Source organism: Eschrichtius robustus, chromosome 11 (assembly GCF_028021215.1).
Source record: "Eschrichtius robustus isolate mEscRob2 chromosome 11, mEscRob2.pri, whole genome shotgun sequence".
NCBI classification, from domain to species: Eukaryota; Metazoa; Chordata; class Mammalia; order Artiodactyla; family Eschrichtiidae; genus Eschrichtius; species Eschrichtius robustus.
In genome coordinates, this window is record NC_090834.1 from 9,115,083 (window position 1) to 9,258,541 (window position 143,459).

General features: G+C 42.6%; 5 protein-coding genes across 8 annotated transcripts; 1 reads left to right on the forward strand and 4 right to left on the reverse strand.

Moving 5' to 3' along the window:
• Positions 1-40,131: 40,131 nt before the first annotated feature.
• SPA17 (sperm autoantigenic protein 17) lies at positions 40,132-50,308 on the reverse strand. Of its 2 annotated transcripts, none has more exons than XM_068555660.1 (5): positions 50,170-50,308; positions 48,882-49,062; positions 45,199-45,269; positions 43,327-43,401; positions 40,132-40,419 (listed from the first exon to the last, which is right to left on the reverse strand). In XM_068555660.1, exons 2-5 carry the CDS (start codon positions 49,033-49,035, stop codon positions 40,282-40,284), a joined length of 438 nt encoding a protein of 145 aa, XP_068411761.1. In that variant the 5' UTR covers positions 49,036-49,062; positions 50,170-50,308; the 3' UTR covers positions 40,132-40,281. The 2 variants fall into 2 exon arrangements, with proteins under 2 accessions (XP_068411761.1, XP_068411760.1); XM_068555659.1 differs by having other exon boundaries at positions 40,132-40,470.
• A 112-nt stretch (positions 50,309-50,420) lies between these two features.
• Positions 50,421-86,557, forward strand: SIAE (sialic acid acetylesterase). Of its 3 annotated transcripts, none has more exons than XM_068556288.1 (10): positions 50,421-50,508; positions 54,111-54,272; positions 62,349-62,524; positions 70,964-71,102; positions 75,127-75,304; positions 76,713-76,822; positions 77,398-77,531; positions 81,716-81,873; positions 83,150-83,339; positions 84,798-86,557. In XM_068556288.1, exons 1-10 carry the CDS (start codon positions 50,442-50,444, stop codon positions 85,047-85,049), a joined length of 1,566 nt encoding a protein of 521 aa, XP_068412389.1. In that variant the 5' UTR covers positions 50,421-50,441; the 3' UTR covers positions 85,050-86,557. The 3 variants fall into 3 exon arrangements, with proteins under 3 accessions (XP_068412389.1, XP_068412390.1, XP_068412391.1); XM_068556289.1 differs by lacking the exons at positions 50,421-50,508; positions 54,111-54,272 and adding exons at positions 56,007-56,076; positions 56,544-56,607; XM_068556290.1 differs by lacking the exons at positions 50,421-50,508; positions 54,111-54,272 and adding an exon at positions 60,391-60,561.
• Positions 86,558-87,675: 1,118 nt separating this feature from the next.
• On the reverse strand, positions 87,676-99,936 carry TBRG1 (transforming growth factor beta regulator 1). Its single transcript, XM_068555283.1, has 9 exons — positions 99,548-99,936; positions 97,799-97,869; positions 96,934-97,166; positions 96,213-96,349; positions 95,770-95,916; positions 92,351-92,448; positions 91,997-92,107; positions 91,473-91,618; positions 87,676-89,177 (listed from the first exon to the last, which is right to left on the reverse strand). The coding sequence occupies exons 1-9, from the start codon at positions 99,695-99,697 to the stop codon at positions 89,032-89,034; spliced, it is 1,239 nt and encodes a 412-aa protein (XP_068411384.1). The 5' UTR covers positions 99,698-99,936; the 3' UTR covers positions 87,676-89,031.
• A 4,009-nt stretch (positions 99,937-103,945) lies between these two features.
• PANX3 (pannexin 3) lies at positions 103,946-109,774 on the reverse strand. Its single transcript, XM_068554561.1, has 4 exons — positions 109,594-109,774; positions 108,636-108,778; positions 106,095-106,309; positions 103,946-104,585 (listed from the first exon to the last, which is right to left on the reverse strand). The coding sequence occupies exons 1-4, from the start codon at positions 109,772-109,774 to the stop codon at positions 103,946-103,948; spliced, it is 1,179 nt and encodes a 392-aa protein (XP_068410662.1).
• A 29,854-nt stretch (positions 109,775-139,628) lies between these two features.
• On the reverse strand, positions 139,629-140,558 carry OR8A1 (olfactory receptor family 8 subfamily A member 1). The gene is given in 3 exon segments (XM_068555068.1): positions 139,629-140,080; positions 140,083-140,147; positions 140,149-140,558. Coding segments are annotated over 3 exon segments (924 nt in total). The 5' UTR covers positions 140,556-140,558.
• Positions 140,559-143,459: the final 2,901 nt, after the last annotated feature.

Genomic DNA, 143,459 nt, shown 5'->3' on the forward strand with positions numbered 1-143,459 from the left:
GCCCCACAGGCCCATATATGATACTCCCCAGGCTCACTAAAACGTGCACTTCTTCAACATACAGACACTACAGACACAGCCTGCAAAAATAACTACACAGACCTTGTACACACACTGAGCAGATACATGCAGACGCCCTGTTATGTGCACACACAAGCACACACATCCACAGGCAATCACACTACCCGAAATGTCTGCATTACATATCTATCTATCCATCCATCTATCTAAATGCCCTGCACTAAACAGACAAAATCATACATGCACAACACCCATTTTGTATGTATTTATATACGGATATGGGCACTCTTCCTTCCCACTCACTGAACCACACTCTCCCTAACCTCTTAATCTACTGTTTCTGAATAAGACAAAAACTGACCACTCTCACCCTTGCCCCTGGGAGGAAAAAAATACTCTCAACCCAGTATAGGGAAATATCAGAAGTCATCAGTTCTTTAGGTCCATGATGGAGGAAGGATGTGGGCTTTGTGAGAGGCCTGGGAAGGGGAGATAGGGGAGGAGCAGCCTGCCACTTTCGTGGTCGCCAGCCTCCCCAAACCGGTCAGGGTATGAAAGCTGGCAGTGTGGCATGTTAGTGAAGAGAGTGGGCCACCTCTGAGAAAACTAGAACGTCTTTCTCAGCTGAGGTCCCAGAGGAGGGAAGGAAGAAAGGAAGGTTGCCCTTCAGGCTTGTTGACTGAAGCAGAGGGAGGAGGGGAAAAATGCCCTGTGGCTCTGGTCGGGACAGGGGATCCTGCAACAGCACTGCTGTGAACCAACAGTCCCTGGCCAGTCCTAGCATGGCTGTCACACGCTTCCTTCTTACCTGAATATTTGGGCCACGGGCTTTGCTTGCCAAAGGGAAGATGAGCGGGAGGGAAATTCCAGTGGCCACTCTGGCTGGGGACAGGGTTAGCCACCTTGGGGCCCCAAGCTGAGCTGGATGCTGGCTGGGATTCCAGAGCTTGGGGTGTAGGGGTGTCTTCCCAGCATGTTTGGGACCCACCCACCCTTGTAACTGAAAATCTGTTCCCCAATCTGTCTCTGGCACATCCTCCATCCCCCCACCTCCACCAAATGACAGGATGTCTTGGGAACTCGAGCCCTTGCCTAAATGATGCGCACATCTAGGGCCTTGGTTTGTGCCAGTTCCCATTGGATTTCAACTGCAGATTCCAGAGGAGAGAGGGAAGGAGGACACTGGGGGCAGACTGGACATCAGGCTTGGACTCCGTGCTTTTCTCTTCCCAAATTAGAGCTGAGGAATTCAGGATTTAGTGAGTTTGCAGTAAAGTCTCCCAAGTTGCTAGGCAACATCCCTCTGCAGGCTGCGCTGCCTCTAGGCCCTTCTTCCTGCTGGTCAGAGCTGAAGAGGGGCTATCTTTAAAATGTGCCCCCCCCCCCATCAAACCCCCTCACAGGCAGCACAGCCCTTTCGTCTTCCTAAAAGACACCTTTGTGTGGGGTGAGGGTGTCTCTGAACACCGGTGGGCCCAAGGGAGAACAGATACGCGCGCTTATCAGTTCCATCGGCAAAACAACCGTTTCAGCCACAGCCCACTTGAGGCGCCCACGCAGAACTGGCCACAGTGTTTGTCCTTGGGGGATGGGCAGGCCCCGAGGTGAGGAAAAGGTAGACAGACAGGAAGGCAGAGACTGGAATAGGAAGACAGACACCCACAGACTCAAATATCCAGAGGCAGGAGCAGCAACACGGATGGCCCCATTTAGTGACACCCACACGCAGACACACACAATGTCCACACATCCACAGAGACACATAGACACACTCACATCCAAAGACACGCACAGAAGTGGACCCCTTCACCAGCACACATCAAGGGCATGCACTTCCCCTGGTAAGGGGTTCCTCATCTGGACTAAGTGGCCAGAGTTTGTCAGCGAGTCCGGCTGGGTGGAACTCTGAGCCTCTGATTCTCGAACCAGTGAGAAGGAAAGGGGGCAGGAGCAGTGCGGAATGCCGGGTCCGGCTGGTTTAAGGAGCGGGCTGCCTCACCCTGCGTCTCGCCTGGGGCCAAGGTCAGCCTTTGGAGGGTTACCTAGTAACCTGCTGGGCTTGGGCCCTACAGTTATTCTCCTTGACTCTTGAGATTTCAAAAACTCTCCTCTATCTTTGCCCCGCCCCCTCCTCCCCACCACCGCCCCCCCCCCGCCCCCCCCCAGCTATTGAAGGAGACGGACTGCAGGCCTGGACAGGAGAGGAACTCCGGAAGGGCCCGGTTAGAGAGGGAGCTGGGACCTGTGGGTGCAGGGTCTGGACCCAGCATGGAGCATGGAGGAGGAGGGCACAGAATAGAAGGCAAGGCTGGCAGAGGAGGTGATGGTTCAAAAAAAGAGAGGATAAAAGATGGATTAGTGGGAAGCTTCTGGGGTCCGATACAGATCCTTCTTGGGACAGATGGAGGGGGATTTGGAGAGAGTTGGTCCTTGCAAGCAGAGAGAAAAGCCAAGGCACATGGCAAGCTATTTGCCAATACTTGCGGCTTCCCCTCCTGGGAGTGGGCACTTTCTGAACATAACATCCCGGCTCAAGCCCACAGAGGGACTCCATGATAAGACGAGGGTGGGAAGTAGGAGGCTGTGCCTTTGGTGGAGCTGATCTGGGGGCTTCTTAGGTCAGGATTTTACTCATTTGAGCGGAGGGGGTGAGGGTGGCAGGAAATTCAGTTTTCTCGACAAATATTCCAGCTTTTGCTGTAGTAGTATTTTTAGCAACTTGGCTGGCAGAGGGGGAGCCCGGGTACAGCTTTAAAGGGGCCTCTGCTAGACGGGAGGCCTCCTCCCGCCCTCACCCCACAGGTCATAAAGGCGAGGGGGAGAAAGCACGCGGCTCAAGGGGTGCATTCCAATTTAAAAGTCAGGCTTGCTGGGCATTGGACGACCATTAAGTCATCTTCACCGATAGTCGTTATCCGTCATCATCGACATCGTTCTCATTAGCAGCTTTATCAAGAGGAGTAAATATTACTTGGACTTCTGCTGTGCGCAAGGGACCGTTAGGGACACGATACAGAAGGCTTAACACGACACGCTTGGTGAGACGAGGGAAGGAACCAAGACTTCTGAGTGAGTGCTGGGAGCTGTGTGTCGTACTAGCCACGTTATATATGTGATTTCATTTAATTCTTACAACAACTCTGCGAGTTAGGCATTATCTTTCCTGTTTTACAGGTGAGGAAGTGAAGGCTTTTAGGGGCTGAAGAATTTACCCAAGGTTACACCGTCATGAAATGGAAGAGTCCGGGTTAAAACTCAGAACAGCATAATAATATTATCCTAAATCCGAGGAGTGATTTACAAGGTGCTTCCACATCCATGATTTAATTTGTTGCTTTTGAGAACTGTGTGAGGAGGCGTTAGTATTTTTAACCGCTTTTTCTGAGGAGGAAGTGAGGTCTAGAGAGGTTAAGTGACTTGTGTCTTGTTGGAATTAGACCTCTAGTGAACTGCGGTACTAGGGCTAAAACGCAGGAGTTCTAGCTTTGAATTCTGTGTGTGTTCACCTCTTCGGCTCCCAGCACTTGCACTGGGCTCGAAGGAATGGGTTACAGCGGTTAGCAAATCACTCACAGTCTCTTGGCTCTTGTCTCTTACAGTCTTACAGATAAAAATATATATGTATGGGGCTTCCCTGGTGGCGCAGTGGTTGAGAGTCTGCCTGCCAATGCAGGGGACACGGGTTCGAGCCCTGGTCTGGGAAGATCCCACGTGCTGCAGAGCAGCTGGGACCGTGAGCCACAATTACTGAGGCTGCGCGTCTGGAGCCTGTGCTCCGCAACAAGAGAGGCCGCGATAGTGAGAGGCCCGTGCACCGCAATGAAGAGTGGCCCCCGCTTGCCGCAACTAGTGAAAGCCCTCGCACAGAAACGAAGACCCAACACAGCCATAAATAAATAAACAAATACTTTAAAAAAAAAAAAATGACCTTCGATATATATTAATGACATTAAAATTTCCTTTAAAAAAAAAAGTATATATGTATGTATGTGTGTATATATCTATGTGCATATATATCTTATGTATATATAGATATGGATGTATATAAATACATATGTATCTACATGTACATGTATGGGATATATTTATATTTCCTGAAGTAATACACGGTAGATGCCAAATGAATGGTGTGGACAGTTAAGTATTATGAGAATTGAGATGGGGGAGAAATAATTGAGAATTTGGATGATCCAGGAAAGCTTCCTGGATGAGGATGGTTTGGAGGAAGAATAGGACTCAAAGAAGTAAAGGGGCCTGGGAATAGGCAGGAGGACATTTCAGGCAGGGGCAAAAGTTGTGAGCCATGCACTGCATTTAGTGTCACTGTTCGCTTACGCTGTCCCAGTCCGGAAAGGCCCTGAGGACAGCAAACCCCGCCTCCTGCCTCTCACGCAGCGTTTTTTGTCTAAAGCTCAGTGCCCTGACTAGATACACCGGAGCCATTCCGGCCCTCTAGGTCACACCAGCCGTGTGCTCATGCCTGCTCGGCAGCCCCACTGCTCCTTGGAACTCTAACACACACTCCCCGCTTGCTCCTGCTGATGTGCCAGGTGCCTGCTTCCTCCACCTCCGTGCCTTTTCCTCTGGGTCTCAGTGTAGTTCAAACTCCTGGATGTGGTTTGCTCCTCGTTCCTATATCACCCCAAACATTTACCTGTTCTCTACTCCTCCACTTCCCTTTCCTTAGTTTGCTTCCCCACACTTCTTTACTAATAAAAGCTAGTGGTGGGGACTTCCCTAGTGGTGCAGTGGTTAAGAATCCGCCTGCCCAGGCAGGGGACATGGGTTCGAGCCCTGGTCCGGGAAGATCCCACATTCTGCTGAGCAATGAAGCCCATGCACCACAACTACTGAGCCTGCGCTGTAGAGCCCATGAGCCACAACTACTGAGCCCATGTGCCACAACTACTGAAGCCCGCGCACCTAGAGCCCGTGCTCCACAACAAGAGAAGCCACCGCAATGAGAAGCCCGCGCGCCGCAACGGAAAGTAGCCGCAATTAGAGATAGCCCGTGTGCAGCAACGAAGACCCAACGCAGCCAAAATAAAATAAATAAATTTTTAAAAAGCTAGTGATGGCCAAGCAACATGTGTACCTGTTGGGCCTCACATCCCACCTGCAGACATTGGACCAACACAATCATTTTTTTAATATAAATTTATTCATTTATTTTTGGCTGCATTGGGTCTTCATTGCTGCTCGCGGGCTTTCTTTTCTCTAGTTGCGGCGAGCGGGGGCTACTCTTCCCTGGGGTGTGTGGTCTTACTGCGGTGGCTTTTCTTGCTGTGGAGCACTGGCTCTAGGTGCGCAGGCTTCAGTAGTTGTGGCTCGCAGGCTCTAGAGTGCAGGCTCAGTAGTTGTGGCGCACGGGCTTCACTGCTCCCCGGTATGTGGGATCTTCCTGGACCAGGGCTCGAACCCATGTACCCTGCATTGGCAAGTGGATTATTAACCATTGTGCCACCAGGGAAGTCCCACAATCATTTTTATAACAAGGATACAACCATTTTGCTAATAGTTTAAACTCTCATACAAACCTGAGAACCACTTCAATTTTGGTCCAGAAAAATGCCTATTTTAATTGTTTTTTTAATGAAAAGGCTTACATGAGGTATGATTTTTCCTTATTCCTTAGTCTGTTTAAAGACCTTTTCTCCTTTTGTGGTTCAGCTGGACAGTCAAATAAAAGAAATTCGTGGTTCTTCCAGTAATGTGTGTCATTTGAGGTGCAGGCCATTCTCCCCTGCCATTGTCTACCTTAGGGAAGAAGGGAGAAACTCTTTTATAGGAGATAGAGACTCTCAGAATCATCCAGGAAGAGCACCTCTTAGAGTGTGTGTATATGGCCAGTAACCCAGGCTCACACTTCTCCACGCTGACACTCTCTAGTCTGAGAGCTTGGATGGAGTGGTGGTTTTGACCTGGGTCCATGCGCCATGGCGGTCATTCATTTGGCATCTAGCGACTATTGCCTTGTATTAATACTTTTTAAAAAACGTTTGTTTTACTGTAGAAAAATTTAAACACATGCAAAAGCAAATAGAGTAGTATATAAGGAACTCCACTGTGTCCATCTGTACAATAATTCTCAGCTCATCACCAAATTTATTTTATCTATATTCCTTATGATTCCCCCATTATCCTTTTATTCATAAATATTCAAGTATGTGTCCCTGAAATACAGGGACTCTTCAACACTTATTTTTAAGGCATATGTTCATTAGACTGGAAACTCCAGAAAGAAAAGGATTAGTATTGTTTTCTTTACCCCTGTAGCCTTATCGCAATCTCTGGGACATACGTAGTGGGTACTTGATAAATATTTTTTGAGTGGTTGAATGAAGAAGGGAGTGAAGGAATAATACTGTCTAGAGGAAGCAAGGGGTAAAGAAAAGTGCATACTTCTGTGGTCAGGCATGATCTAATTTGCAGTGGGCCATGAGTGTGATAGAGGACCAGGTATATCTTCAGCAAGAACTTAGTAGGTGGACCTTAAATAGGGAGGAACTCCTCATCTCTCTGAGATTCAGCCTCAGGGCTTCCCTTCTGAGGAGCAGAGGCATTTGGACACATGTTCCACGGAAGTCCTTGCTGAGGTGGCCCCCTTTCATGGGAGGAGCGTGGGAGACAGAACATGACAGGGCCAGCGAGCCTGGGAATCGCCTTGCCTACAACCAGTTTATCTAGTTTAATATTTCTGTTTCTGTTTTATGGTTTCCTTCCTTTAGCTTGGTTGAGCATTTCAATTTTGTCTTAGCTATGCAAAAGGACATCGAAGGAAGAATGATATACTCAGTTTTAGACCAGAGGGCCAAGATCAAAAGGCCAGTTGGGTGGCAACATCCGTTACTCAGGGACCTTAAGAGGAAGCTGGCTTTCAGGGGATCAGAGCCAGGCTTTGTGGTCTTGCTGCCCTTTTTAAATTTGGAGTTTCTGTTGATAACCTTGGAAGGTTTTATTTTCATTTAAAAAAGTGGGAAGTTTCTTTCATGGGGTGGTCTGATGCAGTTGATCCCAATTCCCTTGAATAAGTTTATATGTTAATGACTTCTGCATACCAACCCAAACCAATGGCCTGTTGGGTAGACAAGACCAGCCTGCCACTGCCATTTATAAGGAATTAAGGGCCTACCACTGTCTCTTTTGTTAAACCAGTACAGATCAGCCATCTGGCTGCAGATTTGTTACCACAATCATCTTCTAGTGAATTTGCATATGAGTTTCTGTGAGGACAGTTAACGTTGGTATGGAAAGGTCTCTTACCTAGACTTCAAAAGGAAGGAGACATAGACAGAATTGTCCTCACAGACTGTCATCCAATATGGCCAAGACACAGGTGAACAGATGTTAGAACTCAGCCATTGTAGGGCCTGGGTGGCAGGCCATCTGCAAGAGAAAGCTTCCTCAAGGGCGCCACCCAACATGAAAGTCATGTCACACACCCCTCGGATTGGATCATGACACAGGAATTTGGTCATTCAGTCAAATGTGTTTTCCTATGTAAAAATGAGGGGAAGTTCTACTCAGATTAACCCTGGCTCTAACTTTGGGAAGTGATGTTTGTTTGGTTTGACTTTTTTTTTTTTCTTTTTGGTCATACTGAAGCACTGGAAAGTAAAGGATTATTATCTACAAGCTTTTGTTATTCTGCAGCTTGGGTGGAGTGTTTGCGTTTAATGAGGTAAGAACTGATAGTTATTTGGGTTGATATACTTTTGTTATTTTTGCTTTGCCTGCCGTGGGATCGTGTGTTGGAGTGGGGTGAGGGTGGGGAGTGCTGGAACATGAGCTGTTTTTGGATTGTGTTGTTAGTGGAAACGTTCCTGCTGCTTAGACAGAAAGTATGTTAGATAAAACCACTCTGTCCCTTTGACCCTGAAGCCTTAAGGTCTTTAGTCTTTCCACAGGTGTTCAGTGTTCACACATACGTGGGAGACCGAGTCTCTGTACAGTAGGCACAATCCTATAACAAATGTTCCTCAGAAGTGAAAGAGTATAAAGCTTGGTTCTTTTTTTAAAAAATTTATTTTATTGAAGTATAGTTGATTTAAAATGTTGTGTTAGTTTCTGGTGTACAGTAAAGTGATTCAGATATATATATACACACATATATACACACACACACATATATATGTATACACACATTCTTTTTCACATTCTTTTCCATTATGATTTATTACAGGATACTGAATATAGTTCCCTGTGCTATACAGTAGGACCTTGTTGTTTATCCATCCTCTATATACTAGTTTGCATCTGCTAATCCCAAACTCCCAACCCATCCCTCCCCCCCACGCCCTCCCCTTTGGCAACCACAAGTCTGTTCTCTATGTTTGTGAGTCTGCTTCTGTTTTATAGATAAGCCCATTTGTGTCAATTTTAAATTCCACATATAAGTGATATCATATGGTATTTGTCTTTCTCTTTCTGACTTATTTCACTTAGTATGATAATCTCTAGGTCTATCCATGTTGCTGCAAATGGCATTATTTCATTCTTTTTTATGGCTGAGTAATATTCCATTGTATATATGTACCACATCTTCTTTATTCAGTCATCTGTCGATGGACATTTAGGTTGTTTCCATGTATTGGCTATTGTGAATAGTGCTGCTATGAACATAGGGGTGCATGTATTTTTTTGATTTATAGTTTTGTCCAGATATATTCCCAGGAGTTGGATTGCTGGATCATATGGTAGCTCTATTTTCAGTTTTTTGAGGAAACTCCATACTGTTTTCCATAGTGGCTGCACCAATTTACATTCCCACCAACAGTGTACAAAGGTTCCCTTTTCTCCACACCCTCTCCAGCATTTATTGTTTGTGGACATTTTAATCATGGCCATTCTGACTGGTATGAGGTTATACCTCATTGCAGTTTTGATTTGCATTCCTCTAATAATTTAAAGCTTGGTTCTTAAAGAAGAGAGAGCACTTTCTGTTCTACTGGGAACCGGATGGTGGAGCTGAGCTATGTTATAATTTGCTAAACATATGTCAGATCATAACAACGGGAAAGTTCCATGTTTGGGATACTGTGTGAGGATGTGTAGATCTTAATAAAACCGTCATGGCAGACACTGTTGGTTACCTAGCCAACATCCATGCATTCCCCCTACTTGCTTCCTAACAGAACTGCAGTTTTGTTGGAGCCTGTCATGGGTCCGGGCCTGAGAATGCGTCATAATCAGTCTAAGCCTGTTTCCCCTTTCGCAGCTTTTATGACAGCTAGGGCTGATCACACGGCCCAGATATGACCAATAAGATAGAAGCAGATTTCTGCTGAGAAATCTTCTGGGAAACTCTTGCTCTCCAGATAGGAGGAGGCAAAGGCAGCTGTCACCACCTGTCCCTCTCCTTTCTGCCTTGAATACAGACCTGAAGTTTAGAGCTGCATCAGCTGTCTTTTGACCAGAAGGCAACAAGTCAAATGCTAAAATCATGAAGAAACAACCTCCTATATATTTAAGCCAGTATCATTCAGGCTTTCTGGAAGATTTACACGAAGGAATCCCTAATATGCCATAATAATACAAGAGATGTTTGAGTGCCTCAGATCAATGTACCCAGCATTGTGACAGGACGGGGGCAGCATGTGCAAGTTATTTCCAGGGATTCTTTGATGACAGACCCTGAAAATTCTAAGTTCGAACAGCTAGCACTTCAGACATGAGTTTATGCGATCTCGTGCAGCTTGGCCTCTTAATTGGTTGTCCTGGACTGGCTCTGCTTAGTTGAGGAACCATTGTAGGATTCTGGGTGACCATTTATAGTTCCTGTAGTCACACTCAAAGCCTTGGCCCCCTGGTCTCTCTCAGCATTTCTTTCTTCTTTTTTTTTTTATAAATTTATTTATTTATTTTTTATTTTTGGTTGCGTTGGGTCTTCGTTGCTGCGTGCGGGCTTTCTCTAGTTGCGGCGAGCAGGGCCTACTCTTCGTTGCGGTGCGCGGGCTTCTCATTGTGGTGGCTTCTCTTGTTGCGGACCACGGGCTCTAGGTGCATGGACTTCAGTAGTTGTGGCACACGGGCTCAGTAGTTGTGGCTCGTGGGCTCTAGAGCACAGGCTCAGTAGTTGTGGTGCACGGGCTTAGTTGCTCCGCAGCATGTGGGATCTTCCCGGACCAGGGATCGAACACGTGTCCCCTGCATTGCCAGGCAGATTAACCACTGCGCCACCAGGGAAGTCCCTCTCTCAGCATTTCTATCACATCAACCCCTCACTCTTGTCCCATGTCTGGTGTGTGGGCTTGCTATACTTAGACTTACTGGTGAGTAAGGAAAATTCCTTTAAGACAGAGAAGAGAGCCCAGAGATAGATGAGGGCTGGGTGGATTTGGGCATTTTTTTCTCCAGTCAGATGGCTGATCTTTATTGTTTTAAAAAAAATGATAGGTGGGAGACCCGTAATTCCTTATAATTGGCAGTGACAGGCTGGTCTTTATCCACCCAACAGGCTTGGTAGAGAGAAGTCATTAACATACAAACTTCTTCAAATTGGGATCAACCATATCAGACCACCCAGTGAAGAAAGTTCCCACCTCTTTTACTAAAAATAAAACCCTCCAAGGTTAGCACTGAAAGGAGACAGATTCAAGCAGAGCAGATATTCATCCCGAATCTCTTGTTTGTAGAGCCTTTAAGAGCTCCTTCAGGGCACATCTCCTCTCCCCCACCACTCCTGAGGATAGTACATCCACATGCAGTTGCCAGTCTAGTTGTGCTGATATGTTTTTGTTTTGAATTTATTCTATTTTATTTATTTTTTTATACAGCAGGTTCTTACTAGTTATCTATTTTATACATATTAGTGTATATATGTCAATCTGTGCTGATATTCTGAAGGGTTAATCAGATGTCCTTAGGACAAATATTCCTTACCAGTTCTTTGGGTAAAGTAGACTTGTCTCCTTTAAAATAGGCATTACTTTTAAGCACTACATGGGAATGGCTTGTACCTATAAGCAGAAATCTCTGGGACACTGGGACGGCACTTATTAGTAGACATTATTATTGTTGTAAACACATATGTATATACAAGGACTTCTGAATTTACCTTAAACTAAAGTAAAAATTTCATAAGTCTGAAAGATCTCAAACCGTTTTCCTGGGAGCACTTTCAAATATGCCAAATATTTACTGTGAGCATTTATTATGTGCCATCTGCCTTACATTAGGGGCATCACATATTGTATTGATCAAGAGTCTCTTGGTTGTAAGGGATAGAAACCCGACTTACATCAACGTAAGCATCAATGCACTGCAAGGGCAGAGGAGGAGCTTCACAAACAACCAGATGCAGGAATACAAAATCTTAACCAAAACTCTCTTCTTGCCTTTTTAATCTCTTGTCTCTGCTTCCTTCTGCTTAACGCTGCCACCCCCATAATACTAGAATTGTGGCTGCAGGTGTCACTGGACTTAAACCATTATAGCCTTGGGAACAAAGAGGAAATGTCTTTCTTCAATCCCAGCTTCATTAATAATAATTGTAAAATTCCCAGGAGTGGTCTCTGATAAACCTGACTTGGGTCGCCTGCCCACCCCTGCACCAATCCCTGTGGCTAGAAGGATTAAAGTATTATAAGTAACCCAGCCTGTGGCACAACTGTGTCGCCAGCTGGATCGTATGATTGGCAGTGCCCTCCAGAACCATTTGGCTAGAGTGTGGGAAGAGCAGTTCCCCAAAAGAAAGGGGGTTGTTCCGGACCGGGCTGACTGAGTAATGCATGTCCATTCTCAGTACATTATGTCCTATAATGCTCACAGTAGCCCAATGATGCAAATAGTATTATCCATGTTTTACCAGCAAGGAACATGTGGGGAAAAAGAGAGGTTAGGTAACTTGAACAAAGTCACACAGCTGGTAGGCAGCAGAGCTGGGATTCCACTCAAGTCTGTTTAACCCCAAAGCTCCTCCATTACCTTGCCACTTCTCCTGCCTGGATGAATTTCTCCTCAATCCATGTATCTTAGAGTCATGGGGCCATAGAGACAAATTACTCTAAATTTGCACGTTAGGCAACCACCTTCTTCTCCCCTCTAGGAAAGGGTCTTGGTATTGAGGGCTCTCATCAGGCTTCTGCTTCCTTCTGGAATTACTAGTTTAAACAAAACCAAGAATTTCTTGGGCCACTTAACTGGGTTGGCATGGCTGGACCCAGGGGCTTAGGATGGTGTTGTCAGGTCTCTGTTTCCCTTGCCATTTTCAGCAGTGCTTCCCTCAGAGTCTCTATGTATTAGATTTACCCTCGCATTGATGAGAAGGCTGCAGTTAGGCCCAAACTGAAAAAAAAAAAAAGAGAGACCATCTCTCTGTATGTATCCATATACCACATTTTTTTTTTTTTAATTTATTTTTGGCTGTGTTGGGTCTTCGTTTCATGCGGGGGCTTTCTCTAGTTGCGGCAAGCGGGGGCCACTCTTCATTGCAGTGCGCGGGCCTCTCACCATCGTGGCCTCTTTTGCTGCGGAGCACAGGCTCCAGACGCGCAGGCTCAGTAGTTGTGGCTCACGGGCCTAGTTGCTCCGCGGCATGAGGGATCTTCCCAGACCAGGGCTCGAACCCTTGTCCCCTGCATTGGCAGGCAGGTTCTCAACCACTGCGCCACCAGGGAAGCCCCCATACACCACATTTTTGAAAGCGTTCTGCTCAGCCCTTCATGGGTATTTGTCCACATTACTGACAAACACTCCAGGACAACACAGACTGGACCAAGCCTAGGACGGGATGCTGGCAGCCATAAACACATCCATATCAACCCCTACCAAGGCAGAATCATAGAGTGAAGAGCTGTGGTCAGTCTCCTCCTTCTCAATATTCCGCTAGCACTTTATTAACAGTTACAACCCTGCCTAGTAATTGTTTACATCTTATCTTCCTCACTAGGCTGTGAATGCCTGTGGAGCCAGGATCGGTCTTTCATTTTGACATCTCAGCATCTAGCATAGTGCCTGACATATAGGAACTCAATAAATATTTATCAAATGAATGAATATAATACAGGATAATGCTATGGTTTGCAATGCTATGGTTAAGAAAACAAACATTCTCCAGAGGTCTGGCGGGCACCACAATAATAAAAGCAACCACTTAGATGCCATTGTATAATTTACAAAGTAAATGATAACTACTTTGCTGAAAAATTTTATATCTGCATCTCATTTAAACCTAAACACAATGAAAATGCATGTACCACTACTTAGAAGCCTTGCACTTAGCTTGTGTAGAGGAGGGTGAGGGACGATGCAGAGGGAGAGGATGTGATCTGTAAGGAGAGTTTGGTCCTGCGGAGGCAGGACAACTAAGACAATTAGAAAACCTCTCCGAGGCGGTGCAGGATAAGTTCCGCCATTCAGATGGGTGCTCAGGTGCTCCCTGGAGAAGGCCCAGCGTCTGCTGAGGTTCCAAGGAGGAACCTGGGGATATATTCAGAGCGGAGTTAGAAGAGTGACAAGGAGATGAGCTAAAAAACATGACATGTGTGGAAAGGTTAAAAGAACCAGAATGACTCAGGTTGGAGAAGAGAAGGCCGAGAGGAAACTGAATCATCTTCTTCAAGACAAAGAAGGGCTCTCTTGCTGGGGGGTGGTGACCAGCTGTCCTCCTTTGCCTCTGCATGCGGAGCAAGGGGAAATGGGCTTAGACCGAAGGCAGGGCTAAGATTAGAGAGAGGGAAGAATTTGGCAGGAGGGATGTTGTATAACCTACTTTACAGACACTTGGGGGACGGAGGAGACTCCCACACTCCTGGTCCCCGCCCAGTGGACTGGATTTGGGGACGGTCTGGCAGGCTGGCGGGGAACGGGGGAGGGGGGTTCTGCGGACCTTCTGTCCGTGGCCTGATCTTTCTCGGTGTCCTCAATTTCCCGTTGGAAACTAAGTTCCCCAATCTTGGAGCCGGCAAGGCAGCACCTCCCCCACCCATCACGCACTGCACCAGTGTTCTGGGCTGGGTAATAATGCCTGTCATTTCCTCTCCCGGGGGAGTGGGGCTGCATGCGCCCTGACAGCCCCGAGGGATTGAAGGCAACTAAAAATAGTGCATTAAATATTATCTGTGGAGGGGCACATTTGCATTGCTTTTCTTTCCCCCTCCGGTCTCTTTATCCTTCTGGGCAGGCCAGGCCCGGGTCTAGCTCTGGGCCCTGGGGATGGGGTTCTGAGCTCCAGCTGCTCTCATCTTGTTGCAGAAGGGTTCTCTAGACAAGAGATTTGAGCGAGAAAAACCAAAAAGTACAACCGAGGGTCCTCAGGGGCTTCCTATGCCTCCCCTCCTCACTTCCCGTTGGGCCCTCTGCGTCCTTCAGGGCCCGAAGGTGCAGGGAGAGAAGCTGGAAGTGGGAGAGGCAGTGCTGAAAAGGAGAGCCAGCTCCAGCTTTGTTCTCCCATCAGCCTCTTCCGTCTGCTGCACAATCTCTCTGAGGTTAAATATTAATTAAGAGCAGAATGACAGTGAGAGCTGAGCAGTGTCGCTTTCTGTCCCAACACAAATGCTAATTTCCTTCCTGGTATAAAGTGACTTCGGAGTGGGATTGGCAGCCCAGGGAGAATAGCTGGGGAGAGGGAAGGAGAGGAGGTGAGGAGAGGAGAGATGGGCAGCCCAGCTTCAGAACCAGCTTCAGACTGAACCAGCTTCAGAGGAATGAGGCGAGGGAGGGGGGAGAAGAGGGCTGTCAGGTTACAGAGGATGTGGTCACAAGACAATCCTAGACTCTCCCCACTTTAACATGGTGATTTAAGAAGCTGGGGTAGAGCTGGCTCTCCCCACATCTCTAAGGCAGGGTTCTTAACCTGGGGTCCATGCATTGGTTTCAGGGCTCAGGAAACTGGAAGTTGTTTGCAAAACTATGTGTGTGCACATAGGCAGCTTTTGGGGGAGAGTTATGAATTTCCCTCAGAGCGGGTGTGGTGTTCCACAGGGTGGTCCTCAGTATGTGGTACCCATCTCATGGTTCAAGATGGCTGCTAGAGCCTTAGCTGAACATCTGTCTTCTAGAACGGAAGCAGGAGAACAGTGCGATGGGGAGGGGAGGGCAAAAAAAGCTCCACTCCAGTGTTCTGTCCCCCTATTAATGGGCTGTCCCAGAAATCCACTTCCATCTTCCTGCCCACACCCACCCTCAAGACAGGCTGGGAAATATGGTCTCTCGGCTGAGCGGGTTGTAACTCCATGTAAAATGTGTTTCTATTAATAAGAAAAGAGAGAGAATGACAGATAATCAAGAATTTCTGCTGCAGTCTCTGTCTCACCGAAGGTCAAGAGTCTCGGATTCGAGGGAGGAGATATTACATCTCTCTGTGATTTCCATGCCCACTGCCCAGGCAAAGCTGACTGAAGACGAAGGCCGAGCATCAAAGTGCCTACTTTGTCTTGGGGACCTGTCAGCCACAGGTTCACACTAGGACCTGAGTTCACACTAGGTCTTCAGAGGCTGGTCCTCCCAAGTGAGGTTGGCAGGTTTAGCCTCTGACAAGGGTCGTTATTTGAAAGGAGGCTAAATAAATGGGTGCTTGTTCCATTGAGGAGTGAGGGGACTTTGTGATGTGTGTCGAGGAGTGGATTTGTTTGGTCTGTCTTCATCATCTTCCTCCTGGCAGCACAGCCTGGAATAGGTGACCAAGGAGAGAGAAGACATTTTTACTTCTTAAGAAAGACACAAATGGGGGCAGGTTTGGGGTGTGGGTGTCAGAGAGGTGAACCGGACCAGAGTAAGATTCCACTTGTGAAGGACCTGGGTGGTAGATTCAATTCCATTTCTCTCGGGTCTTTGTGCCTTTGCACTGGCTCTTCCATCTGATCAGTGTGGTCATCCCATGGTGAACTTTCAATCCCTCTTCAACAGTCAGCTCCATGACACCGTTCCTCGTGTCTCTGGCTCTACCTCACCACCACAGCTGCCTCAGGAAACTGGTTGCAGTTTTGAACGTATCTTTGTTACAACATTGGTCACATTGTTTAGAACTGTTCCCTTGTCTTCCTCCACTGGGCTAAGAGCTCCTTCTTGATAATGTTTCATGATCATCTAAGGTAGACAACTCTTGGTCGGGCTCAATGCATGTTTGATGGGGATGAGCCAATTTTAAAAGGTGTTAATGGGCCTCTATGGTGAGCAAAATATTCTAGAGGTAATAAGGGGATTAAAAAATAAAAATTGCATGGACACTGGCTTCTAGGAGTCCATAGTCTAGTGGGGAAGACAGAAGAACAGATTACCGATCAAAAGCAAAGGTAATGGTGATACTATGCAGGTGTTTTTAGAACAGGGAGGGAGAGATTAGTAGAAGGGAGAGGGATCTGGGAAGGTAACACTGATTTGTGTGAAGCCTTAAGGAAAAATCAAGCCCCCATCTTTAGGGCAGTGGCTGGGAGAGAAGGAGCAAGAAACAGCAGAAAACATAATCTTTGGAGATCAGGTGTTTTGGCAGGGTTGGAGAATTCCTTTGGGAATCTAGAAGTGTTTCTATTTGTTTGTTCGTTCTAACACGGGGAAACTATGCTCTCTGTATGTTAGGTTGAGTACAAGACTCGACTTTTTTTCTGGAAGGAAACTGTGTTTTGTTCTTGTGTAGCTTGAAAGTGCTTGTGAAGGTGTTGGGACTGGGAGATGGTGCTGTTCAGGGAGAGGAGGCGAGAGGCCAGGGTGGGGCTGGGGGCTGGGATGGGTGGCACCTTGGTCTGAGTGTTTTGCAGGCCTTTGGGAAGGAGATCCCATGCTAGGTCCTTCCCTTGTCCTTCCTTTTTCTGTCTTTCTTAAAATACCTTGTGTTTCTGCAGCAGTGCCGCTGCTAATCTAAAATAAAAACAGCAGGAAATGCAAATGGTCAGGTTCTCCTAGCAACAGGAGCCAACCCACGCAGGGCGTGTGGAGCAGAGAAAACTGTCCCCAGGCTGAGAGGCGTGTGGCTGGGGCGAGGAACAAGTCTGCTCTTAGAGCCTCGCCCCTCTAACTGCAGAGAGGGGCTGTCTGGTGGGCAACCACCTGCTGTGCAAAGAAACCCTCCATGAACTGGACTGAGGCAAAGGATCGTGTACTGGGGAGATGGCGCGAGGGTAGGGAGACAGCAGGAGCCGTGGTTTATTTAAGATATTGCCTGACGGCAGTGGCTGAAATGGCATCTCAGAACCTGGCATTAGGGGGTCTAACTAGGTGCGTGATTGGGAAAGGTCTTGATCTGTGGGCATGTTTCCATGTGTCCATTTGAATCAACCCACAAGCCTTGCCATTCCTAAGGTTATGAAATACAAGGAAGTAGAAGATGCCTCAGATGTGTAGGTAAGGGGATCAAAATCAGGAAACTGCAAAGACTCTTAGAGATACCTGGTTTAATCCCCTTCTGTTACAAATGCAGAAACTGAGGTCCAGAGAGGTAAATGACTTTTCCTGGGACACGGATCTAATTAGTGGCAGAGGTAGAACTAGAAAACAGGTAACCAGGCCGAGACTCATTCTATTTTAAGTCGAAGCTGCTGTTGGCCCTCCTCTGCACACAGCTAGACTATTAGAAGCCATGATAACCTTGCTGGGCCCCTGGATAAGAAATCCAGTCCTCTTAGGCACATCAAATAACTCTAGAGACATTTGAGAGACAAATGAGGACCACAGACCCCTTGGAGTGCCACGGAAAAGTGAGTCCCTGAAAATGAGGGAGGCATCGGCTGGGTGCCACCCAGCGCCTGGTGGCTGCCACCACAGGCATTCCGTGGGGGTCTCTCAGTGGGAAAGGGGAGGAAGAGCACCACCTCAAGGTGACGTGGGAGGAAACTGGAGAAGTTGGGGGTGACTTGCTCAAGGGGTCAGATCCAAGAGTGGTAGAACTTGGAACAGAGCACTGGACTCCTGGCTCCCGGGCTCCTGGAGAGGCCCATGTGTCCTAGACAGTGTAGTTTCCTTTTACGTAGCAACTCCTTTATTACTCACGCCCTGGCTTCCTCCTGCAAGTCTCCTATAGCCTCTCCCCCAGAAAACGCAGTGCAAGAAAAGTGTTCTTAGTTCTAGCCGAGTCTTGGCTACTTGAGTACATGGTCAATCATGAGGGTTCCAGGCTAGGTAACAGGGCGGACAAGAGGAAGAGGCCATGTTGGGGAAATGACTGGTGTACTCAGAACTTGAATTCAGAACCATCATCTAGGAATGACCTATGCATCTGCATACTTCACTTCTCCATGACCCTGGGGCACCCCTTTCAAAAGCTCAGTCCTCACCTTTCCAAGCTGCCCCACCCTTCTGGGCCAAAGCCCAAACTGAGGCAGTCAGTTGATGAACAGAAGAAAGAATATGGGCTTTGGTGTCCGCATCCTGAGCTCAAATTCTAGCTTAGTCACTAACTGTATGACCTTAAGCAACTTACTTAGCTTCGGAGAATTGGATTCTTTACCTGTAAAATGAGAGCAATTGTGTCTGTCTCATAGAGTCATAACTCATAGAGGTATGTGAAGCACTAGCACAGCCAGACATACAGTAGGCACTCAACAGATATTGGTTTCTGCACCTCTTACTTGTTGCAGTTGCTCAGGGACCAGGTGGGAGTTTCAACTGCTATTGCCAAGGCAGGGAATGCTATTTTCCAGGTTGCCCGAGATGGAGCTCAGAATGGAATTCTCCCACACATACAAATTAACTTGCCTTTATTATTGATTAAATGGGTTTTCACCGATAGATCTCGGAACATAACATCTATGTTGGTTTTTCACCACTGTGTCCCCGGCACCTGGTACTCAATAAACAATTGTTGACTGAATGAACCAATGTGTTGTTTATGTGAGAAAAGGCATTTTAAATTCAAGATAGACAGCTTACAAAAGAATATTTGAAGCATAAGGAGTTCATAGATTTGGTCTGTTTACAGACTCTCTTTGAGGCCAGGCCCAGAGAAGACAGGTCAGGGTCCAGGGGGGGACCTGATCTGCTAGTGGGTTTACCAAGCCATGACCTGTAGCCCAGCTCCGGACAGTTTCCTGGCTCAGACAAGACAGCAAACTGCAGTGATTCATATAAATGGTTTATGAGGGGGCGGGTCTTCCCAGGAGATCTCTGATGGGCAGTTGGGGTCAGTAAAGTGGATCGTAAGCCTTGGCCTTGGCCTTGGCAACTCCATCCTCCATCCTACTCTTCCAGCAGATGAGGGGCATATGCAGCTGTGGTCTCCTCCAAGGAGGGGTTTGCTCTTCCCTCTTAGTTGTAAACATCTCTCCCACCCCACCCCACTGTCTCAGTCCCTCTGTCTCTCTCTCTCTTTGTTTTTTTCCTCTCTCTTTTCTCTCTCTCTGACTGTCTCTCCTCTCTCTCTCTCTCTCTCTCTCACACACACACACACACACACACACACACACACAGGAGTTTGGATATTGATTCTACCATTTTAACTCCAACTTCTGTTTTTCAAATGTGGATAGTGCCAGCTTATTCATTATTCTCTTGTTGCTGGACTTGTCATAAAAATCAATTTCCCATTGCTGAGATAGTAGCTCCCTGTGTCTCTTAGGGGATCAGCAGGAACAAAGACCCTCCCATTGGACCTCTGGGAAATCACAGAGGCTGTTATAGCTGTGGGCTCAGCATGTGAGGTCCTGAGGGGATTATCACCCACTCCTCCTGGGAAGTGTGGACCCCCTGAGCTTATCTGCAATCACCTTGAATGGCAGACTCATAGGAGCGTTCAGATTCTCTTCTTTTTTGCTTCCTCTACCGAACACATTATAGACCTGCAAGAGGACAGAATCCCTAAGTGAGAGACAAAGTCTTTAGCCTTAGCTTTTTTCTTTCTAAAATAAGGAATCTTTGCTCCCTAGAACCAGGCCACCTGATATCATCATCCATGACACTGGTGGAAAGTAAGAAAATCATCTTTCTCTTCATGAGTAGGAAAACAGGTCATCCTCTCCAAAGGCATAGAATACTCCCCCAGGCTGTGGAGAGCAGGTTCTGGTTTCTACCCAGAAAAGCTATAGACGAAAACTGTGGCTGCCTACTACTGAGTATCAGGGGAAAAGCAGAGATATTTTTACCATACGGAATATCAGTGAACAGAATGCTAAAGAACTAGAAAACTTATTCCAATACATAGGAAGCATATGCTCTGCCTAAAGCAAACCCAGCTTCTGCTATATACAAATTTCATGAAGGAAAAAAAAAAAAAGTTGGAAATTGCAGAAATGTCTGGCCCAAAGTGGGCTACAACCACTTGCTGCAGGAGACCTGGAAGGCTGCGTAGGTGACCTGGGAACAGTGATTGGGCATCTGGGGGTTCGTGGGGTCCTTGGCCATCTTGTCATGCGGGTTGGGGATTGTCCAGAGCCCCCTGGAGTCCCGGGAGCCCAGCTCCAGATGGACAGTCCTACACACACAGCCTCAGTTTGTAATGTCAGGGTGTGCGTCACCAACGATCGGAACATCAGCTCTGCTACCCTGAATTCTCAAACAAGGAAAATGCCTGTCTCAGTGGCAGAGATTCCTGAGATAAAAATGACCTTTTGGATTGTATGCCACCGGTTCTTCCTCTTGCAACCAGGAAAGGCAATCTGCATTCATCTCATTAGCGAGGTTCTGGTAACTGGGGATATTAATTTCATTGCGAAACCTGACAAATATTTTACTCTCTCCTTAGTGGGTAATTGCATCCCAACGGTCTCTTCTTTTGTGCTGCCAGATGGAAAGGACGTGTGTTTGCCATTCTCATGTATACAGCTAGTACCTTAGCATCGCGCCTGTCCCCTCCCTAGCCGCACGCTTCCCGGGCTGGGGATGCGGAGGGGACACCGAGCAGGAGGCCCGGGTCCTGGATGGGCTGTGGGAGGGGATGGCGGGAGAGCCCTGGGCACGGTGGAGGGAGGCGAGGCGCTGCCGAGGGCTAAACCACGACAATAAAAACACCGCCGCTGGAACAGTGTGGCGGAGGAGAGACAAATCATTATGCCGCCTGAAACTCCCCCTGCAGCCTCTCAGCCCCAGAGCAGCCCCCCGCACCGAGGGCGCCGCTGCCCGCCCCCCGCGGCCCGACTGCTGACACGCTGCAGCCACTCCCGCCCCTGTCCTCCCCACGCCCCGCACTTCTGCTCCTGCAGGGCGGCGGCCCCACTGCGAGATGCTGGGAGCGCCCTCAGGGAAGGCGGAGAGCTGACCCTCTGCAGGCAGGTATCTGAAAGCCTGTTTCTCTTCCTCGGGAGGAGAAGCAAGAATCGTGCTCGGGTTGCCTGGGCCTTCATGTCACTCTCTCCATCTCCCCTCCCCAAGCCTGCCAACTTCGCCAAACCCTCACTACGCTCTCGGCCCCGCCTCCTCAGTCCCCGCTGGACCCTGACTGGCGGACGCTGGCTTCTGATACCATTTCTCTCCTGGAGAGATGGGGACCAGGGCAGGCGCGGTGTGCGCGGGACGTACTCCAGCCTGCAGCTCAGGATTCCTTTCCGCTGGTCTCACAAATGAGACCCATGACACACTGACCGTTCGCTGGTCTCCTCTGGCTCCTGCCTTTTCCCAGCTGTCGGGGAGATGGGTTCAGGGTGCCACTAATTTCCAGCCTCGCCTAAGTCAAAGGGAAGGTAAAACTAGGCAGGTTACCCTTTCCCACTCTTCCCCTCCCTCTGGCCTCTGAGTGTGGATCTGGGGATCCTTAGGCAAGAGTCCCAGAGGGAAACCACCTCAAGGACAGCCATGGTCTGCTCCTAAGAAGGAGCCTGTCCTTCAAGGGACTGTGTTTGTTATAGAATGAAAACAATTAAAAAAAAATCATCCTTGGATATAGCAGATAAGAGTGGCCATAGCACAACACCGTGCAGATTTGCCCAGGGATACCACATTCTTTTACCCCATTTTGGATCACCTCCCAATATCATTTTAGCCAGCTATGGCATTGGTGGCAAAGACTATTACATTGGGGTTTGGAGTTGAAGAACCTGGGTAGAAGCAAGCCATGGTCCCTAATCCCGGTTGTGTCACCATAAGACCCAAAGCTCTGAGCTTCATGTGATCTCTCTAATAAGACTGATACTTCTTCCTGAGCCTGGGGTTTTAGATACAAAGCTGAATGGAAATGCATGAGTCTTTTAGCGGTTTTCCCTGACTGGAAGGGACTCATCTTTCCTTTCCAACATATGATCCCATACCTCTTCTTCCAAGAAGCTTTCCTTGACCTGTTATTTTCCTGTGTGAACTAATTCTTATGGAGAATGCACTACCTGACCCACTCACCGTTGATCTGACAGCCTTATTAGGAGTTTCCTGATATACAGGTAGGAGCAACACGCTCATATGTGGTATATGTTGCCTCTAAAATCCGAAGAGTCTTGTCAAGCATTGTGCCTCTTTTTTGTTGATAGATGGAACCAACTGTCTTTTACTTTAGAGAGTATATCATGACATGAACTAGACCACTAGATCCTTAGGAATGTCACTGATGTGGCAAGTCCTTGAGCTTTCTATCATGATACCAATGTAATGGACTAGTATGATGTTCTTAGGGTATCAAGACAATCAAGGTCTCTCCAGACCATGTTATGACAAAGAGCGGGAGATTTAACAGTGAAGGATACTGTTGTCCCTGAAGTCAAATTGCTTCTGATTATCTTTGGTAATAGGAATGGGGAGCTGGGGGGGTTGGGGGGGGGAGAATTTGTTAGGCTAATATCCACATACCAGCTTCCAAGGGCTCTGTTGTTTTGCTCCAGCAAAATTATCACATCCAGAATCAGCTGCAAATGGCATCACTGATTAAGTGTGTGATAATCTACAGCCATTCTCCAAGACCATCTGGTTTTTGAAAGAGCCAGAAAAGGAAGTTAAATGGGGATGTGTTTGGAATCACACCTCTGCCTCTTTCAAGTCTTTAATGGTGACACTAACTGTGATTCTTCTGGGATGGTTTCTAGCTTGCTTTTGGGTTACTAGCTCAGCAGAGGGGAGTGGGCTCGGGTAGGGCAGTTCTAGGGCCTTCTCCTTGGCCCTCCTTTCTGTCCATAATAGACCTCACTCTGTGGGTCAGGGAATCAATATGAAGATTTTTCCTGTTACTAACTATATCCGTTCCAAATATATTTTCTGAGACTGGGAACCATGAAGTAGATCCATGGTCCCACTGAGTTTGGATGGAAGCTCCATCTTTTACCTGACTTTCATAAGCACACTCTGACTAGTGAACCAAGGTGGGATTTCAGGTTTTAGGAGGAGGGTCAGTTCAATTCATTTCTTTTTTTTTTTTTTTTTTTTTTTAAAGATGAAACTAGAGTGGTTTTTTTTTAAGTTAATTAATTAATTTATTTATTTTTGGCTGTGTTAGGTCTTCGTTTCTGTGCGAGGGCTTTCTCCAGTTGCGGCGAGCGGGGGCCGCTCTTCATCGCGGTGCGCGGGCCTCTCACCATTGCGGCCTCTCTTGTTGCGGAGCACAGGCTCCAGACGCGCAGGCTCAGTAGTTGTGGCTCACGGGCCCAGCTGCTCCGCGGCATGTGGGATCTTCCCGGACCAGGGCTCGAACCCGTGTCCCCTGCATTGGCAGGCGGACTCTCAACCACTGCGCCACCAGGGAAGCCCCAATTCATTTCTTAATGCCCTGAAGAATGGACCATCCTCTGGGAGCTCTTGAGGGAATATGGCTGCTGGGTGGTTGAGCAGGTTGCGTATAACAGATCCTTTTTCAGCCTTTTCATGTTCTTTAGCATTTAGACAGATTCCTCTATAACTACAGAATGCCAGGGAAGTCCTGACATTTCAGTCTTACTGGCTACAGCCTACTGTCGAGATTGGCCAGCCCAGTTGACCCTTAATGCCTCTTCCCAAGCGCTCAAACCATGACATTAACTCCCAGTTCCCAGTTGTGCACCCATTTCAAAAGATTTTAGCTAATCAAGCCTTAGGTTATGTTCTCCTTTGTCTAACAACCTTAGAATCTAGTTAGATACATGTTCCCCAGACTCTTGTTGGTGTGAGTTAATGAAGTCCTGCAATTGTTTGGGCAAATAGTCTGTTTCCTCCAGGCCCAGGTCTTGTACTTTACCATCGGAACTATGCTGCCATTTAACCCTCCTTGAGGATCTGGAAGCAGTGAGCGTAATGGATGTGGATCCTGGAGAAAATCAAATTTTCTCGGTGTGGTCCTTGAAAGGTTTTAAGCCAACCTTCGGGAAATGGGGTTGCAGGAGACTCCAGGAGGTTTAGGAGGATTTGAGCATTCAAGGTCTCAGTCTCATCTGTGTCTGCACAAATGTCTCCATCCCATATCTTAGGGTCTCACTTCTTTCCCATCAGTACCCTCAGCTTATTGTAAGAGACTTAAACTGAAGGGTTTGAGTATTTAATTGGGTTTGCAACTCTGCAACATTAAAATCATTTTCTAGGCTTTATCCTCATCCATATGGTCCGGAGACTACAGGAGGACGAGTCCTTAGGACAATTCCCAATTTTCCACCTGGCTCTGAGTTGGATATTCAAGGCTCTCAATAGGTCCTTTTCCCTGTTAACTCTCTTTGGAGCCATCAGAAGCAGCCAGCTGACTCTACGGTCTTTATAATAACTATTGTCACCATGGTGACTAAGTACCACAGTCACTTTGTTTCTATTGCCCACCACCTGAACTTCATTCCTTGCAACCACTAATGATAAATTGTCACTGTGATGCCACTGAGTGCCATGCATTACCAGTATCCCATTTTCTCTTGGTAAGGAGGTTAGCTGTGTGCTTCTTAAATATGAGAGCAATAGAATATTAGAATCCCATTTTAGGGGACTGTTTTCTTGGGCCCTTTCTGATAGCTATTCTTACCTTAGTCTAGAACCTGGAAGCCAACACATAGCACACTCAAATAATGTAATTGAGGTGGATTTAATAAAGGGGCTAATTATAAAAATGAAGATAGTGCTGGTAGATTGAATAACTGACTTCAGTTCTTCAACCCTACCTTTATCCATATCCTTACATGTTCTTGTTATGGGTGGAGTGTACTTCCTTGTCTCACTTCTTTGGGCTTAGTCATATGACTTTTTGGCCAAGGGCATGTGGGTAGAAGTGAGACCACAGCAGTTCCAAGCTTAGGCCTTAAGAGTAATCACATGTTTTTGTTTGCTCTTTTGAGGCTCTGCCACCACCATGAGAGAAACATACCTACTGGTCCAAAGAGGGTGAGAAGCATGTGGAGCAGAGTTTCTCCTGCTACCCCATAGACCTCCAGTGAGAAGCATAGCTGCTCTAGCTACCAAAGCATGAAGTAAAGATGCCCAACTGAGCCCAGCCTATGTCACTCAAGTTCTAGCTGACCTGCAGATCTATCAGAACAAATGGTTGCTTTCAGACATTGGACTTTGGAGTGGTGGAAATGCAGCACTGGTGTAGCAATAGCTAGCGGATACATGAGAATAAATTAAAACAGTAAGAGATGGGGCAGAACCCCAGAGATGCTGATGGTAGGCTTAAAGGATCAAGGGGAGGAAGAAGTTACTAGAACCTAATGAGAGTAGCTGAAGGAGAAAATATTTGACAAGAGCTGTGGCCTTTGATAGAGGGATGTAGACAATCCATAGAAGCCAAGCAAGGGGAATAAATTTTATCCCTTCACTTTCCTCGTGTCTTCTGACCTCCTCCTTGTGTATCTTATTATCAAAACTAGAATGCAAAGGAGCCCACTGGTGCAGGCCATTAAAAATTTTTTCTTAGTGCATAAAGCAGGATGAAGGCCTGGAAGGGACAATGGAAAATATCCAACATACTTTGTATGTCTGAAAATGTCTTTGTTTACCCTCATACTTGTATGATAGTTTGGTGGGTGCAGTATAGAATTCTACGTTTGAAATAATTTCCTCTAGAAGTTTGAAGGAATTTCCAGTGTAGTGTAGCTATTGAGAGGTTTGAAAGTCTTCTGATCTCTTATCCTATGTGTGTGACCTGTTGCTTCTCTCTCTCTTGAAATGAGTAGAATCTTCTTGTTGTCCCAAATATTTGCAAATTTTCTCCATGTGCCTTGCAGTGGATTTACTTTCGGTCATTGTTCTAGACACTTGTAGGGTCCTTTCAATCTGGAAACCTATGTCTTTCAGTTCTGGAAGCGTTTCTAGAATTATTTCATTGATAATTTACCCTATTCTGTTTTCTTGCTCTCTCTAAATTTCTAATTTTCCCTCTCCTGTTTTCCACCTTTTTCTTTTTACTCTCCTTTCTGGGAGATTTCCTCAACTTTTCCCTTCAATTCTACTGAGGTTTATTTTAATAACATTTTTAAATTGGGCCTCATAAAACATACAACTTTAAAGTGTACACTTCAGTGGTTTTGTCTATTCATATGTTGTGCAACCACCATCACTATTAAATTCCAAAACATTTCTAACATTCCCATAAGAAGCTCTGTACCTATTAGCATTTAATCCCAATTCCCTCCACTCCCATCCCCTAGAAAACACTAATCTATATTCTGTCTCTATGGATTCACGTATTCTGGACATTTCATAAAAATGGAATCATACAATATGTGGACTTTTGTGTCTGGCTTCTTTCACTTGGCATAGTGTTTTTTCTTTTTAATTAATTAATTAATTTATTTTTGGCTGCGTTGGGTCTTCGTTGCTGCATGTGGGCTTTCTCTAGTTGTGGCGAGCGGGGGCTACTCTTCGTTGCAGTGCATGGGCTTCTCATTGCCTTGGATTCTCTTGTTGTGGAGCACGGGCTCTAGGAGCACGAGCTCAGTAGTTGTGGCTCACAGGCTCTAGAGCACAGCCTCAGTAGTTGTGGCGCCTGGGCTTAGCTGCTCCGCGGCACGTGGGATCTTCCTGGACCAGGGCTCAAACCCGTGTCCCCTGCACTGGCCGGCGGATTCTTAACCACTGCACCACCAGGGAAGTCCTGGCATAGTGTTTTAAAGGTTCCCCATGTTTTAGCATTTAACAATATTTCATTCCTTTTTACGGCAGAATAATATTCTGTTGTACAGTTGTCCCTCGCTGTCTGTGGGGGATTGGTTCCAGAAGTCCCCGTGTATACCAAAATCCACAAATGCTCAAGTCCCTTATATAAAATGGTGTAGAATACATCCTCCATATCTGAGGATGCAAACCCCACAGATACGAAGGGCTGACTGTGTATTTATTGAAAAAGAATCCAGGTGTAAGTGAACCCCTGCAATTCAGACCTCTGTTGTTCAAAGGTCAACTGTATAGATATACCACATCTTTTTCACCCATTCATCAGTTGATGAACATTTGGCTTATTTCCACATTTTGGCTATTATGAATAATGCTGCTATGAACATTCATGTACCAATTTTGTATAAACATATGTTTTCAATTCTCTTGGGTGTACACCTAGAAGTGGAATCGCTGGGTCATACAGCAATTCTATGTTTACGTTTTTCAGGAACTGCGAAACTCCATTGAGTTTTAAAATTCTGCTACCAATTTTGACATTTCTCAGAGCTCTTCTTTTCATTTCCTGAGTGTTTATCCTTTTAAAAAAATGAATGTAATATCTCTCCTCTCTGAGGATATCAATGAAATTTTTAAAAAAGATTTCTTCTCTCTGTACAGTCTGTCTCATGAAGCTAATTTAATTTACCTTTTTAAAATCTCTGTTGGGCTTCCCTGGTGGCGCAGTGGTTAAGAATCTGCCTGCCAATGCAGGGGACACGGGTTTGAGCCCTGGTCCGGGAAGATCCTGCATGCTTCGAGCAACTAAGCTCGTGAGCCACAGCTGCTGAGCCTGAGCTCTAGAGCCTGCGAGCCACAGCTACTGAGCCCGCGTGCCATAACCACTGAAGCCTGCATGCCTAGAGCCTGTGCTCCGCAACAAGAGAAGCCACTGCAATGAGAAGCCCGCGCACCACAACGAAGAGTGGCCCCCGATCACCGCAACTAGAGAAAGCCGCACACAGCAACAAAGAAACAAAGCAGCCAAAAGTAAATAAATTAAATAAATTAATTAATTTTTTTTAAAAAAGCTGATAAAAATCTCTGTTTTCATGCAAACATTCATGACACTGAATAAATATCCAGTGTTTTAGATAGTTTCCTTTTGCTCTTACAACTCCATTCCTCACCTGGCTCAGTGCTCCCAGAGGATGATGTGTATGGTCTCCATCATAGGCTTCCTTGCCCTCTGGCTTCCACTTGGGTTCTACCATTTGGCTAGAGATGAGAGATAGAACAGAGTAAAGTCTGGGTGTTTATTCTCCCAGCAACCTCTCTGTGAATGTGACCTTATTTGGAAATAGGGTCTTAGCAGATGTAATCAAGTTAAGATGAGGTCATACTGGATGAGGGTGGACCCTTATCTAATGACTGGTGTCCATATAAGAAGAGGGAGGTTTGGACACAGACACAGGGAAAAGGCCATGTGATGATGGAGTAATGTGCCTACAAGCCAAAGAATGCCAGGGATTGCCAGCAACCACCAGAAGGAGAGCCGTATGGAACAGATTCTCCCTCAGAGCCTCCAGAAGGAACCAACCCTGCCAACACCTTGGTTTTGGACTTCTAGCCTCCAGAACTGTGAGAGAATAAATTTCTGTTGTTTTAAACTAAAAAAAAAAAAAAAAAAAAAAAAAAAAAATCTCTGTTTTCTATGTTAGAGGCTTTGCCCAAATGTTTGTCTCAAAATCCTTGGCCTATCAAGAGCGATTTTATTCAAGAGTAAAGAACCAGAAAGCTGATTGGATCACACTCACTCTCATGTGGGTAGTCTTGTTGACTTTGAGTTTCAAAGTGAGTTGATGGGCTGTTTGTTGAGAACCCCTAATGTCAGTTATTTAGGTCAGATTCTTCAGAGAAGGGCCTTCCAATCTCTCATCTGGAAGGTTAGGATCCTTCTACCTGTGCTCTGGGGGATGAATGGGAAAGAGGGCTGGATGTCTCTGGACTCACGATTCAGAGTGCACATGGTCACGCCACATTCTTCTTTGGACATGGTGGTTCTGTCTGTCCTCAAGTGGGCCTGTATCTCTCAGTCTAGGGGCTATTCTCTTCTCTCCGGAATGTAAACCTCCAGATTTCTGCTAGGGTGTGGGGCGTAGGTTCCCAGTGGCACGGACTGGGAAAAGGAATCTAAGGATCTAACTGCTGTTTAAGCAGCTTTTACCCCATTTTCTTTTATGTCGCCTCACCCTTTTCACTATCTGGTACTGCCTATTCCTGCCAATGCTGCGGTGCAAATTGTGTTGATTCTCAGCCTTTCTCGCATGGGCTTGGGATTTGGCTTTCTCGGTTCAGCTGAATCTAGTTTCCAGCTTCCAAAACTTGTTGATTTTGCCTCATTTCATATTTGCATGTTAAAAAAATCCATTTGCTGTTGTTTTCATGGGGTTTCTGGAGGATACAGAATTAGATGCATGTGTTCAGTCTTCCCTCTTCATCCAGCAGTCTGCACTCCACCCTTCTAAGTGAAAAAAAATCTGATATTTTGATTCCCATCTGAATTAGACACCATGTAATCAGACAACAAAACCCGCTATAGTTCTCTTAATGGAGTATAGCATAAAGAATTGTTAATCAGGTGTAAAGAATTGATAACACAGTGACTGAAAAAGCTAACAGAGGAATCTCAGCTGTTATGGAGATAGAAATTGCATGAAGCAGCTACCACCCCTAGGCCTGGAGGAACAAAGAGAAGAAATTGGAGTTATTAGAACTTAGAAACATAGTGAAAGGGCCTCACACAGCTGTAACTCAGACCTCTGAGGAGCTTGGCTGGGGCCGGTGTCTCCAAGGGTGGCTGAGGCCGGCTGTGGCTGCTGGAAAGCTGGACTCAGCTGCTTCTGGGCTGGACACTGCTCTGGGGTGAGGAAGACGCAACGTGACACCGACAGGCAGAGGAAGCCCACAGGAAGCGGAGAGAAATGTGCACGTGCCATCCTCCTCCTCCAGCCTGGAAGTGTCTCCCTAACGGCCTATTGCCAATGCCTAAAGGAGGTCCAGCTCGCAAAGGAGAGGTGTGGTGTGTGGTGCCCAATCCCAGCATCACAAAGCCAACCGGAAGGCTGCCTTGAAGCTGAGGGACCTTAGCTTAGTAACTAGTATGATCTGTTCTTTCGGGTACTTGGGTATGTATGCATCCCACTAAGCCTACCTGAGCGTGCCTAAAACGACAAAATCCACTCTGTGCTTCCACCTTCTCACAAAAGCATTCTCACTCTCTCACTAAATGAGGAGACACAATGTCCAAATAGCAACAGTATCCAGATGTGGGAGATGGTCTCACTATTCCTGAGCTGCATTAATTACTGATCAAATTCAGTCATAGTCCCGTACAAATATTCTGTTTCTAAACACTATCTTTTTTTTGTTTAATTTTTATTGGCGTATAGTTGCTTTACAATGTTGTGTTAGTTTCAACTGTACTGCAAATTGAATCAGCTATACGTATACATAAAGCCCCTCTTTTTTTGGATTTCCTTCCCAGTTAGGTCACCACAGAGCACTGAGTAGAGTTCCCTGTGCTATACCGTAGGTTCTCATTAGTTATCTATTTTATACATAGCATCAATAGTGTATGTATGTCAATCCCAATCTCCCAATTCATCCCACCACCACCCCTTTCCCCCTTGGTATTCATACATTTATTCTCTATGTCTGTGTCTCTATTTCTGCTTTGTAAATAAGATCGTCTATACCATTTTTTTCAGATTCCACATATGTACATTAATGTATGATTTTTTTTTTCTCTTTCTGACTTACCTCACTCTGTATAAACAAGACGAAAAGACAACCCACAGAACGGGAGAAAATATTTGCAAATGAAGCAACGGACAAAGGATTAATCTCCAAAATATACAAACAGCTCATGCAGCTCAATACCAAAAAAACAAACAACCCAATCAAAAAATGGGTGGAAGATCTAAACAGACATTTCTTCAAAGAAGACATACAGATGGCCAACAAACACATGAAAAGATGCTCAACATCACTAATTATTAGAGAAATGCAAATCAAAACTACAATGAGGTACCACCTCACACCGGTCAGAATGGCCATCATCAAAAAATAAACACTATCTTTTGATCCCAGTTTTCCTCCTTACTTTCCCTCAGTTGGTTCAGAATTTGGGGTGGGAAGAGAGGGGTATTATATACTGACCTTCTTAAACACTAACAGGTATGCTTATTGTCAACAAGTCTATCAGCTACTGTGCCAATTTACATTCATTCCCAAGAGCAGTATAAGTGAGTTCCGGCTGTTCCACATCATCCACTTAGTATTGCCAGACTTAAATTTTGCCAATTTATGAATCAGAAATTGTATCTCATTATTGTTTAATTTACATTTTCCTTACTGGGGAGGCTGAACATGTTTTTGCTGTTTGCTTATTGGACTTGGGTTTCCTCTTCTGCTCTTATTTTTTGTCTATTTGTCTAATTTTTTTCTTCTTAATGATTTGCAGGAATTCATAAAACTTTTTTGGTAAAACATATTTGAAACATACAAATAAGAATAGAGGATAATATTTAAAAATTCATGTTTCCATCACCCAGCTTCATTAAATTGTCTTATTTGTTTTCATTCATTGCCTTATTTGCTTCAGATTAAAAAAAAAAACAAGAAACATCCACAATGGGCACTCTGCATCCATGGGGGAGTCCTGTAACCAACCCCCCATGGATACTGAGGGACAACTGTATACACTTGAGATCCTTTTGGTTCCCTTCTCCAATCCTACTCCCCTCCATTCCTCCCACAGTAATCACTATCATGAATTTAGTGTTTACCATTCTCATGCATAGTTTTTATACTGAGTAGGAGTTATATTCTGGATACTAATCTTTGTTAATTTTATGCGTTTTGAACTACAAATATCTCCTCTCGTTCTGCGCTGTGTTTTTCACTTCGCTTATGGTGTTTTTTGATATTTGAAAGTTTTAAATTTTAATGTGATCATGTTTATCAGATGTTTCCTTTATGGTTTGTGCTTTTTGTGTTATGTCTTAAAAATCCTTTCTCTGTCTTTCCTGTATTCTTTTTGTGGATGTATGTTTTCTCTCCTTGATGAATGTCTATGGTCCCTTGAGGAAAGAAAGACTCATGATTTTTGTACTTCTTTCATCCTCTACGTTGTTTATTCCTGTAACTCGCAACTGGTAGGTCACAAAGACCTGATTGGTGGACAGTAGCTTGTTGTCTTTCTCTGCAGATCAGGCTGTAGCTGCTGCCCTCTATAGTCACTATCTTGGGTCCTTTCCTTTCTTTTCCTTTTTTTTTTTTTTTTCATATCTACATTTCTCCTTCTCATTCTTTTACACAGGACTCACAAGTTTAGAAGAATATCAGTTGCAGCTGAAAACTATTAAAAATAAAGGGGATTAATTGGCTCATACAAGTGGAAAGTCCTCGGACTTCAGCTTTGATTCAGCAGGTCCTTGACATGATCACTAAAGGAACAGATACGATGTCTTTCTTTTTGCCCTACTTCTTACCGGGTCAGCTTTATTCTAAAGCTTGTTCTCCCTCGCAGCCACGTGACATTTTTATGCCTAATTCAGGATTTCTTGATCTTGACACTAGTCACATTTGGGCTGGATAATTTTGGGGGTGGGGGTCTGTCCTGAGCATTGAGGATGGTAAGACGCATCCCTGGGCTCTACCCATTAGATACGAATAGCATTCCTCCTCCCCACCCTGAGTTGTGACAAGCAAATAGCTCCAGACATTGTCAGATGTCTCCTGGGGGTGAAATCACCCCTGGTTGAGAGCTTCTATCCTAATTAGATAAGCTTAAATCGCATGTCTGGTCTTGGAATAATGAGAGCTGGCTGAGGGATGAAGGTGCTAATTGGCTTAAGCTGATCTGGATTTATTTCTAGAGCTGGCTCAACTTTTGGTCTCTGTTGTTGAAGGGCAGAAACTAAAGGGAAAATCTAGGTACTAGTAGAAAGGGGGACGGTGGAAGTGATACTGGATAGTCAAGAAATGGCCACCCCCAGAAAAATCTGATGTGAAGCCCAAAGTGATAGCTAAGTGACCCTTTCTACTCTTTCCCATTTTAATATTCGATAGTCAGTCAAAGCTAAGCTCTCACCATTAGCTCTTCCATTATTATAGAAAGAGAGGGAAGGAGGGAGGGAGGGAGAGAGAGAGAGAGACAAAGAGAGAGAGAGAGAGACAGAGAGAGAGGAAGAGAGAGAGAGATCTGGTGTTTTTTTTTCATAAGAGCACTAATTTCATCATAAGGAAATCCCCCCATTACCTCATCTAAACATAATTATCTCCCAAAGGCCCCAAATAAATCACACTGGGGGTTAGGGCCGCAACATATGAATTTTGGAGGGGATGCAATTCAGTACATAGTATTACTATTTGGAATTTTGGTAATTAGAATTCATTTAGAGAATAAATAGAAATGTATATTCTTCTGTTATAGATTAGCCCCTGATCAGCAGGTATGCCCATCATTGAATTTTTATGCAGATGACATTAGATGAAGAAAAGACTTTTTAGGGACTTCCCTGGCAGTCCAGTGGTTAAGACTTTGCCTTCCAATGCAGGGGACACAGGTTCGATCCCTGGTGGGGGACCTAAGATCCCACATGCCTTGCGGCCAAAAAACCAAAACATAAAACAGAAGCAATATTGTAGCAAATTCAGCAAAGACTTTATAAATGGTCCATATCAAAAAAAAAAAAAAAAAAACTTTAAAAACAGCGTTAAAAAAATTTTTTTTAAAAAGGAAAAAAAGGACTTTTTAAATGTGCAGATATGTCAGAGATTATCACCTTACCTACCATAGGTTGGGTCCCCTGGGAATGGTTTTTTTGGACCAACAGTTTAGAGAGTTTGAGTAGAAGTGATTGATAGGAGAGTGTATTCAGGACCAACACCTGTAAGGATGGTAGGGAAGCAGGACTGGATAGGAGACCAAGTTGAAATGTGATAAAGTTGCAACACAGCCTCAGCCAGTCCTGTGGCTGGCTGAGAGCTGGGCTAGCCCTTCAGGGTTGCCTCAGTTTGAGGCAAAGGGCCCAGCCCTTGTACCACTGCAGTGGCTAGTCATTAGATGCAAGCCGCCTCCAGGGAGGGTGCAATCTAGGCTGAAGCAGCTCCGAAACACTGAAGGCAATTCCTAGAAAGGAAGTAGCCTTCAGTGCTGAAAAAGTGGGGTGGGGTGGAGGCAGGTCTGGGCAGCACACCCTAGGCTTACGTTAGCCAAGCAATCTGAAAGCAAGTGACTCTAAACTCATCGTCAGGATTACACTGTAGTGATCATGTTTCCCTACCAATCGCATGTTAGGTCTCCAGCCAAGCGTGCTTTCTATTGTTTCAAAAACAGGTTTTTCTGATAGCTTCCAAAATCGGTTTAATGCCTGCTTTATCAAACCGAGCCCTACTTCTTAGTAATGTAATTTCACTGGAATAAAATGCCTTGGTTCTTGGTCAGAAGCCTCTGAGACAGGTGTCTTCAGGGAGAGAATGATGGCCAATGTTCACACCTTCTCCATTATATCTGACCCCCTTGGGGTAGTGTGTTTATACACTTCTGCTGGTGATTTCTTGGTCTTGGAGTGTTGACCATCCTCTGCCACGGTGTTTGGTAATGAGTGTGGTGGCTCTTGAGATTTTAGTTACAGTGACATTGTCACCTGGCAGGGGTTTGCTTTTTTGCTCTACACAACAGAGACTGGTTACTCCCAAGCACATTTCATTCACGAAAATAATTTCACATTGTGAAATATTGTATTTTGCATGTTCAGTCTCTTCTGAGAGCCTCACAGGCATAAATAACTGTCAATCCCAGTAGCGCTATTTGTCTAAAACACTTCAGATTGGAAATGAGTTTATTAACATCATAAATTGATACAAAATGGGTCGTCATTATACGCTCCTTAGAGATAGATGGGAGAGGGAAAAGAGGACTAAAAATGAAGAGCCGAAGTGCTAGTCCTATGTTTGTAAACTGCACTTTAGAAATATCCTCAGGCCAAGAGAGCTGCATGTGGGAAATTAGTACCTGGCTCCTGTATAATCTCCCCTCCTTCCCATAAAATAAGATCATGGGAAGAATTTCATAGGAGAAAACCCGCAGTTGAAGAAAATATGGTACCTGCTGAAATGTTTTCAAATGTTAGGAAACTCAAACTCAAGTTGTTTTGAGGTATAGAGAGGAACTACTGGGTTAATTTTATTGAGAAATTAGGGAAGTCAGTGTTTCGTTTGCTTTAAAACAACAACAAAAGTGAATGATATTATTAAGTATGGAAAATTATTAAACATTGAAAGAAATGTTTGCTTAATTAGCAAATTTTGACATTGACCCATGTTCTAAAATATTTTTTTAAATGCAGTACTTTAAGATGAAGATTATTTTAAAATAAAGTGTTACAGGGACTTCCTTGATGGTCCAGTGGTTAAGATTCCGTGCTTCCACCGCAGGGATCATGGGTTCGATCCCTGGTCGGGGAACTAAGATCCCACCTGCCACATGGCACGGCCAAAATAAAAAAAGAAAAACAATTTTTAAAAAATTAAAATAAAGTGTTCTGGACTAGAATAAATGTATGAAAAGGTAAACATATTTTGTTAAAGAAAATCTACTCTGATTTAAAAAGGAAGTGAATGATATATGTTTAGAGGCGGAATGACAGCAACAATCAGATTCTTATCTGGGCCTCATCTCTCACTCACAGAGACACGGATCGAGTTCCGTACACAGTGCAACAGAGAGCATGTCCCTCCAGATTATACTGGACTTATATTTATTAAAGAGGACTGATTGACGATCTTGATAGAAGGTTGCTTTCCTCTAGGTACAGTGCTCATACGAACGTTTTATGAAAAATTCATGTTCACGAACTCTCACACGTGGCTGCTCACAGAGCGACATTTTGCATGGATTTTGAAAACGGTTTCCGTGTTTTCTCTCTCACGCGATTTTCATATTCTCCTAGACTCCAAAGCTCTTTCTTTTGGGAGATTCCCCTGTTTGCATTGCACAGCTCCAAGAAACACCGTTCACATTGCAATTCCTATGGCAGGCGACTTACATTTCTACATGCCTGTGTTTGTTAACCCCTCCTTCACTGTTTTAACTATTTCCTTTTTTCTCGATGCTTTCCGTAGCCTTTGGTTTTGACAAAAAATTTAATAAACGGTGCAGTGTAGTGAGAAGCCATGTGGATTAAAGTACTGTGATGGGTATTTGTTGTTTTGCTGCCCAGCATCCATTATCCCTTCCTCCTGACATTACTCTGTTTCCTACAAGGAACTTCAAATTGCCTTGACTTTCACCCAGCTGACCCCTTACTCCAGGGGTGGGATCTGACAGTGATCGGTGTACTCCAGTTAGCATATTCTTTTCCCCAGTCCTCAATGATATTCAGGGATGGATGTATAACCCAAACAAAGATAATTCAAAAAGACACATGCACTCCAATGTTCATTGCAGCACTATTTACAATAGCCAGGCCATGGAAGCAACCTAAATGCCCATTGACAGACGAATGGATAAAGAAGTTGTGGTACATATATACAATGGAATATTACTCAGCCATAAAAAGGAACGAAACTGAGTCGTTTGTTGAGACGTGGATGGATCTAGAGACTGTCATACAGAGTGAAGTAAGTCAGAAAGAGAAAAACAAATATCGTATATTAACGCATGTATGTGGAACCTAGAAAAATGGTACAGATGAACCGGTTTGCAGGGCAGAAGTTGAGACACAGATGTAGAGAACAAATGTATGGACACCAAGGGGGGAAAACCGTGGTGGGGTAGGGATGGTGGTGTGCTGAATTGGGTGATTGGGATTGACATGTATACACTCATGTGTATAAAATTGATGACTGGTTAAAAAAAAAAAAGATAATTTGACAGAAGGGATATTTGTTAGGACTTCTCCCACTTCTGTTTAAGCCACCAGAAATAAGTCACCCTTTCTGGGTGCATGTTAAAAAGGCCGTGAACAAAGTAGCAAATCCCTATCCTCCAAGAGCATTCGTTCCAGCAGCAGGAAACAGGCAGTAAACAGGTTGGATGGAATGGTGTTCGGAAACAAGGAGAAAAATTAAAAAGATAAGGAAAAGTGGTTAGAGAGGTAATGGGAGGCAAGATCTGCATAGAACTCTGTAGACCGTTATCAAGACTTTAGCTTTGACTCGGAGTGAGATGAGAAACCACTGGGGGTTTTAGGAAGAGCAGTCACATGATATGACGTAAACTATAACAGGACATTCTGGCCTCTGTGTTGAAAGGGGAAAAGAATGGAGGCGGGGAGATCAGTTATGACAGCTACGAGGCTGTAGTTTATTGAAATATTGGTTCCAATTCTTCACTCCTCAATAGAATTAAATCTAGAGAGAGAGGGAAGCATATCTATAAAGAAATTGTGAGTGCAGCTTTTGACACATGGAGCTGACTAGAGTCAAACACACAGAAAACCCACAAAGTTTCTTGGAAAAGTTTATTGGCAAAGCATTACCAACAACTAAAAGAGGCTGAGGGTGTGCGAGATGTAAACATCTTTGTACTCTCGGTTTTCTACAGACAGGAATCAGGTTGAGACACATCCACCCAAAAGGGTAATTTTCCAATGCCCTTTCCAAGGAAAGATGTATGGAAGATGATGGAAAAAGAATGATTGCCTAGATTGTAGAAATAAGAGCTATGGAGACTAGACTGGACAGTCATTCTTAGGGAGCAGAATCAGCGCTTAATCATGAAACATTATCTCCCCTCCCAAAATAGAGGAACCTGAGGACCTTTGCTCAGTGGGATTTTATAATTGGTTTGGACCAGTGACTGCTATTTGCTTCCATTGTTCTCCTTTATAAATGAGAGTACTTTTTAGTGGGTATGTTATCCCTGTCCATTATTTGTGGTATGTTGGGCGTATGAGAAGACACTTGCTTTTTTTTCTTTTTTTGGCCATGCCACACAGCTTGTAGGATCTTAGTTTCCTGACCAGGGATCGAACCCATGCCCTCGGCAGTGAAACCACTGGACTGCCAGAGAATTCCCAAGACACTTGCTCTTTTAATTCATAGGTCTCTACATCAAGAAGAGCCATATCAGGACCTGATGTGGATCCTGGACTTCAAGGATTTGATGGATCTTTTAGGGGCCGTGGGATAGGAATGAATGTATTTTGCATGTCAAAAGGATGTGAATATTTATAACCAAGAGTGCAGACTGTGGTAGATTGAGTTGTTGGTTCCTCACAACTCTTCACTACCTCTTCATAGTAGTACTACGCATACACGAGGCCTTTGCCACGGTTTCATGGTAAGCAGTGTATTTCCTCACCTCTTGACTTTGGGCTCGGTCAAATGACTTTGTTTGGTCAATGGGATGTTAGTGGAAGTGTTAGGAGCAAAAGCTTGAAATATTCTCCTATGTTGGCTTTTCCTGCTTGTGCTTCTGTGACCACCATGGTCATGCCCCGGGTAGCATTTTCAGCATGGGTTCTGAACAGGACACATGAAGCAAAAATATCACCATCCCTAGATTTGTGTGTGTGTGTGTGTGTGTGTGTGTGTACTGACTATATGGAAGGCACAGTTTTAATCACTTCACATATATATTAGAATTATTGAAAAAGTTAACTGGTATCTTTTTTTGCCCCGCTATATATTCACTGGGAAAAACACTTTTTCTCTTCTGGTCTTCTCTCCAGGACAGGGAAGTCAAGTTTTTGCCTTAATTTGGAGTCCCCTTGATAATCTCCCAAGCGGGATGACTTTGTTTGGGGTGGAAAGGGGTTGGATTGGAATAGGTGCTTTGAATGGAATGAGGGAATGAACAGCTGGAATCCTGGAAGACAGTTGATTTTTTTCTCTCTAAGCCTGGGAGAAGGGGGTTAAGGATGGGTGGAAGGGGTCCATTGGGTATTTAGAGACTTGTGTTTAGCTAGCACATAGCTCTCTATTGGCAGTAAGACCTTGGAAGAGGGATGGCTGCCTGGAGGTGAGTGATTAGAGGATGAATGTCACAACATTGAAATCATTGGCATAAGTCATCTGTATTTGGGTGGAGAAGATCACTTGGGTGAACTTCTGTTGTAGAGCCTAATAAAGGCTCTGATAGGAAAGGGCAATCGGGTAACTCAAATGGGGTACCTTTCTGCTTTGCAAAAAGAGAATGTCTGAGCTTAAGACAAGGATCTCAGTGTATGCAGTTGATGTGCATAACATATGGCTGGTTTTAGAAGCTCTTCAAGTCTGAGCCGCCCAAGCATGTTATTGAGCTTTGGGAAATAATGGCTGTGTGACTGTGAACTAAGAGAGGTGTCACCCTAGAACCAAAGCCTGGGACATCCATTGTGGTGCAGACAGGAATATTAACCAGCCAGGACATTACCTCAGTCTGCTGCTCGTAGAAGGCAACAACATTAATTAAATGTTAAGACTCCACTTTCTCTCCGTTTTGTTTTGGGAAGGGAACTGCATCTTTTGGTCTAAGACATGAACCCTGCAGTTTCTTGGATATTCTAGGGTGGGGAAGCCTCAGAAAGGGAAAACTGAACTTTCTAAAAATAAGGCACTGGCAGCTTGAATGGTTCATTGAAAAAAAAAAAAAAAAAAAAAAAAGACATAGGCTCCTGAATTTGTGAAATAGGTATTATCATTTACACATTAAAGAAACTTGGGAAGTTTTAGCTAAAGAAGAGAGCATTTATGATGTTATGATAACTTTTGTTTTTTGCAAATGTTACGCATTAGTCTTATTCTGTGTGGTTCTGGAGAGCAAGACAATAAAAAAAAAAGAAAACTGTCAGCTGCATGAGTGTAAGAGCAGATATTTACTACTAAATCCCAGCACATGAATTGTGCGTAATACATTTTTTTTCAATAAAAGATTGCATACATGACAAATGAAAACCAATGGGTGAAACTTACAGGGAGACAGATTTTTGACTCAACTTATCTTTCTAATAATTTGAGTTATTCAAAAACTAAATGGACTATCCTTGAAAAGCAGTGGAATTCTCTACTACTGGGAGTGAAAGAGGAGCCAAAGGACTATTTTTCAGGGATGTGATAGAGAGGAGTTATTCATTAGATAATGGTTAAATCACACAGCCTCTGAGATCTCTGAAAACTCAGATACTCCAGCTTTGTAACTCTAAATCCAAGGGTCTCTAGACATAGACTTGGGAGAAGCATAAATAAGACTCATGATCTCAGAGAAGTCTTCAAGAGGCATGTGTTCAATGGCATGTTTATTAAACAAATGCTCACGACAGATTTTCACAATGGCAACAAATGTTATTTCACTACATCAAATCTCACTTATTAAGAAAAAAAGACAGTCACAACAAGGTTGATGGATTTGGATTTTTTCATGTTTTCTGGGGGGTAAAGCCAGTCTCCTCACTCGTTTTCCTCTGTTTTTTCTTGAAGATCACTCGATTTCTTTACCTCCTCTCTGGCTAAGTGTCCCCGGAAGGCTGCTTGGATTTTGAGAGCAGTATTTTCCTCCATGTCCTTGTCTTCATCAGAAGATTCATTCTCAGAAAGGAGAAAAAGTAAGAGACTTCTTAGGCATCTCATATTTTGATGCTATAAAAATAAGAGCATAAACTTAATCAACTTAGGGATGTAACAATCGAGATGGGTTGCTTCCTGAAGGAATTTTATATATCATCACGTTGTATATGTACCAAGTAGTGAATGCCAAAATATCAGACATTTTGTTTTGTCACGCTTTGATATGTCTCTGCAATAAAAGATCATTGCCAACTTCTTTCCCGCAAAACAGCTCCTATTTAACAGCTTCCTATTTAACATTTTTTGGGGGGAAATTAGTGAGAATCCTTGAAGCAGGGTAAAAATGCCAAGAAGAATAGTAAATGTGCTGTTTCAAAATAATCATGATTACACAAAATGGATTATTTTTAATTTCTCAATGATGAGCTAATTAAAATCATACATTTAAAGTGAAATGCCAAAGAGGAATCCATTTAGTCCAATAAAATCAGTTTTAACATGGTTGGTTGAATTTTTGTACACAGCTTCCTTTTTAAAAAAAATTTAGATATAATTTACAGATAGTGAAATGCACAGATCTTAAGTGTACAGGTCAATAGATATATAGCTTTTAATATATTTTTTAAATTATAAAAGTGATACATATACATTTAAAAACTTAAATACCACTGGTAGTGAAAGTTTTCTCCATCTTCCCAAATCCTATACCTAAAAGGTAACCCATCATTATGGATTGAGTATATATATCCTTCTAAAATTTCTCTATATACAAATGTATCCATATGGGTATATATTTGCCTTTTTATTAAAAAAATGAGATCATGCTAATCACAATGTTCTGCAGCTACTTTTTCCATGTAACAATGTATCTTGGTTCCCTTTTTCCCTTTTTCTATGTTATTCAGTATATAATTCTGCCCATTCCTATTTTTTTTTATGACACCATTGTAGTCCATTGTACTGATATACTTTGATTTATTTACTCATTCTCCTACTAATGGACCTTTGGGTTGTTCAAATCCCCCCCTGCCCCCCATGACAAAGAGGCAAATCTAGCTCTTAAACTTTAATATGCAAACAGATTGGTATAAAATCCTCTGAGATGATACCCTAATGTGGGCAAATGAATTATGCTGAAGTTGGAAATCAATGGGCTCTCAATTCAAAGTCATAAAAACCTGTGTAAGGGCACCTATTAAAGATGTAAGGAAATGACACCACCTTCCTTCTTTCCTGTCCTCCCACTGCATCTTATGCTAATGTTAGGCTGATTGAGTTGCACTGATATAATTCTGAGATGACTTATAAAGGTTATAAGGTAAACTTATGACCCACTGGGTAGGAAGTAAGGTATTCCTGGAGGGGGATTGCCCATTTTGGGTGTCAATTATTGTGTAACTAACTGGGACATTAATACATGAGAAGAAACTCAGCAGTTTGGCCTTCAACACTGTAGACTGTGAGTTCTTCTTTCTCACTAGGCTTGGTCCTCTTGAATCTGGACTACGAAGCATATAGGCAGTGACATGCTGGTAAATGTTTAACAACTGGCTCTCCAGAAAAAAAAATTGGTCCTGATTTGTAGTATTTATCATGTAGTATTGGTCCTGATTTGTAGTATTTATCATGATCTTAATACTCCCACTGTGGCTGATTTCAAGCTATCAAAGCGATATTACTGAACATGGGGTTGTGTACATATGTGCACGATTGTCTCTTAAGAGCTGGCTTTAGCACACCACTGAATACAGGCATCTTTGAGAGTGGACCGAGCCTAACCCACTGTTGCTTGGATGGAGGCTGTCAGGCAGGAAGTCATTTTTGTAGAGCGAAATGCATGGAAGATGAGTAGGACTCATTGTGTAAAGCCATTTTATTTGGCTGTATGCAATTCCCCATGAGCTTCCTTTTGTTATGTCTGAACGTTTACCACTGTGTGGTGATGACAGCATCAATTAGTGAGAAGTTCCTGAAATGGAAGGTGAATCCGAAGGATCAAGACTGAGGCTGTATACCCTGAGAAAACCATAATTCAAAAAGACACATGCACCCCCAGTGTTCACTGCAGCACTATTTACAGTAGCCAGGTCATGGAAGCAACCTAAATGTCCATCGACAGATGAATGGATAAAGATGTGGCACATATATACAATGGAAAATTGCTCAGCCATAAAAAGGAACAAAATTGGGTCATTTGTAGAGACGTGGATGTACCTAGAGACTGTCATACAGAGTGAAGTAAGTCAGAAAGAGAAAAACAAATATCGCATATTAATGCATATATGTGGAACCTAGAAAAATGGTACAGATGAACCTATTTGCAAAGCAGAAATAGAGACACAGACGTGGAGAACAAATGTATGGACACCAGTGGGGGGAAGGGGTGGGATGAACTGGGAGATTGGGATTGACATATATACACCACTGTGTATAAAATAGATAACTAATGAGAACCTATTGTATAGCACAGGGAACTCTACTCAGTGCTCTGTGGTGACCTAAATGGGAAGGAAATCCAAAACAGAGGGGATATATGTATACATATAGCTGATTCACTTCACTGTACAGCAGAAACTAACACAGCATTGTAAAGCAACTTTGCCTCAATAAAAAATTTAAAAAAAAAGACTGAGGCTGTGATTTTTGTCTGTTCTTCCCCTTGGGGAGATTTTCCCATCCATAATCTTCTTCCATAATCTTGGAAAATAAGATTTTATTTTTAAGGGGAAGAATGAGTTTTCCTTTATAAGAGGCATGGCTAAAACTGATCCGCCAGTTAGTATATCACTGGTGCTAGTTATCTAAAAAGCAAAATCATGATTTTTAGCAATATGGATAACAGACTGGATTCATATTTGGAGGATAATTTTAAATTGAGGGATGTCATTCTTTGTAGGAATCCAATAGTACATGGAAAATATAACTTACTAAGGCTGTCACCTCTTTCATAGATGTCTGAGACTTTTCTTTTCCAGGCTCACATTTCTCCAGTGGTTCTTGCTCCTAGAGGGGAGAGGGCCAAATAGGGCATGTTTCCAAAACAGTAAAGTCTTGGATCAAACTGCTTAAAGGTAATTAAATATTACTTTAAGTTATTGATAAGTGGTGGGAATTAAACACATATTTTTTAACAAGGAAAGTAGGTTGGGAAAAGGGATAAAAGAAAACTCTCAAGGAAATATGCATAAACAAATGTTAAAGACCAAGGAATTGGTTAAAAAAAGCTTGATCTTTTGCTTTTGGAATGTGTATAATATTGTTTTATATTAAAAACAAACCATTGTCTTATACTAAAAGTTGATATGATGCTGTAATGAATCCTGAACAAGGAATAAAAAAGAGGTGCCAATAGTTTCTCAAACAGGAATGAAATAAATGCTATTGTACTCCATAGTATGAGGTCAAGTTGACTTTTTAATGATGTTTGTAGATTAAAAACTGAGTCAAAGAAGTAAGTTTTGCTGTGGGGAAGGATTTAAATAGAAAAAAGGGAAACCAGCTCCGTCTATTTTGACATGGTTACTGAAATCTTACTCCAGAATAGAAGCATGGTTAATTCAAAACCTTATGGGAAGAGCTTCTTAAATTCATAAAACATAAATTTAAGGACATATAAGCTAATCAAATAAAGCCTTTAGAATTCAAAAGAGAAGAAAAACCACTCTAAAATTGCTATGTGAATAAGATTTAAAATTTTTCAACATTATTCCTTTGATTTCAATACAACATGAACACACAGAATCTAGTTAAATGGAAATAAACAGAACACCCCCATATCTGGCAGGCACAGATGGATGGAACTTCACTTTTGAACTCATGGAATAAGTGACAGGGGGATTTCCTGAGGAAATCCCCCAAATCTACTGTGCAACACCATCAAAATTTGACCTTTGTTGACTCCTTTTAATTCTAATATCTGCTGCTGCTTCATGGCTAATGTATTATCATACTTGCCTAGAGTAGTGCTTCTCAGACCTTGATGTACCTACAAGTTACTTTGTGGATCTTGTTAAAATTTAACCTCTGATTTGTAGACCTGGGGTAGAGCCTGAGATTGAATTTCCACCAAGTTGCCAGTTGGAGGCAATGACACTGGATCGCACACAGCCTTTCTCAACCGGTGTTCCTCATTGGGATCATAGAACACAGAATTCTTGAAGTGATTATTTTTCTCAATTTTCCAAAGGACGGTACATAAATAGAATCATTCTAGATACAAAGAAGAGACATTGATTCCTTACGTGCAATGGATGCCTTTGGCTTAGGGCTTAATTATTTTGAGGCGTCTTGGTTGAGAAAGACTGGTTCTGAGAATGTTGCTAAAGAGAAGACGGATTCTTTCTCTGAACAGATTGGCGTAATAGAGAAGACTCTATACCATTACCATCTTTAATTCTAATCAGTCTTTTGTAAGACGTCAATGATAATGAAATAATTGGACAAACAGCGTTTTATTTTATGAAATATCATTCATTAATTCAACCAATATTTATTGTGTATCTGCTATTGATAAGTACTGTGGTACTCAATAACATTGGAACAACAAATGAAAGTAATTATTCTATCACTTTCAAGTACATGCTTCCTGTTGATCATCTTTAAATTTAAGCTAAGTACTGTACACGATTCAGATATCTTAGAAAAGAATTTCTTGCCAGAAAGAACAGCACAATTAAAAAGGTTTCATAAGATATTTGTGATGCCTCTCACAATATTCATGATTTTGGGAGATCCCAATAATCTCTGTATCGGAGACAGGGAGAAGAATTAACCAAATTCAATAGCTTCACGGGACCATACCTTGAATGCATGGTTGTTATAGAAGCGGTCATCTACCTTAGTCCCCCATTCTGCTGGATCAAAGTTGGTTTCTAAATAACAAAAATATAATAATTTCAGACTTAGTTTGAGTTCATTAAAGTAAATGTAGACTAGTAACATAAAATGTTTTCTTTTTCAAATTATAGGTCCTTTACTGCCAGTCAAAAATTTTATTGACGCTGTACACAGCCTACTGCTGTAGATATAACCAGTGATTATTAAATATATGATGATGAATTAAACATTAGATGAACCCTTGAGGATATTTAGAAAGGCAGTTAAAAAACCTAATTGCTGCTTTCAGAGTTTACAGTAAAATGGGAGAGACAGAGAACAAATGCTAATACTTAAATATAAGTATAGAAATTTATCATTATATAGTTACGGAAACTTATTATGTATTAGCAAACATGGGGGAAAATGTAAAAAAAATAAATGTTAAATAGTAAGGAAGTTTGGAAAAGTGAAGGATGGGAGAAGTTTTTAAAAATTAGGCATATTATGTAGTAAGTTGACATAGAAGTATTTAAACAGAATTTTTCTTTAACTTTTCATTATGAAGAATTTCAGGCTTAGAAAGTAGAATAATATAACAAATTTCCATGAGCACATTACTCAGATTCAACAATTACAATCTCATGATTGATCTTATTTTATTTGGAACTTCACTCACTTTCCTGCCCTTTCTTCTGATTATTTTCAAGCCAATCCCAGGCATCTTACTATCTTATCTACAAATACTTGCTTCAGTATGCATCTCTAAGATATAAAGCCACAATACCGTTATCACACCTAAAACTACTAACAATAATTCCTTAATATCATCAACTATCCAAATTTCTCCCATTGTCTAATATATTTTTGTTTATTTTTTTTTTTACTGTTGATTTGTTCAAATCAGGACCCAAACAATGGGCACACACAGCCTTTTGTTATGTCTTTTAAATTTCTTATAATTGAAACCTCCCTACCTCCCACGCCACATTTTTTTCCTTGCAATTTATTTGTTGAGGAAATTGAGTCATTTTTCCTCTGGAGTTTTCCACAGTTTAGATATTTCTGATTTCATTCCCACTATGATTTTTTACCAAGTTCCTCTGCCTTCGAATTTCCTGTAGATTGCTAGTTGGATCTATAAGTCTTATCTGATTCAGGTTTGATTTGTTTTTTCAAGAATACTTCATAGGTAGTGCGGTATAATTCTGCCAGGAGATATATAATACCTGGTTGTTTCTCTTTATACAATTTTTATGGGCCCATTGATGATGACTGCTTAGATAATTTCTTTAGGGGTTGCAAAATGGCAATGTTCTAATTTGATCATTACTTCTTTATTTCTGGAGTACTCAATAAAAAATACTTTCCCTGTTTGGTTACCCTGAAATACAGTTCTTACATAAAAGGCAGGTTAAAGGTTTGATTCTTTTCCTTTATTTACCAGTTTTCAGATTAATCAGTTGGTTCCTTAGGATCCTCTCGACAAGTTTTCTTGGTGTTTTTTTAGTAAATAATAATGAACTAATGAATATTTAACAAATTGAATGAATTTCAATCCACTGCATTTATTAATCTTATTGATGCTCTAATTGTCCAAAATTGGCCAGTAGGAGCTTATTCAGGTGCTCAGATGTTCCTGAGCCCTTTGGAAACAACTCTAATAATCTTTGATAGTTTTCTTATTTTCTGGTATGGCAAGGTGTTGAGGGTCATCTTGCATATTTCCCGCCCAGTTTATGGGATTGGTTAGTTCTCCAAGAAGCTCTGGTTCCTGGAAGATGGTAGCTGGAGGCCAAAGTCTAGGGACTAGGTGCTCACTGGTAGTGGGTTGGTCATTGTTTTGAGGCCTTTAAAAAATACAGAGAGCTAGAAAATAATACTTTCACTTTTCAAAGAGAAAATATATCATGAAGTCTGATGATATTTTTCAATTCAAATTTAGAGTTATGGGATCTTATTAACTTCTTTCATTTTTATATTTGTATGTCATTTTTCTTACACTAAAAATTCTATTCCTAATAACAGTAGGATAGTTACTTATTTGCTATATTCTACAATATATAAAAAATTACAGAATAACTGCACTATAATATTATTAAATATTATTATTTCCAGTGATAACTGAAAACAATTTAAGATTTTTTTTTAAAACTTCATTTTGTTTTTAGGCTATATCCACCAGGAATGCACAAAGTACGGTGTTATAAAGTCTCTTGAAATAATTCTTTTTTGTGCGGTTATGTTACCCATTTAATTCTAGTTAGGTTCATTTGTTTCACTTTGCTTCTAAATTTAGAAATTGCTTAACAATTTAAAATTTTAATTCTATTTTATAACTATGTGAAACATATATGATTTTGAATTTAAGATGTATTCAGACAAGTCTAGCTTCTATCCTGTTCCCTCCGCTCTCTGTTCCTTCTCCTGCTAGAGGTAAATGTTTTTTTGCTTTTTTTTTTTTTAGAGGTAAATGTTAATTTTTTAAAGATTTATTCTTCCATTTAAAAAATATAAATGAACGGTTATGTATTCATATCAACACCTTTTTGTTAGATAATTGGTAGCATACTAAATACATTTTTTTCCACCTTACTTTTTTCACTGAATATATCCTGAGGGTCACTGCATAACATCATAGAGATCTTCCTCGTTCCATTTTTGTCTGTTTGTTTACATCTATACATTAATCAGTAGTGTAGATGTACTCAAGTTTATTCAAAAAATCCTCTATGATGAATATTTGGGTTGCTTCCTCAAGTAACAATAAATTGTAAAATGATTAAAAATGGAATGTTTATTTGCTTGTGACTATTTCTAGTCACCTTTACTACTCTGTTGGAAAACTGTAATCAAAAGTAATGATGACAGCTTAAACAAAATGGTTGTTCTAGTCAGGGCTTTTAATAGAAACTTATAGCTGTAATAATTCTCATTTTGACCAGTGGGTCAGGTCTTGATTGTCATGAACCTTCAAGGCTGGGAATTTGGAAATTTTATTTATGGAAGTGAAGAAACTCTGCTTTGGCTCTCAACCAACTCTGCTTTTGGCTCTCAACCTCACTGTTGGCAGGAACCTTAGTCTCTGGACAGGATGGGACCTTGGAAATATAGAAAAAGAATATAAATTACCTTCCCAAGCTGGAAGTTCACTTTTCAAAGCAGTTTTTCTCTGCACCTTTATTGAGGAACAGTTTCATATACCCCTGTGAATACCAACTTATTGAATCTAAGGAGTATAGAATTATTTTTTTACAACACTTAATAATGCTTTCAAGTAAGAAGAGTCAAAATGTAAAGAAAACCATAAACTCTCCTCCCAGGAAGAACAGACAGTCAACTGCCTGGGAGGCATAGGAACAGCATGCTGGAAAACAGATAGCTAGAGTGGGTGCTCTCCTGAGCTCCCCTTCCACCCCACGTGTCCATGAGAAATACAGAGAAGAAGGTCTGAGTGATAAACAGGTAATCTTCAATAATGTGAAATAATGTGATTTAAGAGAGCCTGTCAAAGGGCACATGCTGTTTCAAATAGCAAGAACTGTTAGTTGAAGATACCTGCCCCATAAAGGCTTTCTGTGGAATAGGAATGGTCTTAAGCAGGTCTCACCATAATCAAATGCTTAGTCTCTTATTTTTTAAAAAATGCCGATTTTAAGAAAGCTTACTCTCTCTTTTCTCTAGAAGATTCTCAAAATATGCTGCTGCAAAAGCTGGTATATTGTCTGGTTGCTCCCTCAGAATCTCACGTGTGAGCCCTTCAAGAAGATTCCCAAATCCTTGTGGAATTCGGTAGTGGGTGCTGGAGAATGGAATCGACATCTCCTTGGGAGGAACTGCCTATTGTACCTAGAGATTCATTAAAGAGTACTGTCTTTAAATTTGTCTGATTTTACTTATATAATCACAACTATGACAACAAGTTACTTCTGAGACTCCAAATTTCTGGACTTCAGTCCTTTTTTTCCCGAACATAGCCCAAGTCCATCCATTTCTTCCAAAGAGTTTTGAAATTTTCCATTATTAGAATATTAAACATATTTAATAGGTGAAATTATTTTTTAAAAATTACAAAAATCACAGATTTTTCACTGTAATACTAAGTACTTTTTCCTCTCTCTCCCTCTTTGTCTTTAAAATGGTAATTTTTGCTATCCCACAGGAATTTAGAGAGAATGATTATTAAAAATTCATCTTAAATTGCCGAAAAGACCCTGTTTAAGGTCTAAAATTAAAAAAAGAGAGAAAAAAAACTGGTCCTTGTTATAGAAATTAATTTGTCGAATGAATAAGTTTCACACTTAGTCGTTCCCTTAGCTTCCACTTCTGAAGCATGACCTACAATGCCTCACTGAAGCATCTATATACTCTGGAAGGGACAGTGGGGACAGAGCGGCTGGGGGCAAGGTCATGATTCTGCAATTCCAGACTGCAAAGTTTGGGGATGCTTACATTTTCTGGTTTTGTCTCGACCAGGTCTTCTCTTCCTGTCTTGGAATACAAGGGTCAGATAAGGATAGCTGCTAAGCAGCGGGTTGGGCTACTGAGTCTGCAAACAACACTCAGGGACCTGGCCTGTTTGTGAGAGTGTCAATGCCGAATAAGGCCGGAAGCCGTGGTAGGGGTCTAGGTGGGGGACTAGTCGGTTTAATGAGGCCGAATCTATAGAGTTTTTCTTCTTTTTTTTGAGGGAACAGGAAATGAGGCATTGAGTCATTCTAGGGTTGTGAAAAAGAAAAGACTCTGAACTAACGTGGGGAGTGGAGGGCGGTCGGAGGGGGAACACAGGTCTAGTCGGGGGTGGCACGTCGAGGATCTGGGATTTCGGACTCGCTGCTTGGCTCCCAGTCTGCCCTAGGCTTCCCGGAATGCGGCGGGGATCCTGAGAGAATACGAGAGGCGAAGGGAAAAGGCGAGGTCTCGATTTCGGAAAGGAAATGGGATAAACCGCCTCACCTCTTAGGTCTCTCAGAGCTGCAGCCGATGGTTCAGGTTGTGTTTTCTCGTTGCCGGGAAACCGGGTTTTGTTTTGTTTTTTTCCATTCAACTACGGCGGCCGAGGAGAGGCACGGGCCCTCCCGGAGGCCGCGGACAGCTTCGCGGACTGAATGGCCTGGGAAGGGCGGAGTCAGGCCTTTTCCGCCCTGAGCAGGCCCCGCCCCAACGGCCCCGCCTCCGCTGGCGTTCCCGCCCCGAGGCCCGCGCCGGGGTGAGGGCTCCTCTCAAACATGGTCGCGCCGGGATTTGTGTTTGGGCTCTTGCTGCCGTTACTCCTGCGGGCCGACGCAAGTGCAGGTGAGGCGGCCGGGCTCGGCCCGACCCCTGCCCGTCCGTCAGCCTGCGCGGGCTCCGAGGTCCCGCGTCCTCCGCAGGACCGCCCCCCGTGCCCTTCTCTCTAGCTCCGGGAAGGAAGCCCGGGTAGGAGCCGGGTTCCACCACCCAGGCCTCGGCTGCGGGTGTCCGCTGGGCAGGAGCCCCGGCCTGTCCGCTTCCTCCACTCCCTTCCACCTCCCCTGTGATGCAGCATGTGGGGCAGCGGGCGAGTTGGGTTTATCTAAGGAGGGGAGGCCCAAATGTGCCCAGACCGAGGCCCTCAGTGTCTGAATAATTGCAGGGGAACTCGAAGGGGAGGGGGCGAAGCTAGTTAGATAATATTTGGAAACTGGTGACTGAGTCATCCAAAACATTTCAGTGCTGCCCCCTCAGTGGTGCCCCTGGGGAGGGTTTGCTTCAGGCTGGGTTGCTTGGGGGAATTAAATTTTCCTAGTTTAAGTGGTGATTAGGGCTAAGACATACAACCCCCTCACTAGCTCAGAGTATGTAAGACTCAGCTTTGATTCCTGCTGCAGCTCGCAGACACTGGTGGTGGGATAATATGCGTGGCATGGGGGAGGGGGATGACTCACTGTGACTATTGTCCAGGTCATATCGTGTCATTTGAATACCCCAGACTGGATGCTGGGTCACAGAACAGAAATGAAAGTTGAGGTGGGAGAACAGACAGTGCAGAAAAATAACTGCACTGCCTAAGAACCTGCAAAGTACCCAGATGCAGACAAACTGCAGCCCTTAAGTGGTTTTTCAGGGTTTAACAAAAGTGTAAACTAGCAGCACTTTATATCATTTCCTGACTCATCCCCACTCAGTGACCTTTGAGTCCAGTATATGAGGTGGGGAGAGGGGAAAGAGGAGAATAGGGCCATTATTCTATTAATTTTTCTGTTAAAGGCTGTTAACTTTAACATCACTATTTTATCTTTGCCTTTGGGTCATATTGTTACATCACCTTCATTAACAATGACTTTATTTTTTAATTTATTAATGCTCCTAATTTTCTTCCCTTATTTGGTTGCATATCCTGACTTCTTTCCTTCAAATCATTCCCCCTGTGCTCATGTTTATCACGTAATAGTTGAAATGTGCAAACATGTATGTAGCAATGATAAAATGAACACCCAGAGGCACTTCACCCAACTTAAGAACTAGAACGTTGCCAGTTTTATTGAGACTCCGTGGATATTCCTCCCTAGTGCATCCACCAGTTCCTCACCAGAGGTAACCACTGTCCTAATTTTGTCAAGTCTACTTTTAACTTCCCAGAACACTAATTCCTGTTTTTCTACTCCAACACCCAAAGAAAACATTGAAGACCTAAAAAAAATTCAAATGTTGTGTCTTTTATTTGACAAACACAATTACCAGTCCCACCTCCTTTCTTGTTCTCCTGTTTTGTCCATTGCTCAATTCCTTGGTAATGTTCCACTGTCTATTCTTATCAGCTTGGAATGTGAGCTTTATACGAACAGGGAATATGACTTGTCTTTTGATTTACCACCAGTATCTAACTGTGGCAGAGTGGAAATTTCAGTGACTTTGGAATCAGGTGGCTTGATTTCTTGTCCTGTCTTAAACTACCTATGTGATTTGAGGCCAAAGAAGTTTAACATCTGTACTGTGTTTAGCTTTCTGCCTGACACAGTTACTCTCCCCAGTAGAATGTAAGCTCCCTGCTGGCAAAGATTTTTGCCTGCTTTTTTTTTTCTTTCTTTCACTGTTACATCCTCAGTGCTTAAAATCATGTCTGGCACACAGTAGGCATCTTTAAGTATTTGGTGAATGAATTAATATGCAAGCTATTTTAAAAAATTACCTAATCTACTTGGGTCTCAGTCTGTTGATCAGTAAATAACGTGATTATACCCCAGGGTGTAAAAGATTCTTTCCACCTCTAAAATTCTTTAACTCAGAATAGAGCCATGCACAAAGAGGTTCAGTGAATGTGTGTTGTCGAAAACAGACTGACCGGGAAAACTATTTTCCCCAACATTTGAGAAGGAGGCCGCACACCTCCAGAGCCCCTTATTTGCCTGGGCTCATGCCTGCGGCAGCCAGTTTCCTTCAATCCCTTCCCCACCCCATCCTCTTTCTGCTCAGCTCTTAGGCCTTTGGTTTTCAGGTTTTGTTCCATATAAAACACCCAAGACAAGGCCTTCCCACACATGCGCCTCTTCCCTTCCCTCCAGCGTGCTTATGCAATTCTGGGCTGTTGTAGTCTCTTCGCAGAGCGTTTTGCTCCTGGTAGCTGTGCATCTCCAGCCCAGTGGGTCTTCTGGATGATCTTTGATTGTCATGTAGGTTTTATGCTGGAACAAACTCCTAAGAGAGAGCTGAGGATGTCTAGGGACTGGGTTGTTATTCGAAGTGCAGGACAAATAGGCCACCAAGTCTGTGTAGGAGACCCCATTAGCTGTGCTGCCCTGTTAAGTATAGCCTAAGGGGCTGTCATCATTGTAGCTTCCAGGGGGGAAAATGTCAACTTTGTTAGTTCTGATTCTCTTTCCTGCCTATCATTTTTGTTTAAAACCCTTTAAAAAAATCTTAATTTTGTTAATTATTTTCTTCTAGGGAGTTTTGTCTGTTTTGTTCAGACAAATTGGGATGTAACTTAAAAAAAGTTTTTTTTCCCCCTTATGAAGTTTTGATGAGGAACCCACTGAGATAATTTGGATAGATGCTTCTTATTAATAAAATACTTCGATATAGGCTGGATGTTAAAAATAGGAATGATATCGTTAAAGTGAATTCTTATTCAATCTTGTTAGTGACTGTCTAGAATAGAATCCACAGTTTCAAGTGCTCCTTCTCTTTTTGTATAATTTAGCTTGTGAAATGGGTGAATTGCAACAAAAGACCTTTTGTTCAGACACTTTGACCTTCTGTCTCTCACTGACCTTATTTTTTGCATCTTAATTTATCTGAATTTACCTTAGAAGGAAGCAGACTGGTTGCAGATATTCATAAATGTTTATTTAGAATTTTCAGTGGGTTGTCAAAAAACACGATAAGGAGAATTATTTGAGGGAAATCGACACTGAGAGGATGGAAAGGGGGAGATAAAGAGTGGGGAAAAAGTTTAGAAAAGGCTGTGTTGAAGAGAGGCAGCCTTCTTTATTCCCAGCTATGAGGAGTGGGAGTGGTAATGCGAAGTAGGGAAAGGAAGTGGTTTTATTTTTCTCATAAATACCATCTGTGAGGTGCATAAAAAGAGCATTTTGGTGATTTTTGGGGGAGAGAGTCAAGCGTTTGGGCCAAGCCTGAGAGCAAAGGAAGATGAAGAGCTTTGAAGGGGAGGAGGCTTGTGGTAAATGGGTTGCCCTAGGCTTTGTGAGTTTTCCTTATTGGTCATCTTGTACTGTGATGCATATTGCTGGAAACTGTTCTTGTTATGTTGCTTAGCTAATCAGGAGGAATAAGCTCTCATTTTAGAAAATTAAAAGGACTGGTTATCTTCAAATTCTCATGTATTAAGACTGTATGTTCCTTGCCATTGAACCAGATTCAATCTGGTGATGAATCTCTCCAACGCTGCTCTCCTAAGTGTTTGCTAAATTTTTTAGATGTTGGTTTTCGCTTTGCTTCCTACATCGATGATTACATGGTGCTGCAGAAGGAGCCTGCAGGGGCAGTGATTTGGGGCTATGGAGTATCCGGAGCCACAGTGACAGTGTCTCTGTGCCAAGATCAGGAAACCATCATGAAGAAAGTGACCAGTGTGAAAGGTAAGACAGGCCATCCTCCGCTCAGCTTTTGTCTTCTTCTGCCACCTGCTGGAGATCTGAAAATGAATGCTAAGAGTCCAGCTCAGGTTATCCATCCATCCATCGATCCATCCATCGATCCATCCATAAAAGTTCTTTGAGTATTTACCATGTGCACTGAGGATACAAAGAAAAATAAGACCAGGCCAAAGTCCCTGTCCTCAAGGAGCTCATGGAATAATGGGAATAGATACCAAGCCATGTAGTGCAGTATGATAGGTGCTCTGGTGGAGGTGGTTATGGGGTATCATGGGATCCAGAAGAGAAACATCTAACTCAGATTGGCTGGTAAGGGAAGGTTTCCACTGAAGGTGACATTTGAACTGAATCATATATAAAAGAGAGGTAGTATTGAGGAGGGGTTAAGAACCTAGGCTCTGGAATTCACCATCCCCATTCAGACCCTGACTCTGTCGCTTAATGGCTATATAACATTGGACATGTAATTTAACATCTCTCTGTCACAATTTCTTCATTTGTATAGCAGTGATAATAATATTTAGGATTATTGTGAGGGTTAAATGAATGAACATATCTAAAGTACTTAGAACAGTGCCCGGCACACAATAAGTACTGAAGAAGTGTTAGCTGTTGTTATTTTTGTTACTATTATTATTATAATATTTAGTCAGTCACTCAAATATTTACTGAGTGCCTACTAAGTGCCAGATACTGTGCCAGGTACTGGTTATGCAGTGATGAGCAAAACAGATGTGGTCTCTCCCCTAATGAAGCTTATGGATTTGAGGAGAGACAGAAAAATAAGAAGCAATTACAGTTAAGTGTAGTAAGTGCCACAATGGGGAAGTATAGAGTGCTATGGGAGTGCTTAAGAGGGAAAATTAACTTAGTCTAAGGCTTATTTTGAAAGATGAGCAGGGCAAGCCAGGTAGAGGGAATAGCCTGGGCAAAGGCGTGGAGGCGTGAGTGAGCCTGGGTCACTGGAGGAATGGCAGGCAGGTTGGTTTGTCTGGACCACTGGGGTGTGTGACCAGTGGTGGATGGCAGGAGATAAGGTTGGAAACATAGGGAGGCTTGTTTGTCGTTGCTATGGAGCGTACACTGTACTTTGGATAGATGGATTTTAAGCAGCAAAATAACACAGTCTGATTTGTATTTTAGAAAGATTACTCTGGCATCACTGTGGAAGAAGGATTGGAGATGCATGAGACTAAAGGTGGTGGGACCTGCTAGCAGGCTGTTATGATATTTAGGCAATAGACATTGAAGGCTTGACCCCAAATAGTGGCTAATTCTCAAATAGGTGAGAATTAGCAATTAGCAGGCTTCACGAAGAGACGTCCTAAAAGGAGTCTCCGTCTAGAAGAGATAAAGATGTAAAAAAAAAAAAAAAAAAAAAGAGAGAGAGATAAAGATGTATAAGATAGCATGCGGAGGAGCTCAGAGTTACCGGATGCAGGAAGGTGTGCTCAGGGCTGGGTCAAGTGGAGACCTGGTTGTATCTTAGTTAGAGGTAACTACGGAGCTATGGGATGTTGAGGTGAGAGTCAGGTGAGGAGGCTTCTCTGGGGGGGTGGAGTTAATGTGGAGGCTGGTGGTTTGAGAGGGGACTTGAATATATATGTGACAGCGAAGCTTGTGGAAATTTTATTGGCCCCTGAAAACAAGGATTACCTGATTAGTTTTGTCAATATACAGGACCGATATCCAATCCAGAGTGATCCAGATGCTGGTGCAGACTTTTAATAATTCATTTCCATTCAGCAAACATTAAGAAATACTAAGTACCAGGCATAGATGCAAGGTAAGTGCTTCTAGTTCTTGGGTTTTAAGACTTTTTAAGGTAAGAAGCTTATTGGGTGAAATTCAGAGACCTGAAAGGGAAGCTTAAGCTGATTGAGAAGTTGTTCTCTGTTAGATTTAAATGCTATTGGTGACTTGTAGGATATACTGAAAATGAAGAATTCAGGAGACTAGCAGTGCTTTCTTTTTGTGTTGCATCCATCTCAGAAATGAACAGTACGGAGTACAGATAGTGGTACTCTCAGTAAAAAGACATTGATTTAGAGATCTAAAGAATTGATGTAATTGTTTGAAAACAATAAATAGGATTTCCTTAGTGCTAAAAAATAACATTACCAGTAAATATTTAGGAGACAGAGACTGTACAGTGCCATAGAAATAGAGAAAGCACATAATACATAGCATTTCAGTTTTTAAAAATGTTCTTATGCATTATTTTTAGTTTTTTCCCCTTCATGGCTGTTGCAGGGCCAATATTTGGAGTGTCCAGAGACGAGACAGGAGGGTAGGTGGTGACGAGAAGGAATAAAAGGTAATAATTAGGGGATGAGCCCCTCTTCTCCTTTACTGTGATAGTGAACTTGCTCACTTATTTTGAGTTCAATTCTATAAACATTAACCGAAGGCTTATTATGTATAAAACACTGAGCTGGCAACCCTAGAAAATACAAAGAAGAATGTGCCCACCCTCCAAGAACTCACTGTCTCATGCTGTCCTTCCACATTTAGCAATTTAGGTTCAAGTAATGCTTCAGTTGCTTCACTGCAAAGTGATGCTTCGTTTGGAGTTAAAATATCCAGCAGCAACTTAAGGGAGCCAAGTGATTCATGGACTCTTGAGGTAATTTTACAGGAAAAGAGATTGTTATTGGTGGGGTGGCGGGTAGATGTATTTGTTAGGCTCTCCACACTGGCTTGGGAGAGAAGAAAGGTATTGTGGTTTATACAGATCCACAAACCTACTTCCGTGGATGGCATGCTCTGTCCTGCCCATGAAGCAAAATGGATAAAATGTTATTTGGAATAAAAGAGATAGACATGTAAGAAATTTCACAGGGCAGCGAAGAAAATGTTTCTCAAAAGAGATACTATAGGGCATATTGAAGGGTTGACTTCTATTTAAATTTTGATGATGACTCTGGGATTTTCAGCCAGACTCTCTATCTCTGTTAATATTTAACTTATTACCTATAATCCCCTAGGTGCCCACAGCAAAGTGGAATTTAACAACGTAAAGGTTTTTGTCCAGCAGACTGACACTTAAGCATTGGGAAAATTAAAACCTGAGGGATGACTTGGAATGTCAGGTTCTGGGCCTGTTCAAGCCATGTTGTCAAGTGATGCATGATGATTCTCTCAGACACAAGGAGTAAAATTGGGGCAAATAGTCTATATCCTCTCACTTTGACACACATGGGGGATGCATATGTAGGTGATAAACTGAAGGTGTATCTGCCTGAATTTGTCATGATTGAGGTAAATAGAAAATACAAAAGGCCCAAACCTCTTAGAAAATTAAAAATCTCCTGGTTGCAATGTTAACGTGCGTGCTAATTTTCTATGCCACATAATAAGTTACCACAAACATAGGTGCTTAAAACAACACACTTTTACTATCTCACAATTTCTGTAGATCTGAAGCCTGACCATCATTTATCTGGGTTCTCTACTCAGAGTTTCAGAAGGCTGAAATCAAGGTGTTGGCTAGGCTACATTCTCATCCAGAGGCTCGACTAGGGAATGATTTGCTTCCAAGCACCCTGAGGTTGCTGGCAAATTCATTTCCTTGTGCCTGTAGAATTCATGGCAGCATTTCTGCTGCTTCAAATCTCTGACCTCTAGACCCTATTTAAAGGGCTCACCTTATTTAGGTCAGGCCCACCCAGGATAATCTCCCTTTGGATTAATTTAAAGCCAACTGATTAGGGATTTTAATTATATCTGCAAGACGCCTTCATCTTTTCCATGTAATGTAACTTAATCATGAGAATGGCATCTTATCCCGTTTGCCATTTTCTGTTGATTGGAAGCAAATCATATATTCTGCCTGCACTTGAGGGGAGGGACTGTACAAGGGTGTGACTTACTGGGGGTCACCTTAGGGTGTGCCTGCCATAGCAAGCTATAGTTTAAGTAACTGGCATCAACAGTTTTATTGATAGAAAAATAGTTAAGCTTTTTTTTTTTACATTCATATTTGGTGGTGGTGGAGATGAACTTTATACAGAATAATGCAGGTCAGACAGGGGCGGTTTGGGCAGTAAGGCCTTCTTTAGCTCCAGGTCACTTCCACAAACCAGTGGACCCGTTTGCACCTGGTGAAGTGCCAGGCTTCTGTGGGGGAAGAGGTGATTAGGGCTGCTTCCAGCTCTAGGTTTTCCCTCTTGGGAAGGGAAAGGTTGTTGGATAATTTTCCTTTTTCTCTTCTTGGTTTCTGAGATTTGGCACAATAACCTGAAAAACAATTAACATCTGATGTGAATAGCAAAGAGAAAAAATAGCAAGATGCACTTCATGACTAATCATGTCTCTAGACAAATTCTTTTAATTTTTTGGCTTTAGATTGTTTATTATTCCCATTTTGAGGTGGGGTTGGTCAGGGAGATGGAGAGAACATGGAGAGAGTTCTTTACTTATGCTCTTGGCTGGAAGAGGAAGAGAAGAGGGACAGGGAGAAATAGGCCACCAGATACGCTAACCATTGGGCCGGAAAACACAAAGCCCCAGTCAGTTTGCGTGGCTTTCTTGTCAGTATAACCCAGGAGGACTGGGGTTTACTCTCTGCCATTTACTTGATGGAGTGCCTGGCATCCGGTAAACTCTCTCAGTAGCTGTACAATGAAGGAAGGGCATGAATCTTCCTAGATAGAAGAAGAAAGAATGGGAGGAAGCAGAGATTTGAATGCAACAAAAATGAGCATTTACAGAAACCTGAGCCCGGATTGGTAAGAGATGTCGCAAGATAGCAAATAATTGGGGCCCAGAGGAAGGAACCAGAGCAGCTGTTGCTCGGAAAGCCCATCAAGCTCAGCAAAAGCCAGCTGGATGGTGAACTTCAACTCTTTGTGGTTTGTCACTCAATTTTTTTTAAAATATATATATATTTATTTATTTATTTATCTATGTATGTATGTATGTTTGGCTGCATTGGGTCTTTGTTGCTGCTCGCGGGCTTTCTCTAGTTGTGGCCAGCGGGGGCTCCTCTTCGCTGCGGTGCACAGGCTGCTCATTGCAGTGGCTTCTCTTGTTGTGGAGCACGGGCTTTAGGCGCGCGGGCTTCAGTAGTTGTGGCACGCGGGCTCAGTAGTTGTGGCTCGCGAGCTCTAGAGCGCAGGCTCAGTAGTTGTGGCGCACGGGCTTAGTTGCTCCGCGGCATGTGGGATCTTCCTAGACCAGGGCTCGAACCCGTGTCGCCTGCATGGGCAGGCGGATTCTTAACCACCGTGCCACCAGGGAAGTCCCATCACTCAATTTTATTGCTTGGACTCAACCTAATGGACTTGGTGGGTCAACACAGTTTCTGAAATCTATAACTGGACTTCACTGGCCTGTGGTCAGCTGCACTTTCATCAACCGGTCCTTAACGGACAGGCCAAGGCCTAATCAATTCTCCTTGTGAAACGTCCCACCCTTGCCTTGAGTCTAAGAAACAGTCTTCACAAGGGCCGCTCTCTTTTGTATATATCGATACTTACATGGCAGTAAATCCACATTGTTTTAAACAAATTATTTCTGAGTTACTTTGACCATTAATAACCCCTCTGTAGTGGAGCTGGTTTCCCCTGCCTTGCGTGGCAGTTAACTTTACTTAACACTCATTCTTGTGTCAGAGTTTTTCTCTTATGAAGTGGGAGAGGAAAAGAGCTAGAAACTAAAAGAACTCGAGGACTAGAACAGAAGGAAGTTCTGCAAGGTCTTTGTGGAAGTCGAGCAGTTTCCTGGGGGGGAGCAGTCCTGGGGAACAAGGCTCAGATCTCCATGCCTAGTTCTCTTCAGACGCTTTAGGCTCTAGAGGGAGCTCATCCTCCGGGTGTAAGATGGTGTTGACCTGTTTTGCCCCAACATCCCCCCCTTTCCGTCTTTGTCTTTTTATTGCTGGGCAGCAAAGCTTTTCAGAAGCTCTGGTGAAGGCACTTTTCCACACCAGCCATATTGCCTGGATAGAGACTAAATGTAAATACCTAATTAACAGCAGGGACTAGGAATAGCTTGTACAGTAGTAGAAGGCTCAAAAATAGTCCTGTCCTGGGTTTTCTAGGGATTGACCTCATCATCACAAATGAGTAATGTTGGTGGCAGGAGGACAGAGCTCCAGTAAGCAACGTCAGTGCAAGAAGTCTGGAAAGACCTTGGCAAGGCTGCGGTTGGGACAGATTGGAGAGTCTGCCTGCTCAGACGAGAGAGCCATACGGAGCACATCACACCTGTGCGACACAATCTGTACTAGCTGCCCACTGTTTCCAAAACAGTGATTTTTCTGCTTTAGGTGAATTCTGCATTTAATATGTTGATGTCTGTGACTATTGGTGATGTTAAAAGCAATAGCGAACGTTTGGTCCTGGGCTTAATTGACCTCGCAGGGGTGGGAGTAGCAGGCTCAGTCAGTTGCGCTTCTGAGAGGAGCCACCTGTGCCCTTTCACTGATGCCTGAGGGTTTTGGATGCTTCCCACAGGACTCTGAGTAATCCTTTATGGTTTGAGCCTTTACCAATCTCCTGCCGTGAGGCTGGACTTCTCTTCTTAGCTCTTACTAATTAAGAGGAACTTAGCACAGTGTCTGGCACGAGTAGGCACTTGGCTAGTTTTTTTATAATTAATTTTTTCCGGTTGGTGTAATAACCTTAGAATGCCTCGTTTCTAGCTCTTGCCATTCTTTCCCTTTGAATTTACATTGATCCGATGGACACAAATTATAAATCAGTCCATATTCTTCAGCATTATGCCAAGAATATTTATTTTTTAAATAAATTTCTTTTCTTAAAAATTTATTTATTTAATTTATTTATTTTTGGCTGCGTTGGGTCTTCGTTGCTGCGCGTGGGCTTTCTCTAGTTGTGGCGAGCGGGGGCTACTCTTCATTGCGGTGCGTGGACTTCTCATTGTGGTGGCTTCTCGTTGCGGAGCATGGGCTCTAGGCACGTGGGCTTCAGTAGTTGTGGCCCGCGGGCTCAGCAGTTGTGGCTCACAAGCTCTAGAGCACAGGCTCAGTGGTTGTGGCACACGGGCTTAGTTGCTCCGTGGCATGTGGGATCTTCCCGGACCAGGGCTCGAACCCGTGTTTCCTGCATTGGCAGGCAGATTCTTAACCACTGCGCCACCAGGGAAGTCCAAGAATATTTATTTTAAAACAATCATCTCTCTATTTTGTCTGTTTTCTCCCTCTCGTTTCTTCAACTTTGTTCCTGTTGTTTGGTTCTCCTAGGCATAATTTTGCCACTTGGAAGATATTTTTCTTAAGTCTCCGAGTATGATGTTGGCAGCGGTGGTGGTGTGCGTGGGTGAGAGGTGGGAAGGTGGTAGGGGGGTGGTTGCTAAGGAATATGCTATGAATTTCTGAAATAGGGTCTTGGATAGCTTTTCATCTCCCAAACTGCGTTCAAAAACCTTAAGTCTGGTAAATAACTCTGTGAAAATAATTAATTGGGCAAGTCTCAATATCTTCTTCAAAGAGAGATTAATTTATGTGCCTCCTACTACTTCTTTATGTGTCATCTGTTTAACTGTTAATAAGAGAGCCCAGAACCACTGGTGGTATTAATCCCTGAGAGCAACAGGGGGAGGAGTTGGGGGGTTGATGACAAGGATGATACCATCAAGTCAGTTTCAGAGGATAAGTGATTTTCTCTAACCTGTGCTCACAAGTTAGTTTGGGGCACTGGGTAAATCTGTTAGATTAGGATTATGTTAATATTGATAGTTGGATGGTATAGGAGGAATTTCTATTTTATGTTTTTGTATTAAACTCCCTTGAATTTTAATCTCTGTGTATTTTTGTCTATCCTCGTTTAGGATTATAACTGGGTGATTTATTTTTCTTGTAAATGCTTTGATTAAAAGTAAGGAGGGATTGGTACAGATTAAAGATAGCTACGCTGCTGCTTTTGTTATTTCTGTTGACCTGTCTGAAATTTGGCCAATCTTCATAGCTTTGAATCCAGTTCATCACAGAAGCTGGGAATCGCCACAAATGAGTCTGATGCATGACAGGATTGGGTTTTAATTTCACTTTAGTTGATTGATTGATTAATTCTTGGAGCCTTATTATTATTTCAGCACACTCTAATAGCTGGATGGTGGTACTGGATCCTGTGAAGCCTGGTGGACCTTATGAAGTGATGGCACAGCAGATTCTTGGGAGGAAGAACTTCACCCTGAGAATTCATGATGTCTTATTTGGAGATGTCTGGCTTTGCAGTGGGCAAAGTAACATGCAGATGACTGTTTCACAGGTAATTTGCAGAGTCTCAGTGTTAATAATGTTGATACGAGGAAGATAAACGAGGAAGAGGAAAGGGGCAAGGAGGAGAAGGAGGTAGAAGCCTTCTTTTTCTACCGTGTGCCAAGATCTGTTCTAAGTGCTTTCTTTGCATGTGTTAATTAATTCGATTAACAACTTTATGTGGTAAGTACTTATAAGATATTCCTATCTCACAGATGAGGAAACTGGCCCATCTGAGGTTAAGTTCCCTGCCTAAGGTCACAGTGTAATTGTGGAGCCAGGATATGAATGCGACCCCAGAGCCTGCTTTCTTAGTCACGGCTAGTGTGTCAGTGCGTGGGGCACTATTTTCTCACCTTCCTGGGCTAAAGGCAGAAGCTACAGAGTATTTGATGGTAATGGAGATTTCATATCAAATTGAAGGCAAAGTAGATTACTCTTCTTTTTGATTGGTCTTAGAAGATGAGCTTCTGGAGAGAGCCTAGGAAATCAAAACAATTAGATTTTGTTTGGATGCTGGGCAGCTAACATAGTCTGTCTTTTGTTTTCATGGAGATTTAAAAATTGAGAGTGAATGTTGGCTTTGCCTCTTACTAGTTGTATGGCTTGGAGCAAATCACTTGGTATTCATGAAACTTTGTAAAACATGCTTTTAAAAAATTGTGGTTAAAATGAATATAACATAATATGTATCGTTGGTAAGTGTACAATTCAGTGGCATTAAATATATTCACAGTGCTGTGTGTACCCATCACCACTATCTACCCTCAAAACTTTTTCATCATCCCCAATGTATACTCTGTACCCATTAAACAATAAATCCCCCCTTCCCCTTCCTCCTGCCTCCTGGTAACCTCTATTCTGCTTTCTCTCTATGAATTTGCCTCTTCTAGGTACCTCATATAAGTGGAACCATACAATACTTGTTCTTCTGTGTCTGACTTATCTTGCTAAGGATCATGCTTTCAAGGTTCATCCATGTAGCATATATCAAAATTTCATCCCTGTTTATGGTTGAATTGTATTCCATTGTATATGCCACATTTTGCTTATCCATTCATTTATTGATGAACACCTGGGTTGTTTCCACCTTTTGGCTGTTGTGAGTAATGCTGCTATGAACATTGATGTACAGATATCTGTTCCAGTTCCTGCTTTCAATTCTTTTGGATACATGCCTATGAGTGGAGTTGCTGGATTAGTTCTATATTTAACTTTTGAGGAACCACCAAACCATTTCCACAGGGGCTGTACCATTTTACATTCCTACCAGCAATATACAAAGGTTCTAATTTCACTGCATTCTAACACGTGTTACTTTCCATTTTCTTGATTATAGCCACACTAGTAGGTGTGCAGTGGTATCTTAATGTGGTTTTGATTTGCATTCTCTAATGACTAGTGATGTTGAGCATTATCTCATGTATTTATTGGCCATTTGTATGTCTTATTTGGAAAATTGTTTACTTAGGCCCTTTGCCCGTTTTTGAATTGGGTTGCTTGTTGTTAAATTGTAGGAATTATTTGTATCTTCTAGGTATTAATCGCTTGTCAGATACACGATCTGTAAATATTTTGTCTCATTCTTAGTTTGTCATTTCACTTTTTTGAGAGTGTCCTTTGATACATAAAAGTTTTTAATTTTTATGAAGTTCAATTTATCTATTTTTTCTTTTGTTGTCTATGCTTTTAGTATCATCTTCTTGAAATTGTTGCCAAGTCCAATGACATGAAGATTTTCCCAATGTTTCTTCTAAGAGTTTTTTAGTTTTATCTCTTAAGTTTAGGTCTTTGATCCGTTTTAATCACTTTTTTGTATATAGTGTAAGGTGAGGGTCTAACTTCATTCTTTTGCAAGTGGATAGCCAGTTCTCCCAGCATCAATTGTTGAAAACACTGTCCTTCCTCTATTGAATGGTCTTGGCACTTTTTTCAAAAATCCATTGGTCGTATATATGAGGGTTTATTTCTCAGCTTTCTAGTCTATTCCATTTGTCTATATGTCTCTTCTTATGGCAGTACCATACTGTTTTAATTACTGTAGCTTTGTAGTAAGTTTCAAAGTTGAGACATGTGACTGCTCCAACTTTATTCTTCTTTTTCAAGATTGTTTTGGCTATTCAAGATCCCTTGTAATTCCATATAAATGTGAGGATATGATTTTCCATTTCTGCAAAAAAGGTTGTTGGAATTTTGATAGGTATTGTGTTGAATTTGTAGATTGCTTTGGGTAGTACTGACATTTTAACAATGTTAAGTCTTCCTATCCATGAACATAGAATGTTTTTCTATTAATTTAGATCTTCCTTATTTTTTTTTTCAGTAATATTTTATAGTTTTTCAGTGTACAAGTCTTTTACCTGCTTGGGTAGATTTATTCTGAAGTATTTTTCTTTTACATACTATTATAAATAGAACTTCTTTCTTAATTTCCTTTTAGGATTGTTCATTGCTCATTTATAGAAACAAATGATTTTTGCATTTTGATGTTGTACCCTGAAACTTTGCTGAATTTGTTTATTAGCTCTAGTAGCTTTCTTATAGGTTCTTTGGGATTTTCTATGTATAGGAGCATATTATCTGAAGTTAGAAATAGTTTTACCTTTTTTGTTTTGCAATTTGGATGCTTTTATTTCTTTTATCTTGTCTAACAGCTCTGGCTAGAACTTCCAGTACAATGTTGAATAGCAGTGATGAAAACAGACATCCTTGTCTTGTTCTTGGTCTTAGGGAGGAAGCTTTCAGTCTTTCTATGATGTGACCTGTGGGTTTTTCGTAAACGCCTTTTATCATATTGAGAAAATTTCCCTCTATTCCTACTTGTCTTAGAGTTTTTATCATGAAAGTTTGTTGAATTTTATTAAATGTCTCAGGCTTAGTTTTAATGACTGTACTACAACTATATCTGGCCTAACTAACTGGGCCATTATGAAGATTAAACTATTTTGTTTGTCTCTAAAAGGCCCTTATAAATTGAAAAGTAATGTCTAAATATAAGATGTCATTATTTTAAAAAGCTTTTTATTGTAAAAACATCAAACACACACAAAAGTTAAGAGACTTATAAAGACCTATATATCCATCACCTAGATCGACAGTTGTAAGTATTTTGCCATATTTGATTTATCTGTTTGTTGTTGTTATTGTTGAACCATCCCAAGGTAAGCCGCACGCAGACACCTTGATACTTCAGTTAGGGGTCATGTGTCAAATTGATATATATATTCATATATCAAATTAATATATATATATTTTTTTACACAGAAATAAGAGCCATTGATGACTCTTTTTGCTCAACTTTTTCATAGCCTAGGATTTCTTTTGTTAGTGTCAGTTTTTTTCTCTGTTTCAGTCATGGCCTTTGAAGATTAATTTTTCTTAAATTTTGAGAACTAGCATTTTTCTCTCCCTTATTGTAGCTATAGAGAGACTTCACTGGGCTCTTGTTTACACTGATAGAATGTCGGGAGGAAGAGCACTACATGAGCTCCCAGGTAGGGGATGGGGCATATACAGTACCTGGAGAATCAAGTGGGACAGAACAAGGGAATGCCGACCTGCCAATACGTTGTCAGTGATGAAACTCATCTTGAAGTGTTCCTGTCCCCATTGCTATTAGAGGATAGGGCCCCTCTGACACACGATGAGTGAGGTCTCTTAAGTAACGCTGGATAAAAAGGACATTGAAAGAGTTATCAAGGGAGAAAGTTTCTTAATTGTTAATTGGTATCCTAGCAAGACAATGGTGGTAGAACAAAAGCCTTGGTGCTAAATGTCTTTAGCACTGAGATTTCTTTTTAAAAACAACTCCACCTTCTAATTGAGCACAAAAACAGTCTAGAATAAAGAGAGTGGATTTCTAGGTACGGTGTGATGGGGTTATTGCTTTTGGGCCTCAGAATTGTCATTGCTTTGTTTAGTGGAAGCTATCTGATTTCAAAATAAAAGTAAGCGAGACCATTGCTGTTTCATTTATATTAGGATAAGGGCTGGACAGTAGCAAGTTCATAGACATATTTAAAGATTATCAGCTTAAAATATTGCTGAAAGATGAGTAAATATTTTTCACTCAGTATCAGACATCCAGAGAAGTTAGTGTGAGTTAAATTCTTTGGCACATTTGAAATTGGAATTAGTTTTCTTTGCTTGTCTGTATTTTTTGATTTTTCTATAATGAGCATGAAATAACTATAATTTTTAAGAGCAAGTTAAAAAATCAAGAAACTGATATTCACCTAACTGATATCTTAAATATCTATCGAAGGCTCAGTTTACAATAAAGAGGCACATTATATAAATAAGAATCTTAGGAATAAATGATTTAATTTGCATTATTCATCAGAACTAATATGTTTATATACTTTGATGTGTACTTTCATTTGTTTCCTTTAATAGGTTAAGATCTTGAAAAGATTGTCTTCCCTAGCTTTTTCTCTAAAACTCAGTTCCTCCTCAAGTTGATTTTTATTTCCTTGCCTTTTTTCCATTATCTACTTCTCCATCTTTGAGAAATATTTAAATTTGAGATTTAAAAACCTCTACAGCTAGACCATGATCTCAATTAATCTTTTTTAGAAAATTTATAAAATTGAGTCCTTGCGCATACTTATGATTTCTTGTTTTCCTTCTATAGCTTCTACCCCTTATGGTTTCTTCCTTTTTTTTTTTTCCTTTTTTTAACCAATTAATAAATAATGCTCCTAAAAAGATTCTACTCTGGACATATCTACTTCCTTTCATTATTAGTTTTCTATTTAAAAATCTAAATTCTTGCATTTATGTCTTCCTAACCAATATTTTTCTTAGTCTTGCTTCCTGCCCTACTTAAGTATACAGAAACCTTTTGAATTTAAATGTTTATTAAACTGGACTTTAACTGGGCTTTAACTGGGCTCCCTTTTAACATAAGTGAATAGAAGCAAAATTGAAGTTTTCTCTCTTGATAGAAAGCATGGTTTTATATAGAAGTGGGATTGCTGTTAACTCATTAAGGAAAACAGTATTTTCCTTACTGCTTTAATTACAGTTCTCTGTTTGCACAGAAAGGCACGGACCAGATCTATTTGTATCTGTACAGTCAGGTTTTCAGCCGCAATCTGTGCCAGGGGATCTCATCCCATTTTCTGTCAAGCTTAATCAGATTTTGATTGTTAAGACAGAACACATTCTTTCTGCCTGGAATTTACTCTTAAGCATATTCTGTATTAAACTAGGGCTACAAGCTCTGAGATACAGGGAAATAGAAAAAAGATTCCATCTGAAAAAGACAAGTGTTAATTTTTTTTATTTGTTTGTTTTAAATCACGCACTTAGTCTGCAAGACTGAATTTTAGGGGCTAACAGTACCAAAAGGCAAGTTTTCTAGTCTCTTAACCCTCGGTAGAACTTTATTTTTTGATCAAAAGGATGCTTCACATGACTCCTCCTTGATTCCACTTGCTCCTTTCCCCCTGAAGACTCCCAACACACACGCGCGTGTACACACATAGTCTCTGTCTTTTTCCTTCTCTCCCTCCATGTGACTTTTCTGAGGAGATAAGATTTCCACTATAACCAACCACTCTTCACAGTCAAATGAGGGAAATGGCAGATTGTATGCCCATCTTGTTGTTAGGGTAAAGTGGAATTTTAAAATCAAGTGTTATTTATAACACTGAGTGAGATGTTTATAAATGGAGGAAAGTCTAAATGTTCATCTGTCACCTCCTAAGTCAGGGTATGTCTTAAGACTTGGATATTTCTAGTTAGCTCGGAAGAAGATGGCCAACATTAGATAGAAAGCCCATTTTTCAATATCTCAGCAATCCCCACATTCCTGCTTTACAAATAGGGGAATTAAAATCCAGAAGAGAAGGGCTGGTGCCACATTACAATACCAGATTCATAGGAGTTGTGATGACTGGCTTATTTGTAGTTATTCTCTGAACTAAATCTGCTATATTGTACTGTGGTAGAAGGTAAAGTAACATACAGGATCCAAATTCTTTTAAGTAAAGTTTCCCTGTGTCCGTCAGTGCATGCACTTGTGTGCACATACACACACACATTGACACACATGCCTTGCTCCCCTGTGCAGACCCCATGCCAAGATTCTCTGAGGAAATAGATTCTTGACGTTTCTTCATTAATTCAAGAATGTAGTATAAAGGTTACAAAATGAACACCAGTGAGCAGCTGCTTTGATGGTGAACTGCGGGTCCCCAGAGAGGTGGTAGGGCTCTCCCAGTCGCTGCAGCCTTAATGACTTCAAATACCTTGGTATTCATTTACATCCTCATTTCAATACTTGGTAGAAAAATAATTACACTGAGGTGTTTGATGAGATGAAATTTGATCTCAGCAGATGGAGTAAGGCTTCCCCTCTCATCAGCAGGGAAACCAAGTGTCATTTAAATGAAAATCTTCCTGAAATCTCTTTATTCCTAAGTTTGCTGCCAGTATCCCCAAGGAAATCCTTCCATCAAAAAGGCTTGGTGGTATTGGGACAGGATACCAATTTCAGAAGTAATTGTCATCAGATGCAGCAAGAATTTCCCCCCACCCCCATTTTTGCTAACACTTACTGTGGCTTTCGAGCTTTGGCTTGAAATAATACACAAATGTGAGTTTGAAAATGGAAGTTTTCCAGCCAATGCTTTGGATCCAGTTCTGTGTGCTGGTAACAACAGAGGAGGATGCCAAGCCCCGCCCCGCCCCGCTCCCGCCAATTCTGTTGGCCTTGCAGTACTCTACAGTGTTAGCAACGGGTCTAAAAGACAAGACGCATGTTCCCTGCACTGCCCCCTGAAACTAGCGTCTCATTGCGAGGAGGCACTGGAGTTCCCAGTCGGCGCAGAAGCTGGTGTGGGTGGAGAGAAGCAGTTTCATCCCCTGTTTCCATGGAAGCAACATACGATCCTTAGTGCTTGGTGCAGAACTGAATTTCAAGGGAGGCGACTTTTTACAGGTACTTGCTGCTGAAAAATAACTTCCCTGCCAAAATATACTGTGAGTGCATTAGTCTCTTCTTAGTCTTTAATGTTTATTTTACATGAAACTTGCCAGGGAAGATCCTGAACAAGCAGGTCTGGATTTCCTATGGAATTTTCCTGAGACCATGTGTGGAAAGACCAGTAACCCTGACAGCCTAGAGCTGCCATTACCCAGGGAGCATTTCAGGCTGCGGCTCCCACTGGGACCTAAAGAGCCATTTCTTTTGCATCTGGCCGTCTTATTGGCCACAGCAGGCTCAGCGGCAAGTCAAAAGGCGATTCAGGGGGCAGCGCATTTCAATGAAATGCTCTGTGGAGGCGCTCTGGCTGCTCCTACACTGCAGCGGCGAGGCCAGCTGCATTCTCTGTGGCGGGTGGGAGGGAAAGCCAGCCAGCTGCACACTCTGTGGCCAGCGGCCAATGGAAAGCGGCCCAGCCTCCTGTGCCTCTCGCTGTGGCAGTCCTGTCTCAGCTGGAGCTCTTGTTCCCGGAGGCCAGTGATAACTGGCCTTCTGGAGGCTCCTGTTAGGCCTTTGTTTTGGGAAGACCAGACTGTCCAGGGGGATGGAGAGAAGACCAGGAAAAACAAACACTAATTAGAAAGCAAAACAATATATTTATGATACGTTCTTTTTAAAATAAAGAGAAACATAACTACTGAAAAATCAGGATTGAAGGAGATAGCACTTACATGTAAGCCCAGAGAGGAATGATGCTTCACAGGACTAACAATGAAACCAGTCGGTGTAGCACACACATTCGTGTCCAGAAGAACCCTAAGCCAGTCCTGTCACGCTCTTGGCAACTGGTGAGGTTTCATAAAGTGCTTTGGGAAAAAGTGCTGTGTCTTTGGACGGACCCTTTTCTTTGTCTGGTTTCTTGGGACTGTTGTCAGCCATCACCCTGAACACCACCTTTCACACTGCCAGGCCTCCCGTGTTTTTCCTGGGTGATTTTCCAGGACTGAGATGAGGAGATAAGCATCTTGAGGCTGATTTCAGGATGTTTCAGGAGTTCAAAAATCGTTTCTCAGGTGTGTTTCTTTTGAATATACATCTCTCATGGCCTATGGATTACATAAACTTACCTCCCCACAGCCTTTTTGGCTCCATTTAAAAAAAAAGTTAATGCCATGGCTTTATGTTAACAAATACTTTTTCTTAATAGAAGTATTTTCGTTCAAGATATCGGCCTTCTTTAGCCTAAACCCATCCACAGCTCCTCTCATCTAACACAGACTTGTCTTTGAGATCTCAGATTTCATTGTGTTCCCACCTTCTTTGGGGACATGATTTATCATGGTCTCTGTGGATCAAGGCGATCCGGACCAGCCCACCACTGGTTCTGATTATTCATTTGGTTTTGGTATCCTAAAGGCTCAGAAGGAGCTCGGAGGGTTGGTGTGTACCAGGAGGCAGTAGCATCGTTGACCATCCGCTAGGTTGGTGTCGGAAATGACGTTCCTGCTTCTTTTCCAGATATTTAATGCCACAAGCGAGCTGTCGAACACAGCTGCCTATCAGTCTGTCCACATCCTCTCCGTGTCTCTCAACCAGGCTCAGCAGGAGCTGGAGGACCTTGCCGAGGTTGATTTGCGGTGGTCCAAGCCCACCTTGGGTAAGTGGTCGCTGGAACGCGTGCCATCTCTTCTGTGAGGGGCTGGTGCCCTGCTTGCAATCTGTGATCCTGAATTAGGTTCTGATCTATTTCATCCTTTTATTCATTTCTTGTCGACCCCTCCCCCATTCCTGATGGCACCTGTTTCATACATTTCTTCCCAAGACTCCACAGTGACTCTTGCCCCCTTGCTCTGAGGAGATGGCGCTTCCTCCAACTTCGTCAGTCCCATTGAGGCCACTCAGCTCAAGCTCCGCCAGCATCTCTTCAGCGCCTGACGCTCTCTTCTCCTCTTCTCTTTCTTCCTTTGTTTCTGTGTCTGAACACAGCTGACTGTTTCCTTCTAGGTCTGCCTCTGATGCGGGCTCTTACCTTCTCCAGGGCCTTCTCTTATCCCTCAGGCTCTGTCCTTTTACCCCACCGTCCAGTCTGCGCGAAATCTTTAGTTCAGGCTGCTCTGTGTCAGGCTCTGATCTAGGCCCCGAGGGTGCAGCTGTGATTGGGGCAGACACAGCCCCCCGCCCTCAGAGCTCTGCTTTTCTTTTATTCTAACAAAACCAAGCGAAGCAAAGCATAACACACACCCTTCTCCTGGTACCTCACCTCTCTCCTTTGCTCTGTTAAACCTTTTTAGAACATCTTCATTGCCTTCCAACGTGTTCACTCTAACCCTTTATAATCTGGCTTCTGCGTCCAGGTCAACAACTGGTTCCCCCAAGGTTACTGCTGTTCTTCTACCATGCACTCTGGACACCCCGTAGCATCGGCACTGCTGACTGTTGCTTTTAGAAGCTGCGCCTTCCTCTGAGCTTGCTTGGTACTTCCTTTCCTTCGTTCGCCCTCTCTGTCCTCTCCCTGCCTGTTTGTTTGCTTTCTTCAGTCCCTTCCTCCAGACATGGTCGCTTGTGCTCTTTCTGGTCCGTTTTCTCTTTCACCTGTACAAGCTTTACCTTGGTAACCTCAATTGCTCCTACATTTTCAAGTATTAATTCATTCAGCCAATGTTTGGATGCCCACTATGAGCTAGGCGCTATTCTAAGTGCTGGGGATATAGCAGAGAATAAAGCGGGCAGGCACGCCTGGTCTCCTGGATGGAGCTTACAGTCTAGTGAGGGAATACAGAAAACGAATAATAAAATTAGTAAATTATATACGAAGTATTGATACTATTCAGTATCACACTGTCAGAACTTTCCCTTTAAGAACTCAGGAACTGAATAGATTTGGGTAAACTTTTTAATGAATCCTTTGGTCCGTGAACTCTTAATGCATGTCATCCAAAACTCAGGAATCAATTAGATTTGGATAAGGTATTATACCTTGCTGTCGGCTCCATTTCACTCTCTGAACTCAGAGACTCAAATTTTTGAGCATCAAGGGATAGGTTAGATGGTGGTGCTTGCTGAGACAGAAATAAGTACATAAAATACATCAGGGAAGGGGGGCAGTACTTCTGGGGCTGGGATGGGGTGGTGGTTTCCAGCTTAGAGTGGCCACGGAGGTCCCAGCTGAGAAAGGCAGCATTTCCGTAATAACCTGACAGAGGTGAGGCCACGCAGGTGTGTGGGGAAGAGCCTCGCAGGGCAAGCCCCTCTCACATTTCCAGTCTCTGCAGCCTCTTCTACTGCCCTCATATCTCTGACTGCAGCTGGGAAGGGTCTCTGATTTTAAAGACTCCTGGAATTAGCTTGGCCCTATCTAGATAATTCAGGACAATCACCCCCTCTCTAGTCCTTACTCTTGAAAACACCTGCGATGTCCCTTTAGCCACGTAAGGTTCATTCACAGGTTCCAGGCGTTGGACTCCGGACACCTCTGGGGGTTGTGCTGCCCACCACACATTCTCATTCTCACGCATTTGCAAGCGGCTTCCGTTTCCTTTACCCCAAGATGTGCCTCTAACCCCCCCTCCAGTTTTATCTTATACCATTCTCCTTTTGTAATCTATGCTCTAGGCAAATACTTTAAAAACTGTCCAGTTTTACGTGCCTTTGTACATACTGTTTCTTCTGCCTAGAATGCCAGCTGTACTTCCTGGACTCCTGTCTTTCAGGGCCGCCCCACCTCCCTCCCCTTCCCGCTTAATTACCTCTTCCCTCTACCTGCCCATCAGTGAGTCACCTTTATTCCAGCTGCCCACAGCTACCCAGCACCAGCCAACGAACATTCACTGACTCTGCACTGGGTGCCAGACATGGAGAATATAGAAGTCCTAAGGGTTTAGTGGGGTGAGGGAAACACCAGGCACAGAGTATGCCCGGAGCACATGGAAGGAGGTCCGCCCTCACCTGGTATTTAATGATCTGCTTTTCATTTCATATTCTTTCTCTTGCCGTTAAAACCCCTTAACACTTGTTTATACCTCTTAAAGCACTAAACCATATTTTGCCATCTGTTTTACTCAGCTGAATATTTGTCTTATTCTGTAGAATATAAGACCTCTGAGGAGAGGTTCCATGTCTCTCCACGTCCCTTTAATTACTGTACCCCTATCATCTAGAAGCGCCTGGCACCTGGTGGGCGCTCAATCCATTTTAATTGATTTGAAACTGACTTCAATTCCTACTATTAACGCTATCCACGTTTTGAGAGCCGAACTGTATTGAGTTTTGATCTTTCACATGCCAAGCCAGTGATTTACACGTAGTGGTTCTTTAACAGCTGTTGGATTGGATCGATACCATCAGCTGTGTGTGTTCACGTTCCCCTCCTTTTTTTTTTTTAATTAATTAATTTATTTGTTTTGGTTTTTTTTTTGGCTGTGTTGGGTCGTCATTGCTGTGGGCAGGCTTTCTCTAGTTGCAGCGAGCAGGGGCTACTCTTCGTTGCGGTGCATGGGCTTCTCATTGCGGTGGCTTCTCTTGTTGTGGAGCACGGGCTCTAGGCACGCAGGCTTCAGTAGTTGTGGCACGTGGGCTCAGTAGTTGTGGCTTGCGGGCTCCTGAGCGCAGGCTCAGTAGTTGTGGTGCACGGGCTTAGTTGCTCCACGGCATGTGGGATCTTCCCGGGCCAGGGCTCGAACCCGTGTCCCTTGCATTGGCAGGCAGATTCTTAACCACTGCACCACCAGGGAAGCCCCTTACGTTCCCCTCTTCACCAGCTTTCTTCTAACATGGAAATTGCCTCTTCTGGTCTGTGTTGGTTACCGGGCTGTATGGACGAATGAGCTAGATGATGCTGAACATTTATTTATTTTTAAAAGATTTATTTATTTATTTATTTGTTGGGTCTTAGTTGTGGCATGCGGGCTTCTCTCTAGTTGTGGTGTGTGGGTTTTCTCTCTCTAGTTGTGGCGCGCGGGCTCCAGGGCACATGGGCTCCGTAGTTTGCGGCACACAGGCTCTCTAGTTGAGGCACACGAGCTCAGTAGTTGTGGCACGTGGGCTTAGTTGCCCCGCTGCATGTGGGATCTTAGTTCCCTGACCAGGGATCAAACCTCCGTCCCCTGCATTGTAAGGCGGATTCTTTACCACTGGACTACCAGGGAAGTCCCGATGCTGAACATTTAAACACTGGTTTTGGTTTCTGTTACATTCCCTTTTGGCCAAACTCCCCATCACTTGTTTGTTCTTGCTTTCATTACCATAGCTATAAAATTGGGTATAAAACTACCCAGAAAAAATATACCTTTCTTATCGACATTGCCCCATGCTTGCTTGTTCCCTTCCACAGAGCTAAGTGGGGATGGATGCTGGGAAAGAGGAGCACGTAGGTGAGGGTGGAATGGGGGCCAGCGGCCTTTCTGCCCCTCACCTATTGCAGGGAGTATTAATCTTCCTAGATTCTCAGGGCCCTGCACATGGTGGGGAAGCAGGGGGATGCCTGCTTGCCTGGCCAGAGAGCCTTTGGCTTTCTGCTAGCGAGACAGCTGCCTCTCAATCTTATCCTGCTCTTGGAAAGTCTCAGAAAGAAATGCAAGGCCTGACCCACACCCATTCTTCTCACCTAGACCCACCTAGGAGCTGCAGTCCGTATCCATCTACTTTTTCCGTGACTGTTTTTCTTTAACTGTTTCTCTGAACAGAAAACTTGGGCCATGGCAATTTCACGTACATGTCAGCAGTGTGCTGGCTCTTTGGGCGTTACCTGCATGACACTCTGCGGTATCCCGTGGGGCTGCTCTCCTCCTCGTGGGCCGGGACGCCCATTGAAGCCTGGTCATCTGGAAGGTCACTGAAAGCCTGTGGGGTCCCGAGGCAAGGGTAAGAAAGCATCCTCTGGTCTGGGAGAAAGCCAGCCAGGAAATTTTGTAAGAGAGAAGGATCATGGTCTCCTTTGGGGAGTCAAGAGTGTGTTGAATGTACAAATATGTATTAAATGTGTGAAACTTATTCAGGTATTATTTTCACTGTCATCAGCACCACAATCATCTGAGAATATGTCAGGAAGTAATTATGACCCTTTTCCTTAATAATAGTGATAGCTAATACTTAATAGAAGCTTTCTAAATACTGGATACTGTTGTAAGCACTTTATATATATTAACTCACTTAATACAACACTTTCTTGAAGTGGATATTATTAACATATGATGGAAAAAGGTACTAAGTCAGAGAGATTTAGTGACTTGCTTGTGGACACGACTAGTAAGTGATAAAGTCTGGTGTCAATGTCTGTGCTCTTAACCACTGTCCTGTGTTGCCTGTGAGAATAAACACAGTCTAACAGTTTGGAAGAACAAGTACACATGTAATCAGAGAAGTGTATTAGAAGACTGATGGTGAAAGCACGCTCAGGAAAAGCTGGATCAGGAAGAATATTTGGGGGTGGGGGAAGGGAGAGAAAAGGCTGGTTAATAACATCTTGACACTAATGTTAAAATAGAGATGAACAGTATGTGAACTGCTTTCACAGACCTTGTCTCATCAGTTCTGGGAAGAGCATGGACTTGAGCTCTTGGTATATCTTGGGTAAAGGCCTGCCTGTTGGGGAGTGAAGTTATCCAGTTTTGGAACAGAAAGACTTGCCTTCGGTAGAGTTGGAGGAATCTAAAGCCAGGCTTCCCAGATCTCTGGGGACATGGCAGGGACAATAGCAAGGGGAAGTGGCCATTCTCATATGCAGCTGCTGCAAGTGTAAATTCATACAAGTATTGCACAGAGACAATTTAGGGACATGTTCAAAGTCTTAAGAAAATGTGCCTTTTGACCTGGCAATCTCATTTCTGGGAATTTATCTTAAGGAAATAATTAAGACTGTATGCAATGATTTAGCTCTAAGGAAGATAATCATGGCATTGCTTATAAAAGCAAAGAGCTTAACACAATCTCAGTGTCCATGCATTGAGTACTAGTTAAATAAACTTATTGCCTGTGTGATAGACTCATTAAAACGCTCCTCCTCCCTGGTCTTAATCACTAGATGGAAACCGGGATGGCCCCGTCTGAACTCACAGAAAGCTGACTGATGACAGTTATTCTGGGAAGAACCTGGAGTGAAATTTGGAGACTGTCCTCATGTTTTCATGGAAACAGAGTGGTTGAATTGAACTCTGTGTTGCTTTCATCAGGAGTTTGACCCGAGTGAAGCTGGCTAGATGCCCAGCTCAGGGATTGTCATGTGATTAGTTATTGGCTCTTTCTTGACACTTGTGCGTCTTACTGATTTCAGGTCCATGCCATCTGATCTGGAAACTGGTCCCAGTGAATACTCTGTTCTCTGGAATGCCATGATCCATCCGCTCCGTAATATGACTCTGAAAGGGGTGATATGGTACCAGGGTGAGTGTTCAGTTTGCTGGTTTTCCATTGTATCAGTTAGCTGTTGCTGCATAAGAAACCACCCCAGAACTTAGTGACTTGCAACAGTAATAATGTTAGTGAGCTCACTATTCTGTGGGTTAGCAGGGTAGTTTTTCTGTCTGGGCTGCTTTGGCTAATTTCTGCTGGGATCTCTTATGTGCCTTTGGCCACCTGGCAGGTTGTCTGGTGGCTGGATGACCTAGCATGGCCTCTTCCTCATGTCTGTTGACTGGGGCCGTCTGTCTGCCGGGGCCTCCTGGTTCTCACGTGGCCTCTCATCCTTCAGCAAGCTAGATCAGACTTAATTTATCATTTACATGGCAGTGTCAGGGTTCCAGGTGTATCAGGAGAGAACAAACCACAGAGCTGAATTGTTTTTCAAGCCTCTGCTTGCATCGTGTTTGCTGATGCCCCATTGGCCAGAGCAACTACAAGGCCAGTCCAGGGAGACTGCAGGAAGGCCCGCTACCTAAGGGCATGCATAGAGGTTGGGGAGCAGTGTGGCTGCCTTTGCATCTACCCCAAACTCTTCTCACAGTTTGGACTGTTTTTAGGGGAGTCCAATGTAAACTTTAACAGGGACCTGTACAATTGTACGTTCCCTGCACTCGTTGAAGACTGGCGCCAAACCTTCCACGATGGCTCCCAGGGGCAGACAGAGCGCTTCTTCCCATTTGGATTTGTCCAGGTATGTGCTGAGAGGAAGAGGGTTCATGGGCTTTGGTGTCGGAGGTGCTGTTGAGATCTCTTCCCTGGAATCCGTCTTCCTTTTTTTGCTCTCCTAGCTTGCCAGCTGGTCACGAACTGAATGTAACTTAATTCATCTCAGTTTACTGATGGGACAATTACATCTTAAAAAAAGTTAATAAGTAACCAATATTTCGTCTTATTAAAAAGCATTACATGTTCATTAAAGAAATATTAAAGAGAAAGGCAAAAAAAAAGAAGCTAAAAACACTTATAATTCCACAATCCAGAAATAAGCAGACCTTTTCTGCTCATATATTTTTGAAATAGGATCCATACCATAATACTGTATCATATCTTGCTTTTTCTCTTAACGTCATATTGTGAACATTTTTCATGCCAATAAATATTAATCTTCAGCACAGTTTACAACGATTGGAGGGTGTTCAGAAATATGGTTGTATTGTAATTTAACTAGTCTTCCATAGATAGGCTCTTAGGTTGCTTTAAACGTTTTGCCTTTATAAGCAGTGGCATGTTTATTTTCCTTCTAGCTAAATCATTGCACACATGCTTAATTATTTCCATAAGATAAATTCCCAGAAATGAAATTACTAGGTTAAATTGCACACTTTTTTTTTTTTAAATACTAATTGTAAAGTCTGCAGTGGGTATATAGGTGTTCAACTTTTTTCCAGATTTTATGTTTTTGTTTTTTTTAAATTTTTTATTTATTAATTATTTTTATTTTTTAATTTTTTTTTTTTTTGGCTGTGTTGGGTCTTTGTTTCTGTGCGAGGGCTTTCTCCAGTTGCGGCAAGCAGGGGCCACTCTTCATCGCGGCACGCGGGCCTCTCACTATCGCGGCCTCTCTTGTTGCGGAGCACAGGCTCCAGACACACAGGCTCAGTAGTTGTGGCTCACGGGCCCAGTTGCTCCGTGGCATGTGGGATCTTCCCAGACCAGGGCTCGAACCCGTGTCCCCTGCATTGGCAGGCAGATTCTCAACCACTGGGCCACCAGGGAAGCCCCAAATTGCACACTTTTTAAGGCTTTGAACATGTCCTTAAATTTTCCTGTGGAAATGTATCAATTTGTATACAGTTATACTCTTAGCAACCGTGTGTGACAGTGCCCACCTCCCCACACCCTCCCGAACTTGCTGTTATCCCTCCCAGCCCTGAGAATGAACCGCGCTCTTTCACTCACTCCCAGCCCACTGTGCATGCTCTCGGCCTGGAACAATCTTTCTCTCCCACACTTTCCTACCTAACTTTTATCGTCCGTTAGCCTGGATATCAGTTAGGAAGCCTTCTGCGACTACCCAGAGTCTGTCCCCATATGGGTGACTGCTTAGTACCGTTCACTTCCCCTTTTTACTTGTATGTACGTTGTGCACATGACCACATTTTCCTGGATCACATTTATAACCCCAGTACCACCTAATTGGTCGGCACTCATTAAATATGGCCCGACACACAAATGAAAAAATATATCAAGAGAAACCATACTTTCAGTTAGCGGTGCCTCGTCAGAAAGATTCTGCTCTCAGCCTTGTCTAAAAGGAATAAACATATTTAACCAAGTTCATAATTGCCTTGCCTCACCTGTTCACGTGACCCCTCTGAGACCTAGACGTCTTAGCAGGGTAGTAGTTCTGACTTGTCTCGAACATAGGAATCAAACAAGTAAGATGTTACAAAAACGAGGCCCACCTCACAGCATAAACACAAAATAGGCTTTAATGTTTGAGTTGGACACACCTACTTGCAGGCGTCCGCCTCTGAGTGTCCCCCAGATGCTTTCCTCTCACCATCCTCCTATTCCTCTACCTCATCCCATTTCATGTACCTTTTTTTGGATAAAGATTTTTATAGACCTTCTTTCCACTTATAATTACTTTACAATCATTTTCTTTCTTCTTCCTAACATTTGTTTTGACTTTGAACGAGAATATTCTGCTCATTATTTTCAAAATAGCAACTCCTGTCACCAGTCTGTATTACTGTTGGTGGAAACTATTTTTTTTGTCTCTCAGCCTGTGTACATGGTGATTTGAATGTGACTTCAACCGATGCAAGCCAAAAATATGTTTAAATGCTTATTATATGCCGCAGACTGTGTGAGGTACTAGAAATATAGCATGAAGCAGAGAGACCTGGTCCTTGCATTTGTGCGTGTGGTGTAGCGGAAGTCCCTTAGCCTTGGGTGTCAACTTTATCATCATCAACAACAGTATGTTGGTTGGTTGGTTGTGGAAAACTGGGAATATAAATGTTTAACTTCAAAGGGAAATGGCAAATTCTGCAACATAATGGCTCAGAGCATGGTCTGGGGATTCGAATCCCAGCTCTGGCGCTTCTTTAGCTATGTGATTTCGAACAAGATATTGAACCTCTTTGTTATTTTAAGTATTAAATGAGTTAGTCCATGTAAAGCCTGGCACAAGCTAGAAAATGTCAGTGTTTATTATTATTAATGAGAGAAGTCAGAAAATCTGGAGGGACAGTTGGTGTGTAAAGGAAGATGAATTGACTTGATGGAAGGACCGAGTGTGAAACAGTGGTGGCAGTAACTAGAGCACAGTTAGAGGCAGGACACGAACTCCGTGGAGAGAGCAGGGCGAGACACCTGTGTCTGAGTAGAGAGGTGAGCGGAGCCAGGGAGAGAGAAAGAGGAGCCGGAGTTTAGGGACTGGAGTCCCTAGGAGCGTGCTTTTTAAAAAGGGTTTTGGAGGAACAGCAGAATGCACTGCAGACGGCAGATGCTATTGTAAAGTCCTCCAAGTGTGCCCACTTTTATATTCTTCGGCTATTATATGCCTTCTTTAGCAGTGATTAGTATTTCTACTAATCCCTGCAGGAGACTGAGCAAGTGCCCTGCTTTATCTCAGGAAAAACAGGACTTTCATGCGAGTGTGGAGTCTGCTGGTGCCCCCGTGAGGCCAGTGTGTAGTAATGCAGCCGATGAAATTGGAGAATTACTGCAGGAATTCTCAGCAAACTGCCATTTTGAGACAACTTCCTAGGCCTGAGTGGCTGTCGGTAGCGTTTCTCCCTCAGCGCTTCAGGTTAGTACTCACCCTAGACTTTGTTGCCACGATCCTCATCATGGCGCTGGTTGGTGAACATGGCTCCACTTTCACTCTTCTTCTGGCTGTTGTGTGGGAAGAAGTAGGGTCACTTACTGGATCTTTTTATTGCCGTTTTCTAGTTTTCATGACATTTCATTGTACAGCTTCAGCGTCTTTTATCATTTCATATGTTAAAGCCAATTTGCATAAGAGATTTTAATAAGAATCAAGTGGTGGGGAAATGTACTTCTCTTAGCGGGAGAAACCGCAGAGCCATATGGCAAGAGGGTGTGGCTCTTGGAAGGTGTGAAGAACTGGGGTCCCTGATGCAATCCGCCAGGCACTCAAGGGCAGGTTCCTCTCTGCTTCCCTACAGCGCTTTGCCCTGGGCTGTACACAGAGTTGTCGGTGACCGACCTACTGCTTTGTAACAAGCTACCTCAGAACTTCGGGGCTTACCACATCAGCCACTGTGTTTGCTCCTGATGCCATGGGTTGGCCAGGCAGGGAGGGCTCAGCTGGGATGGCTCATCTCTGCTCTGTAACTTCAGCCGGGCTTGCTCATGTGGCTGCAGTTTGAACTGAAGGATCTAGAATTCACATGATTGGCCCCTTAGCTGGGATGGCTGGGATATTAACACCTCTCTCCTCATGACCTTCCAGTTTCCAAGGTTGCTCTCTCCACATTTCTCCAGCAGGGCAGCTGGACCTTGGTTACATGACCATCTCAGGGTTCCAAGAAAATGAAATCTGAAGGCAAGGGCTCTTGAGGCAAAGCCTCAGAAGCTGCACACCATCACCTCTGCTGCATTGTTTGTCAGAGCAAATCACAGGCTTAGCCCAGGTTCAGCGAGAGGAGAAACAGACTCCACCCCTTGCTGAGAGGGGTGGCAGAGTTCCATTGCGGCGAGGGGGATGAGAGGTTCAGCCACAGGGGTGAGAGGCTCCGTAAGTACGTGTTGGATGAGCACGGGAGTGAAGCAGAAGCAGGGTCTTCTTGTGAAAGACTCTAGTGTAGGTTTCTTTTTAAAAATTTTTAATGTTTTTCCAGCTTTATTGCAGTGTAGGTTTCTGATGAAATAAAATGCTGATGCACAATGTCTACTTTCTAGTTATCTTCATATTTGTCTGGTGCAACCCCAAATGATGGACTTCCCCAGATCCGTTGGCATCAAACAGCAGACTTTGGCTATGTCCCCAACCTAAGGATGCCCAACACTTTCATGGCTGTAGCTATGGATCTCTGTGATAGGAATTCGCCTTTTGGCAGGTGGGTGCTTCTTGGGCTTTGTTTGAACAATAATATATGTTCTTTGTCTGTGGCCTTCACTCTGATGTTCACTTGTGAGGGGGCCTGAGGATTGGACATTAGAAGCGTGATTTATCAGTCATTCACACTGGATGTGCTGCAGTAACCAAAAACCCTCGCCATCCCAGTGCCTTGATGCCACGGAACCTTATTGCGTGTTCACACTCCATGTCGAAATAAGGTCAACAGAGAGGCTTTGCTCTCATCGTCATTCACAGATCCAGAGCGACAGAGGCTCCAGGGTGATCTGTGCTTCCACATGCACCTACGGTCTCACATTGCCAATTAAATGCTTCCACCCAAAGCAACACAAGTCACTTCTGCTCACTGGCCAAAGCAAGTCCCACGGCCATGCCTGTCTTCAGCGAGAGCAGGAAATGGAATTCTACCATGGACTCAGAGGGGGACTATCTGGATGACTACCCCGATGTAAACAGCCGCTGTGATTACCACCCGCTAGCTGTAGGATACCAGGGGATTTCAGTGTGAAGTGGAGCCCAACACAGAGTGTCTGGATTATAGTAGGAGCCTGAATGAACATTTCTTTCTTTCTAAATTTTATTTATTTATTTATTTATTTATTTATTTATTTATTTATTTATTTATTTATTTAATTTCAGCTGCGCTGGGTCTTTGTTGCGGCGCGCGGGCTTCTCTAGTTGTGGTGCACGGGCTCTAGAGCGCGCGTGGGCTCGGTAGTTGCAGCATGCGGGCTTAGCTGCAGTATGTAGGATCTTAGTTCCCTGACCGTAGATCGAACCCGGGCCCCCTGCATTGGGAGTGCGGAGTCTTAACCACTGGACCACTAGGGATATTTATTTAGTTTTGAATGAATGAATGTTTATTGAATGAACAAATAAAACCTAGAGGGGACCAAGTTAATGAACAGCTGATTCACATGAAACACAGGACTTTTAGTGGTTGCAGCAGTCTTACGAGAGCTCTCCTAGGTTAGTTCCAATACCTTCCCTCCCTCCCTCCTTCTCTCCCTTTATTCCTTCCTTCCAAGTCCTCAGTTATTTCAAGGTTTCCGACCCATAGAAGGCCCAGAGCCCCATCTGTGGTTACAACTCACCATTTCTCTTAGGCTGACTCGCCACAGATCACTGGCTATTAGAGTCAGTCAACTTTATTCTCCCCTTCTTAAAGGGTGCTTTGTATAAGATTTCCTTTTTTAAAAAATGTGATTACTGTTGAGCCCAAACCCAAAGTTCTCTACCTCTTCTTTATCCTGTAGCACACACCCTCGAGATAAGCAGACGGTGGCCTACAGGCTGCACTTGGGGGCCCGTGCCGTGGCTTATGGGGTGAAGTTGACCTTTCAAGGACCACTGCCTCAGAAGATAGAACTCCTGGGCGACATGGGGCTGCTCAACCTCACATATTCCCAGCCAATCCAGGTGCAGAGGCACAACAAGATATTTGAGGTGAGAACTGCAGAAACAGCAGGGGCTCATCCTGTGGGGGGGTCGGGATTTCCTCCACGCCGAGGCCCACCTCTAATTATAACATGACTACGAGGCAGGTTTTGGTTGGTCAGGGGCTGAGTTTATCTCAGAGCAACAAAAAAGCAGCTACTGATTCATTCACTTAGAGGCAATTTTGATGGGACCACCAAGGAAGGGAAGACGTGCCCACGTTGAAATGATACTCCTTTTTTTTTTTTTTTTTTTAAACATCTTTATTGAAAAAATGATACTCCTTTTGCATTTTCCCTCCCAGAGCAACCATCTTTGCGTGGAAAGGGCCTGTGGCTTTATCTGTGGGCACCTGTTGAAAGGACCCTTGCTCCAGAATGTTTCCCTCATCCTTAGACATCTTTTTTTTGTCACACTATCCTAAATTCTGATTTTCTTTTGAGTTGAGTCTCTCCTCTAAGAGGTTGAAGCTTGGTGATTTGCAACTTAGTATGAATTACTGTAACGGAACTCTGTACTTGCTTCTAATACCTGGTGAGGATCATTCCACTGTGGAACTGGGGCTATTGATTAAACAGCTTATTTAGGAGTTTTCTAAGGTCGGGGTTGGCGGTGGAGGCATTCCCAGGTGGAGCAATTAAATGAGTGTCTTTGGGAGTCCCGAGGCCATTAGGCGGTGGCGGGCGGTGAGTGAAAAGAGGGCATTGGAGGGGGGATGAAAGAATGTAGAAGACAAACTTTAATTGCACAGGAGTCTCTCTAGGACTGTTCCTCCTCTGGAACCCTAAGCAGAGCATCCACCTGCCTCAGGTGCTTCCTCAGCACCCACTCCGCCTAGCTTCTCTGCACGCTGGGTTGTCGGCGAATCCTAGCTCCAAGGAGTCTGTGTTCTGAGTTCTCCTCTCTAGTCAACAGCTGGCAGCCTGCCCATCATCTGGACCTGGAATCTTAGCTGGGACCAGGACAGCACTGAACCTTGGGAACTGGGTATTTTATGCTCCCTTCACCAGATAGATTGCTTTCTGACTTGAGAACAGCTTACCATCCAAAGTTCCTTTGTGCCCCTTCTTCATTCCCCAGCTCCTTTGGGAGCCAGAGAGCAGCACAGCAGTGGCTCGCTTCACCCAGATTCCTGCCTGCTTTGCTGTTTGGCCAGAGGATCGCAGGAAGGTTGTTCAGGGGAGCCTTCCCTAAATGTTTCATGACTACGCTGCCTTGTCTCCCTCAGTAATTTAATGTTTTACTTACTGATTTAAGCTATTTATTTTGGCACGTGAACTTTTATTATGGATCTGTGGCTGTGCTGAGCAGACCCAACCTGGACTCAGGTTTGCTCTGGTCACTGCAGGAAATGTGTCCGTGGCTGTGAGTGGCCACTTCTCTTTCAGTCTGTCTGAAGAACAGTCCCGCCTCTTGGCATATCCTCCTGACTGTCCTAACTGTTCCTGTTTATGACTCTCCTGTTAGATCTCCTGTTGCAGTGACCATCAGTGCAAGTGGCTTCCAGCTCCCATGGACACTTTCTCCGCCCAGACGCTGGCCCTGAATGTCAAGTCTTGTCGTGACAGCCTGGCTGCTGTTCGCTATGCGTGGACCGCGTGGCCTTGTGAATATAAGCAGTGTCCCCTGTACCACCCCACCAGTGCCCTGCCGGCCCCTCCCTTCACTGCTTTCATTACAAACCAGATTCCCGGGTATCGCAGCAAGGTTGCTAAATGATTTCGTTGCAGTATGATCACATCTTAGACATAAGTGTGGATCCTTTAGATTTGGGCATTTAGGAGTTTAAATGACAGCTGTTGCTTTTTAATGGAAATTAATAGAACTGCCTCATCGACAGCGCCCGGCTAGCACATGGCTGTTTCCATATTCTGAGATGCCAGGGCTGGTAGGCAAATGACACGCTTGTCATTTGTCCTCCAGTTGGGCCAGGTATCTGTATTAGACTAATTCCAAACTACAAACAACTTGAATCTCAATGTCATTCACTTCCCTTATTACTGGGAGTGAAATGTCTTAACACTTTTGTCCCCTTACCTCCAGACTGTGGAAACTCACTCAGGGTTGGAAGAGATTTTTAAGGCCATGCAGGCCGGCTAGCATTTATGTTTTTTTCTATAAAATATGAGAGGTGGTTATCAAATTTCTGTATAAAGTTTCCCTTCTAAACTTCCCAACAGTTTTTCCTCATGTGGAACTGAAATGTTTCTTCCACTACACAACAATCTTTCAGAGAACTGATTTCAGCCCTATTTTGTTCCAAGCTGAAAACAATTCTATTCCTTTAGTCTAAATAATGCTAATGTGAATGTTTAACAGAAAAAAACCAGAATCATGTGCAGGCATTTTGGGAGGCGCTAAGGGACGGCCTCAAGGAGGGATGAGAAAGGCAGGCGAGGTGGAGCAGCCCATGGGGAGGCCATGTGACCGCAGAGGTCATTGAGAAGCAAACAGAGATATCAGGCTCTTTAAAGGTAAGAGGTTTAACTATGAAAAGGACAATCCAGATGGAAGAACAACGTGAGGCTGAAAGTAAAGCTACACGATAAGCATTTACAAAAATAATCTAGATGGGACAAATGTGAAAGAGGGCTTCTGTGTATACTATTAAGAATCATAATGCTGTTTATTGGTTGATTGATTAGGAACAGTTAAAGGCACTTGACAAGTGTCTGTAATCTCTAAGAAGCTGGAAATAAAAGTATAATCATTAGTCATGTGTACACAATTCCTCTCTAGTCAAAACTGGGTTATGAATGGGCTTGCAAATTGTCCTCTGAAGCTGGGAAAGGAGTGAGACTTACTTATCTGTGGGTAGTTTCCATTCCCTTAATGTGAAAAATGAGAACGAAAGCATGAGCATCACTCTCTCCGTACCTGTCCCCCAAGGGGTCCTGGTGTAACTGAAAAGTAGGAACGCTTCGTCAGTGCCAGGATCTTAGTAAAAAGCGAAACAGCTACGCAGCTTGCAAGGAACTCTGCTCCTTCGAGGACTTCCCAGCGCACAGTTGGCTCCTAACACCCAAACCTTGGCCTCTCACTCATCTGGCCTAACAGGAACCACAGACTCCTGAGAAAAAGCGAATCTACTGTCCACTCCTCCTCACCACAACACTCGTGCGCGTGGCGGCTGTTCTAACTTGGAAGAAGCTAGAAACAGTTCAGCGCTCCAGGCCCAGGTTCCCTTCACCCCCAGTAAGCTAGGGCACACAGTGTAAAAAGTTAGGTTTAGGGGATGGATATCTTAATGAAAAGTCATATGAAAGTTTATTTTTAATGGTTGAATGATTTAAAACATTCTGTGGGAATTCAGTTTATTTCCCAAATGAAAATAACTTTTTACTGTTTGAAAAAATCGAATTCATCATCACTATAGAAGACTTGGATGCTAAAGAAAAGTCTAAGTAAGTAAAAATCACCACAAAATTCATCATTTGGAGACACTTAATATCTTGGTGAACATCACTTGATTTGTTTAGGTCACATTTTACATACTACTACATGGTGTATTATTTTGTAATCTGCGTTTTTGACTTATTCTAGCAAAATAATTTTCCTATGTAAAGTGAAAACAGATTTAGTTTGTTTCAGTTTGTGGGAGCTCCATGTTTTCTTTAACCAATTTGCCATTAGTGGACATAGAGGGTTTTAAACAAATACTGTGATAACTGTTACGTGCAAACACCATACCGCACTTAATTCCTTAGGGTCCTTAATATGGAATAACGGGTTTAAGGATAAACATGTTTAACATTTTGATACCTACAGCTTAACCCTCCCAAGGGGTTCAACAGTTTACATTTCCACCAAGGCGTAGTCCCATTTTTTTCCCTCATTTTCACTGACGTTGGATGTTGTCAAACTTAAGAAATCTTTAACCCATTTTCTCCCTCATTTTCACTGACGTTGGATGTTGTCAAACTTAAGAAATCTTTAACCCATTTTCTCCCTCATTTTCACTGACGTTGGATGTTGTCAAACTTAAGAAATCTTTCACAATCCAACAGATGAAAAGATTTTTTAAGGATGCTAGGGCAGTGTTTTTCAAGTTACTTAAAATGATGATCCACAGTAAACACATTTTACATCGTTCCATGTCTCCCCATGTGTATTGTGTGAATAGTATATAAACACCTATATACACACTATAGTTGAAACCAGTTTCAACCTTCGACATGCAATGCATTCCAATATGTTCTAACTGTCTTCTAATTTAATTTTAAAAGATGTGGGTCTTGATTGCCTAAGTTTAAGAACAACTAGTGTGTTGAGATTTGTAGTTTGAAAAACACTGTTCTAGGAAAGCTACAAAATGAATACTTATTAAAGTAAACCGCGCACAAACTTACATGAATTTTTTTTAATGTCTTTCTTAGAATGACACTCACTTTGAATCCGTGATTAACTCAGGCTGTAACAGAATGGAAAGATATTGCTTATGTGATAAAAGCAGCATAGACCATTTCTGTGTAAGTGCAAATGGCTTCAGGCACCTTATGCAGAGAAAAAAGAAAAAAGAAAAACATTAACAGTTTTGAGTAATCTCCTTTCTAGCCCTGATTTGCTATTATCCAAATTTTTACTATTTTTTTTGCACTGTAAAAGCTATATAAACTTGTAAGACTATAATTAAGAATCATAAAATTAATGTTACTTCAGTTTCTGATACTTTGCAGTGGCCAGTGTGATGTGCTCTAAATGCTGCATCTGATCCCTCCCTCTGCCATCCAGATCCAGTCCTATAAGATGCTAGGCCCATGTGTTTCCTCCCCCGTCAGCAGCTATGGACGGTAGCATGGTGACAATCCAGTTCTCACCGCCTTCCCCATTCTTCTACTTCCGGGGTCCTTTTGTTCCTTCCCATTCCAGCCAGCCCTGGTACCGGGCTGGGTGGGCAGCGAAGCACCCCACAAGGCACCGTGGAGTTGTACTGGCTGGGATCAGGTGTTGTGGTATGCCTCTACCTTAATGCTGTAAGTAGAGTCCAAAAAATTCAGTTACACAGAATGCGGAGTTACATCATTACACGACTAACGAACTGCTGGGGTGAGTCTTGTTACGGAGGATGGGAACCAGTCACGTTCTATCTAAATGTGTGTTATCATGTGGTTTAGCTAAAAGCACATTCTCCAATAAGGAGCCACAAAGGGAACGTAGGAAGGGTTAGAGAGGATTTTTTGATCCCCTTGTGAAATGTGAAAAAGATGCACAGTGGGCCTGGGACTGGACCTTGCAGCTTGGGGATAAGCAGGATTTGATTGTGGTGACGCTGCCATGAAAATAAAGCAGCAGCTGGTTGTCAGGGCTGCGACTTAGTATTCACTGACCTAGATCAGAATCAAGGGTGCAAGGTTGTCAGAATCTTACTACCTTCCTCATGAGTCAGCAGCCATCTCTCCCTCTGGTTTACAAAGGACTTAAGTTTACCTCAGGCAGAGCTAAGCCAGAAGATTACATCCTGATTACAACAAGATGAAAATAACCAGAACTGTCAAGAAAAATTTATTACTAAAAATAAAGCAGCTGAAGTTTTTCCCAGGAAAGCTGTCACCATGGGAACCTCCGTGACAAAATGTGTTAATTTACTATCTTCTTCACTTCTTCACTTGAGTCGCTCCCTTCTTCCATATAGTCTTAAGTTTTAGTTTAAGTTAAAAAATCCATCCTGATGAAAATGATGTGGTTATCGATCCCTTCCTGTTCAATCTGAAGACTGAGCTGGGCTACACTGCGACGGAGCCTTCAGGTGCCGTAGGTGAGTATCTACCAAGGGTTCATGTGTCAGGAACATGGGTTGATAAGAAGACACAAAGGCTGTAGGCTGAAGCTCTGGGAGGTCCAAAGATCCTGGAGAAAAAAACTTCCTTAAGTTCCACTGCTGCCTGGGAATCTCAGGAGACTGGCTTGATCAGACACATACATGTCCTTTTAATTCTTTCAACTCTTTTGCATCTGTCAGCCCAGTTTTGCCCTTGTTTGGTAAGACAGGACAGATATTTACCTTTACAATGAAGAAAACTGTGGCTGAAATACAGCAAGTGGTACTGGAAAAATTGGACAGCCATATGTAAATCAGTGAAGTTACAACACACCCTCACACCACATACAAAAATAAACTCAAAATGGCTTTAAGACTTATTTATAAGACATGACACCATAAAACTCCTAGAAGAGAACACAGGCAAAACATTCTCGGACATAAATCGTACCAATGTTTTCTTAGGTCAGTCTCCCAAGGCAATAGAAATGAAAGCAAAAATAAACAAATGGGACCTAATCAAACATAAGTTTTTGCACAGCAAAGGAAACCATAAACAAAATGAAAAGACAACCTACGGACTGGGAGAAAATATTTGAAAATGATGCAACTGACAAGGGCTTAGGTTCCAAAATATACAAACAGCTCATACAACTCAAAAACAAAAAAAACAACCCAATCAAAAAATGGGCCGAAGACCTAAATAGACATTTCTCCAAAGAAGACATACAGATGGCCAAGAGGCACATGAAAAGATGCTCAACATCACTAATCATTAGAGAAATTCAAATCAAAACTACAATGAGGTATCACCTCACACCAGTCAGAATGGATCATCAAAAAATCTACAAACAATAAATAATGGAGGGCTTCCCTGGTGGCGCAGTGGTTGAGAGTCTGCCTGCCAATGCAGGGGACACGGGTTCGAGCCCTGGTCTGGGAAGATCCCACATGCCGCGGAGCGACTAGGCCCGTGAGCCACAATTGCTGAGCCTGCGCGTCTGGAGCCTGTGCTCCGCAACAAGAGAGGCCGCGATAGTGAGAGGCCCGCGCACCGTGATGAAGAGTGGCCCCCGCTCGCCGCAACTAGAGAACGCCCTCGCACAGAAACGAAGACCCAACACAGCCATAAAAATAAATAAATAAATAAATAAATAAATAAATAAATAAATAAATAATGGAGAGGGTATGGAAAAAAGGGAACCCTCTTGCACTGTTGGTGGGAATGTAAATTGATACAGCTACTATGGAGAACAGTATGGAGGTTCCTTAAAAAACTAAAACTAGAGTTACCATATGACCCAGCAATCCCACTCCTGGGCATTTACCCAGACAAAACTGTAATCCGAAAAGATACATGCACCCCTATGTTCATAGCACTATTTACAATAGCCAAGCCACTGACAGATGAATTAATAAAGAAGATGTAGTATATACACATACACACACACACAGGATTATTAGCCATAAAAAAGAATGAAATAATGCCATTTGCAGCAACATGGATGGACATAGAGATTATCACACTAAGCGAAGTAAGTCAGAAAGATAAAGACAAATACCATGTGATATCACTTATATGTGGAATATAAAATATGACACAAATGAACATATCTATGAAACAAAGACTCACAGACATAGAGAAAAGACCTGTAGTTGCCAAGGGGGAGGGAAGGATTGGGAGTTTGGGACTAGCACATGCAAACCAGTATATACAGGATGGATGAACAACAAGGTCCTACTGTACAGCACAGGGAACTACATTCAATATCCTGTGATAAAACATAATGGAAAAGAATATGAAAAAGTATATGTGTATAACTGAATTGCTGCTGTACAGCAGAAGTTAACACAACATTGTTAATCAGCTATACTTCAATAAAATATTTAAAAAAAAAGAACAAAACTGGCTGAAATAGATCAAGTGACTTGCCTAGGGTTACACAGCACAGTAGGCAGAGACAGAGAAGTTAATTCTATCTTCTTATTTCGAGTCCAGAGCTCTCCCTATAGGACTTCTATGCCAGATCCCCTGATCACTCCACTCATTTGTGGGAGGGAATCCACGGAACATAGGCAGGACCAAGGCCATGACCTGATCCCCTTTACTACATCTGAAATTTCAGTCCCACAGTAAACATTCCCTTGTATTCTGCTTAGGTCTTATTTAGGTTAGAAAATGAGACGCCCTAGTTTCTCGGTGAGCCCTGCCTCACCATGATCTCAGCCACGCCCTGTGACTTCTGCGAGGGCTGCCCATGGCCGGAGCAGGGAAAGCTTCTATCACTCACTGCCCAGATATGGGATACTCAGCGATGAACAAAGAGGGGAGGGTTGCCTAAAAATGGTCAATTTTCAAACCACAAGGGAAAAATAAAAGATACCTTGTAGAATGGGATCATTATGATCTTTATGGAAGGTCTGTCTCTGAAAGGCTTCAAAGCTTGTAGCTGCATCATTCTCTAGCTGTCCTTGGGGCGGCAGCAGACTGTCTCCAGGTTTGCACACGTCAAACTTCACCCACTGGTAACTGCAGGACCAAAGGGATCATTACTGAGTTGTCTGTTGGCCATACAACCCATTCTTCCCTCCAAAGGGATCAGGTACTTTTTTCTTTAGGTCTCTCCCATATATATCTGAAAAACATATTAACTAACCAAAAATGAAAAGCACACAGACAGGCTTCTTTAGTGACACTTATTCTGCAGGACTTCCCAATCCATTTGCTGTCATGGTGCACACAGATGATAACGTCAGTACAGTGGGGTGCTGGCTCCTGCTCACTGTGCCTTGTGCACAGAAGCAGCTCATGAAACAGATGAATGAGCAGAGCAGTGACCACCAGTTTAGGTCCCTGGCCCACTGATCATGGAGCTTCTTTCAAGGGAATGGATTTGACCCCACTTACTTGACGCATTTTCGAGCTCCTGGACAACTCTGGATCAGGTTGTGGATGGTTGGATGAGAAAACCCAAAAAAGTCAGCTCCAGATGGATGCATGCTGGGCATTAGTTTCCCCCTAAATAGGAGAGGGAGAATTTTAGCTTGAGAGCTGAGAGGGAGATGAGAATGTGGGTATGAACACACGGAATAAGCTTTCCAAACTTGGATACTCTGGAGACTGTAGCTGCTAAGGCATTCGAAGGACACAGGATAGCTTTCTATAAAATAAGGGATCTCTACTCATTAAAAGCAAGAGAGAAGGCCTCACTGTACCCAAAGTGATCTTTTTAGCCTGTCTCCAAGCTGTTGGTCAACTTACATAGCAGCACTTATGGTCTTGAGCAGTTCTGCATGACAGGCATCTGCAGAAGAGCTGACAATGGCATTCTGGGGATCATCTTCAGGAACAACTTCAAACTGAGAAATATAAAGGAGCAATGAGATCAGTCTTCAAGGAGAAGAACTACCGCTATTACTCTTTCTTCACTCTGGAACCTGAAGCTGAGTATACCAGGTAGGAGGTGGGTACCATTCCTAGAGGGCTGTTAGAAATTCCAAGCCAAGAAAACAGAGAAAGTCTTTTGACTGTTTAATTCTATACTCTTTGCTTGACTCCTCTCCAGAGGCCAACACTTAATTTCTTATATACCTTTCCAGATGCTTTCTTATCCACTTACTTACATTTGTTAAGTATAAATATAAATGGTATTTTAAAAACAAATGAAATCATTCTCCACATAATCTTAGATTTACTTTACAATGCCTAGGAAGAGTATAGGCCATTTTGACTGCAAATCGCCATTTCACTTTATTTTTTGAGTTGTAAAATATCTTATTTATAAAAAGAAACTGTTAAATCAAAATTATACTAATACTGAGGAATTTTTGCCAAGAAAGGATTTTTGTAACAAGTGCTATCTACCCAACTTAATTCCTTGACCAGTTTTCTATAAAGTTCACGACGTTTTGCAAAAAAAAAAAAAAAATTTCTGTAACAGGTTCTATTTAGTCAGTTAAATTCCTTAACCAGTTTTCTATAAAGTTCAGTTAAGCAGTTTCCAGTTTTTCAATGTTTAATAAAATTATTCCACACAGAATTAATTTTCTGTATATATATATACATATTTTTTTTTTTTCTTTTTCCCCCCCCAGTGATGTGCATTATTGATCATTTTTTTAGAATCCAAAAAGCAAACCTGAGTACAGTTTCTACTGCTGTTAGTTTTCTTCTGTGGTTATTTCATTTGATTCAATTTTCCTGTGTCAATTTTAGAGCTCTTTCAATTTTGTCAATAATAAATTATCTTGTGAGTAGTTCTAGTCAATGGTTTTGTTACTTCAGTGACATGTTGCAAGTTTAACATTGTGATGGTTTATACTGATTTCTCAGCTAATTCATGAAAAAACTGTAAACAATTTTCTTTAAATATTTCAGGATTGCTCTTCTATTTGGTATTGATCATGCCAATTCCAATTTTTTATATTGTGTGTAAACTATATATTCTATTTGAGCAAAGAGCAATTAAAAGGCCAAAATGTAGTATTTTGGTTTTGGGATTTTTCCCTACTTCATTCTTTTAACTGCCGTATAATATTACACAAGGTGGATATATCTTAACTTTTAACCATTCTCCTATTGGTGGGTATTTAGGTTACTTTTAACTTCTTGCTATTGCAAACAATGCCACAATTACATTGTTATATGTAACTCTTTTGTTCACATTTGCACATTTCTCTAAGACACACTAGAATATCAAGAAGTATTCTGGATCAAAGGAGTCACACATTAAAATTGTTGATATTGCCCAGCTGCCTTCCAAAAAAAGGAACTTTACAAATTTTCCCTCCTACTAATGCCATTTGTACTTATTTTCCTACATGCTGGCCAACATTTGCTATTATCTGTCTTATATTTGCCTATGAGAAAAAATAAGATCTGTTTTATTTGCATCTCTCTAACTACTAGTAAGGTCTGCTCTCATCGACCATCTGCACTGTTTCTGTGAAATGCCTGTTTTATCTGATTGCTTTTTTTTTTTTAATTTTTATTTTTTATTTTTTTTTTAATTTATTTATTTATTTATTTATGGCTGTGTTGGGTCTTCGTTTCTGTGCTAGGGCCTTCTCTAGTTGTGGCAAGTGGGGGCCACTCTTCATCGCGGTGCGCGGGCCTCTCACTATCAGGGCCTCTCTTGTTGCGGAGCACAGGCTCCAGATGCGCAGGCTCAGCAATTGTGGCTCACGGGCCCAGCTGCTCCGCAGCATGTGGGATCCCCCCAGACCAGGGCTCGAACCCGCGTCCCCTGCATTGGCAGGCAGACTCTCAACCACTGCGCCACCAGGGAAGCCCGTCTGATCGCTTTTTTATCTTAGACCATAAGAGCACTTTATCTGGATATTAATCCACTGTTACATATTTTCTTCTTGTTTGTTGCTTTTAACTTTGATTATGGTGGTTTTTGTCATTCAGAAGTGTTTAAATTTTTAATAGTCAAATCTGTTACTACTTTCCATTATGGCTTCTACTTTTCACATCTTGCTAAGGAAAACCTTTTCACCTCACCCTAGGATTATAAATACATTGTTCTATATTTTTTTAACATATTTATAGTATAAAACATTTTATAAAGCTAAAGCAATTAAAAGCCATACTGGCATTTATAGACAAATAGATAAAACAGAATCGTCTGGAAACATACTCAAGTATTGTATGTATTTAATATATACTAAATGTGTCACTTGATGTTAGGGGAAAAAAATTAAAGCTCACAATGTACCTGAAAATAATGTCTGGATGGGTTAGTGGCTTAATAAAGGAAACAAAAAAAACCCCACAGACTTTTTTTTTTTTTAATATTTTAGCAATTTGTCTTTCAGAGGAAATTAAGGACCAGCTTGTCAATTACCATTTACATTCTATTAGGATTTTGATTAGATCTTCCTTGAACGTATAGACTTGTTATACAATTATTGCTACAATATCGAGTCTGTCTGTTAGAGCACTTTCTAAAGAGAAATGCTGCATGGCCAAGGTCATCCGAACTCTCAGCTGCATCCGACAGCGTTCTAACCAGGATAGGAGTGATGCAATACTGTCCACATGTGTCAGGCAGGCTCTCAGCTTCTGCTCAAAGGTTCCTTCCCTTGCTTCTATCTCCTTCCACCCCATTTTCTAGCGATCTGTAACATCATCAGACAGTGAAGCCTGGAACTCTGAAAATGGTCTATTTTCCCCCAATGATCAGAGGAGACTGGGAAAGTGAACTGTCTTGAACCACAGCAATGAGAAGGATGAACAAAGATACTTAATACAACTAGGATTCAGGTCTCCCAGGTCCTCAAGACTACGTGCAGTCAGAAACTAATACGCGGTTTCTCTATCAACATCTTGGTCCCACCTGAATTGACAGAGTGTCAAACTAATCTTCCCTGAATGTAGGCCTGCACTTTACAAACAAGCAGCTTGATCAGGCCTCATGTGGTCACCATATTGACATTAGCACCAGCACGGTTCAAGGGAATGGGTGTCAGTAGGACAATCACACAAATGCAGATTTACATCCCAGCTCAAATCACTTATTAGCAGAGGTGTGACTGAGGGCCATCACTTTCTGCATCTTACACACTATCTACCTTGTAAAGTGTCTGAATAGGTAATATATATTAAATGCGTGTCACAGAGAAGGTTCTCAAAAAAAAAAAAAAAAGAAAACCAGCAGTTATTCTTAGAGTGGGTACCTGAGGCTGTGTGCCACCGTCCTTGATCTGACAGGTGTACAGACACTCCTGGTCTGGGCTCTTCATGCTGGCGTATACCCGAGTACTGCAGTAGCCCACAGGGTAGATGGCACCCTCGTCATGGAAGCCAGGTCGGTCGGTGATGATCTATAAAAAAAGATTCCCCCAACCTGCCACTGAGGTCACCAGAGAATGTAGAAGTCCAGGGTACGGTGGTAGCCTTTAGAACCACCTTGGGGCTGCAAAGAGTGACTCAAATCAGAGAGAGAAAGAGCGTAGGATGTGTAGCAGACAAAACTGACCTGGTTTCCTAGGGACTGGAGATTTTCTGGGGTTGGTCTGGATCAGCAAGGGGCTGCTGCTAACGGGAACAGGGAGGGGAAGGCTCAACCCCACTCCCGTATTTCTGATTCTCCTCTCTCTTTATCGCTGGTCTCACTCACCTCCCCCAGGCTATATACTGTTAGACCCCCCAGTCCGATGGGGAACACAGGCCGTCCTGAGGGATCCAGGGCAATGGGCTGAACCAGCTTGCGAGCACCTGCCTCCATTTTCTTTTTCTTGGATGTTTTCTTCAGAACTGAAACGCAAATCTGGGGTCACCCACTTTAGGCCCTTCCCAGCGTTGAGGGGAAGGGAAAACTCTGCACGACGCTAAGAGCAATAAGCCAATCCTGGCTCTACACACTCACTGAATGGGCACACGGGACTTCTCCCCAAAGCCCTGAGTAGCCTTCTAACCCCCCACCTGGCAGTAACCAATTTTGGTATCAGTGCTTAGTATCTAAAAGCCTTATACTTTTTTAAAGCCTCTGACTTCATTTATAAGGTCAGCAAATTTCCCAAGTCATCTGTGTGCTCAAAAGGCCACCAAGCCCATTTCCCCGCCTCTAGGAAAGACTGAACTGAAGGCACCCAGAGAGTCGGGTGTGTAGGAGAAGGGGGAGGCCTTGGCCTGCTCCCATCACGTTAAACCAGGTCTAACTGCAATTCCTCCACCTGGAGTGGCTTTAAGACACTTGGTTTTCAAGGGCTACCAGGGCTGCTTAAGGACCGGGTGAGAGTTTAAGTCATCTCTGTGGCCGAGTGTCTACCAGTTAGTACCAGGTCTTCGTCATTAGTCGTTGAGCCACTGGGGCAACTGATATCCTCTCCCCAAGGTACCTTCCAGTTTGTTGTTCTCTTTGCCTTTTTCTTTTTTCTCCTTCTTGGATTTCTTCCCAAATGGTTCCTCAGCTCCAGTGCTAGGCCCAGAAATCGGCCCAGCTCCCTGGATAGTTCCCACAGAGCTGGCCACACCGTAAGTCAGGGGCAAACTGGAGCTGTGGGAAGGAGCTGCAACCTGTGCTTCCCCTTCAGTTAGAGCCTGGAGCTGGAGGAGCTTCTTTAGCAAGTACCTGAGGTCAGGAAGGAAAGGGAGCAGAGGTATAAGCTTCCGTTTTATCACAATTCCATATTTTATTCAAGTACTGCGAAAAGCCAGAACTATATACAAAAATTATTGCATTCACAAAAATAAGGTTCTTATTGGACCCTGGGATAAACGAAGCTCCAGAGAATAATACGTCAAGAAGCTAAGGATAAAGGATTATAGCGTATCTCTTTTGCATCTGGAGAGCTCTTCTAACTGGATGTTGGAAGGTGTTAGGCTTCTGAAGGGCACGTACCATGAACTGCACATGTACATATACTCACGGAGTACTACATATGGAATAAACATCTGTAGAATGAAATGCAGTTTCTTTTATCCCTGGGCTTTTATAACCGCAGAGTTATAATAAAATTACTTATAAGATGTGGCAAGAGGGTTTTGTCAGAGAGATGAATAGAGCTGTTTCATCATCATGGTCCAACACGACCTGGGTAAACAGGAACCAATACCATAGGTTGTGACTTTCTCTGTACCAGATTAGTGGCCAGTGGGCTGTGCAAAGTACAAAAATCCCGATGGAGGAAAATTCTTAGGAGCAGTAACACCATATCAATCACCAAAAACTGTTAATTATGAACACAACATGAACCAGCTCACCGTCTTTCTTCTTTAGCTTTAAGAAATTTTTCCTCAAGACGAGCAATTTCATCACAAATAGCAGCATTTTCCTTGAAGAAAATTTTGAATATAGTCACACAAAATGAATAAAAGATCAAAGTATTATGCTGAGAAGAGGAGCTATATTCCAAACCAAAGAAGTCTGTGTTGCTGGGTGAGAAGGAAGAGCTAGTCTACCTTGCAGACAAACTGTAAACAAACCTATAAGTAAAGGTAGGGTCAAGTTCTAATGTGGGCAGAGTAATTAGATAATTTATAGAAACTGGTGCACCTTCGAGTGAAAAGGGGGAGCTATTAATGATTTTTCCAGAACAATATGGCAAAGTAAGGCTGTCCTAGGCAAACCAAGACATATGGTCACCTTCATTAGGGTAGCCTTTAGCAGAGAAAAGGGCATACTGCTCAAATCATAGACGCTTAAACTCAACCCTTGTAAATATGGGGAAGGTCCATTCCCAAGTGCCTTGACTCTTGGGGAGCTTACAAAGCGAACCTAACCCAAAGCATCCCATGCAGTATGAACCATATGGATGGAACAAAATCAAGTCTAGTCTACAAAATTCTTAAATTTCATAACCTATTTATGTGTACTCAAGCATCAGCTTTCTCTACTGACGATTCAATCTATTTCCCAAGCATGAGTCCTGAGGGGGCTGCTCCAAACTGGATGTGCCATAGTGGGGACCTCAAACTCTGAATGATCAAAACAATATCCTTGTTCTTCACAAAACCTTCTTCACAGACTTGGTGGAACCAGTATTCTAACAACATAGGTGCCAAGCTGTAGGTACCTCTGACATTTAGGGAGTAAAAGAAAGGTAACATAAGTAGATACTAAATCCTCTCAATTCTGCTTTTCTTATTTCTCTCCAGTGTACATGGCAAGTGCCAAATAAATGTTTTCGGAATTAATGCTCTGATTCCCAAAGCTTTCCTTATGCTTCCAAAAAAGCTGAGGGATGTTCTAGCTTTTGGTAGAAGAAGAGGTAAGGTAGTGGTGATTCAGATGTGGGGAGATATTTGAGACACCTGCTACTTCCAAGCACTGAGGTGAGCTTGAGCAAGCCAGAATATTATAACACTTAGTTGTGGCTGGAAAACCATTTCATTCATTCATTCAGTAAACCCAGTGCCCCTACAATAAAAGATCGGGAAGACTCAAAAGAGGTTAGAAGGGGGGATTACTGAAAGCTTCATGTGCCTGTTCATGGAAGGGGTCAGTTACGGGTATGCGGGGTGCTTGGGAAACAGGCTGCGTAATGGAAGTACTAAAGAAACTAGAATCAGGTGTTTGAGTTGGAGCCAGGGCTCTGACATAGTGCCCTTGAGCAAATCATCTCTCGGGGCTTCAGTGCTGCTATTTTAAAAATAGCGCCTCATTCTCAGGTTTCTCTGGAGGCTCAAAGGCATTTCCAAGAGTTCTGCGGTAATAACGATAATGACTAAAACTTATTAGCACAGCTTCTAGGTACCGAGCGCTTTACTTTCCTCATTTAATCTTCATTAAGTCTGCAAGGCAGTTATTAGCTCTCATTTGCAGATGCGGAAACAGGATTACAGGAATTACGTAATTTGTCCAAAGCACGAGGCTAACAAGAAGTAATGTACAATGTAAAACCTAACACTATATTAATACTGTCACTCTGGGAAGGGGAACAGTTCGGGGAAAGATTTCGCGAGTTAGGAGAGGCTCGAGGCTGAGAGGGGCTGAGCGCCGGTCACACTCACAAACACCGTGGCTTTGGCCGCTTTGCGCAGCCGCAGGTACTTGAGCCGGTACTTCTCGTTTTGGCTCTTCTTCGGGAGCTTTTTCATCCTGGCCTTGCTGGACTGCAGTGGGGCCCGCGGCGAGGAGGCCAGGCCGCCCAGCAGGCTCATGGTCCGGCCCCGCTACGGGGGCTCCAGGCAGCGGCCGGCATCAGCTCCTCGGCCGAGGAGTGGCCCCTAGCGCCGGCTTTGTGTGGTCTTGGCTGGTTGAAGCGGGCCTCTAGGAATCGACCTCTCTAGAACATTCACGAGGCGCAGGGCTGGGCCAGAAATCCTGCAACCGAACCCGGCTCCCGGTGCCTCCCTGCACTTCCGCGTCTGCCTCGGAAGTCAGCCGTGACCGGAACTTACGTCACGGTGCCGGCCGCGCGTAACTTCCGGGGCTGGGAGCTGGGTCCTCTCGGTCCGGCCGATCCTCCGCTCAGGAAGAGGGGAGGGGAAGGGGAAAGGGATGGGGAGGGAAAGGGTAAAGGGGAGGGGAAAGGGGAGGGGAGGGGAAAGGGGAGGGGAAAGGGGAGGGGAAAGGGGAGGGGAAAGGGGAGGGGAGGGGAAAGGGGAGGGGAGGGGAAAGGGAAGGGGGAGGGGAGGGGAAAGGGAAGGGGAAGGGGAGGGGAGGGGAAAGGGAAGGGGAAGGGGAGGGGAGGGGAAAGGGAAGGGGAAGGGGAGGGGAGGGGAAAGAGAAGGGGAGGGGAAAGGGAAGGGGAGGAGAAGGGGGGAATCTGGTGAGGAGGAGGGCGGCTGGAAACGACTCCTTGAGACTCGCGTGTGTGTGCTTAGCTGAGGCGTGTTATTGTTGAGCTAAAGAGGAACGCACAAAAATCTTCCCGAAGCCAATCTCATACACGCTTCCGAAGCCCACCCACTGCGTTTCAGCACCACTTTTCCGCACTTGGTACAGACTGGCCTTCCCGACTGTAGGATGCACTCCAACGCATTGCTGGGACTGCTGCTTTCCCTACTTTCTTTATACAGCTCGCATAGATGTTTCTTGAGGGCCTGTTACGCTGTCATTTTACTGGGAGCTGGGATTACAGTGGTGAATAGAAAAAAGTCCTCTGCTCTCAGATTAGGATTTAGTAGGGAAGATGGAAGATTTAACCGGCACTTTTAATAACATGCTTGCACTAAGTAGGCACTGAGTAAATATTTGCCTAATAAAACCAAAAATATGTTTCTGTACCTAAACTTATATGTATATAGCTCTAACTTTATAACCAAGGTCTGTCTAATCATCAAATAAATAGTTCTTTAGAATGCAGTATTGGTAAATGAGCTGGGCTGGAAGGCAGAAGGCTTGTAGTATTAATTTTTCGCCCAGCAATGCCACGAACTAGTTGAGTGAGCCTCTGGGTCACAGGTTTTTCCTCTCAAAACAGAATATAGTCTTTAGAATAATGAGGTGGATAGTTATAAACTGAAAGGTACTCTACTAATATATAATTTCTGTTGTATATACTCAAATTTTAGACTTCTATAATTGTATATGGAAATTAAGGAAAATATGTACAGAGTTAAAACACTAAGTTCAATAAATTACTGGAGAAAAAACTAACGCTAAAATAAGTAACTTACAATCAGTTCAAAAAAAGAGGTTTAGAACCGATAACCCAGGTACTTCATTTCTGGAATTGTAAGAATAGTGACAAGAGTCTTGACAAAATGGTTTTAACACAGAGAGAAAGATTACGAGAGTCCTTTTTGTCCATTCATACTGAAAGCTGTCCTTTTGGAACTCACGGTTCCAGTATGCTTTTACAAACATACTCAAGGCAGCCATATAGATTCATTTTTGGAAACTGCCAGGAATACTTTCAGTTTACAAAATATCCATAATCATGCCTTTCATACTATAGATTGGCACTTTACCTTGGAACCAAATATAGGTAGTTCTGACTAACAGATTTTCTTTCTTTCTTCTTCTTTTTTTAACCCTTATTTGCTAACTGTCTGATTTATTTGCTGTTCAGCTGTATTTTGTCCTTGCAGGCTTTATTTCATTAGAAACATTTCCTTACAATTTCTAAAACATTTTATGCAAAATTTAGAAATTTAGAAAATACAGTGCAAAGAAGATTTTTAAAAATTCATAATGCTGCCACACGAAGTGAATCACTTTTAACATGTATGTTTAATTTTTTATTGAAGTATGGTTGATTTACAATATTAGTTTCAGGTGTACAGCATAGTGATTCAGTATTTTTGCAGATTATACTCCATTCAAAGTTATTACAAGATAATGGCTATGATTCCCTGTGCTAGACAATATATCCTTGTTGCTTATCTATTTTATGTGTAGTAGTTTGTATGTTTAATATTTTAACGCATTTTATATAGGTTAGATCATACCAAACAGAATGTTTCCTCATTTGTTCACTTACCATTATCATAGTCATTGTGTAGTGCTATTATAAGTTCTTTATAAATGTTATTTTAGATGGCTGCTTAATATTCCAGTTATGACGTAATAATTTTACATAATTATTTATTTCCATGTTTGACTTTTTGGTCATCAATTGCTGTGAAGTGCATGTTTGTGCACAAAGCTTTTTCAATACAGGGTATTTTAGTGGCTGGTTCTGTGTTCTCCAGACAATGTAATGTTCCTGAGCAACTCATTCACTATGTATTCAGAAGAATATTTATTTATTAGTGCCTATGATGACACAGCTTTTAGGAAACTTATTTAAGAGGAAAAGACAAATACATGGGCTATATTAATATTATTATTAAGTGTAATAAGTTTTATCTCAGAGGTAGGTATTGGATGATATGGCAGCACCTAGTTAGGGAAGGAGGGAGATTGGGATGGCTTCCTGAAGGAAATATGCCTGGGCAGATTTTGAAGGAGAGCTAGCAGCCGGCCCAGTGAAGGACAGAGGAGGGCATCTTGGGCAGTGGGGACAGCATATTCACAGGCTCAGCATGGTGAGAAGTGTGGGAACTGCAAGCTGTTGATCAGAGTGGAAGATGTATGTGGACAGAGGCAAGAGGAGAGACTGAAGGAGCAGGCAGGACTTGGATTGTGAAGGTCCTGTGTACCAACTGAAGAGTGAGGCTTTTACCAGGTGACAACAGGAAGCCATTGATGAATGTCTGTATATCGACCCCTTTGCTTGTTTTAGGTAAACTTATCTGAATTTGTCTAACTTTTCTAATTATCTATATGAAGAGGGGTCTAAAGGACTTATGCAAAAATTATCTGAAGAAATACATAATGTGCAGCTCTACAAAGAAATAGCAAATGAGAGACAGCATGGTATTGTGGTCCAAGCATGGCCTTTGGAGTCAGATCAAGGTTCCAAGCATAGCAATGGGAGTTAGAAGCTAAGATGGGTAAGAGAGAGTTGGGGCCCAACAGCACTTTACTGTTTATCCTGGTTAGTTCTAAATGGTTGCTATCAGTGATCGGCTGTAAGTGAAGGTAGAGCATCCCCTGGGGTATTAGAAGCATATCTGGGCCCATCAAGAATTACGAAGGAGTCTGCAGCCCATAATCCCAGCCCTTGGTGAAGTGAGTCCCTGGTTTACACAATGAAAAAGCGTATCTGTACACCTCAAGGCTCCACCCACAGCTGATGCACAGCCCTGGCCTTGTTCTATGCTGTCCTTAAGCCCCAAGAGCAGACGGCAAATTCCTGCCATCAGCATCTCTTGGCCCATCTTGCAGGCCACAGGGTCCCTGGGCACGGTTGGTGACTTCCACAAAACAAGCTGGGCGAATTCCTAGGGTTTGAGGCCACACCACAGGGTTCCCAGGGATTTCATATCTTTATTATCTTACCAGATTACCCCACTTGCTCTAAACTGAGTGTGTATCCTACAAAGGCCATGGCGTAAATACAGTGAGAAGAAACTGCCTCCATTTAATAGCCTGTAGAAACCTCTCCCTTTGTACAATGTCTAGACTTTAATTTTTTTGAATTTTTTAAAATAATGGTAACTTTTATTTTTAAATTTTTTATTTCTTGGCCATGCTGTGCAGCATGAGGGATCTTAGTTCCCCGACCAGGGATCGAACCCATGCCCCCTGCATTGGGAATGCGGAGTCTTAACCACTGGACTGCCAGGGAAGTCCCTAGATTTTAATTTTAGTCTTAGTTTTTCTTCTGTCTTCATATTAAGCTCTAGATCTAATTTTTTTTTAGCTTTTGGACTCATCAGCTCCAACTTTCAGATTTGTTTCCATGTATTGATTATATCTTCTCACCTTTGGGATAACATAATACAGGATGTTCGATTCAGCTAAATGCAAGTTTAGCAGTCCTAAAGTGGGTGTTTTTGTATATTAGTGCGTGAGACTTGTGAAGAAGGGGAGAGATTTTTACTTTCCATAAAACTTCTTGCTTCGTGGTTTCTTAACTATGGATTTTCATCACACATCCCGTGGGTGAGATGTTTAGGTTTTGAGGGTTCTAAGCCAGCCAATAAAGTCATGAAATCCACCACTGTGTCAATGTTGTGCTTCTGGGTGGTTGTGTCCTTCAGCGCACACAGGACACTCAACCAGCTAAAAGAGATGAGCTCAGAGACGTTGGCTCGGAGGAAAAGAAGGATCACATTGAGATCATTGATGGGACATCCCAGCATCTTTCTGCTGAGGAGGTCAAAAGCTGGGAGCATCTCATAGATGGATAGGAGCCGTTTGTCCCACCGACACAGCCGCGTGAGGTTGTATATTATCACTGGAACCAACAGGGTGTATATTGCTACACTGGAGAGACTAACAATCTGGAAGACAGACAAAGAGGTCAGCCTGCACGTGATCAGATCGGGGATGTGGGTCTCACCACGTAGCAGCCCTGTCTTGATGGAACAGCTGAATTCCTCTTGGAAGAAGACATCCAGGTGGAAGTGGCCAAGGTATAGGTAGGTGGCCGAGGTGAAGAAGAGCAAGAGGGAGTTCCTCAGGAGGTAGGCGGCCACTAGTGAGTGTGAGCGCTGCTTACAGGCCAGGTACCGCTCTAGCAAGGGGAATTCAAAGTATCGTTCTTTCCGAGCCCTGGGCAGGGGAAGAAAGAAGACAAGATTAGGAGGGACCATTTAGAACTGTATCCTGAGATAGCCACGTGGGGAAGTAACAGCATCTGTGTATGCAACACGACATTATTGGCTCACAGGAATATCTGCCTTCTTTGAGCATAACCCCTCCTTTCCCCAAAAAGAGGTGTGTGAGTGTATCTTAATTCTCCAAGACATGAGTGCAATGCAGTAAACCCAGTGAATGATCAGTGAATAATGAATGATCACTCTGGATTTCTGCCTGGCAAGGCAGACTAAATCTCTAAGCTGAAGCAGGATCCTTAAGAAGCATTAAGACTTATTAACTTAGCACTGGACTGGGATTCTAAATAACCACGTTCTGGTTCTTGGTCTGTTTCCTTTGTGTATGATTTTTTTTCAGGCCAGTTCATTCATTTTATAGAAATAAATCTGCTAACAAGTGTTCGTTGAGAGCTGTGGTGTTCAGGTAGATGTAATCCAGTCTCTGCCCTGAAGAAGCTTGCAGTCTGGCTTGTAGGGAAGGGGCAGATGAAACATGCAAATAGGAAATAAAAATAATGCTCGTTCTGTTGCTAAAATGATGGATACAAACCATGGTAGTTGTAAAAGTTAGGAGACAGACATACAGTGTGAGCTGGAGTGTTCAGAAACCTCTATAGAGAATATTGTCTTAGATTGGGCTTCCAAAGGTAGATAGGGTTCAGAAAGATAGACAGGAGAGGAGCTTTTTTCAGAGGATAGAGACGTACACAAACCTGAGGCAGAATATGGTTTCTAACCTTAGCTCAGCTGTGCTCTGAGGGGGCCTGCCCTGGCCACCCTATTTAAAACTGCACCCCCCTCCGCCTCCCAGCTTTCCTGAGCCCCTTCCCCTGTCTTAGTTTTCTTTATATCACTTATCCTCTACCATATAATTTACTTACGTGTTATGCTAATTCACTGATTGTTTTTCCTCAATAGAATATAAGCTCCCTCCCCCAGCACGCGCACACACACACACACACACACACACACACACACACCCGTGTCCACAGCACCCAGAGCTGTGTCTGGTGCTCCTAAATGACAGATGAATGCTTAAATGAATGAATGGCTTGTTCAGGAGGATAGCAGGAGACTGCCTAGGTGGAGTGGAAGGTTTCTGTCATTTAGTTGTTCGACAGGAGTCTGAGGAAGTAGTTGATGACAGTGTGTGGAGGGCCTAGGAAAAGTATTTGGGAGAATTGGGATGTTTTTTCTGTAGGCCTGGGAGGAGCTATTCAGGGTTCTGAAAACGTGGTCTTTCAGAGGCTAACCCCTTTGTGACTCAGTGGAGTCACCTATAAACTGGAGGCAGAGTCCTTTCCCTCTCCCTGTACAGAGGTGATAGAAAGTCAATGCGGTGACGTGTTAAGAACGTTGAATTCTCGAGAAGGATGGCGCAGAGGATAGTTTAAAGATTACTCTGCAAGATCCCATTTTAGGGCTCGACCGAGTCTTTCAGAAAGCAGTGGAGGAGACAACTCACTTCTCCAGCTCATCCCAGAACGCATGCGGGTCCGAGCCCTCCTGCCAGATCTTCAGCATGTGCTGCACCAGGCGGATGGCGCGGTTGTAGGATTTGTCCAGCTCGCTGATGATGAACCGCAGATCTGAGCTGAGGGCCGGCACGGCTGCGTACTGCCACAGCAGAACCGGCAGGTACATGGCCACGGCCAGGGCCAGCAGGGAGTAGGGGAGGGCCTGCAGGGTGAGAGCGAGCTGAGGAGGGAGGCCCAGGGCGCCCAGACCTTGCAACCTTGCAGACAGAGTGCTGAGTGAGGGGCTCTCATTCCCCGGTTCCTGCCTCAGAAGGGGAGGGCAGAGAGCGAGAGAGAGAGAGACAGACAGACAGAGACAGACAGACAGTGACAGGAAGGAAGGAAAGAAGGAAAAGAAAGAGAGCAAGAGGGAGCGCTAGCTACCTGTCCCCATTCTCCATGCATGTTAGCCTGGGTAGCTAACTAGAGATCATGGCCAATGGTGGTCATGGCATCCTAGGGGAGAGCATCTTCATTCTCAATCTTCCACTTTTCTTTCTCTGACTGCTCCAGGCATCCAGAGTCCATTAGCTTTCCAAGTCCTGCCAGGGGCCCCGGCATGGCTGACTTTTACTGCGACCCTCCAGAGAGGAGGTCAGGTCCCATTTCCTCCACGTAGCCTGCCCTGCCATCTCTCACGGGCAATGGCCTTTTCTCATCTTTGGATTCTTGGTAAGACCAAACTACGCCATCAGGCACTGTCTTGGAATCCTTGGGGGCTGCTTCTGGTCTGTATGTGTATAAGCTGACATTGAGGTATGCATAAAGCTGGTGTCCTCCACTACACTATTTGCTACCTTAGATAAAGGACTTTTCCTTATGTTTCCTTATCATACTCACCACACCTAGCAGGTTGGACCCACAGTTTTGCCCACAGTAAAAACTCTACTCGTAGAGGCTCAGTTAAGCGACATTTTTGCTGGGTACTGAAAATGTATTATTCATTCTTCGTCAGGTACTATCAATATCTCTATTTTATAGACCAAGAAACTGAAGCATGAAAATGTTAAGTGCCCGATACAGGGTTACGTGTCTAGCAGGTGAGTGAGCAGGATTTGGCACCAGCCAGTCCGATTTGGGGGCTTATTCCCTTAAGAAATGCTGGACTATAGCTTCTCCTGAACCACAGATGCTTTTTAGTTTAGAGGAGAGTTTGAAGAAAAAGAGAGAGGGAGGCTATTTGATTTGTGTGTGTGTGTGTGTGTGTGTGTGCGTGTGTGTGTGTTTCTGAACTAAACAAGAGAGACAGGCTAGGAAAGGTATATTAGACCACGAGAGCAAATGAGAACCTTTTCACTCCTGTCTAAGAAATGATGTTTCTTGAAAATGAACTTTTCACCCTAGAGCTTCCGTTTCAGTAGGCTTAAAGCAGAGCCAGAGAATCTGGGCTGAAAGAGCACTCAGGCCATCTGATGATCGACAATTTGACTCTTTTCTGACATATGAATCCCCTCTGCAGTACTTTGAACTTGTTACCATCTAGATCCTGCGTGAACACTTCCAGGGACAGACACCTCATGAACTCTTTCCATTAAGTCTCTGGTTTTGTCTGGGTCCTAGAACTGTGGCATTTTGAGGCCCTGTAAATTGTCAGAACTAGAAAACATTATGAGTGACTTCTGATTAAAACTGCGCCTTGGACATACATACTACTTCTGCTCCCTCATGAAACCCCACTAGAATGACAATAAAGGGACCCAAAAGACGTAATCCTATAAGGACAAAGGAAACAGGAGAGGAGACAAGAGTAACAAAGTGCTGAAAGCTGGGAAGCCGCTGCGTGATAAAAGGTACGAGCCCGCGGAGAGGATGAGGAGTTGAGGTGGGTACAGCCAAGCTGTTTTCACCACAGAACCAGGAAGACTCAGGGATGGGAGGTACCGGGTGCGTCTGAACATGGGGCTGCAGGTGGGGCTGGAAACAGGAATATTGAGAAAACAGACCCGCAGATCCTTTCTGAAACATGGTGCACTCAGCCGACCGCCCTTGTGGTTTATTCTTTGGAAACGTTAAACCAGACAGATTCTGCGCTTGGGTCCATTGAGGGCAGGGGGAACATACTGAGAACGGGGGTGAGCTGAATGAGTAGTGAATGCTGACACCCACGGCTGAGTTCCCAGAGGGCTGGCAGACGAGCTTGATACCAACCGCATGCTGCCTGCTCCGCCCAAATTAGGAATTGAATGATTCTTCTTGGGAAAACTGACCAGCCCAGAATATCAGATTGCAGATGCTGATATCTGGGGTTTTCCCAATGAAATGGCCCAAAGGGATTACTTTGAAGTGACAGCCTCAGCCCTAGGCACAAAACTTCCAATCAGATAAAAGTGGGTGAGCAAATATGACCAGATATTTGAAGAATGCCTGAGACGTGAAAGTCAATGACCAAAATAAAAAAGCAGAGGCAGGCAGGAGAGAACCTCTCCATGCAGTTCTGCCCCCCTCCACCCAGCCGTGAGGCAGGCTTGACAGAGCCCCTGCCGCTTTACCTTGTGAGGCCAGAGGGATTTCGTCCTGTACTGGCCAGACTCATCCTGTTCGTGGTGAACCAGTGCGTCCCAGCAGGAACTGTCCACGTAGGCAGCCTGCCGGATGCTGAAGTTACTGGGACAGAAGCAGCTGATGGGAGACCCTGGAAAAGGAACACAGCTTTGAGGCAGCCCTGAGTAGGGGTGGAGGAATGGAGATCCAGGGCACAAGCAGCTAAGAGCTTTCTGGCCATTTCTGAATCTGGCAGGCACTGTCTTCTTCCCAGGCCCTAGGTTTCTGGGTCTGCACTGTGGGTGAACGAAGAGGCAGTGGGAGGCTGACACACCTCCCTGGGAAAGGTGGTGAGCTCAGCACACAGCCAGAAAAGAAAGCCAGCAATCCCAGTTCTCGGGAAAGTCCACGTTGTCTTTAATAGAGGTGGCAGATTTGCTGTGTTCATCTAGCACCTAGAACACTGGGTATACGTGTTTGTTAGTGCTTGTGCACGGGGCTGGGGTTCTTGGAGAGGAAGGAGTGGATTTATTCAGCACCTGTGATGCGCCAGACTGTCAGGCACTTAACTTAATATGTTCTCAAGTCAATAATCCTGGAGGTGGGGAGTAGGAAGAAGACTCCAAGAAGATAGGAGATTTACCTGAAGCTTGGCTAATTAAGACCTTTAGAGGTCATAAGTCCTGGAAAGATTATAGGATCCTAATCTCTTTCATCCACATGAAATCAAAATAAAAGTTTAGTCATTGCAATGACACAGAACATACGAATACTGAAATTAAGACTAAATATTTCTTATTGGAAAATTTTAGAAATGACTTTCAAAGTTTTTTAACACCTCTGCTTTGCTGGTGCCCCAAACAGATGCATAGTCTGCCTTTTGGGTGATGCCTGGCCCGAGTCATGCAATCTAGACAGTGGGGGCTGACTCACTTCAGGGCCCACTGGGTCTTGGAAGCCACTTACCAGAGGAGAACTCCTGGGCAAATGCCAGCGACATCAGCAACAAGGGGAAGCCCATGGCTACGAACTTGACCATGCGGTCCAGGGGCAGTTCCAGGCGCAGTCCTTTGAGGCGGGGGCCCCTGCGGTCGGGCAGCAGGGCATCCGAGAGCATGTACTCTGCAGCTGTGTGTGCAAGCGACATGATGCCCCGAGCCTGGGCACGGGGGTGGCAGGAGGGGTCCCAGGAGAGTGGAGTCAGGAGGCGGCAGCTTCAGGCAGCAGGCTTTCAGCAGACAGTGCCTGCAGCCCTGGCCTCACGGATATCTGTGCGAGGAGCGGGCGCTGGTTCTCTAAATAACTGGCCAGGCCCTGAGCCAGGCACCTGGTAATTAGAGGGAGGCATAGCCTAGTGGGTCCTCGCTGGAGGAGGGTCAGGTGTCAACTGGGGCTGGTGCCAGGCTGCCCTCTGGATTGTCCCCGAGCAGATGCAGTCCCGTGGCTTTAGGCTGCCCTCTCATTAATAAAGTATTTTTGGTGGGGTGGTGGAGAGGAGGAGGGCTGTGGAGCAGGTCCCCCATGTAATTGGTGTGGAATTTGGGTGGAGATTGCTTAAATGTGTTGAAGGCCCTCATTTTGTGGTTTGGGGTGGGAATGGAGCCCCCAAGACTCAGCTAGGGTTGCTGCTCCTACATAGTATTCTTTGTCCCAGTGATGATTTTTGCTTTGGGCCCAGGCTCTCCCCCAGAAACTGATCTGTGTTTGGTGTTACATTCCCTTCCCTGCCTCTGGTCTTTTTCTAAAATGTTTCAACCATGTATTTACAATTTCCATATATTTACAAAAAAAAAATTTTTTTTAAGCTCCTGTCAGTTCTCTAGAAAGCTGAGGAATGGGTGGCAGTGTTGAGTAGTAGAAAGAACATGACTTTTGAAATCTGGAGGGAAAAGTCTCCCACTGGAGACCTAGCAGCACTTGTGTTTTATTGCGTGACTGCGGGGAGTCACTTTTGACTCTGTATTCTCATCTGTCAAATGGTATTATATTGATTGTACAAAACTGTGAAGATTGATGAAGAGTATTGTATGGGAAGATGCACTGTAAAGTGTAGGGTAAATGTCAACTCTTACTTTAATTTGGTGAGTTTGGTCGGTGGAAAGGCAAACACTGGGGCATATGGTAATCTTCTCTCTAGTACTGCCCTTAGACTTGGCAAGAGAGGCCCTGACCTTGACTTTCACACTGGTCCCCTTTGCCTGTGGCCTTCCCACAAGGCAAGGAGTGCATGGGGCCAAGGGGATGTGCTCATTCAGAGCCCATGCACCTAGACCACTCTTCCAGCACCAGGGATGCTGTAATTCCCTGCCCAGATGGCCCCAGCCTGCTTCCAGGGCCTTTTCCTCAGGTACATTCTCCCATCGGCAGATCATGCTGCTGGTGTGCACCCTTGGGCCTAAGGAATGGCTCATTGTTGGGGTTTGGATGGAATTTAGAAGTCCTGGGTGTCCACACATGCAATTGTGAGACTTCTTGCAATGTGGGGCTTAGCTGGGTTGGGAAGAAGGGATCTGGGCAGTTCGAGGATTCTAAATTTGAACCTGGCATTCCTGATCATTATGAAGGGGTGTGTGTGTGTGTGTGTGTGTGTCTATATGTGTCAAGGTAGGCAGATATAGAGCATATTTTAGTTAACAGTTTGCTTGCTTGATTTATAACTTCTAATTTTTTAGATATATGGTATGTGGGCTGGCACTGCCTCTCTCCCCATCCCCGGGCTAGAGGCCAGCTCTGAATCAGAGTTGTCCTGTGTGTACTAATTGCAGTGATCCAGGCCTGGCAGCGGGAGAAGGGATCCTTTATTTCTATTCCCCATCAGCCTCTCCACACTCCCCTTTCTGTAACTTTTTATTATATGTGTTTTTGCCAAACGTATTTTGCCAAATATTATTGGTTCTTATGCATGTATTTTCTTTTGCCTTTTAAAAATAGTTTACATTTTAATGATGTACCATATACATACATTAATATACACATGTTCCATAAATTTTCATCTGATCAAGAAACAGAACTTTAGTTTACACCCCAGAAGCCACCTTCGTGCTCCTTTCTAATAACCATCATTTCCCAAAGGATAATCATTATCCTAACTTCTAATAGCATAGATTAATTTTGCCTTCCTTATGCTTTATAGAAATGGAATCATATGTATATACTCTTTTGTGCTTGGCTTCTATTGCTCTACATTGTATCTATGAGAATCCATTTTATTTCCTGTTTTTGTGCTCTATATAAATGGAATCATATGTATATATTTTTTTGTGTCTGGATTCTCTGCTCAACATATTTCTGCGATTCATCCATGTTGCTGTGTGTGTCAGATTTCCATTCCTTTTTATTGCACATAAATACAACAACTTGTTTGTCCATTCACCAACTGATGGACATTTAAGTTCTAGTTTCTGGTTATTATAAAATAATTCTACTGTGAACATTCTAACTTGTGTCGTATGGTGAAAATATGTATTCATTTCTGTTGGTTATATACCCATGAAAATTGGTGTATCGGAATTTCTGGGTCATAATGCTTTGCATATGTTCATCTTTATTCGTTTTCCAAGTGGTTATATTTATTTGCATTTTTATCAACAGTTTGTAAGAGTCCTGTTTTCTCCACTTCCTTATGTTTTTGTAATTAAAAACAATCTGGCCATTTTGGAAGGTGTATAATGACATTGGATTGGGGTTTTCTCTGATGATGAATGCAGTTGGCCACTGTGACCATTTGGAAATCTTCTTTTGTGAAGTGTATGTTTAAGTCTTTTGCCTGCTTTCCTCTTGGGTTGTATATCTTTTGAATATTGATTTGCAGAATTTATTTTTATATTCTGCATATGAGACCATCACCAGATATATGTTTTATTTATATCTTCTAGGAGTCTCAGTTCCTTGTTGGGTGTTGGCAGGAGGCCTCAGTTCCTCAGCAGGTGGGTCTCTCCCTACCTCCCCACCTCTCACTGGGTGATCCGAGCAAAGCGGGAGCCGCCGTGCTTTAATGACCTAACCTCTGAAGTTTCAACTGCTACTTCTATTTTTTTCCTATTCAATAGAAGGAAGTCACGAAATCCAGCCTATATTCAAGGGGATGGGAATTGGGTTCCACATTTTAAGGGAGTGTCAAAGAATCTGTGGAATATTTTAAACCATAATTTTTGAGGAAATTGTCCATTTTCATCCAAATTGTCAAATTTATTTGCATACCATTATTCATAATATTCTCTCATCATATTGTATTACTATCTTATTATGAAAAAAACTTAAAAACACAGCAAAGTTGAAAGAATTTTACAGTGAACATCTATAACAGTTAATTCTATGACATTTTATTTGGCTTGCTTTGTTATGTATCTATTTTTCTATCCACCCCTCTATCCACACATAAACCATTCAATTTTTTTTTGGATATACTTCAAAGTACATTGTAAATATTGATATACTTCTTCCTAAATACTTCAGCACACACATCACTAACTATACTTCAATATTTGTTTACAGTTTGTTTTTTTAAGGTAAAATTTATGTACAATGAAATGCACAAAGCTTAAGTATTCATACACAGATTTTGACAAATGCATACACCTGTGTAATCCACACCTCATCAGGACTAGGACGTCTTCACTCCAGAAGATTCGATTTTATTCCTTTTTAGAGATCCTAGTTTTCTGATGAAATCTCCATACTTTCATCTAATTTATCCGTCTTCTATTTTTTCATCATATTAATCAGGGTTATTTTTAAATCCTTATTGCTAACTCCAGGATTGGGGTAATCTGTAGATCTGCTCCTATTGTCTACGTTTTGCAAAAATTACTGTTTGGAACTTGCATTGTATGCTGAACACCGTGGATAAAGGACCATAGGAACCAGAGATGCTCTGGATGATTCTGTCTTTTACCAAAGATGGTTCCCCTTTCTTCTATTAGTCATATAGGGTGAGGAACTGACCACTGAATCCAATCGGGGTCTGAGCTGACGTAGGTCTGCGCTGGGGTTTTAGTAAGAGTCAGTGTACATTTAGTTTTTCCTATTCCTAGAGCCTGATCTTTCCAGGATTTTGATTGAGCCTGTTGGGTCTTTGTCTCTTAAGCTCTGAAAGACTGTGAGGGGGTCTATTTTCCCCTTCAGAGGATTTCAGTGTAGCTCGTTAGTCTCCTGCTGCATTTAGCTTCTCAACCTGGCAAATGCTTTGAAGGAGAGACTGCCTCAGTGACTTCAATGCAGGACCCTTCCCTTTGTAGTGTAGTTGTTTCATAATTAGCACAGAGTGTAGGAGATTTCACTTTGCATTTTAGAGGCTTTTAGTCTAGTCTACACAGCCCCAGTGCTCAGGAAACGTCCTGTGGGGAAGACTGGGCATGCATTTGAAGTCTCTCAAATTTCCTATTGTCACTCCACCTTATAACTACCACTAAAAGCTTTGATGGTTCATTTTTCCCTGGCAGAAGCCCTCTGCTTGGACCAAGACCAAAGGGGGAGTTGGCACCCAGAAGCAGGAACTTCCTCCAGGGGAAAACTTCCTGAAGATTGTCTTCTTACCTCAAAATGGTTCTATCTCCTGTGGAATTTTAATTCATCTTGTCTTCATTTCTTCCACAACTTCCTGATATCCACAAAACATAGTTTTTGTAATTAATACAGCCTTTTCTGCTATGGCTGCAGGAACAGTTGCCTGTTATAACATACTGAACTTTGCCTGAAAGTCTGTGCATTATAATTTTAATACATGTAAATGATTTTATGTTTTATATTTTATGGTTTCTTACTTTAAAAGCAACTTGTCTCTTTACCCCTAAAAGTCCATCAATGTGGCTATGTACACAGATAATATATTGTTTCCATTGTTGCAAAACATTGCATTTTATCTACTTGCTTGCCTGTTGATGAGTATTCATTTTGCCTGTACTCCTTATACCACAGTAATGCACATTTCCCCCTGTGGTTCTATGACAGAATTCAATTGGGATATACATCAAAGACTGGAATTTCTAGATCGTAGGGCAGCATATACTTAACTTGTCTTAGGTGATATCATATTGCTCCTAGAACGGCTGTAATGCGTAGTTTCTTATATTTCCACATCTTCACCAACAGTTAGAACCATCTAACTTAAAAATTTTTGTCACTCTGTTGGATGTTAAGCAGGGCTTCTCACGGTGCGGTCCAGGAACCCCTGAGAGTCCCTGAAGCCCTTTTAGGAGGCCTGCAAGGTCAAAACTCTTTTCACACTAATATTGGCAGTATTTGGTCTTTAACTCTCATTCTTGAATGAATGTAAACTTTTCTGGAGGCTACATGCTATGTGATTTTTCAATGGGTTGAATGTAGAGGCAGATATGAAATTCCATCTGTTTTTTATTAAGCCAGGTATTAAAGAGATTTGCAAAACTATAAAGCAGTGTCACTCTTCTCACTAAATTTTTGTTTTATTTTGGAAAATATAGTTACTTTTCACAAAAATATTTATGTAATAGGTTTGTTATTCTTATTTTAAAATGAATCTTTAAAGATTTTCAGTTTTAATTTCTAACATGGTAAATATAAGTTGATATATCTCACATATATAAAAGCTCTTTGGTCTTTGATATTTTTTAAGAGTGCAAAGGGGTCCTGAGATTAAATGTTTGAGAGCTGTTGGTATAAAGTGATTTCGCGTTATTTTAATTTGCATTGCTCTTGATAATTCATGAGTTGAATATCTCTTCATATGTGCATTAATTATTTCTGTGTAACAAATTACTTCAAAGCTTATCAGCTTAAAACAATAAACATTATCATCTCCCAGTTTCTGTAGGTCAGGAGTTTGGTAGCAGCTTAGCTGAGTTGCTCTGGCTCAGGGTCTCCCATCAGGTTAAAGTCAAGAGATTGGCTGGGGCTACAGTCATCTGAAGGCTTGGTTGGTGCTGGAGGACTCATGTGCCAGAGGCTCACTCACACGGCTCCTGGCAGAAGCCCTCTGTGTGGCAGGCAGCCTCATTTCCTCACCACGTGACCCTTTCCATAGGTCAACTACAAGAAGAACTCCATGTTCTCACTACATGGCAGCTGGCTTCTCCCAGAGCAAGAAATCTGAGAGAGAACCAGGAAGAAGCATGAATGCATCAAACCCAGAGAAAAATCCCAGAGCTTCTGCTAAAGGCTTTGGACTTGCCCTCTATGAAGCTGATGTGGAGAATGCTGAAGAGAAAACGCACAGGAAACAAGGACTGTTAATCCAGTGACTCCAACGTTGAATCTAGTCAAAGAGAAAATTGTCATTATCAATATTATACAAGATAATGGATGAGAGAGGTAATGACTGATGAATAGCTCACAAAGGACAATTTTAATACAAGGCACAATGTCTATGGTTGAACCAACCGACCCCATTACAAATACTGCAACTACCAGCAGGAGCTGATGAGATATGACGACACAGAGGTCATGGGTCAGCATGCAACCCTCAGCCATGACAAATACAAGCAAGAAGTGGAGCTGTGACAAGCCGACCTCAAAGGAGATGATCTTCTTCTTTGATACAAAGTTCATCAGTATTTTAGGGGTAATAACAGAGCAGTTGCAGAGATCCACAAATGATGAATTTCTGATGAAAGTAGTATATGGGAGTGTGAAGTTGAGAATTAAGAAAAGTTAGAGCAATCGAGACTGGGCACCCCACTATGGCGCTCCCTGAAAGAGAGGGAGCTGGAGCCCTGGCTGCCTTGTTGACTCCCTGAGAATGAACTCTGTCCCTGTAGAATGCTTTGCTGCAGCCATTCTCTTCCAGGTGGGAGTCCTGTGGTTAGGCCAGGTATGAGCATCTCCGCGCACCTAACTGTTTCTTGTGTTTTATTCATCTCACTACTGCTAATAATTGTTAGGAGTCAGACCAGGTGGGCAGTGTTTCAGAGACCAGCAGGGTTAGAGGAAATGGGCAAGGCCTGGAGTTTTTACTGCCTACAACTTCATACATTTAGAGTTAGAAATCTCTGTGTCTTGGACATGCATTTCCCTTCAGAATTTTAATCTCTCTTTTCGTATAGTCAATTCCAAAATATTCACCAGAACATGATAATGTAAAGCTGACATTATCCCAAATCCAGGGAGTATAGTGTGGTATGCTTATCCTACTTACTGAATGACAAGTCATGTCCTTACCTATAAAATAAGAAATAAAAATACCAACTCCGAAGGTTTGTTGTAAGCACAAAATGGGATAATGCATATGGAAATATTTTTTCAAATGCTCAGTTGCTATAGAAATGTGAATTGTCATTAGGCATCTGGAAATTGACCTTAGTTTTTCCCTGGACTTGAAGCTCTGTGATTTAACTCAACAGGTATCTTCCTACTTTGGGGAGGTTAATTACCAGCTAAACTGGAGGGCAGTAGTTGGGGTGAGAGCATCATGTGGTGGTTCCTGAGAAACCATTCCAAAAAGGAGTATAATCTGCACCCCGATAGGCCATGCATATCAGTGTTAATGGAGTTTGACTAACTGAATTTTAATGCACCAGATGTAAAAGAAGACCATGAAGAAACTGTGTTTTAGGTGCCTGTATGTGGCCTGTGTGTGGCATGGCCCAAGGTAGCCAAAGAAGAAGGAAAAGAATAAATAACAAGGGATTATACACACCCACGAAACACATGCACGTTATCACAGTTATGTATTTGTGAAAAACTGTATATATGCTTGTGGGCATACGTATTGAAAATAAAAGATGAAGTAGGATATAGCACTTTATGTATTTATGCCAACAACTAGGTTTGCTTTGCATATGAAATTGAATCCAACAAATTGGTAATTGGGCCTAAGTCCTATGATTGCTGAAAAGCCAGCATCTCTGACTCTAGACTGAAGGCACTGTCCTACTAAAGACAGATTAAATTATAGCAACTGAGAGTTTTGTAGCTTGAAAAATTGGGGAATCAGAAAAATTTTGTAGTTTAACAAATTGGGCAAATTAGGCTTGGAATGTAGTTTATTCTGAATAAAATAAGGGAATTAAGAAAAAAAGATGAGATCTATTGCTCCTTTTGTGCTCAGAGGAGCTCAGGAAAATTCAGGTTAGGTCAGGTTAGAAGTAGGTGGAACTAGAAATAGAATGACATTCACAGATCAAAAGAGAATGATTTAAGTGGGGAACCAGACTCCCCTCTGCTCTGTGCCCTTTATATTGGGGTCCCAAGAAGTCTGTCTGTCCTTGAATTCCTTTTCTCATGTCACATTCTATCCCAGAAATTAGAGTATGTGGAAATATTAAGAAGAGGCACATAGAAAACCATGGGGACAATATCTACTCTGGGAAAAAGTAAAATGGAGCAAGTAAGGAAACGTAATCATAGTACAGTAAACATTAAATGTTGAGAAATGAAAATTGTGATGTACCCATATTGGGAGGAAAGGAGAGGAGAACTGAGGATGGGGAATGTAAGAGACCTAAATCCCAATCAAATTGAATTGGCAGTAATTCCCTAAGCAAATAATGGTAAAATAACTATTATGAGTTAGCTATTATTCTAGGCCATAAATCAATGAATTATGTTTAAATTAGATGAATCAACAAATAGCATTATAAGCATATTGTTTAGAAACCCTGATTCTAATCTTTGCTGTGTAACCCTGAGCAAATTTTTTGACTATTTGAAGCCCAAACTTTTTCAGCTACAAGTTGGGAATTATTACACAGCTACTTCATAGGATTGTGAATTTTAAATTACTACAGTACCTGAAAAAATACTAAGTTTCAGTAAATTTAGACTGTTGTGTTATTATTATTATTTACATGTTTCTATAATGGTACTTAAACAAGGCACTATTATCTCCATCTGCAGTGGCAAAGGACTCAAATTTCAGACATGCTTGCTAGAAGCATGGATCTTAACCACTGGGAATCTAAACTGACAGACATCTCTGCGTCTGAGATGTACTTCCTAAAATAAAAATAATTTAAATTCTAGCTACTTTAGTTGCCTAACATATAATTAATGCTATTTGCATAATTCAGTAGAGTTTATGCATTCTTTTCACAAGTTTAAATCTTTTAATCCTCATAAAAATCTTGGAGGCAGATGGTATTTATTAGCAAGAACTATAATATATATATTTTTTAATTGGTGAAGAAACTCATGTGCAGATAGATGAAGAGATTTGTTCAAAGTCACAGAACTAAGAGAGGTGACTTGGAACTTGAACCTGAAGATTCTGTGTTTTCTTTGCCTCTAGTTAATGATTCTCAATGTGTGGTCCCCAGACCAGTATCATCAGCACTGCCCGGGAACTTACAAATCCTTGCGCCCCACCCCAGACCTACTGGAAACTCTGGAGATGAGGCCTGACAATCTGAGTCCTAACAGCTTTTCTAGGTGACTCTGATGTACATTAATATTTGAGAACCACTGCTCTAGTTTGTAGCCTTTTAAATCTGTACACCTGTGTCTCTCAGGCATGTTGTTTTACTCTTGATGTCTTATTATCAGTATGGCATAGGGAAAAAGAGGAATGCTGCATTATTGTTTTCATTTTCTAGGAAACAGAAGCTCAAGAAGTTACTCAAGTTACCCAAGGTCACATAGCTAGCAAGAGGCAGACCTGGGCATGACCTAGAAGCCAGGACTTCTCACATCAGCCCATTGTGTCCTCTCGGTAACATGCTGTTTTGCTATAACATACTTTTGTGTAGGACTTTATTTTTTCAAAGTAAAATAGGTTTATTGAATTTCTGGGGATAAATGGGATCTTACTGCTGTATTTCATAAGCATTTTTTAAGATTTCAAAAGCAATATATGTGCATGAAGAAATGAGAAAATATAAGTAAATAAGAAAGAATGAGAAATTAAAAACACCATATTTCCTCTACATTCTTAATTACTTAATGTCTATCCTTCCCGATATTTTTGTATGGATTCATATACCTTTCTTTTTCTGAAATGAGATCATATTACATATACTGTTTATAGCTTGCTTTATTGGTCTGCCTTTTAAAATACATGGTTTTATATGATTCCCCTCCCATCACACACACACACACACACACACACACACACACACACACACACACACTCTGCTAGCAATACCTGTCCCAACCATGCTCCTGTAGGCTTCAGATTACAGTGGTAAAGGCAGGGAAATCCACACTGCACCATAAGCTTTATACCTTAAATTGTGGTGCCCAAAATGGCACCATTTATTCATAACTACAGTTCTGAGTTGTGTTTCTTATCCACATTTTAAGACAAGGGATTTGAAGTTCAGTGAGAGGTTAAACAAATTTACCACTGTCATCCAGCTAGGAAGTGGCAGAGCCAGGATTTGTACTGAGATCAGACTAATTCCAAAGTTTATTTTCTGAATACTTAGCAGGGCCACATAATTTGTAATTCAAGTGGGATGCATCAGATTTGAAAGGTGTTGAGTCTAAAGTGCTGTCAGCCAAAATGGCATAGTAGGGAACTTCCAAACTCCTTTCATCGACAAAAGCAATAAATAAACTGGCAAAAACTTTCAAAATAAACTTTCTTGGAACTCTGGATACTAACCAGAAGCTTGTAGCAACCAGGAGAACACAATCAAGAAAAAAAGCTTAATCTTGGTAGGACAGTTCTGTGGCACTTTAACTTATCCTTGCTGCAGCTCAGCGTTGGCCATGAAGACAGCAGCTCGCATTCCTGGTGTAAGTGCCAGTACTGGAAAGAGCGTAATGGACCTTATTCTCCAAGAACCGTGGTTGTTTGTTTTGTCCTATCTGGTGGCTCTCTGAAGGATCCTGAAAGGGCTTGCCTCTATTTTGCCTAACCTGGACTCCTCCCTCCGGCTGGTGGGGCTACAGGGGGAGGAGGCCACGTGTGGAAAACATTTAAACGCAAAAATGTATTTAGTCAGTGCGACCTGGGGCAAGGGATAACAGTTGGGGAAAACAATAGATTAACCAAGGATCTTGGGAGGAAAGACTAGGGAATGAGATGTTTTTCAAAATAAGGGCTTTGAAAAGAGCCCATGTATTCCTGGGAACCTAGAAGTCCACACACATGGCTAGGGCTGGGCACATGCTCAGAAAAGACCTGAGAAGACCCTAAGGTCTCACCTCTGGCCGACCTTCGTGCAGCATTATTTATAATAGCTCCCAAGTGGAAACAACCCAAATGTCCACCAACTGATGTATGGATAAATAAAATGTAGTATATCCATTCAATGGAATATTATTCAGCCCTAAAAAAATGATGTTTACAACATGGACAAACCTTGAAAACATTAAGCTTAGTGAAAGAAGCCAGACATGAAAGGCTGCATATTATATGATTCTATTTATGTGAAATGACCAGAAGAGGCAAATCAACAGAGACAGAAAGCAGATTAGTGACTGCCAGGGGCCGGGGGCAGAGGGAATAGGAAGTGACTGGGTTTCTTTCTGAGCCAATAGGATGTTCTGGAATTAGATAGTGCTGATGGTTGCACATTATTGTGAATATACTAAAAACCACGGTATGTATACCTTAAAATGGTGTATTTTATGTTACACGAATTTTACCTCAAAAAAAGTAAAAATAAAGTAAAAAAAACCCAAAAGCACAAACACATAAAAAGTGGTTGCTCTAATAGCTTTGAAATGCATTTGAAACGCATTTGAAACGATGCTTCTATGGCAACAGTTTCTGAAGTGACATCAACTCAGAGGAACTTTCCCTGATGTTGCATCATCCAGACAAGAGCCCTCAAAGGTTTTTAGAGAAAAGTCAACTTTTAATGAGTCCCTGAAGTCTTATTTGCTCTTGAGTCCCAGGGAGAGTCTGCCTTCTGGGGCTTATTTGAAGTTTGTGATAATAAATTGTTTTTCCTCTATTTGTAGCATATGTGCTGCTGAAGCAAGCACTGTTTTTCTCTAATGTAAATTTTGTGCAGTGGGATTGAGTACAGGGATTGGGATTTATTAATGATATTGAAGGACGTAGCAAATTTCTAAGTGAAAATCTATAAATAAGGCACCATTACTTCTGAGTTTTTGTCGAATATTGGCCACAGAGAAATATAATCAATCATTGATAAGTACTCATAAACACAAACAGGCCTTGAAGAAGATGGGTTTTGGCCTTTATATTATGATTTCATAACTTCTCCAAGGGGACTCCAGCACTTAACTCTGACCAGAAATATATCTAACCCACCCACTCACTGAGGCTTTAATTTCCCCAAATTGAGATTTATTGCTTTGGCTGAAAGGTCTGTCTTCATTAAAATAAAAGTGTCCTTAATAAGGAATGTGGATCACAGGTGGTCAAATACCAGCTTTATTAGTCCTTGAAGAAATGAATTTATCATATCCCTTCCTGAAGTCAGTTATATAACGTATGGAATTTAGAGATGCCAGGGCTGGGTGTTTGGAGAACAGAATTAGGTGTACGTAGATACCTTCATGAAATGACATATGATTTCTTAAAATGTTCAGAAAGGATTTTTGCTCCTCTAAACTCTCAATATATCTCAATTTTTCTTTGCTTTGGGTTAAGGTATGGTTACTGAAGTGCACGATAGAAGTGTATTGCCTAGGAGGGATGTTTCATTGAGTCATGTTTACCCAAACAGGCATTAGAATAGCTGATATTACCAAGCACAACTCTGGCCGTGTCTTTTCCAAGTATTTGTACAAATATTACCTTCACAATGAGGCCTAACCTCACCACTACCTAAATTTGCAGCTCATGTCCCTCCCCCCCCTTTTTTTTTTGAATTATTTATTCTGGAAGTTTTTGTTGAGCACCTGCCCTATGCCACGGGCTATTTTAGGTACTAGCGATACAGTGCTAAGCAAAACAAACAAAATCCTTGCCCTCAAGGAGCTTACATTCTCTAGTGGACAGCAATATATTGAGAATCCATGATATCGTGCCCCTCCCTTTCTACCATCTTTCCTTGCTTTATTTCTGAGCATATTAAAAATTGAGAAAAATGTCTTTTATATTTATCCACACATTTTACAATTTTAGGTGCTCTCCAAGTTTATATCTACATTGTATCTCCAAGGTTAGTTTTTACACTTTTAGGGGCTCCCCAGTTTTCCATCTGGTATCTTTTGTCCTTCTGCCTAGAGAACTTCTCTTAATGTTTTTTGTAGTACAGTCAGCTGGCAGCAGATTCTCTAAGGTTTTGTTTATATAAAACCTTTATTTCACCTTCAATTCTTTTTTTTTTTTTTACATCTTTATTGGAGTATAATTGCTTTACAATACTGTGTAAGTTTCTGCTGTACAACAAAGTAAATTGGCTATATGTATACATATATCCCCATATTCACCTTCAATTCTGAAAGATGTTTCCACTGGATACAGAATTCAAGATTGACAAATTTTTTTTCTTTCTGTACTTTCAAGATGCCATTCCATTATCTTTTTGCTTGCATCTTTTGCATTTCTGATGAGAAGTCTGTAGTCATTCTTATTTTGTTCCTCTGTATATAATGTGCTATTTTTCCTCTGGTTGCTTTTAAAATGTTCTCTTTATGACTGATATTCATCAATTTGACTATGATGTAGCTTTGTGTGGTTTTATTTTTGTTTATTCTGCTTGTAGATTCATTGGGCTCCTTGGATGTGTGGGTATATAGTTTTCATCTAATTTGGAAAATTTTAGCCATTATATGTTTAAATATTTTTCTCTTTCCCTCCTTTCTCTTGCTAGGACTCAAATTACACCTATGTTAGACTGCTTGATATTGTTCCATAGGTTACTGAGGCTCTATTCATTTTTATACTAGTCTTTTTCCTGTGTTTCAGTTTAGATAGATTCTACTGCTATGTCTTCAAGTGCACTGATATTTTCTCCTGCAGTGTTGAATCTGATGTTAATACAATCAAGTGATTTTTTTCGCTTCAGATATTATATATTTTTAAGCATCTAGATGTTCCATTTGAAAATATCTTCCATTTATTGGGCAGAAGACCTAAACAGACATTTCTCCAAAGAAGACATACAGATGGCCAAGAGGCTCATGAAAAGATGCTCAACATCAATAATTATTAGAGAAATGCAAATCAAAACTACAATGAGGTATCACTTCACACCAGTCAGAATGGCCATCGTCAGAAAATCTACAAACAACAAATGCTGGAGAGTGTGTGGAGAAAAGGGAAGCCTCTTGCACTGTTGGTGGGAATGTAAATTGATACAGCCACTATGGAGAACAGTATGGAGATTCCTTAAAAAACTAAAAGTAGAATTACCATATGACCCAGCAATCCCACTATTGAGCATATACCTGGAGAAAACCATAATTCAAAAAGACACATGCACCCCAATGTTCACTGCAGCACTATTTACAATTGCCAGGTCATGGAAGCAACCTAAATGCCCATTGACAGATGAATGGATAAAGAAGATGTGGTACATATATACAATGGAATATTGCTCAGCCATAAAAAGGAACAAAATTGGGTCATTTGTAGAGACGTGGATGGACCCAGAGACTGTCATACAGAGTGAAGTAAGTCAGAAAGAGAAAAACAAACATCGTATATTAACACATATATGTGGAATCTAGAAAAATGGTGCAGATGAACCAGTTTGCAAGGCAGAAATAGAGACACAGATGTAGAGAACAAACGTATGGACACCAAGGGGGGAAAGTGGCGGGGTGGTGGTGGTGGTGGGATGAATTGGGAGATTGGGATTGACATATATACACTAATATGTATAAAATAGATAATAAGAACCTGCTGTATAAAAAATTAAATTAAATTAAATTTAAAAAACATTAAAAAAATAAATAAATAAAATAAATAAGCTATAAGGATATATTGTACAGCACTGGGAATATAGCCTATATTTTATAATAACTATAAACAGAATATAATGTTTATAAATTGTGAATTGCTATGTTGTACACCTGTAACTTATATAATGTTGTGAAACAACTATACCTCAATAAAAAATAAAATAAAATTTTAAAAAATCTTCCATTTCTTTTAGCATGCTTATTTATTCCTTTAAATTATTGAGCATATTGAGTATATTTATCATAGCTAATTGTAAAGTTCTTACCTGCCAATTCCATCATCTCTGTCATTTCTGGGCTTTTTCTGTTGACTTATTTTCCTGCTGTTTACAGGCCACATTTTTCTACTTCTTCCATATCTAGTAATTTTTGATTGAATGTGGACATTATAGATTTTATGCTGTTGAATGCTGGATTTTATTGTATTCCTTTAAAGTGTGCTGGGCTTTCTTCTGGCAGGTTTTACTTATCTTTAGAATCAGTTCAACCCTTTGAAGTTTGTTCTTGAGCTTTTCTAGGGTACATCTAGAATAGCCTAGGGTATGCCCCATGCATTTATTGAAATCTCTTCTCTCTGGCTGGTAGTAATTTGACTGATGACAGGCTGTGTGAGCTCTGGAAGTTGTTCTGCTTATTGCTCTCTGGTAATTGGTTTTGTCCAAGAAGCTCTTTTTTTTAAAAAAAACCTGTTCGCATGGACTTTTACTCAGATTTGGTATTGAGCCAAAGTCTCATCCAGAAGGTTTGTGGAGTTCTTGTTTGCATAGCTCCCTCGGCTTCAGTATTCAGCTCTACGGATTCTAGCTGCTTGGGCTGGCTGAACTCCAGCATCTGTCTCCTCAGTTCAGTGAGACTACCGAGCTTGGTTTGCTTCCCTTTCCTGACACCCCTGTTTGAAAACTGCCTCTAGGAAGAAAATCAGAGTGATCACATTTGTTTTTCTTTTTTCCCCTGAATTAGATTCTTCTGCTGCCTTCTGTCAATGTCTGGAAACAGTTGTTTCATATATTCTATTTGTCTAGCTGCTTAAGGCATAAGGGAAGTCTGAACCTTGTTGCTCCATCATGGTTGGAAAAGGAAGTCTCAACCCCAGTTTTTCTTGAAGTATCTTTTCTGTAGTTTTAATGTGCATTTCTTGTATGAGAAAAGTTGAGCATCTTTTCATATGTTTAAAAACCATTAATATTTCTATTTTCTCTGAAATCTCTTCATATCTTTTGCCCAAGTTCTCTTGGGTTGTAGTAGGTGTTTAGATTCTCAGTTTTTAGAAGCTCTTTATATTAAAGACATTAGCTTTTTGTCTGAGATACAAGTCTATACGTTTGGATACATTTGAAATTTATACTGCTTATGGTGTGAAAAATGAATCTAATTTTATTACTTTTCATTTGGCTACCCAGTTGTATCATTGCTATTATAAAAAATGGGAACCCATTTTTTCCCTGATGATTTGAGATGCTACCGTCATCATATATTACATTACTATTGTTCTCAGGTCTATATGTGAACTTTATGTTCTATTACAACATTCTATCAATACCATTCTACTCATGTGCTAACTAACACCAACCTGCTTTAATTATAGAAGCTTTATATTGTTTGCATACCTGTTAGGGTTAGCTTCTAAACAATGTGTGTGTTCAGGATTTTTCATGCTACTTTTGCTTGTTTATTCTTTCATATAAACTCTATAGTCAGTGTGCATTCCTCCTGAAACAAAAACCTGATGCTATTCTTATTGAAATCGTATTATAAACAAACTTAGAATTGATATATTTTCGTTGAATATTTCAATCCAAGGACATGAAATGTCTTTCTATTTTTCTTTGTGTTTTTTAGGTGTGTTTATACCTTTAGTCATATAGGTTTTGTAAAATTCTTGTTAGATTTTTGCTTAGGAATTTATTTTACTTTTCTACTGAAATGAGATCTATTTTTATACGTTCTAACAGGTTACTGTTTGTATGAAGTATATTGATTTCTAATTTTATTCCTGCAATTTTACTGGTATTATTTTTAGTGTATTTTCATTGATTCTTTTGGCATTTCCAGATATATAATATCATCTGCACATAGAGGTAGTTTTATCATTTCCTTTCTGATTCTTCTGCCTCTAAATCCTTTCTCTTGTCTAATGGCATTTTCTTTTCCCTTCTATACAATATTAAGTAACAGAAGAGATGATGGGCATTCTGATCTTGGTTCAGGTTTTAATAGGAATGCATCTGTATTAGTTTGCTAGGGCTACCATAACAAAATGCTACAGACTGGGTGGCTTAAACAACAGAGATTTATTTTATTACAGTGTTGGAGGCTAGAAGTCCGAGATCAAGGTGTCCGTATGATGGTTTCTCCTGAGGACCCCCTGCCTGGTTTGCAGATGGCTGCCTTCTCCCTGTGTCCTCACATGGATTTCCCTCCTTGTACACACACCCCTGGTGTCTCTCATTGTGTCCAAATGTCCTCCTTTTATAACGACACCAGTCAGGTTGGATTAGGCCACCCTAGTGAGCTCATTGTAACTTAATTACCTCTTTAAGGGCCTTATCTCCAAATACTGTCACATCCTGAGATACTGAGAGTTAGGCCTTCAATATATAAATTTTGAAGGGGACACAATTCAGCTCATAAGAACAATGAATATTTTTACATTAAGAATGTTCTCGGGACTTCCCTGGTGGTGAAGTGGTTAAGAATCCGCCTGCCAGTGCAAGGGACGCGGGTTCGAGCCCTGGTCCGGGAAGATCCCACATGCCGCGGAGCAACTAAGCCTGTGTGCCACAACTACTGAGCCTGCACTCTAGAGCCCATGAGCCACAACTACTGAGCCCACGTGCCACAACTACTGAAGCCCGCACACCTAGAGCCCGTGCTCCACAACAAGAGAAGCCACCACGATGAGAAGCCCGCGCACCACAACGAAGAGTAGCCCCCGCTCGCCGCAACTAGAGAAAGCCTGCGCACAGCAATGAAGACCCAATGCAGCCAAAGATAAATAAATTAAATAAATAAATTTTTAAAAATGTTCTCAATTCATCTTACAAACTATCAATTTCTATTTCATTTAGTATTTATAATAATAAGTGAGTATTGAATTTGGTCAAATGCTCCTGGTCCCACTCCTTCCCCCATCCCCTCAGGTATTGCAAATCCTCAAAGTTCCATTTTCTTCCTTGTACCTTCAATATTCTTTTCTCTACTAATTCTTTTCTTCAGTGTACAGACATAAGCATACCTTTATTACCTTAAAAATATTCCTACCAATGTCCTTTCTCTCTCTTTTGCTTTAATTGTAAAAAATTTAAAAATAGTGATGCATGCCTTCCTGTCTACCTTGAAGGGCTGGTGTTCATTTCTAAATGTTATACCATTCCTTGCCCATCTCTCTCCTCATACCCACTGCAACTCCTATACAGATGTACTTATAAATCAAAATCTGGGCATTCTCTGTGTTTTAGAACTTGCTGTGTAATGACCAAGTGCTTCCTGAGCTAGAAGATGATCCTGAGCACCTTTTTTGATTCTTAATTTTAGGCATGTTGCCACCAGGTGGCGGTAGGAGTCATCCTCTGAACTGACACTGAAGATGTTTAGGCCTTTACTGATTTTTAAACACTGCCTTCTACTTTTCAAAATGGAAATGTACATACATATATATTCACTCATATATACATATATATTAATATATATGTATATATACACATATAATGTATATATACATATTTATATTTTATATACACACATATAATTTATTGGAATATATATACATTCATACATATACATAGCATTCAAATATTTATATATAATATATATGCATATTTATTTTCAAAAGTAAAATAAAAGCAAGCACTAGAGTTTGTCATGTAGACACTACAAAAGCCCTGCCTAATTTCCAGGTTCACAAATTGTGTTACTGAATTTTGGTCATCTTTGTAGAGATCTAGTGCACGGATTCCCACTAGCATCAACCCTGGGCCCCAGAGCCAAATGGGGGAGGGGGACAAGGTAGGCCCCTCCCTCCACTGTTCTGGGGTAAACAGTGCCAGGGTTGAAGTGAAGTTGTGCATGGTAGTGGTTAAAGGGTGCTTCAGGTGTGAACTTGAAGGCCACAATTTCTTGTTTTCTCTGGGAAAAAGAGAGCTACCTCTTGATTACTACTTAGACCTCTGATATATTTACATGTGAAATAAAACTCTTTAAAAAATATCATCCTATGGCCACAGTGACATGGACATATGGTGCTTCCCTCCTTTATTTGGCGAGGAGCCTCGGGCATAGCCTTAATCAGAAATCATGGTCTTTAGTTCAGAATTCCTGCCAGGATAATGTAGAAACAAAGGGACTAGGTTTTTCTTTTCCTAGCATAACACAGAAAAGAAGGATCTAGGCTCAGGACATTCCCCCTCTCCCTTATTTGAGTCTTTTCCCTTCCAGGAGCCCGAGAGAAGGGACTACAGGACCCTCTATGATGACACCAGTGGGAGAGTGGCCTCATCCCTTGTCTCTTCAAGTCTGTCTTAACCTACAGTTGTGCACTGGAATGTTTTGGATTTGGATTTTGTTTTGGCTTTGTCCCCTCCCCTTGTTTGAGCTGGGTGAGAGAAGGAGAGATTGTGATGTCTCTAGGTCTCATCCTGAGTCTCAGTCTTTGGACCTGGTTCAAGGCCAAGCTCTGAGTAGCCTAGACAACTACTGAATCTCTCTGAGATGCTGTGTGGACTGGATTCTGGTGCACAGTCTAGAGCAGCCCAGCCTGGACTGGTGATATGCCCTGGGTGGGGTGGTGGGGGATGAGGACCTATAGACACTTCACACCTGCAGATGAGTTTATAGGGGAAAGGCACACTTAAGTGTGGAAGGGGGCAAGAAGAGACAGCCATTGCTACCTTGCTCCTCTTCCTTTGCATGAAGATTAGCCATTCTCTTGATATGGAGAAAGAAATTCTCATTCTGGAGGTAAGGAACTGGTACTACCTCTAATAAGGTCCTTCTTTTCTAAACCTAGAGATCACTACCCAGAAGAGGGTGGCTCAGCCGTGATTACAGATCCCTGCTGAGTTCACACACAGACCAGAGCTGCCGCCATTCACTTCTTCCTGATCTTAGGGATGCCAGGGCTTCACCACTCTGTCGAGTCACTCAACTCCGCACGTTCTTCTTTTTTCTTATCCTTTAGCTTCTCCTTCATAGATCTCTTCTATTCATCTTTCAGTTCACCCAAAATGATAATAGGGCTTAGGTGTTTTATCCATTTCTTTGTCATTGGTGGTCACTGGGCTTTGATACTAGTGGCCTGTGGTCACTATTGAGGCTATGTTCTCGAAGGATTCCTTCCTGCTCATGCTTGGTCCCGATGTTGCCGTGTTTTCTAGAACCATGACTTGACCAGGAGACGTGGACTGAACATGTCTGTGATCACAAGAGCAACAGCTTTCACAGGTGTGCCGTGCAGCTCCCGTCCTCCAGCTTTCCTGAGTTAGCGCCTATGTCACAGCTGGTGGATTTCCTGTCATGGGCATTAACTTCGTGGTTCCCAGTCTCAGCATCATTATCTCATGTTTTCATTCACTTCATCACCTTAGTCATCATTTTTTTTTTTTTTTTTTTTTTGGCATCATCCTTGATGAGGACTTGTCCAAAGTTTCAGTACCTGCAGACTCTACTCAATCCCGGTCACTTTCTCTTCTTCCTTCTTGTCTCCTATTCATCCACCACCCCCCGCCCTTCAGCATTCATGTACTTCAGAGATCTCTTGGCACTGTGGTCTAAGGTAAACCATCCAGTTTGAGTGCTGGTGTTTTCTACAGGACTCTGAGGGATATTGTCTTGATTTTCTGGGCAAGCGCTCAATTTCCTTGACCTGGACGCCAACCTCACCTCTTACTAGCCCCCTCCCTGGGAACTAAATCCGACTGTGGCCCTATTTTGTATGGAAGGAGCACCGGAAAGCAGGAGAATGATTCCTTCCTAACTTCAAGTATTTCTTCTTGCCTTTACTTTTCTAGCTCCTGTGCCTCATTCACCCATGACTAGGACTCCTTATTCTCCCTGCCTCACCAAACACACAGATTTTCTCTTCTCCAAGGAGCCTGTGCACTAAACCCTCATCTGGCCAGGTCAGGTGTACCTGCCTGTCCCAGCGGCACAGGGCAGGGAAGGACAGGACACAGGGAAGCTAAGATTAAGATTGGCAAGGAGACGCCTCTCTGCTCCCCCCGCCATATATATATATATATCTGTAGAGAGGTTTGTTTTACGCAACTGGCTCATGTAATTGTGGGGGCCTGGCATGTCCAAAATTTGTCAGGCAAGCTGGCATCTTGGAAATTCAGGTAAGAGTTGATGTTTGTTTTGAATTTCAAACGCATCAGGCAGGCAGGCAGGCTGAAAACTCAGGCAGGATTCTATGTTACAGTCTTGGGGCAAAATTCCTTCCTTTCTGGGAAATTTCTTTGCTTTTAAGGCCTTCAGTTGTTTCAATCAGGCCTACTCACATTATGGAGAATAAGCTGCTCTACTTAAAGTCAGCTGGTCATGATGTTAATCCCACCTACAAAATCCATTCACAGCAACATCTAGGCTAGTGGTTGAACAAACAACTGGACCCCTAGCCTAGGCAAGCTGACACATAAAATTAACCTTCACAGTCTACCCATTGTCAACCAGGCATCCATACACATCTCCTTTAACCATACTGATATCCATATAAAGACAATAACTAATCCATACTTCCACCCAGAATGATACGGCCAAGCTGACACATAAAATGAGCAATCACACCACTCTTCCCCAAAGCTCTCCTATTTCACTCTTCAGTAGACTCGGTGATTTAGCCACAATGTCACCTACCTTTCCTTAAATACACTAGGGTTTTCTGTATCTCCTTGTCTTTTTTCATTTTGTTTTCTCTGCCTGGATCCCTCCCCCATCCTCTGCTGGTCACCTACTTATCATTCAGGACTCAGAGCAATGAGTTCTCAACACACCATAAACCTGATTGTGTTATTTCCACAGCAACGATGTTAATGAATAGGACACGGTTTCTGAGTGAAGACTGAGTATAAAATAAAGGTACGGCCAATTATCTGTCATACCATATATTATAAGCTATAATCATTTAAAAACAAAACCATAAAATAAATTTTATAAAAATGGGCAATGAGCTTCTCCTTGTATTGATTACATAAGGCACCTCAACAGACAACAAAGGGGGTGTGTGAGTGTGAGTATCTGTGTGTGCATGTGTGTGTCACATGAAACATAGGCGTCTACGACAACAGTGTTTAAAATATAAATGCTAACTATGCCACATGTTAAACATTTAAACAATAATGATGTCATTAGCTTTATGTGATTTTGGAAATAATTTTGGGGATGTATTAAATTATTTTAAGATGCTTCCCAGTAAAATTTGAGCTGATATATATATATATATACTATATATATATACTATATATATATATATACACTATATATATACACATATATATACTATATATATAGTATATATTTATATACTATATATATATACATATATATACTATATATATATATGTATATATATATGCAAGCAAACATGTTTATAGTTGCTTTGCTGACTTTGGAGCATTAATGTTTGGTTTATCTTTTTAAAATGTAGCTCTTGTAAGACAAATGGCCTACAGATTTCCCCTTCCCTATTCTCCAAGGATGTTACTCTCTGGAAGGATAATAATCTGGAATCTGGTCCATTTGTACATTTCCACCCCTTAACACACCAACAAAAAGAGCCTGGAAGGGAAAAACAAGTTTAAATGCGTGAGTATTGTATGGAAGGAAGAGGGAAGGGCTGTTCCCACGTTACTGGGAAGATGGCGCAGGGGCCACGACCACGTGGGGAAAGAGAACACTGCTCCCCAGCCTGCGGTCCTCCCACTCCCTTCCCACTGGTGCTCCATCTTGCTGGCTTCTGTTACAGCCAGTGGTGGTTCCTGGCTGAGAAGAACAATCTGCCTCATTAACTTCAGCAGGAAATAAATTTGTTGGAAAGATATGGGGTAATTTGCAGAATCACAGAGAAGCCTAGGGAACCAGGTTTGGGAAATAATTAGGATCCAGGGGAAGCCACGTGGCTAGAATCACAGCTAAGGCCACAAGTAAGGAGCACTGGTCACTGGCCGTTACCACGGGCGCCGCCTGATACACGATGTAACACAGCTGGTTCCAAGAGCGAGTCAGCTTTGTCTTTCCATAATGGACTCAAAATCCTCCTTGCTTCTTTGTAGGAAAGAAGTAAAGTCCTTTACTTGCTCCAGAAGTAAAGTCCTTTACTTGCTCCAGAAGTAAAGTCCTGAGTGGGGGCATCTGACTGGCTGAGGCTGAGCATCCCTCTGCACATTTTAGAGGCCTGGGGAACAAGGGTCTAGCCTTACTAGCTACCACGTAGGGAGATCTCAACTAAGACTCAAACAAGGGCGGATTTCCAGACAGAGAAGGGGGATCCTGGAAGCCAAACAGCACCTCCACCTCCTATGCTTCAGGTCTCTGAATTGCACTTCCTCAGAGAGGGTATCCCTGACCTCGGGAACTCAGTTCATTTCCCCCATTTTGTGTTTTCCTCCAACTCCGTACTTCCCCTTGGAGCACTTATCACATTTCTAATTCATTATAATAACACCTAGGACCTCTTTATAATAAATCCAGTTCCATACACATGTGCTGGCAGGTGTGGTTAAAGATTCTCAGGGGAGAGGGTTTTCCTTTTTGCCCCTGCTCCATCCAGAGCCAAGGCTGAGACCAGCCTGCATTCTCACCATCTCTCTGGGTGGGGCATTTTTTTTCCTATTCATTCACTCAGGCCTCACTTTCTTTGAGCATGCATTTATAAGGGTGGTGGGGAGGTGACATGCCTCAAACCCCACTTTCCCTCTGCTTGGGCCCGGGCTTCATCTCTTGCCCCTCATGTGTGAAAATCTAGGCTCTCAGTCTCTGAGGACCGGCACACACCCTCAGGTCAACACTGGCTCCAGCTTCATTTACGTTTTCTTAATTTTTCTTTTGCCTTCACAGCAACTTTTGATACTTTCCCACAAACCATACCACGTAGTAAAAGGTTGTTTTAATATTGTTTATCCACTATTTTTATGTGTCTCTAGTGACAGAAGGTTTTCTTCTTCTGATTATATAACCAGAAAGGACTGTTTCAATAAATATTTTTCAATTTAATGAATGGATACTTTAAGAATTATCTTTTCTTTTTTTTTTAAGGAACATTTATTCATTTATTTTGGCTGCGTTGGGTCTTCGTTGCTGCACGCGGGCTTTCTTTAGTTGCGGTGAGCAGGGGCTACTCTTCGTTGCGGTGCACGGGCTTCTCATCGCGGTGGCTTCTCTTGTTGTGGAGCATGGGCTCTAGGTGCGCGGGCTTCAGTAGTTGTGGCGCATGGGCTTAGTTGCTCCGCAGCATGTGGGATCTTCCCGGGCCAGGGATCGAACCCTTGTCCCCTGCGTTGGCAGGTGGATTCTTAACCACTGCGCCACCAAGGAAGTCCCAAGAATTATCTTGATAAACAGAAATATTTGCTCTTTCATGTGCTTCTTGGTCACTGCTGTGGACTTGGTGAGTCTTCTGTAGGAGAAGGAAGAAAGGGAGAAACGCCATTTTTCCAAAAATAAACCCAGAATGTACAAATTTGGGACTGAGCTTGACTCTCAGGGTGGGGAGAGGTGATTGGACGCAGTGACCCAGACTCTGTCCTGGAGATTTCCCTGTTCCTTTCCTTGGGTCCCAATTTGATGTCCACGCACCAGCCTGAAGCCCTCACAGGGCTTCTGCTTCCCCTCAACACTGAACAAATGTCCGTGACCTTGCTGCCCTGTGATGCATATGGCGACGAGGCCAGAGGGTTCCAGCATGACTGTCCTAAAGGCCAGGGGATGACAAAAGTGAAATAAGCATGGAACACATCTACAGCAAACGTCTTATGAGATATTGTTTAATCATTGGCAGCTTTGGGGGTCCCACAGACGTTTCTGTACCCCAGCTCCTGTGGCACAGGCCATCCTTTACCCTCATTATCCTTATCATATTTGGACTTGTGTACTTCTCAAAGTCCAAACTGAGAACACACATCCTTCATCTGCTTGTTTCATTTCTTTCAGGCCAGTCCCAATAATGAAACTTGGTCAGCACATGATTCACACTTGGAGCTGCCTTATTTTAGATCCCATGCAAAGAGAGGAATAAGGTGGTGGAGACCCTCTGCTGCACCTTGTAGTGAAAGTAACACAGTGGAGGGGACTCCCGGGCGAGGGGCCCTAATGGCAGGGGGAAACCCACAGCTATGAATGTGACTCTGAGTCAGGCACCAGGGCTTCCAAGAGCATGTGCTCTGCAGCTGTGTGTACAACAAGATACTGCTGAGCACGGGGAGACCCCAGGATAGGCAGGGTGAGGACCCGATCACTTTAGGCACATGGCTCTGAGCAGTTATCTATACTAGAAGCAGGAGATGCTCCTCTAAATACCTGGCCAGGCCCCTGGTAACTAGAGGGAGGCTTGGCCTTGTTGGCTTTGAGCCCGTCTTTGCTGGAGGAGGATCCAGCTTCAGCTGGGACTGGTGCCAGGCTGCCTACACTGAGCTGTCCCTGAGCTGGTGGAGCCCCATTTCTTTATGCCAAAGTCTTGCAAATGAGAAATTTTCAGTATGGTGATGGGGAAAGGGGTCCTATGGGGCTAGCGACCCTAAGTAATTGGTGTGGAATTGCTTAACTGTATCGAAGGCCCTCATTTTGTGGTTTGGAATGAGAATGGAGCCCCAAGACTCTCTCTGGGATTGTTACACCTTCATTTATTCTTTTTCCCAATGAAGGGCTGTGGTTCCCATGCCAAAACTGCTCTGCATTTAATGATGCCTAAGGCTATCCTTCCCCGCCCACACCCTGGACTTTTTCCAAGTGGTTTAAACTACACTGGATTTCTGAAAAGCTCTGGAATGCAGGGCAGGGAACAGAAGTGGAAAGGGCATGAACTTTCAAAGCTGCAGTCAAAAGACCAGAGATGATAGTACCAGTTTTTCACTGTGTGACTTTTGAGAAACTGAATATACAAACACGCGATGGCTAGACCATGTGTAAAAATAGAATTCCTACTCACAACCCCAGCAGCAACCAGCCCGGGAAGCCAAACCACAGTCTCTGCAATAATCAGCCCAGAATGAACAGGACTTGCTCACTGCCTGCCAGCTTCCCTATTTTTTTTTTTTTTTTTAACCCCTGCTTCCCACTTGGGGCCAATCAGGAAAAGCCAAATATGCTCCCAAACCAATCACAAAGGATGCCCTGCTTAAAGTTAGCTCCCCTCCATCTTCCCCGTGTCAACAACCTCCAATCAGAGCACACGTGAAGCCTTCCCCTTTCTTCACTATTAAGCTTTCCCACTCCCTTTCTGCTTATGAGTGTCTGCCGAAGGCAGTGATGGTGGCTGGATCCCTCGCTAGAGCAAGCTCTGGATAGATACACTTTGCTTGTTCTCATCTGGTGTTCTTTGTTTATCCCACACTTTGGACAAGTGACTTAGCCCCATTTCTTTTATTTGTAAACGGTCTATAGATGATCTCACAAGATTGTGAGCATTGATAGATATTGAGTGTGAAGATGCCTTTTAAAAAAAGAACCATTTTATTGAGGTATGATTGACACAGAAAAAGCTATATTTAATGTATACAACTTGATGAGTTTGGAGATAAGTATACATACACCTGTGAAACTGTCACCACAATCAATGCCATAAACATGTCCATCTTCTCCAAAAGTTTCTTCCTGCCTATTTATTTATTGTGATAAGATCAATAAGATCCTCCCTATTAGCAAAACTGTAACAGCATTGCTAATTACAGGCAAAAACAAAGTGACCCTTTGAGGTTTAGGCTGCGACCCTATGTAATTGGTGTGGAAATTGCTTAACTGTATCGAAGGCCCCCATTTTGTGGTCCTTCTCAGAGGACACATCTCAAGAGCTCTCCATGTGTATATGTTCCTTCTATGTCTAATGGTATGAAAAATGAATGAGAAGCATGAAATACACACACACATAGCCTTCCTCTCTTTTTAGGAAAACACTATGCCACCCATAATAAGGGAAAAAATACCCCAAGAAACCTGAAATAAAATTTGTCTTGAATTTAATATGACTTTCCCACAAAGAATGGTCTTCGGCATATACATTTAAATTCACTCTAAAAAAAACGATGCTTTGTAAACTGTAATATGTGGGACACAAACATCTTATCTCAACTGTGAGACTTGCCAGCTGGGGAGAGAAGCAGCAGCTATGGGCAAACACATGGGCAAGGTCACCTCTCTGCACAGTAGCCATAGCAACCTCCCCGGACTGGGTGAGAGGCTCCTGTCCTTGGCCCTTCTCTGGCTGTATCCGGTTGGATCCAAGGGGCTGTGCCCCAGACAGAGCCTCTGCACCTCCTTCTGGACTTTGCGTGTAGTGTTGGGATACAGAGTTCCCTGCTCAAATACCCTGTACCCGCCAGGGAATGGCTGTGTGCCAGGGTATGGATGGAATACTTGTGGGTGGGACAGAACAAGGGGTGGGAGTGGACGGGGCAAGGTGAGGCTGTAGGCAGGGGGCTGGGGAGCAGGGAGAGGCTTCCTTTAGTATTGTGTTCTGGCGTGAGACTCTTAGATTCTGAAATTTCTAAATGTGAACCTGGCCTTCCAGCTTGTTATAAAGGCATATTTGTCAGCTTAGGTAGAAGAAACTATTTAACATTTTGTGAATGCTATTTTTAACTTCTAAATATTTAGAAAGTCTTTCCTCAGGCCACATGATATTAAGGGTGGGCTGGCCTGTCCCCCTACCCAGCAGTTCAGTGGGAGCTCTGATCCAGGGCCTCTTGGGAGAGTTGACTGCTACGCAGTTGGGGGCGGGCCCAGGAAAAGGAATTTTTATTTCTGTTTCTCTCTTTCCCACTCCCTCTTTCCATGCATCTTATCTCTCTGGGTAACCATTCTAACCTGCTTAATGTATATTTTATGAATTATGAGAATAATTTTCTCATAATTAAAGAGAAAACACAGTTTTCTCTCTGTGTTTTTTTTCTGGTTTGTGTGCATGTAAGTTAAACATACATAAGTAACATTAAGTTTTATGTCTCATTATCTTTCTTACTTTGCTCACATAGCACTATAGCTCTAGGCTATATGGCCTATAGTTAATCTTTTGCTTTGAACTGTTGCAAAGTCTCCACTTCAATTTACCTATTCCTTACCCAGTGGTGGATGTAAAGAGATACCTTGTTGTTTTATTTGCACTTCTCTGCTTAGTAATGGGGTTGAGAATCTCTTCATCTGCTCAGAGGCACTTCAGGCTTTCTCTTCTGTCAGTTGTTCTGTATACTTTGCCCATACTTTCTGTTGATGTTGAAGTTTCTAATATATGCTAGTGAGATATCTTCTTCCAATTTGTTCTATTGCTATTTATTCTTTCTGTGGAGTCCTCTGCTGAACAAAAATGCTAATTTTTGATAGAATCAAATTCACCAGTTTATTTGGCTTTATAGATTCTCACCTTTGGAAAACAAACATATTTTCCTGCATTTTCTTCTAATTAGAGGGGATCTGTAGTGGTAGAGATCTTATCTCTTGCTGGAAAAAGGTCAGGAAATAATAGGTAGACAGTTGAGAATGGTTCTCTCAATATCTATTCTACCCTCCTTCTGGTCAGGTTAAAAAGCTAAAAATTACATAGCCCAGTTTCCCTTGTAGCTAGAGCCATGGATGTGAATTAGTTCCCACTAATTAAATGCTTTTGTGTGAGGTTTGGAGGGTGGGAGTGAGGTGGCTCTCACTCCTTAGTGCATATCAGTATCCCCAGGAGACTGGTTACAACAGAGATTGCTGGGCCCCATCCAGTAGTTCTGTAGGTGTGGAGCAGGAACCCCAAGTTTGCATCTGTAACAAGTTTCCAGGTGATGCTCAATCCCAGGGTTCAGTTGTTTATTTACTAAGCCAAGTTTCCACAGTGAAATGGGGAAAACAATAGTACCAATCACTGTGAGGTGCAATTCAAATAATGTACATAAAGCATTTAGAAGCATTGCGTGGCTCAGAGTAAGCCTCCAAAAGCATGGCAGTGGCTGGCATTATTATTTTGTTACTAAGGAAGTCACATAAAAGGATCAGGTAGAAGTTCTTGGGCAAGAATAAGTAGGGAGGCGTGGAAGAGAGGAGAGGAAGACGTCTAGATGAGAAAGGCTCTGGGTATCACCTCTTGGTGACTCTCAAATCCACCTCTCTCTGCCTTGTGTACTCCCAAGTGCAAAAAGGTAGGAACAGGTTGAGTAGTATTTTCTTTTTTTTTAAATATATTTATTTATTTATTTATTTATTTATTTTTGGCTGTGTTGGGTCTTCGTTTCTGTGCGAGGGCTTTCTCTAGTTGTGGCGAGCGGAGGCCACTCGTCATCGCGGCGCGCGGGCCTCTCACTGTCGCGGCCTCTCCCGTTGCGGAGCACAGGCTCCAGACGCGCAGGCTCAGTAGTTGTGGCTCACGGGCTTAGTTGCTCCGCGGCATGTGGGATCTTCCCAGACCAGGGCTCGAACCCGTGTCCCCTGAATTGGCAGGCAGATTCCTAACCACTGTGCCACCAGGGAAGCCCTGAGTAGTATTTTCTGCAAAGAAGGTAATAAAATAGCTAATGACTCTCAAACTCAATGCTCATAGTTTAAATTTTTTTAAATTGAAGTATAATTGATTCAAAATATTGTATTAGTTTCAAGTATACAACAGTGATTCAATATTTTTATAGTTACTCTATTTAAAGTTATTGTAAAATAATGGCCATATTTCCCTGTGCTTACAATATATCCTTGTTGTTGATTTTATACATATTAGTTTGTTCCTTTTAATTCCCTACCTGTATCTTGTCTGCCCCTGGCCCCCCAGTAACCACTAGTTTGTTCTCTATATCCGAGTCTGTGAAAGTTTAAAATCTATGTTAAATTACAATTAAGATAGTAGAGTTTACCAAAGGGCTCAGGATAGAGAAAATGCTTCCCAAATGAGAGAAAACATGAACTTAAAATCAGCTGGCTTCAAACAGAAATGAGAGTAGAGAGAGGGCGGGAAGGAAGAGGGAAGGAGGCAGTCACCCAGCCATGCAGAGATGGGATTGTTTCCCATCACGGGTGGGCTAGCATTCAGAGGGCTTCCCTCTGGTATTCATAACAACTTATTTTTAAAATTGAGAAAGAATAATAACATTTGCTCAAAACAATTTTCCCCTCAGAGTTTTCTTCATGGCAGCCTTTACCTCCTTATTCCTCAAGCTGTAGATTAGGGGGTTCAGCATGGGGATCACTGTGGTGTAGAACACAGAGGCCACTTTCTCCCGGGCCGGGGAACTGGCTGTGGAGGGTTTCAAGTACATGAATGCGGTCGTTCCATAGAACATCCCCACTGCAGCAAGGTGGGAGCTGCAGGTGCTGACGGCTTTGGACCTTCCCCCTGTGGTGCTGATGCGGAGGATGCCGGACAGGATGAAGGCGTAGGAAATGAGGACTGTTAAGCTGGTGACCACGATGTTGAATCCAGCCAAAACGAAGACTGTCATCTCAATATGATAGGTGCTAGAGCAGGAGAGCTTCATGAGGGTGATGATGTCACAGAAGTAATGACTGATGAGGAGCTCACAGTAGGGCAGTTTCAACATGAGGCCATCTCTATGGTTGAGCCAATGAGCCCCATGGCATAGACCCCAACCACCAGCAGGGAGCAGACTTGATGTCATGATGATGTTGTAAAGCAAAGGGCTGCAGATGGCGACATAGCGGTCATAGGCCATGACTGTGAGCATGTAACACTCAGCAACGACAAACACAATGAAGAAGTAGAGGTGGGACATGCACCCTGCATAGGAGATGACGTTCTCTTCTGTCACAAAGTTCACCAGCATCTTAGGGGTAATGACAGAGGAGCAGCAGAGATCCACAAGAGACAGGTTGCTGAGGAAGTAGTACATGGGGGTGTGAAGCTGAGCATTTAGACAAATCAGTGTTATCATGCCCAGGTTCCCTATCATGGTGACTGAATAGATCCCAAGGAAGAGGAGGAAGAGGGGGAACTGGAGCTCTGGCCGATTTGTTAAACCCTCAAGAATGAATTCTGTCACTGTAGAGTGATTTTCTCCAGCCATTCTCCTCTGGTTGGGAGCCCTGTGGCACTGGGAGAGAAGAACTCCATGAAAGGCTGCATCTTGCACTGCTTGGTGAAGCTAGTTTTGAGTATCTGGGGCCAGCTGAGTGATCCTGGTATACTTCCTGATTAAGTATCCCTCATCCTGCTGTTTATTTTGGGAGGAAGACCAGACCCTGGGTATTTCAAAGGTCACGGAGATGAGAGGAAAAAGGGGGAAAGATCTGAACCTTTTACCATTTTCATGTTTCTCAAATATTCTAGAGCGGTGGTTCTTTTTTATTTTTTTTAAAATAAATTTATTTATTTATTTATTTATATTTATTTTTGGCTGTGTTGGGTTGTCATTGCTGCACGCAGGCTTTCCCTAGTTTCAGCGAGTGGGGGCTACTCTTGGTTGCGGTGCGCTGCCTTCTCATTGCAGTGGCTTCTCTTGTTGCGGAGCACGGGCTCTAGGCACGTGGGCTTCAGTAGTTGTGGCACACGGGCTCAGTAGTTGTGGCTCATGGGCTCTAGAGCGCAGGCTCACTAGTTGTGGCACACGGGCTTAGTTGCTCCGCGGCATGTGGGATCTTCCCGGACCAGGGCTCGAACCCGCGTCCCCTGCATTGGCAGGCGGATTCTTAACCACTGAGCCACCAGGGGAGCCCCTAGAGCGGTGGTTCTTAAAGTGTAGTCCCTGGACCAGCACCATTGGCATCACTTGAAGATGTTAGAGATGCAAATTGTCAGACCTCACCCAAGACCTACCAACTCAGAAACTGTGGGGATGGGGCCCAGCAATGTTTCCTATTGTCTCCAGTTGATGCTGATGCACGCTCTAGTCTGAGAACCTCGATTCTATAAGCCATGAGCAGTATACTCCATATTTTATAGTTGGAGATGCATTTTGATTCAGAAATGAAATTCCCCTGTCATCTATGCAAGTCCTAAATATTCACTGAATGTGAGCATATGAATACTTATCTCACATTGATGCAGTGTCAGGGTGATTTGGTAGTTACAACAGTATCATTGAGTTACAAGTCAACTTCTGTATCTGAAAGATGAAGACATTAGTGATATCAATCCCTAAGGTGGTTGTAAAATTAATATAGGGAAATGCATATTTAGAAATTTTTTTTCAAGTCATTTCCTATAAAAATGTGAATTGTCATTAGGGGTCTGGAATTTGTTCTTAGTTTTTTAATCATACTTCAGGCCCTAAGGCAATGGTTCTCAACATTACTCGTATATTATGATCACCTGGAATCATTTAAAAAGTACTGATGTCTATGTTACGCCCACAGAGGTTCTGATGAATTCATCTGTGGTGAAGGCTGGGTCCTGGCACCTAGTATAGTCCAGGGAAAGTGCTCAATAGCCACTTTCACTATTATTATTGTTCTATTTTCAGATCATAATATCAAACCATGGCTGCATTATCTCCTTGATGACAAAGTACTCAAATTACAGACAAGTCGTAAGAAGCAAGGATTATCACTGCTGAATATGATACCTATAGATACCCCTTCTCTAACATGTATTCCTTAAGCTAAAATCCTAAATTTGCACTAGTTTAATTGCTTACTAACTGTTTTATAATGCTCTTCAAAGGTCAATCTCATTAACTCCTCCCAGAAGTTTTGGGTATGTGGATAAATGTATCTGAGTAGAATTTTTATTCTCATGTTCTTACTGAGAAAACTGAAGTGCCAGACACTAAGTGACTTTCCCGAGGCTTCCTAATTATCAAGTATTTGGAACTGAAAGTGCTTTCTTCTGATCATGACCTCCTTCCCTTGGCCCAAGTGTGTAGCCTTGTAAATCTGCACACCTATAGCTCTAAGCAATGTTGTGGTTGAATGTGCTTTATACTTGATGTGTTAGCTTGTGCATAGCATATAAAAATGAGGAATGCTATATTATTTTCCTCTTCTCTAGAAAACTGAAGCTCTAAATGTTAAATTACCCAAAGTTATAAAACTAGCAAGACACAGAACTGGGTCTAAAACCTAGGACTTCTGACCACCAGTCCGTTTTGTTTTCACAAAACTATGCTGCTTTGCTGTAGGTTATTTTATGTGTAGCACTTTATTATTGTTCAGTAAACTTAACTTATTGAATTTTTGGACATAGAGGATAGATTTTATTGCCAATTTCAGTTGCATGCAAAAAATTTACCAAGGCAGTATAAGTGCACTGTAGAAAATCAGAAATACAAATAAGCAAAAATAAAATACCATTTTCTTGCTCCTTGGAGACAGTCATCATGAGTGTCATTTTAGATTTTTTCAATGCATATATATATTTACATGTGTATGAGCCTATATGTATTTTTTAAAAAAACATTTTGTAACCTGCTTTTAATGTAAGTACTTTCAAATACACTGTCTCATTTGATTCCTATAATAGTAATAACAGTAGTTAAATTTGTCACCCTGCTCCTCCACCTGTAGACTGACAGAAAAGAATGGCAGGAGGTTGAGGGGCACAAGATGGTAGACTTATGAGAACACTTCACCCATATATTCTCATTCATAAGGGAAATATGTTTATAAGAATATGTACGTCTCAAGAATACATTCAGTAATATATCATCTGTGAAAATGTTGCTAATGCAGATTTTAAGTTAAACTTTTTCTTTTGAGTTAATTGTAGATTCACATGGAGGTACAAGAAATAATACAGAGAGATCCTGTGTACCCTTTATGCAGTTTCCCCAATGGTAACATTTTGCAAAATTATAGTACAATCACATGTGGGATATTGCATGTTGCCATAGATAATCCACTGATCTTATTCAGATTTCTCCAGTGTTATTTACACTCATATGTGTGTGTCCATTTACTTCAATACAATTTTATCACATGCATCAATTTGTGCGTCCACCACCACAGTTCAGATAAAAACACATCACCTTCAT

Excerpts from the sequence above, each read along its gene's own strand:
- SPA17 (XM_068555659.1), bottom strand. The coding sequence starts at position 49,035 with ATGTCGATTCCATTCTCCAGCACCCACTACCGAATTCCACAAGGATTT. Across the intron at positions 43,402-45,198 it reads ATAACAACCATGCATTCAAG|GAGCAAGAACCACTGGAGAA; the intron begins GTATGGTCCCGT and ends TCTCCCCTCTAG. Across the intron at positions 40,471-43,326 it reads TGAAAGAGGTGACAGCCTTA|CATCAAAATATGAGATGCCT; the intron begins GTAAGTTATATT and ends TTATTTTTATAG.
- SIAE (XM_068556288.1), top strand. The coding sequence starts at position 50,442 with ATGGTCGCGCCGGGATTTGTGTTTGGGCTCTTGCTGCCGTTACTCCTG. Across the intron at positions 75,305-76,712 it reads TGTGGGGTCCCGAGGCAAGG|GTCCATGCCATCTGATCTGG; the intron begins GTAAGAAAGCAT and ends TACTGATTTCAG. Across the intron at positions 77,532-81,715 it reads TCCCATTTGGATTTGTCCAG|TTATCTTCATATTTGTCTGG; the intron begins GTATGTGCTGAG and ends TCTACTTTCTAG.
- TBRG1 (XM_068555283.1), bottom strand. The coding sequence starts at position 99,697 with ATGAGCCTGCTGGGCGGCCTGGCCTCCTCGCCGCGGGCCCCACTGCAG. Across the intron at positions 96,350-96,933 it reads AGAGAACAACAAACTGGAAG|TTCTGAAGAAAACATCCAAG; the intron begins GTACCTTGGGGA and ends TTTGCGTTTCAG. Across the intron at positions 92,108-92,350 it reads AAGACCATAAGTGCTGCTAT|GGGGAAACTAATGCCCAGCA; the intron begins GTAAGTTGACCA and ends TCTCCTATTTAG.
- PANX3 (XM_068554561.1), bottom strand. The coding sequence starts at position 109,774 with ATGTCGCTTGCACACACAGCTGCAGAGTACATGCTCTCGGATGCCCTG. Across the intron at positions 108,779-109,593 it reads TGCCCAGGAGTTCTCCTCTG|GGTCTCCCATCAGCTGCTTC; the intron begins GTAAGTGGCTTC and ends TTCCTTTTCCAG. Across the intron at positions 104,586-106,094 it reads TTCTGGGATGAGCTGGAGAA|GGCTCGGAAAGAACGATACT; the intron begins GTGAGTTGTCTC and ends TCCCCTGCCCAG.